The following is a 144,179-nucleotide window of genomic DNA, read 5'->3' on the forward strand; positions in this document are numbered from 1 at the left end:
AGCGATCCAGGCGCACTGGAAATGCGGGCAAGAGGAACCCCCTATATCTCCGGTGTGCCAATACGTCATGATGTCTGCGGGTACGGTGAAGGCGGTCACTTGCCTCTACGGTAGACTGATCAATGAGGGGCTGGCCCCCCTCACTACTCTGAGAACCCGTTGGGAGGAGGACATTGGCAAGGAGATCCCGGAGACGACCTGGTCCCAACTGGTGCGGCGAGCCTGGAAGGGCACACGCCACGCCCGCTTTCAATTGGTCCACTACTACGTACTCCATAGGGCATATCTGACCCCGGCGAAAATCCAACGATATTTTGCTACGAGCTCGGCGGACTGCCCCAGATGCCCGGCGCCGGAGGCAGACCTTCTCCACATGTTGTGGTCCTGCCCGGGATTGTCCTCCTATTGGATGGAAGTGGGGAAGACCCTGGAGGAGGTGACAGGGAGATCCTTATCGGTTGATGCGGCAGTGGGACTCCTACAATGGTTTCCACATACCCCCAAAAACAAGATTACTAGCAAATTCATCGATTTGGGGCTTCTCCTTGCTAAACGAGAGGTGACCAGGAACTGGAAGGCACGGGCTGGTCCGACAGGGAGCCGGTGGCACAGCGAACTCTTGAAGTGGGCAGCGGGGGAAAGCACACTGAGATACCAGCTAGCTAGGAGACAGCGTAACGAGAAGGCACAGGAGGCAGCGCTAGAATGGGAGACTTTAGTGCAGGCCCTCAGGGATTATTGCGCCCCCAGCGACTCTGAAAGTGAGGAAGCAGCTCGCCCCGAGTCCCGATAGACGATTGCACTTTACAGCTCTGTTGCTTTCCTCATGGGTCCTCCCACAGATCCTAATGTGGTTGTTACCGTGCACTGATGGCGGGGTTGGGTAGGGATTACTTTGGTTCATAGTGTTTTGAGGGTGGGGTTTTCTTTCTGGGTTTTGTAGGCTTGTTTGGAAAAGCAGATGACAGACAGTGGATCATCCGGACCAGCTTCGCCTTCCTGCTGAGCCCCCATTGAATTTCGCCGCCCGACCGTAGGGTTGTGGGCTGAATGGCTGTGTAAGAGTACATACTGCTGGGGGACGGAGGGTTGCGTTTCATTGATTTTGTTTGATCTATAATGCTGGTCGAATATGTAACGATTTACTGATTCCTGCAATAAAAATATATTTTAAAAAAAAAAAAAAAATCATTGTTAACCTCCCTACATTTTTGGCCGAGAGGCGGGTCCTTTTTGAAGTTACAATGGCACCAGCAGCACTGAAAACACGTTCAGAAGACACGCTTGCGAGTGGGCAAGACAAATAATTTAGAGCCAGGTTGGTGACCAGTGGCCATAGATGCCTTTTCCTATACCAATACAGCAATGGGTTCTGATTAACGAAGACCTCTGTTGTGTCATCCAGATAGGCCTGCACCATCGACTCAAGGTTCTCCAGGGTTGCTCCACTTTGTGTACCATCTGTGGCCTTTGCATCACTGGAACAAGCAAACCCTTGATGAGTTAGCCAATCCGCTTCCGACAATATTATGGCTCGGCCTGGTGCAGGTGAGGATGATGATACGGTTGCTGGTGTCGTTACCAACTGTGAGGGAAAGTGACTCCCTTTGGCCACAGATTCAGAAGTGGACCTTGACGCCGGATGGCCTGCTGATTCAGTAGTAATTCTGCCGGTTCCTTCAATTTTCTGCTGCTCTTTTTCTAACCGAGTGGCTGACAGAGCCAGCCAATGTTTGTACTTTGAAACATCTTCTTCATCAAAAGGAATGAATGCTTTACTGGCCACGGCCTTTTTGTACCGTGGATCCAGAATAGTGGCACAAATGTAATGTTGTTCTGTATGTATTTTTTAAGTCTTTCATTGTCAACTAGGCGGCTTAATAACCTCTCCGCCAACCGATATGCGTCTTGCTTTTCAGCATCATCTCGGAACGTTGAAGACACCGCCTTCAGTTGGTGCTCTAGCATGCGCAACAATGGGATAACGCTACCCAAAGTACAGTTCTCCCTGCTGACTTCACGCGTGAAGACCTCAAAAGGACGAAGCATGTCTGTCGGGCTATTAACAAGCTTCCATTCCTCCAACTCTAGCCACATGTCTTTCATAGAAGACCCAGTCCATAGACATACTGATTGATTACCACCCACTGCTCAGACAGATGCTCAAGCATGTAGAAGGTTGAGTTCCAACGTGTTACCACCTCCTGGATGAGTCCTCTGACTAGCAGTCTATGTTCACGTTGCATGTTCCTCAGCTGCTTCCGGGCCTTAAAAGAATGGCTGAAATGTGTGCAGATTCTTCGGCAGGTGGTCAGTAACTTGCTGACTGTCTTTTCTTTTTTCAAGAAATCTTGCACAACAAATTTAATACTGTGCGCCAAACACGGCACTTTGAAATAGTCATCGTGATGCATGGCCTTAACTATATTAGTGCCATTATCCATGGAAACATAACCAATCATGCGCTTTCTTGGATGCAGTCATTGAAAGACCTTACTGTTAAACTCCTGCAAAATGTTTACTGTAGTATGAGATTTCTCCATGGCAAACATGGCTACTGTTACCTGTTTCCGAGCAGCTTGAAAAACTGTATCCGGGTCAACACCTGCATTTATCTTGTCTCTAACCCCTGCAAAAGAGACCCAGTGTGCAGTGATGCACATATAATCAAGGGCTTGACAACTGGTCCACATGTCTGTTGTCAGGTGGATAGTGTGATCAGCACTCTTCTGCAAAGCTGCCCCAATCACTGTTGTGAACGTATCTAGGACCCTAATTAAATATTCCCGATTTATGCCCTAATGTGGTTATACCAATCATATCCTCATAAAGGCATAAGAATCATATCCATATTTAGTCATACCCAATGCAGTCCAAATACGGCAAGGCTACTTCCTTAGACTCCTAGAAAGTACAATGAGTTCTTTCAACAAACCAAACCTCCAGCAACCTGGGAATTCCCCATGCTTTTGTTTTGATTTGTCCTAGAACTCCTGCGAGTCCGAAAGAACGGCCAGTTCTTAGTGACATCTTTTATTGACGTCTTATGTCCAACCTTACGTCAAACACGGCACCTTCCAGGTATAAATATACCAGCGTTTGCCTTAAGCACCACACTGTGGTTTGGAGCAGAGCGGCTATCTATCTACTTATCCGAAGCCCAGCTGATGCGAGTGCCGAAGAAAGCCGTCCCTCCCATTTGACGTACTGAGGAAGACGCTGTCTTTTTCTCCTGCCAAGAATATCCAGCTCCAGTGTTTCCAGTCACCCTTGCGGGTTACTGGGAGATCGAGTCCTGAGAGCGAGATACAAGACCTCCTTCATTCTAAAACCAAGGTATGGAGCTGATTAGATCCTTAGAGAATTCTTGAGTCAGATTCTTGGCAAAACTAACTTAACTTAAAAACTCCTTTACTCCTTCCCACGTACTAGGCTTAGGTTAGGTACACTCGGGTAGGCGTATTTAGAAACATCAGTTGAGTACGTTTAGTCAACTTTTATCATTGTATGTAATTGTATATATTTTATACATTTTAAGTACCATATGGCTCAGAAACCATATCAATGCTTTTACAGTATTATTTCATAATACTCCTTTTTCTGTACGCACTTTACTTTATGACAAGTATTGCAATTTTAGCAATTCACTTCTCTTGCATGAGAAAGAAGACTGCTCAATAAATAACACTTTTTATTGAAAACGCCCGTCTCTCTATTTCTCTGCACTCTGGTGAAACTAAGTATGCACTGAGTGAAATAGCTCTCTATTGTTTTCACACGACTCTGGAGATATACTCCTTATTCTGGGGGAGCAAAGTTGTCATGTTTATGCGGTTGTCAGAAGCTAATCCCTTCTTGTCTAATCAGGGAAGTTAACTCCTCCCTGTTCATTCGAGAAAGTTTCTAGTAACCTCTGAGCTAGCTGGCAAACCTAATTAAGTCTAACATATTCAATAGAGACCTAGTCGACCTCAGTCCTACGTCTAAACTATCGTTTATGCTATTCCAATGCGCAGAGCCTATTGGGAAAATAGGAACTACACTACATGGCGCCCAAAGTTTGGTAAGGTGATAATCTAACGCAAGATACTAGAACTCAGTCGTGCTTTTTCACACAGACCCCTTTTTCCTGTAAAAACTCCAATAGACGTCTGGAGTGGGTAAAAGGTTAATATCCGCCATAACGTAGTAGGATGAGAATCCTATGAATTAGTTTTTGGTTTAGTCAACGTTGAAGGATACAGTGTTCCAAAATATTGTGCACCTAATCTTTGTTTCCTCAAAACTTGCTCTGCAAACTTTCTGTCAGTAAAGATGTCAGACAGTGAGGACGAAAGAGACAGAGCTAGACTAGCAGCTGAACTCGTAGCGGATGACACACTTGTCCGAGATAACGACCCGGATGCAATACTCATCCCGGTCAATATAAGAAACACCATAACTATAAAACTTATAGAAAATGGAGTAACATCAAGAGGTGGTACAGTCATATATGTGGTAGAGGCACATGCATTTCGGCAGACAGAGGTATTCTATTCCTGGATAAATTTTCCAGCAGCACATGCTGTGACACATGAGTTCCACTACTACAAAATAGCGGAAGCTCCAGCGGAATACTCTCCTTTCGAGGAAGTTGAAATTCCACTAACATACCAAGAGCACCTGCTCTGGTTTAATGGCTCCCTAAAACATCAAAATCACATTACCAGGCTCGGTCCACTAGGTAGACCACGAGCCACATGGCCGGTTCTAGCCAGATACACACCAAATCCCGACATTGAAAAAAATGTCAAGAAAAGAACTCTTAGTTAAAATAAAAGAATTAACAAGAGCATATAGGGATTTAGTTCAATTAACAATGACGGTACAACCTACCGACTAAATACACTAATTGAAAAATCCTATGAAGAATTAGGCAGAGATAGTTTGGGTGGTAAACCAGTAAAACCCCAACTAATTGAAAATCCTGAAAAAACTTTTATTAAAAATAATCTCATTTCTCAAAAGAAGAAGTGGGAGGGTAATAAAAAAACCACTCCCAGAGAAAAACAGTTTCAGACCAGAGGAAGGTCTCCCCAACGAAGAGATAAATCTCCAGAATGGGGGGGGGGGGGCAAGTCTCCCCATAGGGAGCCCTCTGAAAAAAGATACAACCTTAGAAATAGGGACAATTTGAGAAAACCTGACAGATATCAAGATATTGATACACGTCCCTCTCGATCTTTTCAGACTTCATCAAAGAAATCGGAAAGAAGAGGATGGTCAGAACATAAAGAAGAGCATGTCAAGTCCAAAGACAAGGAACCTGCTCATCAAAGTAAAAAATTACAATTTCCCAGAAAGAAGGTAGCCAGTATTAAAATAAAACATGCCGAGAATTCTGAGGACACAACTGAAAAACGGAGAGTGGGCCCAGACAATGCTAGACAGCGCAGCAGAAGTGAGCATAGCTTGCAAGATCCTGATGAATCTTCTGGAGACAGTGGACACGAATGAATACATTCAAGTGGAAACTGCAGACACCCGAGTGAGCGTGCCCCATAAACTATATGAAATAACATTACGTATAGAGGGAGATAAAACTAGGAAAATAAAAGGTCTCTTTTTGGAGAACCTATCTAAAGGCTATGATATCCTTCTATCAGAAAAGGACTGGCAGGGAGTGCCCACATGGCGAAGAAATGATTATGCCTGCCTTCTCGAATCACATTCTAATACATAAAAAATACACACTTGCTAGAAAATGGACAGTGGCCCAAGCCCCTGCATTATATAAAAATCATGTAGGATTGGATGAGGATTCTCTTCACCATAAAATCTAGTTAAAAAATCAACCTACTGCACAGAGGCAGTATCCTGTTAAGCAAGAAGCTAAAAAACAAGTAAAAGAAATTTTAGATCAACTTGAATATCAGGGGGTGATTGAAACATGCACCTCACAAATGAACAATCCTTTGTTTCCTGTCTCCAAGCCAGATGATTCATATTGTCTAGTTTTGGGCTACAGACATCTAAACTCCTGCTGTAAAACTTTTCCAGTACAAAACTCACACAGTGCAGCACTAATGAATAACATAGTGCGCAAGAAATATAAAACAACATTAGATATTTCAAATGGTTTCTTCTGTCAAAACATAGCACCTGAAAGAAGATATTTGACCGCTTTCTCCAGCATGGGGACCCAAAAACAATTTTGTCGTCTCCCACAGGGATTCAAGAATAGCCCAGGATTATTTTCAGCCAGGGTAACAGACTTACTACAAATGTATGATGATGAGGCATTATCCTATGTCGATGACATCTACCTTACAGACGATGACCTGGAGACTCACTTGAAAAGAGTGAAAACCATAATACTTGCGTTCGCAGCTGAAGTGTACGAATTTAACTTTAAAAAATCACAAATTGCCCATCTAACTGTCCTATTTTTAGGATATGAATTATCAAGTGAAGGCAAAAGCCTAGCAGACAACTTCTTAGAGAGGTGTGCAGTACTCCAAGCTCCAAAAACGTGATAGAACTTACAATCAATACTAGGTTTCCTGAATTTCGGAAGAACATACATTCTAAATTATGCAGAGAGGGTTAAATCTCTCTACGAACTACTAAAACCTGATTTCAAACCAATTAATTGGACTCAAAAACAAACAGAAATTTTAAGATCATTACAGTCAGACATGTTAACTAAAACAAAACTGCAAACACGCGCAAACGAACACAACCTTGTAATCCGAGTCATCCCAGGAAGATGCGGATTCACATACCTGAGCTCTAATGAGGGAGAAACTGTACCAATAGCTTACAAATCACATTTGTACACACAAGCTGAAATGAAATTCAGTTCTACTGAAAAAATTCTAATTACTGTTCAAACTGCTGTAGCAAAAGAAAGAGCCCTCGCACAAGGTAAATGAATAATTATTGTTACACCAATACCTGCCCTAGAAGCAGTAACAAGAGCAAGCATCCCCAATGCTAAAGCTTTACATCCGAGATGGATACAATGGGTTAATTCTCTTGCTGCACCGGACGTAGTATACGAATTTGATCCTAACTTAAGAACAGAAGAATTTCTACAATATGAATATGAATGTCCTCTGCCGACCGAGATTCTGCCTCTAGAACATTACGGTTGTATAATATATACAGACGGCTCAGCACAACCCGCGGTTGGGGGTAAACAAGCCTACAGTGCTGCGTGCGCGATTGTTAAAGGTCATTGGCACGAAGGAAAATTTAAACCTTTGGTAACTAAAACTCAATCACTCAGAGACTGTACAGCTCAGCGAGCTTAACTACAGGCTTTTAAGATGGCACTTGAAAATAGCGAACGAGAAATCCACACACTAATAGTGTGCGATTCCTATTACTGTGTCCAGTCTTACAATTAATATTTACAGAACTGTGTTCAAAATAACTACAAAGATGCAAAAGGTGGCACAATCAATCATAAAATGCTTAGGGAACAGGTAGTTCTTTTACAAAAAGAACTACAAAAGACTCACGTGATTCATACACTGAGTCATCAACGTGATGGCGTTTACGTTGCGGGAAATTCAGTGGCTGATGAGGCCGCGAAAGCAGTTGTACAAACAGCTTCCATAGCTGCCATTACTTGGTCAAAAACAAAAATAGACATCGAGATAATACAAGCTGTCAGTGCTTCAGTAAAAGACAGCGGTAAGACACTCCCGAAAGGCTTTCCAGTAAAGTACTCATACAAAACTGATGCAAACAACGTTCCGTTTGCTCAAATCCCTGGAGTGGGGGATAGAGTAATTCCAAACACGGAGCACAGATTAGACAAATTTTAGCGGCACACGAAGGTCTCGCCTCTGCCCACGCTGGTGTTTCCGCCACAGTATCATTATTAAAACAGAGATATTGGTGGCCACGATTGAGAAAACTGACTAGGGACTATGTTCTAGAATGTGAAATATGTCAGAAAATGAAAGTATCAACAGTGAAACGACCAGCGCAGACGCCCCTTCTAATCTCATACAAACCATTAGCATGTGTTTACCTGGACCACTGTGGTCCCTTACAAAGGGACGGCAACTATAAATATATCATGGTCGCAGTGGATTCCTGTACGAGATTCAATTGGATGTGGCCCCAGCGCTCGGCTGATGCCAGAACTGTTATAAAAGATTTGCGAGTCTTTATCGGCACATACACAATTGGCATGCTACATTCTGACCAGGGTCCTGCGTTTAGCTCTCGGGCTTACAAGGAGGCCATGGCCAGCATGGGCATTGCATTGCGGTATTCTAGTCCATTCCATCCCGGGGGAAAAGCGGTAGTGGAGAGAAAAAACCGGGACATAAAGCAATCTATAACAGCGGGGGTATTAGGTTCGGGTGATCTAATAAGTGTCCAACTGTCAGGATCCCTATTAATCTAAAGTCAGAATCTAGACCAGTTCGTCATTAAATGAGCTTTAACTGGCCTAAATGGAGGAAGGGCATGATTGGAGGCTCTTCTTGGTCTCGTTCATGGCATTTGCGGAATTCCAGGATGGCCATTGGGGAGCTGGGGTTGGCAGTCTAGTTGATCTGCCAACACCTGGGGAGAATCTTGGTGACGCGCGCGCTACTGTAGAAGTGCGCACTTCACTGAGGAATTTCCCCGAGGTAGTCATGAAATCATAGCGCTCGTAAGTTAAGGCCAATTAAAGAAAGCATTCATAGTTTAAAGAATAATTCCTAACTGGGAACCCTGCACCAGAACTTAGTAGTTACAGGCGGAGGTCCGTATCGGAGTTCTTTCGACAAGCTGAATACCTGTAAAACGGCAGCTGCTTCGTCCGGAATGTGAACGGAAACGACAGGAGGCGGAGAATGCCGGAGAGCAGAATCATTGGAAATGTTATGTTATGTTATTTTTATTTATACAGTGCACAGCTGCCCCAGCGAAGGGGCGTCCTGGCTCTATGAAGAGACAGACACAACACAACATCAAAAAGAGAAGGGTAATGAAGAAGCCAAGCCATCAAACAAACAGAAGCGTTTTGATGGCGCTCCTGAACTGGAGAAGGTCATCTATAGCCCGGATCTCACAGGGAAGAAGGTTCCACCACTTCGCAGCTAACACTCGAAAGGAGGGGCCACCGGTGCTGCTCAGCCTGAAGCGGGGAACCACTGCTAAATTCTGGCCTAACGTCTCAATGCTCGATGAGGGACATAAGGAGTTAAAAGATGAGGCAAAATTTGGGGAGCCATGCCTTTGAAAATATTAAATGCCAGGCAGAGCATTTTAAATTCAATCCTCTGCTTAACAGGGAGCCAATGGAGCGACTGCAGCGTTTTTGCTACCGAGCACCGCCTAGGCAGACCTACCACTACTCTGGCTGCGGCGTTTTGCACGCGCTGCAGCTGGGTAAGTTCCGCCTGATTAAGCCTGGCCAGAAGCGAGCTGGCATAGTCCAGCCGGGACAGTACTGATGCCTGAACCACCAGCTGTCTGGTGGGGGCATCAAAAAATTTCAGTATGGGCCTAAGACCTCTGATGATGCCATAACAAGAGGCCGCCACCCTCTTGGTGTGGCAGGTGAAGCTCAGTGTAGGGTCCAACCAAACCCCAAGATTTTTTATTTCCGAAACCGGAGAGGGGGTCACACCCAGTTCAGACAGCCACCAATCATCACCCCACAACCCCACTTGTTTGCCGACCACCATGACCTCTGTCTTCTTGGTGTTCAATTGAAGACAGTTAGCATTCATCCAATTGGCCACGGCACACAAACCATCCCTGAACCTGAGGGCCTCCACATCAGAGTCTCCACTCAACGTGACCGCCAGCTGCGTGTCATCAGCATATGAGACCATCGTCAGGCCCCACTGTTTGACGACCACAGCCAGCGGTCTCACGTACAGATTGAAAAGAGTGGGACTCAACGAAGACCCCTGTGGGACCCCCAGGGACAACGGGTACGGTTTGGATTTGCCAGGTGGAATCGCAACCTGGAACGATCGAACCGTAAGGAAAGATCGAAACCAGCATAGAGCCAGGCCCTTGACTCCCACTTCCTCTAGTCGCTGAAGTAAGATCCTGTGCGATACAGTGTCGAACGCGGCACTAAGGTCTAATAGTAGTAGTGCCGCTGTCCGACCTGCATCAAGCACAGAACGTAGGTGTTCGACCATAGAAAGTAGGGCCGTTTCCGAGCTGTGGCCCACACGAAACCCATTCTGGGTTGGGTCTAGGATGTTAGCTCTGGTCAGATGGTCAGCCAGGATACTGTTCACATGGGCCTTAGCAACTTTTGTGGCCCAGGGAAGCAGGGAGATCGGGCGATAGTTCTCAAATTTGAGAGGATCGAGGTTGGCCTTCTTCAATATGGGTGTGACAACGGCCTGCTTCCACCTGAGAGGAACTACCCCTGAAGATAGTGACAAATTAATCAAGGACAACACCGGATCACTGCAGAACTGCCGCATGGTCCAAAGCTGAGCAGGCTTAAGCGGATCTGCAGGAGAGCCCGACTTAATTTTATGGCTCAAATGATCCCTTGTCATCGAAGGTAGGGTGTCAAGACACTCACTATCTCCCACAATGCAGCAGACTCGCTCTAAATTAGACGAAGCTGTCGGGAAGGAACGGTATATGGCTAACACCTTCTCAAGGAAAAAAGAGGCCAGACCCTCGCAGTGGGAGTCTGAGCGTATTTCAGCCACCGTGGTCCTCTTAGCCACAAGGTCTTTTAAAACCTTAAAAATAAGTTTCGCTGGGTTAGGGCTATTCCCAAACTCTTGAGCGTAACAGGCGGCAAGAGTTCTACAAACCTCTTTGTGGTAAACCTTTACTTTAGCAAAATAGCAGGCCTTAAGCTCAGGATCAAATGATTTCCTCCAAAGCCTAAATAAGCTAAGTCTTGTGTGAATAGCCTAAAAACAAAAGACTGTAGTTCTAAATAACTCGGTTGAGAAAACGTGAGCAAACAAATATATATGTAAGCTTACCTGAGTTTTTCAGTTAACAGCGTTTAATCCTAGAAGTGAAAGACAAGGAAAAGGATATAAAGAAAGACCCCAAAACAATACAGAGTTAGAAGACTCTTCATAGAAAGATAGAAGCGACTTACCTGGACATTCACAGTGAGAATAAAACACCTAGATACAGGAGAAAGAAGAACTGCAAATATAAGAAAATTAAGACACTTGAAGAAGTTAAATTATAAATAAGGTGAAGCAGTTTTAGAAAGAAATACACAGTGTACAACCTGGTAGGTCACAAGAGAGAGAGTTTAATAATAACTAAATGCAGGAGGAGTTGATTAGTAATAACCTAGTCTAATATCTTGCAGAAGTAAAGACATTCGCAGCAATATTGTTAATAACAAGAAGGAGAAATAAAAATCATAGCTCAGCATAACATCTGGTAGGTCACAGTGAATTTAAGAATTAATTAGATGCAGGTTGGTTAACCAGAGTTAATAAGAATCTGATATTTTGCAGGGTAAACGAACAAACAAATCTTACCACAAAAAGAAGTACACTTCAGGTGAAAGAAGAGAGGCAGGTCTACATAGGACCTTGGGTAGGTAATCTAGTGGAGTTAAGAGTTAAGAAAAAGCATAGAGCAGAGTAGAGAAGGGGAACTTATTATGTTTATATGTGCTTAGTCTTCCTAGGAATCTTCGATAGGCTGATCAATAGCAGATTAAAGAACCTGACAGAATACCAGAGGGTCCCGGACCAGTCTCTTCTGTTTCTCTTTGTTATTTTATCCAATTTCCCCCTTCCCCCTTCCTGATAAATTGGAGTTATGATGTTATTCTGGCTCTGATTGATTGGAAGTGGGAGTCGGGAAGCAAGCATCTTCTGTTCCTGTGCATGTATTGAAGAAAACAGCGATTGGTAAGCAAGTGGTCCCTGACAGAGTGAAGTACCCATGTTGTAAAACTTGCACCCGAACAGAATGGTTGAGGGAGTAAACTTGCAGACTCTAGAGGCGGTCTTAGATGCAATACAAAAAGAGTTGGTAGCGGTGAAGGAAGAGAATCAAAGTTTGAGGCAAGAAGTGATGAATTCTAGAAAAGAGACAGCAGAACTAGCGGAGAGAATCAGACAACCGCACCCTGGGAATAGAGAGTGCCCAACCACTTCAGCGGGGGACACAAACAGATTAACCACACAGGTGATACACTCTCTCTTTGTCCCCAGTTATACCATTGGCTGCACCAGAAAGATTTAGCGGGGATCCACAGAAAGCACAAGTATTCATCATGCAATGTTCCTAGCATTTTATGTGTCGCCCTTCTATCTTCCCTGATGTGCAATCTAAAGTAGCCTTAATTTTATCGTATTTAAGTGGAGATGCGGAAACATGGTCTATGCCAATTGTGTCCCGAGATGACCCTCTTTTACAGATCTATGACGAGTTTAAAAAAGAATTCCTACGCATATTTGACCGAAGACGAATCTCTCAGGCAGTGGACAACGAGCTGCTGGATTTAAAGCAGGGAAACAGAGATTTGGTGGCTTATTTGGCCCAGTTCAATAAGCTAATTATGGAAACTGATTGGCCGGAAAGTAAAAGGATGGCAATCTTCTATCGCGGCTTGCGTGACGAACTAAAGGATGGGCTGGCACAAATACCGAATCGTCCCACGGAAATATCTGCTCTAATTGATTTGGTTTTAGAATTGGATTTTCGTCAAGGGGAACGAAAAGGAGAGAGGAGGCGTGAGTTTCGGAGCATCGTTCCTCGGTTCAACAGAGCAAAAAATGATGTAGGAAAGGGTGCAGAAGGATCCACAGGTCCAGAACCTATGCAGATAGGAACCATAAGAGGCCCACTTTCTAAAGAAGAAAAGGAAAAGAGACGAGCCAGTAATTTATGCATGTATTGTGGTTCAGGTGGGCATTTCGTGCGTAACTGTCCAAAGAAGCCCAAGGGATCATTCAAGCCGAAGGAAAACTCGCAGCACCACCTGTAGAATGAGTTGTACAGGTGGATGCGAGCCAAGAACCAACTCCACAGGAACTCCAACTGCCAAATACCTTGCAGTCATCTTCTCCACATTTGATATTATCCATGACCATAAAATTTCGTCAAGAGACCCGGGAAGGAGTGACTGTAATGTTTGACTCGGGAGCTACAGGTAATTTTTGTGACCTGAAATTTGCAGCTAAGATAGGTTTGAGAGCTATCGCCAAAACTAAGAGTGAACCAGTTAGAGCTATAGATGGGACGAACCTTTCTACAGGACCCATAGTAAGTCATACCGAACTGGTACAGTTGATCCGAGAAGATGGGCACAGAGAAGATATTCACTTTAACTTAATTGACGCTCCTCAGTTTCAACTCATCTTAGGACTTCCTTGGCTCATGGAGCACAATCCAACTATTGACTGGGCGGCCAGAACAATTGAAATGACTTCAAATTACTGTACAGAAAATTGCTTCAGAAATCAAGGAGAAACGAATAAAGAAAATCCGGCCCATGCCTTGTGCTCAGCAGATGCAACAGTGTGTGTAATCAATACACAGTCTATTCCACCGGAATACCAAGATTTTTAAGATGTGTTCAATGAGCAGGAAGCCGAACAACTGCCACCTCATCGTGTCTACGATTGCAAAATAGATTTTTAACCAGGGGTAAATATACCTTGTAGTCGAGTCTACGCCTTGACTGAGAAAGAGCATAACCATTTGAAAGATTACATCGACAAGTATTTAGCTAATGGGTTTATTCGTCCCTCCCAAATCCCCAGTATCCTCGCCTTTATTTTTCGTGCCAAAGAAAGAAGAAGGAGAATTAAGGACATGTATTGACTATCCTGCAATCAACAGAATAACTAAGAAGAATCGGTACCCACTTCCGCTCATCTCTGTCTTGTTGGATCAGGTGAAAGGGGCGCAGATATTTACGAAGTTGGATTTAAGGGGAGCTTACCACCTCATTCGAGTAAGGAAAGGTGATGAGTGGAAGACAGCCTTTAGAACTTGTTTTGGATTATTTGAATACCAGGTGATGCCCTATGGGCTGTGTAACGAGCCAGCAGCCTTCCAACACTTTATTAATGATGTTCTTATTGAGTTCATTGACCAATGTGTAATTGTGTATATTGGCGATATATTGATCTACTCAGTCAATACCCTGGAGCATCAGAAACAAGTGCGAAGAGTTCTGCAGAAGATTCGAGAGAATAAATTGTTTGTCAAGTTGGAAAAATGCGCCTTTGATGTCACTCAAGTTGAATTTTTGGGCTTTGTGATCTCACCATCAGGAATCCATATGGACAAACGGAATATTCAGGCTGTTCTGATGTGGAAGTCCCCGACCAGTGTCAAAGAAGTGCAAGCGTTCATTGGATTCGCAAATTTCTATCGGAGGTTCATCAACAAATTTTCCCGGCGCATTCTACCTCTTACTCGATTACTGAAGAAAGGAGCACGTTTCGAATGGTCGGAGGAAGCAGAGTCAGCTTTCAAGGCCTTGAAAGGCGAATTCACCTCGGCACCCATCCTTCTTCATGCGGATCCATTGGAGCCTTTTTATGTCAAAACAGATGCTTCGGATTTTGCGGTAGGAGGTGTACTCTCTCAAAGGAACAAGGAAACAGGCCAGTTGCATCCAGTGGCCTGCAGGTCGAGAAAATTGACGGCCGCAGAAATCAATTACACAATTACGGAAAGAGAATTGTTGGCAATTAAGGATGCCTTCAAGGAATGGAGGCATTACTTAATGGGAGCCCATCATGTGGTTAGAGTCTATACAGTCCATCGTAACTTAACATTTTTGAAGTCAGCCAGGACTTTAACTCCTCGACAACTTCGTTGGTCGTTGTATTTTGCCGACAATGATTTCGTAATCACCTACAGACCGGGAACTCAAAATGGAAAGGCAGATGCATTGTCTCGAATGGGAACAGGAGAAGAGAAGAATCAAACGAAGACACAAGCAATCATTCCCAGCTCTAAGATCATCGGCACCATCGACACCTTGAATGTTAGGGAACAGATTGTTCAAGTCTTAACTCCAGATGAAATGCAGGAATGGGTTCAGCAAGAGGATGGAAGAGAAGTTCACGATGGTTTACCCTACAAGACAGGGGCACTGTACTTGCCAACTCCAACATTGCAAAAGCAATCCATGCGTGAATGTCATGATCATTTGTTGGCGGGACACAAGGGAGAGTTCAAAACTGCGGATCTAGTCAAAAGAAAATATTGGTGGCCACAAATGAATTGGGACATTGAGCAATATGTAAAAACATGTGAGATATGTGCGCAGGGAAAATCAGAACGGCAGGCATCCAATGGATTGTTGCAGCCCTTGCCCATTCCCCACTTTCCTTGGCACACAATCACTTTAGATCTGATAACTGATCTAACATCCTGCCAAGGGTTCAATACCATCCTAGTGGTAGTAGATGCATATACAAAGATGACACATTTTGTAGCTCTTAAGGGAATCCCAACTGCAAAACAGTTAGCTAGTCATTTTAGTACACAAGTGGTGAAGCTGCATGGAATTCCTAAGGTCATAATATCTGATCGAGGGCTCAGTTTGTGTCCCATTTCTGGAGAGCTTTCATGAAGGGACTTGGGGTAGAGACAGGTTATTCCACCAGTTTCCACCCGGAGACTGATGGACAAACCGAAAGAGTGAACCAGGAATTACAGCAGTATTTGAGGTTGTTTTCTTTGAAGCAGAGCGGGGAATGGCCGGACTATTTATGGACAGCAGAATTCGCTCACAACAATGCGAAGAATGTGTCCACTGGGTATTCTACGTTCTATTTGAGCTACGGAAGACATCCTAACTCCACAGTACAAGATTTTCAGATTTCTGTCCCAGCGGTAAAGGATTTAGTAACTCACCTAAGTCAGGTACATGAATCTGCATCTAAGAATCTAGAGCAGGCCAAGGACAAGTACAAGATGTATGCAGACAAAAAGAGAAAAGAACCCCCTAAATTAGAGATTGGTAATGAGGTCTGATTGAATACAAAGAATCTTAGATTAAAAGGCAATCGAAAATTTCAGCCCAGATTCATTGGTCCCTACCCCATTGAAGAACAGATAAATCCAGTAACGTACAAATTTACCTTACCACCGAAACTCAAGATTCATCCTGTGTTTCATGTCTCATTATTGAAAAAATCAGCTTCAGGTTTGAGGAGAGAATTAGTTCCACAACCCCTTCAGTTGGAGACTGGATTGGAATTTGAGGTTAAAGAAATTCTGGACTCAAAGGTAGTGAGAGGAAAACTGTACTATCTGGTGGATTGGGAGCTTGATTCAGACGTTCATGCCCCTAGACTAGTAAAGCTTTTTCACCAACGAAATCCCACTAAACCAAGACTGGGAGGACCTTCCTTGGTTGGGGGTACTGTCAGGATCTCTATTAATCTAAAGTCAGAATCTAGACCAGTTCGTCATAAAATGAGCTTTAACTGGCCTAAATGGAGGAAGGGCATGATTGGAGGCTCTTCCTGGTCTCGTTCATGGCATTTGCGGAATTCCAGGATGGCCGTTGGGGAGCTGGGGTTGGCAGTCTAGTTGATCTGCCAACACATGGGGAGAATCTTGGTGACCCGCGCGCTTCTGTAGAAGTGCGCACTTCACTGAGGAATTTCCCTCAGGTAGTCATGAAATCATAGCGCTCGTAAGTTAAGGCCAATTAAAGAAAGCATTCATAGTTTAAAGAATAATTCCTAACTGGGAACTCTGCGCCGGAACTTAGTAGTTACAGGCGGAGGTCCGTATCGGAGTTCTTTTGACAAGCTGAATTCCTGTCAAACGGCAGCTGCTTCGTCCGGAATGTGAACGGAAACGACAGGAGGCGGAGAATGCCGGAGAGCAGAATCGTCAGAATTAAGCTAAGTCTTGCGTGGATAGCCTAAAAACAAAAGACTGTAGTTCTAAATAACTCGGTTGAGAAAACGTGAGCTACTGAGTTTTTCAGTTAACAGCGTTTAATCCTAGAAGTGAAAGACAAGGAAAAGGATATAAAGAAAGACCCCAAAACAATACAGAGTTAAAAGACTCTTCATAGAAAGATAGAAGCGACTTACCTGGACATTCACAGTGAGAATAAATCACCTAGATACAGGAGAAAGAAGAACTGTAAATATAAGAAAATTAAGACACTTGAAGAAGTTAAATTATAAATAAGGTGAAGCAGTTTTAGAAAGAAATACACAGTGTACAACCTGGTAGATCACAAGAGAGAGAGTTTATTAATAACTAAATACAGGAGGAGTTGATTAGTAATAACCTTGTCTAATATCTTGCAGAAGTAAAGACATTCGCAGCAATATTGTTAATAACAAGGAGAAATAAAAAGCATAGCTCAGCATAACATCTGGTAGGTCACAGTGAATTTAAGAACAAATCTTACCACAAAAAGAAGTACACTTCAGGTGAAAGAAGAGAGGCAGGTCTACATAGGACCTTGGGAAGGTTATCTAGTGGCGTTAAGAGTTAAGAAACAGCATAGAGCAGAGTAGAGAAGGGGAACTTATTATGTTTATATGTGCTTAGTCTTCCTAGGAATCTTTGATAGGCTGATCAATAGCAGATTGAAGAACCTGACAGAATACCAGAGGGTCCCGGACCAGTCTCTTCTGTTTCTCTCTGTTATTTTATCCAATTTGCCCCCTTCCCCCTTTCTAATAAATTGGAATTATGATGTTATTCTGGCTCTGATTGATTGGAAGTGAGAGTCCGGAAGCAAGCATCTTCTGTTCCTGTGCAAGTATTAAAGACAACAGCGATTGGTAAGCAAGTGGTCCCTGGCACCAACGTATTCTTAATAATATGCCAAGAAATTCTCTAGGAGGTATCAGTCCGTACAAACTTTTATTTGGTACTAGAATGATCATCCAGGACTTGGATTGTCAGACTTCAGTGGTGCAACAAAAAGCCTTTGATATCAAAGATCGTTTGGCTGTTTTACAGGACTTAAATGAAACAAGAAAAAGTCTGAGTAACGAAAATCCAAAGCCAACTACCACTGAAGAAAAACCACCTGTCCCAGCAAGACCTGTCTGGATTCCAAAGATTGGGGATCTGGTGAGAGAAAAGATCGCAGTGAAGAAGGAATGTGGGCCTTCTTACCGAAAAGCAGTGCCTGTCTTAGCTGTCAGCGGAACAAGATCAGTTGTACTACCGCCCCTTGCTGGTAAAAAGGAGAACCGAGTTGTATCGATCGACCTGGCGAAACCACAATCATGTGGCCAATAATAAGTAGTAGGCCCAGTGGACTCCCAAGAAATAGCAGAAGACCAAATCTTCCTACAATCTAAGAGGTTTCAAACTGAGAGACTAATCACATTTGACAAACCTGCAGTGATTAAAAAAGGACTATGCAACAAAGCCATAGAACTTGTGCCTCTTGAAACCCAAATTGCAACAGTTCATCAAGAAACACCAGTCTACAACGATGTAGCCTCGGACCATACAAATGTAACAAAAGAAAATGCAAAGATCAATGGAAATCCGGAAGCAATCCCACCAATTGACAGAACTGCATCTGGCTACTTTATCAACTTTGATGACTTTTCCGATGATCCAAGTGAACATGTAGACAAGCCAGCAACAAAAACTTTCAAAAATAAAATCACAAAGCTCTTTCATCAACTCAGAGAAACATATCTAACTTCACCATGGATTAAATTATGGATTGTGTTAGGTGTACTTTTCCTCCTTCTATGGCTCATCTTGGTTTTAAGTTTGGGTAGATTTATTGATGGAAAATATAGTACAATGGACAAAGCAAGTCAGAACATCAACTTGGTCCTGAAACCACACAGATCCTCACACCTCGAAAAAAGAGAACTGTTATCAGTCAACATCACAGCAAAGCCCATACCTGGTGGTATAGCATGGGACAAAACTGATTATGAAATCTATGACCCGATTGAGCTCTTGAAATATCCACACCAATTCAAGATTTCTTTAAGTGACTTTGTATCACCTAGTACTTTCTCTGATGATTTGGACTTTGAAAATATAAATAATATGATGTCAGATTTAGAAATGTCAGCAAAATTTACAGAACATGATTATTTACAGGGTTCGTCGAATTATGAGGAAATGTATTGTTACAATCACTTTGGGCATCATTATCTGCATAAATCTGCAAATCCTAGAAATGTTTTCAGTTATAATCAATGGGAACTTTGTCCAACTCCGCCAAAAGGCAGTTCAAAAACATTTTATGAGAAATTCCCATACTTCTCAGGGTTTAATGTCACTGATCCTGAAACATTTTTTTTCAAAGTGTTAAATAAGACAGGAATGAAAAACATGTTGACAAATACTAAACTGATTTATTCTGAAAAATGTTATGAAAAAATGTCAACTTTTGGTTTTGAATTTTGGAAAAACAACATTGAGACAATAACCATCTGGGGTACAAAAGAATGGCAGGTACAAGGTTTAGAAGCATTGTTTAGAGCCTGCATGATCCCAAAACAAATAATGTTCCTGAATGACACAGTTCAGCAAACAACCTGTCTTGGTTTAGCCAAGATAAAAGATTTAAACAACCCGTCTATACCAAAGCCTATGCCTGATAGAAACACCACTACAGATGAGGGGTTAGACGTGTCCTATATTTTAAAACAAAACAGAGCAATTCCTGATTGGAACAAATGGTTGATCTGGCCCACAGACACTAATAACTGTCAAGATAGATTCCTGAACAAAGTACAGGGTTTCAAACAGAATAGGCCAGACCCAAGATATTCCCAAAGACAACATCCAGGGATAGTTACAACATACAGTGTAGGAAAACTATGCCTAGACTGGCTACAGAAATCCACACTTCCCGAAATTAAGCAACACTTAACTTTACTTAAAGAAGGTGCTGACTTGCGAGATTTCGTACTGGGACCTCGCAAACAGCGTCAAAAACGTTTCATATATGCCGGTATATACACAGCTTACAAAGAAGCTTGGAAATTAAATCAAATTGAAACTGCAGAAAAAATACGAGAAATTGATCGTATTCATTTGGAAAAAAACACTTTCTGTAGTGGACAATGGTTTAACGACTCTGTCCTCCAGAATCTATTCACTGATTAGTGAATTGTATCATCTGCTATTGATATAATAGAACAGGATATGATAATGTTACAACATGGTCAGTCCCAATTGCGTTTTATTGTACAGCTAGGCTGGACGTTACAAAACCTGCGTTCAGGTCACGTGCCATGGCGTCTAATCAACATAACGTCATTATTTTCTATCTTTAACCATACTGATAGACAAATCTCATTGGCACAAAAAGGAGCAGACTATATGGTGCTGAGCATTGAAAAACTTGAGAGATTACCACTGACAATGTCAGAAAGACCTGTCATTGAATGGATAATACATGGCACCATTACAATCCCGATAACAACTTTTCAGTTTCAATACTGCCAAAAGTATATACCAGCAGGCCTGTATGAAAGGTTGGGTAAAGGATATATCAAATCAACCTGGAATTTACTTTATACACATAGATGTTGGAGTGGCGGCAAGAAAGAGGTATTTCTTAGTGGTAATAATTGTAAAACATCACTGAGCAGTACACTTCTATGTCAAGGTATAAACTTGCATGGAGCCTGTGAATGTTCATCAAACAACCTTTCATGTCATCTGCACGGCACCCCAGCTACACAGATAGAACCCTTTTTCAGACAACTTTCCAACGGTAGCTACATTATATTAAGTGACCACAGCTGTTGTGGCATGATGCCAGGAAAACTATATCTCGTGAGCGTTACTTCCAGGGTCATTTGTTGTATGCAAGTATTGTATCCAAACAGCAATCCAGACATGGAGGCAGCATTATGGCCTTCTGTTAATATCTCTTCTATTTAAATTGATACTTTAAGCAGAATGAAGTCTATTCTTTTACAGACAACTGTGCCTTTAACCTCGTCCAAAGAGATGTATGACATGCAAGCTGCAAGGACAGCGGCAGAGATACATACCCTATTATCGACAAATTGCCCCGTGCATTTCGTAGAAATGTTAAGCCAAATTTTAAACATGTCAGATACCAGTTGCATCGCACATGTATTTAAGACAATTTTTTCGGGACTGTTAGCACCCTTTGAAACAGTTCTGGGCATCTTCCCGAATTATGTGCATTCGCTATTCGGCGGCCTGCCTCTTAATTTGGGACTCTGTGCTGACATGGTTTTTGGCTCTATTTTTGAGTGATGGTGACTTTAAGCTTGCTACCATCTTGAATCTCTATTCTTGCCTTGTGTTGTTCCTTTTAAGGCCTTTTTCCAGACCTAGAAGCATAAACTAGAGGATAGCTGCTTAATATGATGATAGATCCCTTATTCTTGACTCTAATCCATCTATTGCCTATTGGCTTTGACATAATTATGTGTCCTTTCATCATCCTACCTATAGTAGAGGGTGGATCCTGCAGTCCTGACTTTATATTACATATTGGTATGGTTTGTGTATGTACTCTGACAGAGCTAAGTGTTATTTCATCCTTCTCAGGCCTACAAGGCCCAGAACTAGAGAGACTCCATTTTGCTTTCTGTCCCTGCAGAACTGAGATGCTTGCAGGGTAAAGGTAATGTGTTAGTTATGAGGTGTTGTTCGCCCTAAGCGAACTGGAGAGAACCGGCCAGAGCTGAATCTAATCAGGAAGTGTCTCTGGGCTCAGGTCTCTAGACGAAACAAGCAGCTGGTCACTGTGGGAGCGTCTAGCGCAAGGAGCCTGGTACATGCAATCGGTGGGAGGAGGCTGCTGGCTGGAACTTTCCATGAGGAGACAGCATTCCATATTAGTGAAGTGCAGAGGCGCAGTCAGACAGAAAGAGTTTAAGTTGGAAGGAGTTGAGTCGATGATTGGAGCAGAAAGAGTTGAGTGCAGAAGGAGTGGAGAAGGAGAGGAGTTGGAGCAGAGGAGAAGAGACAGTGGATGCTTGGAACAGAGAGAAGTCAGTTAGTCAGTTTGTCAGTGAGACAGTTGGAGCCAGAGAAAGAAGAAGATGCTTGGAACAGAGAGAAGACAGACAGACAGTCAGTGAGCTGGAACCAGAGAGAGAAGCCAGAAGCAGTTGTGAGCAGATGGTGTTTTGAACAGAGAGAAGTGAGATGATGTTTGGAACTGAAGGAAGCAATCAGAAGCAGTTACTTATCAGGATGATCAGCTGGAGTCTGAAGTGATGCCTTTTGGAAGAGACTGAAGTTATATCGTGGATTAATCTGTGGAAGCAGCTGGAGTGAATTGGACATTGGAACTGAGATAATCAGACAGAGAGAAGAAGCTAGTGGAGCGAACGGTTATCAGAGCGGCAGAAACTATTAGGCTGAAGTTGGAAGGTGGAGAGAGTTTGTGGGGGAGAGGAATCCAGTGCAGAGTGATCAGCGCAGATGCGTGTCCAAGAGTGCAGGGGAGGATCTAAGACGAGCTAAGGCACAGACGAGAGAGGAGCCCTGATGACAGCTAGAGCAAGACTTCATACTCATTAGGTGATATCCTTCTTTACCTTTAAACATTAACCTTGTCCCTATTGTGTTGCTAATCCTTTTCCTTTCGGCGGTGTGCAGTATAATCCATTCCCTCTTTAGCTATTTACAGTCCCTGTTAGTTACATGTGGATGTGGTATAGTAATAAAGCTTTACAGAGACCCCGCAGATCTGTGTATGTGTCTATTCCCATTTTACTTTTCAGGCTATGTGTTATAGTTAGCCTGTCCGGAATTCGGTTAAAACCGACTCTCCTCGACAGTACACCTCCGGATGAAAATCAGGTGACCCGGTTTAAACCGAGTGTCACTGATTTTCATAGCTGGCGTGGGCGGAGATCAGCTGTTGTGCTCTGCCGTCTGTTTTACTGCGGCCGCACCCAAGTACTCCACAGGTCTTTAAAAAGACCATTCATTTAATGAGGCTTTGTTGTTCTGTCGCCCCTTCTCAGAGTCCCTGGGGGCGGGGCTGAGCGCAGAAACATCTTAATTGCTTGCGGTGTTGTCACATGTCTGGTAGCCGGCCCTGCACCAGGGAGCTGGGAAGCAGACACCTATTGGGCTCAAACGGGCTTCAGTCCCGTCCCCCCTCCCACCTCCTTCCCCCGTAGTGTGTGAGCCCGGGCTGAGCAGCCTCCAGGGCACACACAAAGACACGTTTTTTTATCTGCCAGCCGCACCCGAGTACTTCACAGCTCTTTAAGACCATTTACTGGTTAATGAGGTTTTGTCCGGCTTCAGTCCCATCCCCCCTCCCACCTCCTTCCCCCGTAGTGTGTGAGCCCGGGCTGAGCAGCCTCCAGGGCACACACAAAGACACGTTTTTTATCTGCCAGCCGCACCCGAGTACTTCACAGCTCTTTAAGACCATTTACTGGTTAATGAGGCTTTGTCCGCAGCCTCCAGTGACTTTCCACAAGAGGTGGCTGGTGGCGTGCCAAAGCCAATGTCTAACAGTCACTTTTTACTTGAATTCCTTCTTTTTGATTAAGCACTTTATTTTGTGTGTAGTTTTATGTGCTTTAATACATTAATAGTGAGCAAGATTGCATTTTGAAAACACGGCGCGAATCTTCAGACAGAAAGAAACCCTTGACCCGTTTAGCTTTCCTGATGCATTACTTTTATTTAACCAGTGTTGTTGAACGATTTAAGAAAATTAAAAGGATAGGGGTGTGCAACAACAATCTCGAGCAAAACCCAGATGGTAGGGGATCTAATTTTCAATGTGTGCCACTAGATTGGATGCAAAATTAGCAAACCGTCCCCACTTTATTTAAATGTCGAACACGCACGATCATGTCACAGGAGACAGGCATATTCTCATGTTGATACAGCCATTGCGTAATCAATCAGGTGGTTTGACATTAAAATAAATATACTTCCAAGGTGCGTGCAGTATTCCCATTATGAGACACGGCAGGCAGGTGGGGTTAACTAGCTTGTGCCCGGATCCACATCATCCCTCCTTGAATATTCCACACAGCTGTTCGGTGATTAGCAATGGACGGCTGGGTGCTTACCTAATGTATTTGTGTTTTCATAACCGTTTTGATACGGGGAACGCGCTGCCTGCCTCCAGTGACTTTCCACAAGAGGTGGATGGAGGCAGAAAACTCAGCGTGTGTGCCAAAATAAGTGGCAGAGCAACAGAAACCCCGTGACCTGGCTGCCGGTAAACCCCAAAGAGAAGCAAACTTTGTTTCTTTAGAAAGCTAAAAGAAACCCTTAAAACGTTTTCCAAACTGCGGAGCACTTCCTCCACACTAATCAACTAAGAGTCGCCAGACTTTAAATCTTCATCAAAATCACAAATGTCCATATCCTCTGTGCAAAGGTCACTGGCTGAGACTGCATTAGAGACACTTTGCATGCCAAAAAGCTCTTCGGTTTTGATATCATCTCCAGCACTACTATAAAAAGCAGGCTAGAGACAGTCGGAAGAAGGGCAGTAGTTTGTTGATGTCAGAAAAGTGCTGCGGGTCCCCAGGCTGATAATGGAGCACCAGGTAGCTTGCGGAAATGTAGAGAGCAGTGGCATTAACCGGGTTCATTGCAGACGCTGCTGCACCGAGGGGATCCAGGGGCAGAAGAAATGCAGTCAGGCAGAGAGCACCGGGCCCGAGGGCAGCCCCGGCAGCGACGCCCCATGCAACAGTAGTTTCCATGCTTGATGCATGCATTTGGAAGCAGTCAGTTTCTCAAATGCCCAAAGGTAAATTCCTATGCCTCAATCATTCGAAGTGCAGTTGACAGTCTTTTTGGGATCTCTAGTGCGCCAGACCTAAGACCCCAAAATTTGTGAGTCTTTACACCACCACCCTTTGTCTTTGAAAATGACTTGTTTCCCTGTGCCCAGGAACACTGGAAACTTAACTGTGTTTTGATTTAGCACAAAGCAGGTACATGGATGGTTACTAGTGTCCTCTATAAACTGCAGGTGAAATATTAGGATACAGATGGGAAGGCACCACCTTCTGTTTTGTAGTATACCCTGGTGTTATTTCTGTGAATGTGGTCTGGTAGTTTTATTTTGTTTCTGGTAGGAGGGAGGGTTAAAGCCATAGGAAGAATAACAATGTGATGTATATGTTGAGTCTGTACTTTACCCACACCCTCTGTCCGTTTTTGCAAGAAGAATCAACTATTTTTGATAATAAGAGTAAATGGTGGAAAATGCATTAAAAAAAATGAAACCCTTAAAACTTCACCTAGTTGAAAAGAGTTGCATTTAATACACAGGCCCATAAAAAGAAAATAATTCCTCTTTGAAACGACAAGACTGTCTGCGATACACATACTAAACTATAATGACCGTGACATTTAATTAAGAAATTAGACGATTGGGGAGGAGCTACGACACCAACCAAGATGGCCGCATAGTCTCCCGGCTCCGCTGACCTCCGTCCTACGCTCTACTATCCTGTCACCTATCCTGATTTCCTGACCCGGATCCGTGTGTGTGATCCGATTTGCACTTCCATGATGTGATCCCAGAGTTTCTCCGACATCGTGGAGCGGAGTAACGTCGAGGACCGATTTGAGGCCTAACCCAGCCGAGAAGCCGGGGTCTCGAGTGCTGGCCTAGCCGGGTCCGAGTTGAACAACAACGGACTGTTGAATGCGGTTGGGCCCGGTCTCTGGAACATTCGGAATTTTGGGATTGTCCTGCTACCATCTGCTGCCTGGTGTTCTATAGGAGGTGAGGTGACGAGTGACGCACGGTGCTGTGTTGCGGGAGTCCCGGTCCGGGGGTCCGGCATTCATATCACCGGTGCCCCTTGGGTTGGAATCTCCCTGCGCGCTACTGCACGCTAACAGTCTGTCCCTCATGGCTCATTCCTGCTCCGCCTAATCTTCCCCCGGAGAAGGCGCCTCTCTTTGGGGAACACCATGCCTGAGGAAGAATGGAGGCTGACGGAGCAGGCTCAAAGTGGCCCGTCATTGCGGACGGTGCTGGAGGCCCTTGTGGCACTACAGGAGACTGTTGAAGCCCAGACCTGCAGCCTGTTGTTGGCGGCGGATGGAATCATAGGACTGAGACCGAATCCTGGCTTGACGCCCGAGACCCGGCGGCCAGCTCGCCTTTCGATTGACGCCCCGGTGGCGTACTTAGACCCGGCGCTGGAAGCTGTATTTGCCCCTATCGCAGTGGAGCTACCCGAAAGTACTGTGTTTGGTGACTCATTTAATCTGTTGGAATCCCCGGTTTTGCAACTGTCGGAACATTTACATGCTGTCCCCACTTCGGATCCTTTTAATCGGTACTGTGAACTGTTTTGGACTGTGTCGTCCCCCCCTCCCCAGTCGGTCTATCAAGATGGCGGATGGGATAAAGCCTGGCTTCGGAGACGGGGAGGGGCATCGTTGGTACCAGCCGACTACTTTGGGACTTGCCGTTCTTTTTTCATCTGTGGACCCTTGTTCTGCCAACTTCTGTGTACCTTTTGACATTTTGAGGACAAGGCTTTCTTCCCCTGACGGACTCAGCGAATTTAATCGACGGGGCCAAGGCTGAGATTGTTGTCTGGGTTGTTCATTGTGGTACTATGGTTAACTGGATTGTTTTATTGAATTAACGGAGTCCGGGCGGGGTTGGTTAGGACGGGGGCGAGAGACCGGGAGTGCGTTGCATATAGCCCTCCTCCATTTCCCCTCTTCGGGTGGGGTTTAATTTCTTTATCCTTTTTTTCCCTGTTCCGTCTATATTTCGGGTTTCGGTTCTTGGGCGACAGGCACGCTGCTAGCGGGGTAGGCCGTAGTCATCTGCAGGGGTGCAGGGTGGGGGGCTGGGGGATGGGAGTTTTGTTTTTCTTTGTTTCTATGGCCTTTTTTCTCTTTTTATCTTTCTTTGGCCTTTTCTTTGCTCTTTTTCCGGGTCAGTGTAGTGGGTTCATTGTTTGGTCCATCTCTGCTTTCACATCTGTGCCTCAACTCTCGCGATGTTTCGGGGCCACGGGACGGGCATAAATATTGGCGCACCGTAATAGTACGCTTGTTTATCCGGGTGTCGTCTGCTTTAACGCCACTGATTTACATGAAAATGACTTAACTGTGGACACATTGCTATTTCGCTCGCCCCCCCCCTTCATAGCTTGAGATAATGTATGGCACCTGATCCTTCTATTTTATATTATAAAATGAAACCTTTTGTATCCTGTACCCAATTTGATATGTCTTCCAACCAGTGCGCATTGTGGATGTAGCGACTATGCTACCCAGGAGGCTGGGTCTGAAGTGTTGATCGTAGTATTGTGTTGCAATTGTTTAGCGGCCAGCCCTGGGGGTTGTAGGCCCGTGTCTGTATCTGGTTGAAAATGTCAAATAAAGGTTTTCAAAAAAATAAAAAAAATAAAATAAAAAAGAAATAAGACGACATATTTTCTCCCTCTCCCTGCCCATAGGCGCCTCTCCATGTAAAGAACACAGAGCCAATATTAGTCAATTAAAAGTCCCTACACAAAAACGTCCGCGTAACTGTCAATAACACACTCAGTCAAATCCAAAAGCTACAGTATATTCATCACCAACTTTATTATGAAAATGATTGTTTTGCTAAAAGAAAAATTATTGTTTTGTTAAAACCAAACAAAAAAGACAATATTTTGACCGCCCAAGACCAGTTCGGTGTCTGTAACTGGTGCATCGACAGACGCAGGACATCTAGATTCGATAAAACTGTAAACGCAGGTCTTGTTACTTGGTAGAATTCGTCAAGACACCCTCCCCTACAAATAGCTGACCGCCTACTCTCTCTTTGAGAGCATCCTTTTTTTTAGCCTTGAGTCTACATAACAAGTACAGGGGTACGTTTCCATCTTTATTTACTACTTGAGCTAATTCACTTGTAACCATTCAAAGTATGTTGTTAGTTCAGGAAGGCATTCTCTCACAGCTCCAAAACCACAGGTCTATCGAGTTAAAAATTCGGTAATGGTGACTTGTTTGAATAAGTGTCTGGCATTTCCATAATTTCCTTATTACGTACAGCACGCTAATTATTTGAAGTGTGCTTATTACTAAGGAGAAATCGCACACTAATAAAGATGAAATTGTCTTTCTCTGGGCTTATTGCAGACCACCCGGCCATCCTTCACGCCGAGAGTGGTGCTGATGTCCAGCAGGCGGGGGCTGGGGTAGATGAGGGGAGCAGGAGTTTGATTTATAGTAGTGCTTCTTTCTGCTCACACTTTGCTGGTACTCTTCGGTTGTATTTAACTGATCATGTCGATAGGCACCTCCGGCTGAAATAGCAAACCAGTTATCATTCTTCTACAAAACATGTTTTTGTAATCAGTGTGATGCTGCAATGGCAAGATTTCAACTTCACAAACTCAAACACTTAAAGCATAGACTCTTCCATAAACCTTGAAAATAACAGCAGGAGAGGATGTAGTCTAATGGTTAGGGCCATGGACCTCAAATCTGGCGAACAGGGTTAGAGTCTCGGCAATGACGCTCAACATCCTGTGATTCTGGGCAAATCACGTAATCTACCCATCCCTAACAAAAATGAGTGTGCCCCTGTGTAACGCAACAGGTGCTCATGTGAAGCGCTTCAACACCTTCAGGTCAAGTTAGCACTATATAAATCTGAGGGGAAAAAATAGCAGTGAAAACCAGCCTAGCTTTACTCAGAGCTGTGCCATCATGCTACATGATTTGTGAGGAGGGCCCAAAACCAAACACATGTCAAGCTCTCACTTTCTTCAAATGACAACACATTGATTCTAAATGAACTATGAGACCTGCCTGCCTTGCCTACAATGCCCAACACCTCCAGAAATCTCTCATTTCCAAAAAGTTCCCTCTGTACTCCGCAGTTCAAGAGGTGTGCCTTGCACAAAGCCTCCCTTTTCAGGCACATTTCAGAAAGTGCTGACTTAACCTTCGACTTGTCAAAATGTATTTGGACCTCATATACACTGTACATAGACTGTCTATATACCATGCATCAATAAAGAAAGCAAGCAATAATAAAAGCAAAGAGTTCCATAAACACCGGTAAAACACTGTTTCAGTTGTTTTTTATGGCGCGAAAATGAGTAACCACTGAAAAGCACTGTTCTTTTGAGGTATTGAAATCACTGGAAAACACTGAAAAAACACCACCAGAATTTACCAAGAATAGAAACTGGAAACAGGAAAGCCTAGTTATAGTGCAGTATGTTATTGTTATTGTAATAAAGATACCCCAGTTCTTAGTGAACCAGCGTATGCCTTATTCTTATACAGTGAAGGTAGCCTTTTCTTCTAGTCAGGTGTCAGTGCACGAACGGAAGCGACACCCGATCAGGTAAGTGACCTCTGAATAATTAGGGAGAGAGGAGCCCTTGAGCTAAGAGAATAAGTTATACACTAAGTAATTCGGCCTTTATTCATAATATTGTAGTAGTGATCCTCTAGTGAATAGTGAGAGAAACTTCCCAACAGAGAGAGAGAGAGCTGAAGGTATTCATAGGAAAGTGATCGTTGTTGGGATGCGGCGTTATACCCACAGGATTGTGGCTTGCTTAGCGAGTACCAGGGAGGAGACTGGTATATATACCCACCGGATTGTGGCTTGTTTAGCGAGTACCAGGGAGGAGACTGGTATGTATACCCACCGGATTGTGGCTTGTTTAGCAAGTACCAGGGAGGAGACTAGTATGTATACCCACCGGATTGTGGCTTGGGCGAGTGCTGATTGTGGTCAGTGTGTAACTAATCAGAACTGCCCTAGGGTAGATTAGTCTGGGCCCATGTGGTCGCGAGACTATGAGGTATGAGTGTGGTGTAGGGCATGGACGTCCTTAGTAATCAGTGAGTATTCCTAGTAATCCCTATAGATTTAGTGGTGTTTCTGATAATATGAGCTTGTATATTGCGAGTTCCCCATCCTCGGGTAGGTACCCAGGTGCCTGGATAGATGGGTCCTGAGGAGGGAGGTGGTTACGTTTTGGCCGGGTTGGTGGTGCTCTGGTGAGCTGATCCTATCTGGTCTGAGAATCCGGTCATAACATCTGGCATCTCGAACAGGATTGTGGCTTGTTTAGCGAGTACCAGGGAGGAGATTGGTATGTATACCCACCGGATTGTGGCTTGTTTAGAGAGTACCAGGGAGGAGACTGGTATGTATACCCACCGGATTGTGGCTTGAGGGAGCACTGGTTGTGGCCAGTGTGTAATGGTATATAATCAGAACTGCCCCAGGGTAGATTAGTCTGGGCCCATGTGGTCGCGAGACTATGAGGTATGAGTGTGGTGTAGGGCATGGACGTCCTTAGTAATCAGTGAGTATTCCTAGTAATCCCTATAGATTTAGTGGTGTTTCTGATGATATGAGCTTGTATATTGCAAATTCCCCATCCTCAGGTAGGTACCCAGGTCCCTGGATAGATGGGTCCTGAGGAGGGAGGTGGTTACGTTTTGGCCGGGTTGATGGTGCTCTGGTGAGCTGATCCTATCTGGTCTGAGAATCCGGTCATAACAGACTCGTAGCAGGAATTTTATTTTTGTTCCTTCTGCTCTGACATGGCAAGCCAAGTCACAGAAAAAACTCAGGCTATGATGGGAGAAACGATCCTAGCAATACGATACCGAGACCGTATCACTAAGGTCCTCGGATTGGCCCGGCTAAGAGATCTGAATACTACCTGGTTTCTTTCATTCAGACCAATCTGGCAAGATTGCATCTTACCTGTGCTTCGATGTCTGCTATGTGGAGAAGAATGTGTGTTGGAAGTCTGTCTTACACTACCATCAGCAGTACCAATGGATATCGATACTTTGCTCAGTCCGGTAACGACTCATGCAACGTGTTGTCCCCAGCGGCTACCGATTCTGATGACGGCATTCGTTGAGACTTCACCATTACAATTAGGTGGCGGTGAAGTACGAGATGAAAGCGGCACCACACAGGTACAACCTTCTGTGAACGTTGCTGATCCTGACATCGATGATAGCAATGCATCTCACATATGAACTATAGCAGCTTTTTCAAACTTGGTAGAACTTTCACCTACTGTAGTAGAGGAATTTTTCACCAGCCTATCTGATTTGATGTTCTCTCCTAACAACGAGAATAACTGAAACAGCGAGCACACAGTGTTCCCTGAACTCTGAATTCGGCCTTCAGTTTTTATAGACAACACTACTAAAAACATTTGGAACTATTTTTTTTTCTTTTTCCCATGAAATCGAAATTATTTTTTCCCAATTTCCAAAATATTTACCTTTTTTTGGCACATGGTACTCTGCTTAAAGTAGAACTATTCTTAAAGAACAGAACTTATATTTTTAGAGACTCTAGAGACAATATTTTAAATCAAACTCTAGCACATGTACAATCTCGTATAAATATGTGATGAAATGGCCTAGACCTTCTCTTCTGTATTAAGAGCCCTTTCATAAATGTAATTTTCGCAATTCATTCAGCTGATATTTATATTTGCATTATCTGAATGATACCACTGCTTGAAAGCGTACAGTATAATACTCATTTTCGTGTATCTATACCATTTCAAATGCATTTGATGTATTTTGGGGTGGGCTGGAAAACACATGCATACCTATATGTTTATATATTGCTTAGTATTTAGTAATGATGGACATTATACGTGGAGTGGGTGTTGTGAACGTATCTAGGACCCTAATTAAATATTCTCGATTTATGCCCTTATGTGGTTATAACAAATCATATCCTTATAAAGGCATAAGAATCATATCCATATTTAGTCATAGCCAATGCAGTCCAAATACGGCAAGGCTACTTCCTTAGACTCCTAGAAAGTACAACGAGTTCTTTCAACAAACCAAACCTCCAGCAACCTGGGAATTCCCCATGCTTTTGTTTTGATTTGTCCTAGAACTCCTGCGAGTCCGAAAGAACGACCAGTTCTTAGTGACATCTTTTATTGATGTCTTATGTCCAACCTTACGTCCAACACGGCACGTTCCAGGTATAAATATACCAGCGTTTGCCTTAAGCAACACACGGTGGTTTGGAGCAGAGCGGCTATCTACTTATCCGAAGCCCAGCTGATGTGAGTGCCGAAGGAAGCCGTCCCTCCCATTTGACGCACTGAGAAAGACCCTGTCTTTTTCTCCTGCCGAGAAAATCCAGCTCCAGTGTTTCCAGTCACCCTTGCAGGTTACCGGGAGATCGAGTCCTGAGAGCCAGATACAAGACCTCCTTCATTCTAAAACCAAGGTACGGAGCTGATTAGATCCTTAGAGAATTCTTGAGTCAGATTCTTGGCAAAACTAACTTATCTTAAAAACTCCTTCACTCCTTCCCACGTACTAGGCTTAGGTTTGGTACACTGGGGTAGGCGTATTTAGAAACATCAGTTGAGTATGTTTAGTCAACTTTTATCATTGTATGTAATTGTATATATTTTATACATTTTAAGTATTATATGGCTCAGAAACCATATCAATGCTTTTACAGTATTATTTCATAATACTCCTTTTACTGTACACACTTTACTTTATGACAAGTATTGCAATTGTAGCAATTCACTTCTCTTGCATGAGAAAGAAGACTGCTCAATAAATAACACCTTTTATTGAAAACGCCTGTCTCTCTATTTCTCTGCACTCTGGTGAAACTAAGTATGCACGATTGACTGAGTGAAATAGCTCTCTATTGTTTTCACACGACTCTGGAGATATACCCCTTATTCTGGGGGAGCAAAGTTGTCATGTTTATTGTCAGAAGCTAATCCCTTCTGTCTAATCAGGGAAGTTAACTCCTCCCTTTTCATTTGAGAAAGTTTCTAGTGACCTCTGAGCAAGCTGGCAAACCTAATTAAGTCTATCATATTCAATAGAGACCTAGTCGACCTCAGTCCTACGTCTAAACTATAGTTTATGTTATTCCAATGCACAGACCCTATTGGGAAAATAGGAACTACACTACATCACCTCCAGCACATCTTGATGTAGTGCTGGAACCGCAACTCTGGCAAAATAGGACCGACTAGGAACCTTCCATTTAGGGCAGACTGTTGCCACAAATTCTAGAAAACCCACCCCTTCCACGAAAGAAAAAGGGAGAAGGTCCAGCGCTAGCATTTTAGCCAGCTTTGCTTTATAGAGACGTGCCGTTGGGTGGTTGCGTTCAAATGGCGCATCCGACCAAAAACATGCTTCTAGTGGTGGTCTGGACCGTTTTACGTGATGATGATGATGATGAAGACTTCTTCAAACCAGTTAGGCTCATTGATGTACTTTTTCGCATTGGTGACTCTCCCAGACTCTTAGTGTGCCTCATACATGTTGCAGGGGTAGAGGGTGTGCTGCTGCCAGGGGTACTGGGTGTACCAGAAAAAATGTCTGTTGCTTCTTCACTTCTCCCCCTTGCCTGATAAGCATCTCGTCATCATCATCAAATACAATATCAATGGATACATTTGGATTTGTTGTACTTTTGGCTCCCTGGATCTTCCTTAGGTGCGCATCCCAAACGATAGTGTGGTGTTTTTTTAGATGACCTCTCTGGCCTCCTGTGCCATAGTTGGTACCAAGCTTACCCCGACTAACTACTTGTTTACAAATCGAACAAATTACCATGTTTTCCGCCTTTGTGCTAACACTAAAGAACTCCCAAACTGGGAACTGGAGATGTCTGTTGGTGGTGGAGGTGCTACTTTCAGTTTCAATGCCAGATGAAGTGGAGGATGGGCGTTGCTGAAATTTACTCTGTTGTGCACTTATTACTGCAACACTACTTGAGGTAATGGCGGTCGAGTTGGATGGAGGTCCCTGCCGGCCCTTCTGACGAGAAAATATGGAAGCTGTAGGTGGTGTTGGTGTACTAGTTAACTGCGTTGGTTGTGGTATCAGTGCCACGCTGCCCACATCCCGATCAGCAGCAATTCGGGATGGGGTAAAAATGTCTGTCTGCTGCATGCCCGCTGGGGCTGGAGTGACGTCTGTGATGACTGGGTCGTCGTCAGACTGTTCATCAGCAGCAGAATACACCACTTCTTGTTCGTCGTCATCACCCATGATTGAAAGCCTTGCGGGAACCTTCCTTTTAGGCTGAGATACCTTTGTCGGCTCATGGCGTGCCTCACTCTCAGACTCAGAATGCATTGTTGTTGGTGGTGAGTACCAATCAACATTAAGATCATCAGAAGGAAGGGGGCTTGAAGAAGAACTTGTAATAGCCCTCCTTGATCTTTTTCTTGCTGGGGATTTGGAAGACAATAAATCATCAGGAGGAGTGGCTTCCTCGGATGATACCTCTGCTTGAATTTCGATTTCCTGATGTGCCCCTACTTCTGGAGGAACAAGCATTGTGGGCAGTTGTGCCGCTCCATGCGCCTCTAGTTGCGCCTCTCCTTGCTCCTCTCCTTGCGCCTCTCCTTGCTCCTGTCCTTGCGCCTGTCCTTGCACCTGTCCTTGCACCTCTTGCGCCTGTCCTTGCGCCTCTTTCGCATGTACTTGGGCTTGTACTTGCTCTTGTGCTAGTTGCAGCTGTGGTTGTTGTTGCGGCTGTGGTTGTTGAACACTCGTCAGATGAGTTGCACCCTGGGTTGATTGGATGCTACTTTCTTGCGATGAGCCAACATCACTGGTCGATGGCAATTATTACAGTGGCTGCCTCTGCAGAACTCAAGGACTTGGACCTAACTTGGCGTGGTGGCACTGAGCCCAATGAAGCGGAGGTGCTGCTCCCAGCTTGGTCCCCGGCAGACCTCGCTGCTGCAGGCGTAGTTTTTTTTCCCAAACAAAATGTGCTGGTCGGCACACCAGTCTCCTTGGTAAGTGGCGCCACTTGCTTCTTCTGCTCCTTCTTTCTGGCAACTTTCTTGGTAGAGGAGCTTCGGCCACCTTTTCTTGGGCCCATCTTAATCAGATGTCAGAAAAGCAGGCCGCAGTTGCACGAGTTGCAGAGTTGTCTGTGGCCACACGTGACGTTGTGCTGCAAACTCCGCAGCAGGACTTCTTCTTCCTGGCACTGATGAGGAATGATGAGGCTGATTCGTCTTTGTGCACCTAAAAGCAAACGAAGCCAGAGGAACATCAGTTAAATAAATGTTGCATACTTCAATTAATACTTTGCAACTAGGCATTTATATTATTACAACACACGCCAAAATGGAAAGATCAAAAATAAAAATTGCAAATATATTTCTAATAAAAAAGTGGATGTTTACTTAATAGAAGAGAGACCACACAGAGAGAGTTGTTTCATGCACCACTGAGTAATAATGGCCATAATGGATGAAAGCAAGGCACTCTGGCCTGGGTACAGCAGGCCTATGGCACAAAGCACACTGCATGGCTTCAAAATGGCCCCTTGACCCCCAGCCACATGGCCAGGCCCTGCCTGGACCAGGCCTGAAAATGGCCCACACCCACATGGCCAGGCCCCAAGATCACACCAAAAAGTCGAAAAACAGACACAAATCACAACAATCCAATGCCATCCATACCCTCAATGATGTTTAAATTCAAGACACCCCACAAAAAAACTTGGTCCATGCACCACTGAGTACCCCTGGGCATAATGGATGAAAGCAAGGCAAACTGGGTGCAGGCTTGAGCACACTGCCTGGCTTCAAAATGGCCCCTTGACCCCCAGCAACATGGCCAGGCCCTGCTTGGACCAGGCCTCAAAATGGCCCCTACCCACGTGGCCAGGCCCCAACACCACCCCAAAAAGTCAAAAAACACACACAAATCACCACAATCCAATGCCATCCATGCCCTCAATGATGTTTAAATTCAAGACACCCCACAGAAAGACTTGGTCCATGTACCACTGAGTACCTCTGGGCATTAAGGATGAGAGTACGGCAAACTGCGTGCAGGCCTGAGCACACTGCTTGGCTTCAAAATGGCCCCTGACCCTCAGCCACATGGCCAGGCCCTGCCTGGACCAGGCCTCAAAAAGGCCCCCACCTACATGGCCAGGCCCCAAGAACACCCCAAAAAGTCGAAAAACACACAAAAATCACCACAATCCAATGCCATCCATGCCCTCAATGATGTTTAAATTCAAGACACCCCACAGAAAGACTTGGTTCAGGCTCCACTGAGTACCCCTGGGCATAATGGATGAAAGCAAGGCAAACTGGGTAAAGGCCTGAGCACAGTGCCTGGCTTTAAAATGGCCCTTTGAACCCCAGCCACATGGCCAGGCCCTGCCTGGACCAGGCCTCAAAATGGCCCCCACCCACATGGCCAGGCCCCCATAACACCCCAAAAAGTCGTAAAACACACAAAAATCACCACAATCCAATGCCATCCATGCCCTCAATGATGTTTAAATTCAAGACACCCCACAGAAAGACTTCGTCCATGCACCACAGAGTACCTCTGGGCATTAAGGATGAAAGTAAGGCAAACTGCGTGCAGGCCTGAGCACACTGCCTGGCTTCAAAATGGCCCCTTGACCCCCAGCCACATGGTCAGGCCCTTATTGGACCAGGCCTCAAAAAGGCCCCCACCCACATGGCCAGGCCCCAAGAACACCCCAAAAAGTTGAAAAACACACAAAAATCACCACAATCCAATGCCATCCATGCCCTCAATGATGTTTAAATTCAAGACACCCCACAAAAAAACTTGGTCCATGCACCACTGAGTACCCCTGGGCATAATGGATGAAAGCAAGGCAAACTGGGTGCAGGCTTGAGCACACTGCCTGGCTTCAAAATGGCCCCTTGACCCCCAGCAACATGGCCAGGCCCTGCTTGGACCCGGCCTCAAAATGGCCCCCACCCACGTGGCCAGGCCCCAACACCACCCCAAAAAGTCGAAAAACACACACAAATCACCACAATCCAATGCCATCCATGCCCTCAATGATGTTTAAATTCAAGACACCCCACAGAAAGACTTGGTCCATGTACCACTGAGTACCTCTGGGCATTAAGGATGAGAGTACGGCAAACTGCGTGCAGGCCTGAGCACACTGCTTGGCTTCAAAATGGCCCCTGACCCCCAGCCACATGGCCAGGCCCTGCCTGGACCAGGCCTCAAAAAGGCCCCCACCCACATGGCCAGGCCCCAAGAACACCCCAAAAAGTCGAAAAACACACATAAATCACCACAATCCAATGGCATCCATGCCCTCAATGATGTTTAAATTCAATTCAATTTATTGTTATACTCAAGTTTCCACCCACCGTCATTGAAAAACAACCTTCCGTACTCACAATTACTAAGAGTGAAGCGAATCATGTCTAATCCTGCAGATCTACAAGAAGCTCTAGAACTACAAACAGAGAAATTCAAACAAAGAGGCTACCTTGGGGAAGTTTTGAAGACTGCTTTGAATAAGACTGAAGCTAAACATCGTGAGGAGTTGCTCACCACTAAGTTGAAACAGAAAAGTAATAGACATGTGTTCGTGTCTAAATATTCATCCAAATCCCAAGCAATTCAACATATCATTAAATCAAGATGGGAATTGCTGAAACATGAGCCGGATTTCAAGGGGTTGTATGATGAAGAGCCCTTATTTGCGTACACAAGGAGCAAGAATCTTAAAGAAATTTTGACCACCACAGTTTCTGCAGATCAACCATTATTTAACGGAATGCGAAAGTGTTACAATTGTGTTCATTGTAACAATGTCATAACAGGGAATGTCATTCACCACCCACAATCTGGGAAAAGCATTTCATTAAGATATAATGGAGACTGTAACAGTATGAACGTCATTTATACTATCAGATGCCCATGTGGTCTTCTTTATGTAGGCAAAACTTCAAGAAAAATTAAGGTACGCCTTTCTGAGCACAAAAGCACATTCAGAACGAAATCTACTAAATCTTTCTTTGCCACACATTGGTTAGAACACCAACACACCAATGCACAGCTCAGGTTTACAATCTTAGAAATAGTCACAGTGAAACCAGACAAAAACCACCCAATACAACTAGCTCAAAGGGAAGCTTGGTGGACAAAACACTTACAGACCATGGTGCCGAGTGGTCTTAATGACAGGATTGAACTCAGTGTTTTTTATAACTGCAATATACGTGAATTATGCCAATGATTTACATGATATTTGCAATGCCATTCGTTCTGTGTGTACAATACATTGCATGTTGTTTACTTAGTTTTTTGTAACGGACTCTTACACAGGTCAAACAATAGTTACTAAGCCTTTCTTTGCAATTACAATTCTAGTAATTAGCAAATTTTTTCTTATTTTCTCTTTCTATGTTCATTTCTCACCATAATTTAATCGGGAGAAATTAATTCTTGTCGGATCTTGCTTCTCAGCTTATGGAGCTATCAAAAAACGATCTGAGCTGCAGTTTAGGGTTAACGTAATGAGAATTAAACGCTCACCACTTTGATATGAGAAATTTCTGTTCCTCATACTGTCTCCGCGAACCAACGTATTATAGCACATAGTTTAGTTGCAATGTATATTTAACCCTATGGGCACAAGTTAGCCGACGTTTTACCATTCCAAGATGGATGATGTTTTCCAGTCCTATTACTCTGTCCATGGCTCTTAGGTGGGATGGATGATGTTTTCTAGTCCTATTACTCTGTCCATGGCTCCAAGGTGGGAGGTCACGAGTATACAACTCTAGCAGTCCTGTTTCACTGTCGACCAAACAAATGTGGGTATATAACACCGCAACATGCTGTCTGAAGTTTAGTTCGTGGTAGAGTTTGGAAGCACAACGGCGTCATTTTGAACAGTTAGAGGTGAGTCTATGTCTGGTTGAGCTAGTATCGGCATAGAGCGCGTGTAATCTTAGAATTTTTCTAGTAGACTTGCTTTCTTTGCAGATAGTAACTAAGAAGCCCAGATTCTCAATGGAGAGGATAACGCAACTTTGGTGAGCTTATATACATAAAGGGGGTTACAGCACTCGATACAGTGCCAGTGTTTAAGTTTGACAGATTTATTGTGCAAAGAGGGAAGAGCAGTTCCATTGGTCACCGTGATAAGGGGAGATCAGATTTTCTTAGTAGCATAAGAAGGTGGCTCAGTTTATTTTGGGCAGTGGCTAGTGTTAATGCATGCAATTAAGATGTGTTATTGTATTGGTTCAGTTCAAACAGTATTCAAGAACGATGTTGTTGATACGTGTGGTGTAGTAATTTTCCAGTCCTTTATTGAGTCATGAATCTTTTGAGAATATCAATTTTGCTGGCAAGACAGGAATTTTCTAATATACCCTTGCTTTTTTACATCTTAGATAGTGAAATATCAAGAAGCATTCCCCGCAGGTGCCGGTACGTGCTCGAGCACAGATGGCTGCGGTGCTCACGCACGAGTGATTATTGTCTTTCCACTTAGACTTATTTCTTTCAGTCACAGCTACTTAGTATCAAGTAAGTGAACATTTAGAGGGATAGATTCCCCATTAGGCTTCTGAACAAATTGATGTCTAGGTTGTGATACATATATATCTTGTCGTTTTCGTTCTCAGCTGAGAGATTGAGATTTATCAACTTTACATGTTGGAGCACTTGAATTCTGATAAATGACATTGAGGAGTTGAGATGTGAGTACCTTTGTTACTATTTTAGCCCCTACAATATACGCAGTATGGTGGCACACTTACCATTAACATTGAGTTTATCCCTTGTTGCGCCCTGAATTTTGTAAATTAACACTGTAACGCAAGACACATTGTAGCGGTAGAGAAGTTTCCTCCAGTTTAGTTTTTACCTCTTTTCTCTTTCTATTTTTTGACCTGGATCAATTGTCCGATATTTATATCATTCATGTAATCAACTGTTCAAATTAGATGCCAGAACACATATATCTAGCTTCAGTGTTTTTCATGAACTGCCTTCGCAAATTATTTCATGAGATGTTAGTTGAAGTTCTTTGTAAACAAATGAAATGTTAACATGGATTATTGATACATTGTCTCATTCTTACAGTGCCCCTGAAGAAGGGAACCCCCCGAAATGCATTGGGCCTATTTCTCAACTATGTCTTCACTTTCATCAAAAAGTTTTTCAACATCAGAGTTATTACAACAAATTTATAATGTGATGACATTTACTTGTTAATTTTCAGATTGTGTATTGATTTCAAAATGAATATGTTGAAATGAACAAGATCTACAAGCAAAAGATTATATAAAGCTACGTTTTGAAAAAGAATTTCTTTCTTTGAATTTTCTCTTCGAGTGATAACATTGAAATATTATAGGTTATCAATTGTTCACATTGGTTATACTTTAAACATATAGGAGTGCGCTTGGTAAACTAGTGGAATTTTCCACCAGAGGTTGATTATAAATTCAAGACACCCCACAGAAAGACTTGGTTCAGGCTCCACTGAGTACCCCTGGCATAATGGATGAAAGCAAGGCAAACTGGGTAAAGGCCTGAGCACACTGCCTGGGTTCAAAATGGCCCTTGGACCCCCAGCCACATGGCCAGGCCCTGATTGGACCAGGCCTCAAAAAGGCCCCCACCCACATGGCCAGGCCCCAAGAACACCCCAAAAAGTTGAAAAACACACAAAAATCACCACAATCCAATGCCATCCATGCCCTCAATGATGTTTAAATTCAAGACACCCCACAGAAAGACTTGGTTCAGGGTCCACTGAGTACCCCTGGGCATAATGGATGAAAGCAAGGCAAACTGGGTGAAGGCCTGAGCACATTGCCTGGTTTTAAAATGGCCCCTTGAACCCCAGCCACATGGCCAGGCCCTGCCTGGACCAGGCTTTAAAATGGCCCCCACCCACATGGCCAGGCCCCCATAACACCCCAAAAAGTCGAATAACAGACAAAAATCACCACAATCCAATGCCATCCATGCCCTCAATGATGTTTACATTCAAGACACCCCACAGAAAGACTTGGTCCATGCACCACTGAGTACCTCTGGGCATTAAGGATGAAATCAAGGCAAACTGCGTGCAGGCCTGAACACACTGCCTGGCTTCAAAATGGCCCCTTGACCCCTAGCCACATGGCCAGGCCCTGCCTGTACCAGGCCTCAAAATGGCCCCCACCCACATGGCCAGGCCACAAGAACACCCCAAAATGTCGAAAAATACACAAAAATCACCACAATCCAATGCCATCCGTTCCCTCAATGATGTTTAAATTCAAGACACCCCACAGAAAGACTTGGTCCATGCACCACTCACTACCCCCGGGCCTACTGGTTAGTGAGGCTTTACAGGCAACCCCAAAATAAAAAATAAAAAAAACACATATAACAGTGAGCTAAAATTCCATGACATAAATGAGATTTAAGTTCAACAAAACTCACAGAAACTGTTGTGTCATGCACCCATGACTAACCCTGGGCCTACTGGATACTGTGGATACCCAACAATATATATTTTTTAAAGTTGTGAAAAGTTTTAAAATTGTAGTGGCAGCAACTGCAATGCCCCAAACAAACAACACCAACTTACTTGTAAAATCTCAAATCCAAAAGTGATCCAAACTCCAAAGTCCAAAAAGTCCTCAAATACAAATATCCAGCAGAGCCACAAAAAGTAATCCTTCCAGCTCCAGATCCAAATGAAAAGTGGCCAGGACATGGACAAAGCACTGGGAGGAGCCTGCAGGACAGGAACAGGAAGTTGGAGACTCTGGGGCACTTCCTTCCTCCCACCCCCCCAAAAATGGACTCCTTGCACAAAAAAGTGCAGCCAAATGTCAATCTGAGGAGTTATTCTTATCAAAATCATGATTTTCAGAAGGTTTATGCTGCCTGCGGTGGATTTCTTGTGCAGAATTGCAATTTTTGCGAGTTCTGGAACCCGAGCTGTTCAAATCTCCCGCCGGAAGTCAGCTGCGCGCCGCATCTACTGCGATGCGTGATCGCGGGCCCTTATGAGGTACTCATGTTGTCAAACTCTTGCTGTGCAAGATGGTGGGCCGCGATGATGTACTCGCGGTCGAAAAACTCTTGCGCGATCATGCAGCAAGATCCAAAATGGTGCAGCACTCACCAAACAGGGAGGAAAACAACTCTTCGAACTCAGAATCACGGTAAGTCAACGCCGCGCGCGATATTGTATTTTTTAAGCTCGGCCAAGCAAATAAATCTGCCAGCTTGTGAATTTGTGGATTTTTGGGGAAATTCGCGGGATTCGCGGACCGCGAAATTGCCAAAAATCCGCAAATTCCACGAACGGAACGGATTTTGCGCCCACGCTTAGTCGAAGCAATGCACCAATCTCGCCTCGCCCTAAACTAACACTGTTGGTACTATAGGCAGAGTACACCCTGACTTGCACAGTCCGTCCTTAGCTAATCTGACTTCTCCTTTGGTGCACTGTTCTTCACTCGAGGGCACAAGTTGTACCTAGAGACTCCAGGCACAGAGGAGTCAGTAAAATGGGGCTCCTGAATTGTTTTGATCTCCGGGGGTGTTGCCGTATTTAGTATTTCATTATTTTCTGCGTCAAAAGGGGACAAATCGTGCGACTTGTTCCCCCTCCAAGTCCCCAATACCCTTTTTCACCCACTGGTCATGGGGTAAGGGCAGAAGCACTCTGCGGCAGTGATGCGTATGAATCCAGTTCTTTCGGCCAACGATCTTTACGGCTGTGCGGGTGACAAGGAGCACCTGGATAGGTCCCTTCCAGCGGGGCTCCAAACTCTTTTTTCACTGGAAATTCTTCACTAGAACATAATCACCTGGCCGAATAGCATGTCCGGGCTCCTCAGGAACAGGTGGTAAACACTCATGTATCTGTTGGTGAATAGAACGCAGATTTTTAGTTAATTCACATAGATAATCCGTCAAAAAAGGATACCCAATTTCTGAAAATGTATGCGGTCGCGGGATTTCCCAGACATTTGCTGGGTGTCCGAAAACGACCTTGTAAGGTGACAATCCTGTCCTAGAATGTGCTGTTGTTCTTGTGGGCAAAAGGACTAATGGTACAGCAGAGGGCGACTGACTCTGGAATCTGGGGATCATGGTTCGATCCCCGGCACCGGTGGCAGATAAGCCCAGCACCATGTGACTCTGGGCAATAGCTTGCTTAATCAAAACAGGCAATATCTGCAACAAACCCACATCTGTATTGCCCATTGCTCACAGTGTGGGTGGCACATCTATAAATTCAGCAGGAAGAGGCGCACCTTTAGACAGGCACTGCGTAGCACACACAACACTCTGACCCACTGTCACTTAGACACCCTACTGAGAGCAAAAAATGGTGGCATGCAGTTTCTACAATAGATCCAAACCCATCAAATTCTCCCCACAATTGGACGTCAGCAAGAATGGCGAATCCACAGTAAAAAGAAGAGGCAACGCAAAAGGTTTGGAAATGGGGCTCACAAACGGTACACGAGAAAAACCTACTGAAACATTATTATGGCTAGACAGAGACGCTCCAGGGACTAAGGAATGGGAAATAGAGCTGCTTGTTGCACCTGTATCCACCAAAAACTCTTTAGTCGAACCATGCACATCGGCACTAACGTATGGACCACGTTGATCCACAGGTATCAGAACTGGTTCCTCATTCTATCCCTGGCTGCCCTAACTATAAGACATCCCTGACACCTCATCCGTATCATAGTCATCATGATATACTATTTGCCCCGAGGGTCGTTAAAGTAATTTTGATCAGTTCGGCCCACTGATGTCTCAGCTGTCTTAGCTCTGTCCTGGCCACCGTCCACGCTACCCTCGTCCTCTTGGGACCACCACCTTCTGCAAAAGCACGGGACACTCGCTGCGCCAGTGCCCCTCTTCCTTACAGTATGCACACTGTTTCAGTCCTACAGGCGTAGTATTCCTGCCAGTACGAGGAAGCTGTCGGCCATACCACCACGTCCTCTACCATTCCCTCGAGAAGGCTGTTGCAACAACACCTTCGTCTTCAATTCTTTATGCTTTTTCTCCAACTTCTTCTTCTCCTCATTTTCCCTGTTCTTATAACACTACGCCGTATTCAAGATAACAGAAGAAGCAGATGTGACCAGGTACTCTCGGAAGCCTGTAATCGAGTCGCAGGTTGGAAACAAATCTGCTAACAAACAAACGCACACCACCTTCAATTGACGCTGGCTGACTTTCTTCCAGTCGAGCATCAGCAGAACAACAAGGACAACAAGAAACCAAGAAGCGACTTAGGCAAGTCATTTTCAAAAGTCGTTATGTTGCATAACGAAGTGTTCAGTAACACTACGTATCCAAAGTGGTCCTCAGACCGTACCAAAGACAATTCAAAATCGGTCCTCAGACCGTTCCAAAGAGAAACCAAAATCGGTCTTCAGACCGTACCAAAGACAAACCAAAATGTTACCATATCCACAAAGAATCAAAGCAAACTCACCTAGAGCACACAGGTAAAACGAATTTATTCTCCACTGCCGACTCTTCGGACCAACCGATCAGATCCAAGGATTTTGCTGTTCAGGACCCCATTTAGGATGATCGCTGGGCGAGGCACCAACCGGTCAGACAGAGGGGGCAGCTGCGAGTAGAAGACTCTCTCGTGCATGGATCCCTGGTCCGCCCGTCCGACCCAATGCGGCCCGACCTCCCCACCCGTCAGCGGGCGAGGATGGGTCACAGGCGTAGTATTCCTGCCAGTACGAGGAAGCTGTCGGCTATACCACCACGTCCTCTACCATTCCCTCGAGAAGGCTGTTGCAGGCTGTTGGAGTCCGTGTTGGAGACCCTGGTGACCCAATTAGGGTCACCAGTGTCACTAGAGTCCACCTCTCAGCCCTCCACACAAATTAAGAGTCGGGCAGACAGTAGAGAATACAAACCAAGTATATTTTATTCATTTACACTCGAGTGGAGTCCAGTCTGACCAGCCTCCTTGGATTGCTGCAGAGGGACTGACTTCAGCAAGCATGGTGATACAATTCCGAACCAATAAAGACATGCCCTCACTGGAAATTTCCAGTTGGTAGCTGGTGAACAAAGGAGATACAGGATGGGTTTAGATCCTGAGACCTGGTACGTGCTATCTCAGCACCATCACTCTGCCTGTGCCCGACGCTCTAAGGCTGGGAGCAGGCCTATCTAATGGGAAAGGTATGTACTCACAAGAACAGTCTATTCATTAGCACAGCGAAGCTCAGCCTTGGAGAAGCAAAAACTATCGCAGCTGCTTTCAGCTGGGGCAGAGAGTGAGACAGAAGTTAGCTTCTATCATGGCTCAAAATGGCGACCTAATATAAAATGGTGCTGTGAATGCTAACTTTAGAAATACAATGCATGGAGAACTTGGCTAAAACATTCTCTTTTTTAACTGACAAAAGCAGGTGATAAATGTGAGGGTGTCACAGAGATAAATAGCAGGGATATTGATGGGGAGGTGCTGTTGTTACACCAATCAATGCATAGATCAGTAGCACTGATTCTTAATTTTACACACATGTTCAAATTGGAGATGTGGGCCTGTGCAGTGTCAGTGACCTGCCCAAAGAAGGCATCATGGAGCAGTGCTTGGATCCTACATTCCGATTTATTGGGAACAGGGACCCACATGGCTTGTTTGGGCCAGGGACCCCATACACCTTTGCATGTCCATGCTGGACCAACTATTTGCTGAAGAGTCAATGGAAATGGGTAGGAATATGGCTTACAGTCGGTTGTGTCCATGACGGTGTTGGTCATCATCGTGCAGCAGCGATAGGACTTTGAGGGCCGGCTCCATGGCGGTACGGGACGTGTGAAGTTAAGTAAAGGTGAATGTGTGCCTTATATGCTTCCCTTTCTGCCAGCTCAGGTGTGGAGGATAAACCACCTCAGTCACGTCAGCGGTAAGGCACATCGTGATTGGACGGGCAGTGAAACTGGCAGTCCTTCCACCAGCATACACATTGGCCTATCCTGCCGCAGACGCAGTCGGGATCTACTGGCGGTGAGAGCGGTACTGCGGCGTCTTTCATCTATGACTGGGGTCTTCAAACTGTGGGGCCCGACCCCCAGGGGGGTCGTGGAGTGATAGAAAGTGGGTCCCACCTTCCAGATCACACTTATGTTTATTATTATTATTTACAAAAAGGTGTCCTGGGGCTAATAACCATCGGCTGGCTGAAATGGCAAATAAGAATCACACAGAGGGGGGAGTAGAACAAGCCAAAGGGGGTAACCCACAGGGTATGGGGCCAGGTTTTTATAGCTTCCTAATGGATAATAGATCAATGGTGGTGTGAAGCAAAGGTGGGTGGAAGTTCCAAAACTGTGTGGCCCGCACCAAAACAGTGAGGCCGACTATTCATGTTTTTTGCAGTAGGGAACAATAAGAAGATTGGCACAGGCCGAGAGGAGCATACAGGTATGCCCAGTGAGGAGGGATGAAAGGGTGAGAGTAGATGGGATGAGAGAGGACAGCATGGGAGCGAGAGAATTAGATTGAAGAGGTCAGGGATGAGAAGAAATGTGAAGTGCTGAAGAAGTGCAGAAACGCAAGAGGAGAAGTGAGTGTGAGCGAAAGGTGAGGGCCCAGAGGAGGGATACTGTTAAACGGTGAGAGAAGATAGCTGAGTGAAGATCTGTGACATAAAAAGAGAATTTGGTACGATGTGAGTGAGGGACAGCAGCGATGAGGGAAGAGAGGGAGTACTGAGGTGGGTGCTGAGGTAATAGGGGAGAGGGACGTTGGTCCAAGAAGGTGTGGAAGAACAAAGGGGAGATGTGAAAGATGAATGGTGGACTGGAGAGGTGTAAGATACAAATAGACAGAAATTTGAAGGAAGAGACTTGAGGTGAATGAGAGATGCTGAGGGGAGAGAGAGGTGATGTGTCCAGAGAGGCCATTAGATAAATTCAAGAGAGGAGGGCAGTGAAAAGACAGAATGGCAAGAGGTGATTAAACATGAAGTGAGAGGTTGAATGGGGAGAGTTCAGAAGTTGTAAAAAGGGGTGAAAGAAAATGGCTTGCAAAGTAAAAGAGGGATCCAGGGTTGGAAGAGTAGAGAGGAATGGAAGGGAGGGGGTGCGAGGAAAGTGGCATGGGTAAACTGCTTAACTCTGCATAGGGCTGCCACGGTTTTAAGGGACCCTTGCTGCTCCCGGCCAGTGCCAGGTGAGCTTCTAATGTGGCAGCACTTATTCCTGCGGAGTGGAAGGCCCTTCACAAAGGATAACTAGACATCTTTCTGTTGTTTATTGCTGTATTTTCATTATAAACTGGTACTGATGAGATTACATCTTTTTTCCTCAGTGTTACAGTGCGTAAAAATGTCAAAATAATGAAGCAATACTATCCCAAAATATGCAGCATCACATAGTATTATTTTTTTTTCCTTACCATACAATTTAGTCAAGCCTGTCGCATAATTTGGTACTCACCTGCCTCATAATTCCAATAGCTCTGCCTATAGGTTTAGAACTGTTTGTCAGGAGGGGGTCCTTACGCCTGAAAATTTGACTGGGGGGTCTCGGCAACCAAAAGTTTGAAGACCTCTGATCTATGGGAATGGTTGCATCGTACCAGGGCGGTTGGACCCTTTCAACAGCGGTCGTATTACCGCCAAACTCGTAATCAGGCCCTTTATGTCTCTTTACAAACTTCTTTGTCCTGTGGGTGTCTGCCTTGTACCCCGTCCTTTCATCTTTAATCATGCTGCAGGTTGCTCCTGTTAATTTCTCTCTGCAATGTCACAGGTTGGTGTTTAGCTGCTTAGAGAGAGCCCTTTATCTCTATGGCAACACACTCTCATCTGTAGTTGGTACTTTCGTTTTCCTTCCTTTATTAAACTGTACCATTTTAAGATGGATGCCACACTTCCTTATATGTGTCCTTGCATAAATCTAGTCTTTGTTGGGTGCTGTGCCTTTCGAAGTCTTGTGAAAATGCTCACTAATACCATGATGGCACCTTAGTCACATCAGGCTTGGTGCTTTAAAGACAGTTATTTTGATGGGGTGTGGTCTGACTAGAAGGGGGAAACCTCCCACTCAAAGTCTTGCAGGGCTTTGTAATCGAATTATATGACTTTTCCTGGGTACTTAGTGCTAGTAGTAGGTTACTCCTCCCTACTTCTTTGTGTGCAGCTGGGTTAGCATGCCAATACACTGCAGTTCGTTTTCTGGCAATTCTCTCACCTCACTGCTGCTTGGCCCTGCCCTCCTGCCGCACTTTCCTTTTGTCTCAATGGGCGGCAGTTTGTTGTCTCATGCACACCACTGGCCATCTGTGTTCAACATATCCTGCCTGCGTTCCTGTTGAGTAGCACTTCACAGCCTGATGGCAGCAGCCAAGCAGGAATCTGGCTGTTTTTACTGTCCCACCTTTGCCTTATTCTTCACATGGGATCTGCTTACCTTGACACAGGAATCTCTCGCTAGCTCTAATCAGGGTCCTACTTAGGTTGATCAGTAACAAACCTTCCAACTCAAAGTCTCACACAATATCAGCTCCCTTCACACGGTCACCAGGAAACAAGCAGATATCACACAGTGGGTACACAATTAACTGGAGACCCTCTACAGAGAGGTTTCCAGCTAATTATTTGAAAGCTCTACACAGATGATGTCCATTACAGAGTGTGAACCAGCTCCAGGTCATCATCAGCAAGTTTAGAAGTTTTGTGTTTTTGGTATCGTGGGAGTGGGTGAGAGGGTAAGGAAAAGTGCCTCAGGCTGTGCTTAGACAAAAGCCCTGCCCCACTCATACAGGTCGTGCAGAAAAATGGGCAACCGAATGTACCCTTGAGGGTTTGGGCGTAATTGTATGATAGGGTAGAAGTACCGTCAAGGGATTTTTATCGAACAAGTTATTTTAGGTTTTTTTAAACTTGATTAAATGACCCAATATTGATGGAAGTCTTAAAGCAGTCCTGAAGATGGTCTTGCTTGTTGATTAATAAAGACCGAAACGTCGACCAACGCTTTTTCTTCCATAACTGTATTTTTAACAAGAAAAGCTTGTACCCTTGTTACAAAGAAGCGGTTATAATCTGATTTTGTTCTTCATGTAACATTGTGTTTTGATATACTGTTATGTACCCTGTTTTATGAAAATGCACAGATAAAATCTATTTTTCTATCCACACCTGCCTCTTTACTCTATTTCTGTTTGTAGATTAATAGCGACCTACCTTGTGACTTCCAGCACAACTCTTTTAAATAATTGATAAATTGTGCCATTGATGCTTTAAGACTTCCATCAATATTGGGTCATTTAATCAAGTTTAAAAAAAAACCTAAAATAACTTGTTTGATAAAAATCCCTTGACGGTACTTCTACCCTATCATACCACTCATACAGGTGACATTTTTCACACGTTGGCAGGTATGTAGTAGGATGTTGTGATCTTGAAGACACAGGCTTGTTCCTTTTTTTTGTCTCGAGCTGACATACTCTGATACCTGCAATTGTAGGTACATGATATGGACGCAGGTACCTTACTAATATACTAAGTTATAGGTGCCCTGTGTTACATTAGAACCTCTATTTTGGGGTGGGTGTGCTTTTCTCCACTCATGTTGTACATGCACAACCACATAATGAGCGTACTTTGTTCCCCTCACTTCCTGAATTTTGATGTCACCACACAGGAAGCTGTGCCCAGTTAACATCCCCAAGGCTCTAGTGTACTTGCAACATAACATCAATGCAAGCCACAATAAAGACACAACCCAGAATTGTACCTTTCCCTTTAAGGTGGAGCCCTCTGAGCACCACACATGGAATGTAAGATGTGAAAGCTGAGCTGTGGCCAATAATTCTCCGCATTGAAACCTATTGACTGTCAATACTTTTTTGTGTAAGATAGCTGCTTTGAATGTGTGTGCATCCATAGTGACCATCTTTGAATGGGTTTAAAAAAGCATCGCAAATCCAATAAAAGATGTCTGCAAGGTGATCACACGGATCCATGATAGCCATCTCTGAATGGGTTTGTTCAAATAAAATAAATAAAATCAGAGTTCATTTAGACCTTAGTCTATTAATCTAAATTCCATACAAACATACAGGCAATGTCTTGCATCAAATAGAACTCATGGTGAAATATTTAATAGCTAATCTCCTACATATTAGTATTATTATCACAGACAACTTGCCAATGCAACACTAATTAAAATAGATTGAAATTACATTTTTTCAGGATGGAACTTTCTTCACCCACTCCTTATTCAGCTAAGCATTGCTGTTAAAAATCAACCGAAAACGCAAGCAACATCTAGAATTTATATATCATATAAAAATGTATTGATTCTGGTCTTCTCCTTACTCCACATTTATTTAATTGAATATTGTTTATTGGTTAATTAATTAAAATCATAAAATTTAAAATCATGGAAAAAGTCAACATGGTTATCAAAAAAAGAATTGTTTAAAATGCAATACATTCCTGTCAATTTACGATATTGAACCAAAGAGTCAGTTTACAATATAAAACCAATTAATACACGGAGCGCCGGCTCCTACTGGGGGGCGACCTTAATCTAGTTTTTCACAACACAGCGGACCATTCCTGCCAACGATGGGGCCAGGTTGGGGCCCTCTGTAAGGCCGGACAAGCTTACCTCCAGGACCTCGGCTTTACTGACCTATGGAGACATGCCCACCCACACAGTACCGCCTACACCTACCACTCCGGGGCCAACAAGTCATATGCTAGGCTGGACTACCTATTATGCACCTCCCCATTTGTAGCGCAAGCACTGGATGTGGACATCTTGCCGGCTTCGCTCTCTGACCGCTCCCCGGTGGTGGCCACGTTCCTCTTCCCTGCGATGCCCCCTCAGCGGCGACACTGGCGCCTCAGAGAGGCCCTGCTTCATACTCCCTCCACGGTGGAGCGGATCGAAGCCGCTATCACTCAATACGTGACCAACACAACAACGCAGACACCTCGCAGGCCACTCAGTGGGTGACCTTGAAAGCAGTCCTGCGTGGCGAATTTATTTCAGTAGCCGTGGCCGACAATAGGGAAAGAGCGCAGAAGCGGGCAGACCTTCTGTAACGAGTGTCAGAACTGGAGCAGTTGCACCAGCGAACCGGGGCAGCGCGAGCGTGGTGGCAATTGTGCGCCGAAAGGAAAATGCTGGCTGCTCTAGATCAGGACGCCGCGGAATATGCTGCCTTACACCTCAAGCAGGCGTATTACACTGGAGGGGACCGCTGTGGGCGGCTCTTGGCAAGCAGACTGCGGGAGCAGCGTCAAAGGCAAGGGTACCGGCCATACAAACCGAGAGGGGAGAGCTTGCCACCGAGGACGTGGCGATAGCGGAGGCCTTTGGGGAATTCTACACATCCCTTTACACCGGAGACTCCCTTGACCCGCAAATGGGTCAGGCCTACTTGCAAGGGGCAAATCTCCCATCCCTGACTCCGGCTCAAGCTGAATTTCTCGACAGGCCTATCGGCTTGGAGGAGGTGATATCGGCGATCTCCCGCTTGAAACTTGGGAAATTCCCGGGTCCAGATGGCTACCCGGCCAGCTTCTACAAGACGTTCTGCCACCAACTGGGCCCCTTCCTACGGGACCTTTTCAATTCCTTTGATTAGGATGGCGCTATCCCCGCAGAACTCCTGGAGGCGTCGATCTCTGTCATTCCAAAGCCAGGTAGAGACAAAACCCGTTGCGGATCATACCACCCGATCTTGCTGTTGAATGTCGACTTCAAACACTTTGCGGGCATAATAGCGAGCAGACTGGCCCCCTACATGCAACAGCTAGTGGGGCCAGATCAAGCAGGGTTCATTCCCCAGCGACAGACCAGTGATAACACCAGACGTGTACTCCACCTCATCAAGGCAGGGTCCCGGGCCTGGCCAGACTGCATGCTACTCACAATCGATGCTGAAAAAGCATTCAATAAAGTGCACTGGCCCTACCTAGCACAGGCCCTACAGAAATTTGGCTTTGGGGAAGTCCTCTGCACCCGCATTTTGAACTGCTATAAGCAACCTAACGCTGCGGTATGAGTTAATGGACATACCTCCTCGCGATTCCCGATTGGACGAGGGACCAGGCAGGGATTCCCCCTTTCCCCCATTCTGTTGGCCCTCTACATGGAACCTCTGGCGCACCGGATTCGGCAGCACGCCCTTATCAAGGGCATCAAGTTTGGTGGCGATATCCACAAAATTAGTCTCTATGCAGCCTCCGGATTCAAAATCAACGAGGAGAAATCGATCGCCCTTAGCATCTCTCTATCGCCTGACAACCTCTCCGAAGTGCAGGACGAGCACGATGTGCAGTGGTCCAGCTCCACAGTCCCCTACTTGGGTGTCCTCCTGGGTCCCACTATTCCAGCTACGGTGGACGCAAACTATTCCAAACTCTGCACACGGCTCCGTGAGGAACTCAGGAGATGGAAACTACACCCCCTCTCCTGGCTAGGGAGGGTAGCCGCCACCAAGATGACCCTGCTACCACAGATTCTTTATTTATTCCAAACCCTCTCCCTGCGACCACCGCGGGGTTAGATCCGACAGGTGCAGTCGGAGCTGGCGCGCTACATATGGAACGGTCGCCGACCGCGCTTCAAGCATGACATTGCCGTCCTTCCATCCGGACACGGCGGCGTAGGGGTCCCAGATCTCCAACTCTATTTCAACGCGGCGCAACTTCGAAGCCTGGTGGAATGTTATCCGCTGGAGTCCAGCAAACACTGGCTTTTCCAGGTGGTAGTGGGTAGGCCCTTGCAAGGGATCCCCTTCCTCCCCAGACGCCACAGGCCTCCCAACCTCTACGCCTCTTATGTCACAGGCACGGTAATGGAGGTGTGGGACCGCGTCGTGACCAAACACGATCTCTCCTCCTTTCCGTCCCCTCTCACGCCACTCTTTGACAACACCGACTTTACACCAGGCCTCGACCCGAAAGCATTTGCGAACTGGCGCCGAACTGGCGCCGCTCTCCCTGCAGGGAGCTCGGACACATGTTCAATCTAGAAGGGCTCCTCTCCTTTCCACAGCTGAAGGAAGAGTAGGGGCTCCGAGAGGAAGACAGATTAGCTTACCTGCAAGTACAGCACTGGGCACTTCACCCCGACATCAAACCCGGGGCACAACGGCATCTCACCCCATACGAGAAATGGCTACTCACACATATCTCTGAGAAGAAATTGATCTCGGACCTGTATCAACACCTCCTCCTCACAAACAGACCCACATACAACGCGGGCAGGTGCCGCTGGGAGGGGGAACTTGGCAGGACTCCTACTCACAAGGAGTGAAGTGGGATATATGACAGGGCACGACACTCCGCATACCACACCAGGCTGACGTAAACCCTCACCAAGGTAGCCACTTACCGGTACCTTATGCTCGAACGCCTTCATCAAGCCAACCCCAACATCAGCGACCGCTGTTGGTGAGTTGTGGGGAATTAGGCACTCTGGAACGCCTGCTCTGGAGCTGTGACCGGATACAGGGGTACTGGGACGAGATCATAAATGCCATAGACTCCCACTTAGACACCCAACTTCCCCGGTTCCCTGCTTACATCCTGCTGGGGCTGCCCAATACCCTGATGTATCCCCTGAAATCCCAGAGAGGCCGCCTCATAGCAATTGCCCTGGGGGCAGCCACACAAAACATATTAGCACACTGGAGAACCCTACAGGCCCCCCCACACATTGGCTGGTTACACAGGTTATGATCGGTGCTTGGAATGGAGAAGCTATCCCTGGTGGGGGCAGGCAGAGGGAACGAATTCCCGGACTTGTGGCGTCCCTTCTTAACGCTGCTCACGGGAGAGTTCCGGGAATTGAGCTGTCCCAGATACTTGCGTCTCCTCAGGCTAGCGGACACTCCCATCCCGGAACAGACGGCAACCAAGGGCTCACGGCACCACAGGCGCTGATTCTTACCTCATGCTCACTATTCCCTTTTTGACTCCGAGGGGGTTTTTCATTTTTTTCTTTCTTTGGTAGGTGGACAGGGGAGTGGGCTGGGGGGGCGGAAAATGTTCGATTGTTTATGACGATATTTGCGGCATGCACAGCTGTCCGACGCCTGCGGGCACTGATTGTATTCATTTTTACCTGCATTAACGCTTGCCTGGCTAGGCTTACCTGAAGAAACATGGCAGTATTGTTTGGATGTTGTAAAACCCAATAAAAGATTTAAACCATAAAACCAATTAATAAAATCTTAGGGTGGCCACCTCTAGTTTCTACATTTGACAAACTAAAACAACTGTGAAGTTGAGCAAATCTAAAGGCCTATGGTAGAAGGCACTCCGGTTAGAACGTCATGAGGATGGCTGAGACAGACGTCTTGGTGACATAACAAGTGAGGTGATAATTCAGAGAACTGCTGCGAAATACAAATGAGCAGTAGTTGTGCAATCGGGCATGGTAAAGTGCGTGTGTGTATAAACCTTTTCCTCTGTGCAGCCGCAGGCTTAATATCACGAGAGCTGGCTTGTAATGCTCACGCTGGACTATTGGATAAATCTGTCCTCTCAGCGTGCTGTGAATGTTCTGTGGCCTAATATGCAGAGCCTGGGGCAAAAAGAATATATATATACTATTCGCTTCGGAATGGAGCCAGAAACGTTACTGCCTTGAATGCTAGCTAAACTGTAGAGCCTCCTAGTAGCTTCATCATCATTAAACTTTATTTCGCATTCCAAAGATAAAATGCATAAAAGTACATTTGACAAAATTAATTTCGTACATATGAGACATTAAACATTATTGCAACACAATCTAAAGCAGCAGGTAGATCGATTAAGATTATAAAGAATTATTTTTAAAAAGAGCCACAGTTTAAACTGGGTTGTATAAAATGTGACGTATCACAGTTCCATTTAAGAGCATAGCAGCAAAACCGTTTCCAATTAAAATCACACACATATTTGATATTTCATGTTCTATGTTCAGCGTGTATTCTAAATATGGACAGTCCTGTTGAAGCAACCATTGCGCTTATCCCCTTATTCAGTTGTTACAGTATTTGTGACACCTCCGTTTTTATAGCTGCCAATAAATAAGAGGCAATTGTATAACATACAAATGGGGTTTCGAAACTGTCTAGGTGTTGAATATAGCCTTATAGCCCGCCGTAGAGGGCTATACCGGCTATTAAAGGCCCTCTCCAGCGTTAAAGGCCCCGAGCCGAAGGCGAGGGCCTTTAACAAGGGAGAGGTACTTTAATAGCGGTATAGCCCATCTACGAAGGGCTATAAGGCTATTAGAACATTCTGTCACTAGAGGACAGAATGTTCTAACAAAAAAAACAAAGCCTTTTGGGAGTGAGGGGATTGGAATCCCCTCAGGCTCCCTGAAGCCTTTGTTCACAGCCAGAGCTGTGAACAAAGAAACATTGGAATGTTGGAGCTCCAGGCTTATACCAGCCATTATAAGCCCAGAGCACTCCATTGTTTTCAATGGAGCTCCCAACATTCCAATGTTCTAATAACCAATAATGACTCCTTAAAATAACGCAAGTTAAATTTTCGCACCAATGGTGCGAAAAACTAAAAAACTCCAGCTAAACACCTGCTCAGATGATTTGTTCTATTTTGAATCACCTCCTTCCATCTTAATTTAGAGTAAAAAAGGACACCAAGATAGCCAAAATGATTTACCTGTTCAATCTTATTCCCCTCTAAATTAAAAATAGGCAGCTTCTTTGGGGTCCCATCTAAGGTCATTATAAAAGATTTTTTTTTATTAAACTTCAGGTCTAAATCGGCCATAAAAGCTGTATATTGTTCTATGAGTGTTTGGAGGGCCAGTGGGGTACAAGCCAATAAAAACAGCGCCATCCGCATATAATAAGATTGGAAGAGTAGTTTCCTGTGATTTTTGGACATCTTTGATCTTTCCCATCAGGGCCTCCTTCAAGTTGTTCGTTCAAAGAGCAAATAAAAAAGGTGCCAGTACACAGCCCTGTCTAACTCCTTTCTCTATCCTGAAAGATCTGGTACACTCCCCTTCAATCCCATATCAAAGAGTAGCTGTTGCATCTGTATAAAGTTGTCTTATAAAATCATTTAATCGATTTCTCTACCCCCATAGCCTTCATGATGGATCACAGTTTGCTATCTGCAACACAATCAAAAGCGGCAGACATATCCATAAATGGCATGTAAAGATGGCTGGTCTTTGCACTTATGCATTTTGCCACCATTAGGCTCAAGTTCGGACATTGGTCGAGGGTCTCCTCCCCTTCCTGTAACCATACTGAACTTCAGCCAAAAGTTTTGTTTCATCTACCCAGTTCGAAAGCCTGTTTAATACAACCTGCCCCATACATTTTGCCATGCGGTCTATCAGTGATATAGGGTAATAATTAGCCGGATTGGACGGTTCACCATTTTTATAAACAGGTATTAGTCAATGTTTCCAGGAAGGTAGCGGCCCTTTTTTTGACTATTGAATTAAAAACAGTTGGCAGTGGGGCGGGACCATAATTCTCTATTCACACAAAAAACATCCACTGGGATCCTGTCTGGCCCAACTACTTTCATAAATGGGGACTGAGAAAGAGCCAGTTCCAAGTCTTCTAAATTAAAGGACTGAAAATGTATCTCCTTAAAAGGGCATACTGGCTCAAATTAAGCGAGATGTTTATCCTTTTAGAATATAGCTTTGAAATAGGTTACCCAATGTTAGACCTGGCATCATTGGCATGAGTCTCTCCTCCGTTTTTTTCTGTTTGCCTCCACTGTTTACGATGTTTTTGCTGGTATATTGTTTTGGGCACTGTGCCACTGCTGATCAGTGCCACAGTGCAAGTGCTCCCTATGTGAAATTGCTGTATTGATTGAATTCCATGTTTGGCTTATTTGGTTTACTGCCAGTCCCTAGTAGAGTGCACCAGGAGTGCCAGGGCATGTAAATACAAATGCTGCTCGTGGGCTTGCAGCATTTGTTGAGCCACCCACAAGAGCGGCCCACTAAAAGTATGTCTAAAGGTCTGCCATTGCTAGACCTACGTGCAGTCTGGTACTGTCACGCAGACTGCGCAAGTACACCTACTTGCCAGTCCCTAAACCTTCCCTTAACTTCATGTTAGTCACCCCTATGGTAGGCCCATGGGCAGGGTGCATTGTAAGCATAAGGTAGGACAAGCCTGACAAGGTTGGCATGTCCTAATAGTGAATTACAGCCATTTTTGTTTTCCAATATTGTAAGGTTACCTGCTCTCCATCAGTTAGAATGGGCTGCCAGGATTATTAATGCTATAATCCTAGCGGGCTCGGGGAGCATGGTGCAATGTTGAGTTTGGTATCTCTGAACTCAGGGTTTAATAACGCATCCATTTGGGTGGATGGTTTTTAGACTCTGTGTTTGAAAATAGCACTTTTAGAAAGTGGCTATTTTCTTGTCTAACTATTACTGGTTTCTGCTGGTTTGGTGTGTGTGTGACAGGAGCTGGGTGGCTCCAGAGGTCCGAATGAGTCAGTGTGGGATGAGTGGGACATTTGCATTGGGAGTAGGGGAAGAGTAGCTCCTGATAGCTTGCCCTGCCTGACACAATGCTGGCTCCACCTCCTGCCAGGCGACTGATGGCTCTGTGCCTGCCAGGGACGATCATGGCCCCACCTCCTACCAGGAGACCGATGGCCCTGCCCCTGCCAGTGACAATGCTGGCTCCACTTCCTGCTGGGCGGCTGAAAACTCTGCCCTGCACAGTGAATAGGCCAGGTGCCTCGGCCTGGCAACACCCACAACAAACCCAGGATGGGGGGAAATTCCCCTGCATGGACAAAGGGATCAAAGCCAAAAAGGGGTATAAGAGAAGGACCCCTGAACCAAGAATTTAGATCACTTCTGACAAGGAAACCTGAACCAAGGACAAGAAGCCTTCTGATCCAAGGACTTGCCTACCCCTTCTGCCAGTGTGCTGTTTGCTGGGGGGAATCCTGCAGTCACTTCTTTATTTTTGCCAAGGAACCAGGAGAGAGGAACTGTGTGTGTACTCTCAAGCTTTGCTAAAGAAAATCTCCAAGGGTTGGAAGAGTGCCAGCCTCCCGTTGAAGTCACAGGGTCAAAGACTTCATTTGCTAAAAGTGCTTGTTGCTGGAAGGAACCTGAAAATCCAGCACCTCTGAAGAATCGCCGCCGAATCCAGCTCGACATCGTGAGTGCAGCTCCCCTGTCCCGCATCTTCGACGCCGGCCGCCGGGCCCGATGGACGCCAGTAGCGACGCCAGTGAGTAGCGAGTTCGGCTCCAGCTCCAAGTGACCCCGTGTCGGCACCGCCGCTGATCGCATCGACTCCGAGCCCTCTCGACGCCGTGAGCGCTGCTCACTCTTGCAACACCATCATCGACATCAACGACGATGCCGTATCCTGCTTTGCCTCGGGAGTGCTGCTCCTGCCTGACATCTGTCGACGCTGCTGCAGATCGCCCCGACTCCGAGGCCCGATCGACGCCGAAGACGCGACGCCGGACATCTCGACGTCGCTGATCCTCGTGTGCTTCGCTTTTCCAGGGTACTGTGTTGTGGGGGTCTGTCTCGACTCCGGGCTCGACGTCGTGTGACTCCTGTGGGGGTTACATTGTTGCCAAGAACTGTGTTTTAAAGGAGAAGAGTTGCTTTTGTTACTAAAGACTTTGTGCTAAGAAGAAACTACACTTGAACTATTATTTTTCCTTCCAAGAGTATTTATTAAGATTGTGGTATATTTTTGTCGTTATTTGGTCTTGTGCTAAGCCTTATATAAACATCCTTATTTTCATAATACTACTCTGTCGTGTCCATTTGTAGTGTATTCACTTTATTACTGTATGTGGTCATACATGCTTAACGCACTGCCTCTGAGATAAGCCTGTCTGCTTTGCCAAGCTACCAAGGGGGTGAGCAGGGGTTATCTAAGTGTGTGATCCCCTTGCCCTGACTAGAGGAGGTGAGTCCCTATTTGTCAGAAGTGTATACCTCTGCCAACTAGAGACAGCCAAGTCTAACATTGGTGGGTCAGCGGTGAGGATTTGAACTTTGCATTTATGACCCATGTGCAGTGATTAGTGTGCGCTACATAGTGAAAGCAGACCATGACGCAGCCACAATCTATTTTTGGTAGGATTCTATTTTTGTTGTCCGCTTTTCTGAAGGTTGATTTTTCGAACACTGCCAGTTTTGACCATGAGTGATGCCGGAGTCACTACCCCTGTTGTTGTTGTGGAGAAATTTGATAGAGCAAAGATCAACGAATACCCGGCAAAGAAACTGAAATCCTTTTGCAAGCAGTTTAAAGTTCCTACCCCAGGCATCTCAAAAAAGGAGGAATATCTCAAAGCATTGGAAGCCTGGTTAGCGGCCAGAGATCCCTCTGATGCAGTGGTGGTACCGCCAGTGGAAGGGGATGAGGAGGTGCCAGTGAATGGGGCCTTGTCCTCTCCCGGTAGCAGTGTGTCTTCCAAGGGTCTTTCTCCTGAAGAAAGAGAAGAAAGGGAGAAGGAGCGAGTCTACAACATGGAAATGGCAAGACTTAAGATAAATGGGCAGTTGGAGTTAGAAAATACAAAAGGTAGGAGAGAAGCTGATATGGAGATCAAAAGGTTGGAGTTTGAAAGAGAAAAGTTAGCTTTTGAACGTGAGAAAATGGTGAGGGAGATGGAACTCCAAGCTAAGAGTTTAGAATTGAATCCCTCTGGTGGCAGCCTCCCATCTGTGCCTGCAGAAAGTAGGTTTTATTTTCCCAAAGATGTGATCAAAGATTTTCAGAAGAATGAGGATACTGGTCAATGGTTTAAAGCATATGAGTTAGCATTGTTGGCCCACCAGGTCCCTGAGAAAAAGTGGGGAGCGGGGTTGTGGGGTTGCTTTGTGAATGAGGGGAGAGATACCCTGTTGAGCATACCTGTGGAGGATAGGATGTCTTATACTCATATGAAAGATGCTTTAATGTTGAGGTATGGCCTAACCCCAGAAAAGTACAGACAAACCTTTAGAGAATGTAAGAAATTGCCTGGTACTACGTGCGTTGGATACGTGTCATTTTTTTGCAGAGCCATGGATGGTTGGGTAAAGGGCAGCAAAGTGGAAAGTTATGAAGCTCTTTATGATTTGTTTGCTTGGGAGCACTTGTCTAATAACTGTTTTCCAGCGCTGCGCCAGCACCTTATTGATAGCAAGATATCTAACTCTAGAAAACTTGCTGAGGAGGCGGACCGCTGGGTCAGTACCAGGGGTCCACAAGGGTCCAGTGGGAGACTCAGCCAAAGGTGGGCAAGGTCCCCAGCAGAAGACTGGGGGGGACAAGGGTAAACAGAGGGAGTTCCAGAAAGGGCCCCAAAGTAATTCCCAAGGGAACCAAGGGAAGGGTTTCCAGCCTCCCCCTGTGAAGAAGTCAGGGGCCCGACAGGTAAACCTATTCATAGGGGCCCAATGACCTGCTATGTTTGTAAGCAGGTGGGACATCGTTTTTATGATCCCCAGTGTCCCATTGTGGTAAATATTTGATTTACCGTCTTAATAGCTTGGTATACCGTTGGCGCGTTTTCTGGGATGAAAACACAGCAACTTGACCCGATGACCTTACAAGCTCCGCCTCTATCTGCCAAGATGACGTCAATAACAAGACGATTCTGAAGAACAACAACCCGCATGGCGGACTGCTCCTCTGTTAAGTTACCTAGGGCGGAGGCAGTTTCATTCACTACAGCTTCAAGTGTTCTAGTTAATCTACGTATCAGTTTACTATTTTGGACAGGGCCTGTGAAGAAAAAGAATCCTTTATTGAAATCTGTGTACTGCTCCCATGCCGTTTCAGTATAGTCGACAATCGGGAGATCTCTTCGGAGCCTATTAATTACTAGATTTGTATTTCTGTGATAGTCAGGAGGAGCTAGAAAAACAGGTGGCAGAAGGAATGCAATGTAACAGGTACCATCCCAATCTGGAGGTAAGCGTACGTATGCGGTATGACCACAAACAAAGTAGGAATGACGAGTAGCTCTAAAGGAAGATTTACCTTGATCACTGAATTCGACCACAGTAGTACATTTACTATGACCTAAGTGTACTGAACCCTTCTTACTGACACATAATTCACCTGTGACTGGTAACACTGACATAGCAGGGAGAACTGGTGCAGCTTCGGATTCAACAGTAAGAATCATAAGGTTAATTGTATAATTACCTAATCCATATACCTCATTTTCTAGATCAGTTCCTATTCTAATGGGGAGTCCCTTCTTGTCAGGGTAACAGGCGTTAAGCAGAACTAAGTTCAAGTTTCCCCAAACCCAGCTCCCTTTAAAAACAGCAATATCAGGATCTACGGAATTAATTATTCTAAACCATGCACCACAGGAGCCATTGTGAGTGAACGGGTATGGAAAGAGGGGCAGAACTCCCTTGTATTTCTGGTAGGGAGGGAGCCGGCCACATATCCAGCAGTTGGTAGCGTTGTTGGTCTGATGGGAGTGATGTAACATACTAATGAATGTGTTGTTGCGCAGCGCAAGTCTGTAAGAAAGTTCGTGTGGAGGTAATTCACTAAAAGAATGTTCGGCAGTGACATTGTAAGCAGATTGTTCACGCTTGAAAATAGGGTAGTATATAGGGAGCAATATACTAGCAACAATAATCAGAAGACTTAGAAAAAACATAATCAATAAACAATAAACAATAAACAATAATCAGAAGACTTAGAAAAAACATAATCAATAATGTCACTATACAGTGACTGCGGAGTGATTTGCAATATGTACGTTTCTTGAGTTGTCTCTCTCTCTCTCTATCTCGATCTAGGGGATACATGTCAGAAACTATTTAACCGATTCACCTAGGGGAGGACTTAAACAATTAAACTGTCTGACTTGCTAGATCGGAGTTTCAATTTATACTCCTCTTGGGGAGTTTTCTCTTGTTTCGGAACTTTAAAGTCACTAGGTTCGATACAGTCTTTGGAAAGGGTGGACGAGTCTTTTCCTGGCATCAGTTCGTTGCACTTTTTTATATGGCTGGTATGGATCCACCCCTTTCTGCCTTCAACTTTGATAGCGGTCCTCGTTGTAAGAAGGACGGTCTTCGGCTCTTTCCAGCGGGGCTCCAGCGGACTTTTCCTGTCGAAGTTCCTAATTAGGACCAGATCGCCGGGACGGACATCATGCGGCTTTACATCAGTGTTGTCAGGGAAGGCTGCGGCAACCTGTGAACGACATGATTGGAGTGCAGACATCAAGGAGGCAAGGTAATCTGTCAGCATATTACAGTCAACATCGGTAATTTTCTTAGGTAAGGGCGTCCCCCACATATTCGGTGGTCTGCCAAAGACCACTTCATACGGGGATAGTCCTGATCGCGAGTGGGCGACCATCCTCATATAGAACAATGCAACTGGCAGGGCGACTATCCAGTCGACCCCTTTCTCCTTACAAACTTTAGCAAGACGGGTCTTTAATGTCTGGTTATGCCTCTCTACAAGGCCAGCGGCTTCGGGATGTCGGACACAATGGAATCTCCACTGATATCCTAGCAGCAGGGAAACCTGTCTCATAAGTTCGGAAGAGAATGGCTGTCCGTTATCTGAGTACACGACACGAGGCAAGCCGTATCGTGGGAAAAATTCTCGAACCAGCTGCCTGGCAGTGGTCGGAGCAGTGTAATCTGGGACTGGATATGCTTCGGTCCAACGGGAGAGTGCACAAACAATTACGAGGACATATTTGAATCCTCGACAACGGTCCATCTGGATATAATCCATCTGGAGTACTTCAAAAGGGTGATCAGGAGGATGAAATCCACCTTGCTCTACAGGGACGCTTTTTCCTGGATTGAACTGACAACAGATCATGCAAGTAAGCACTTTCTGTTTTGCTGCTGCTCGTAAGTGTTTGTTATACCAGAGATTCTGTAAACTGTCTAACATCGCTTTCTCTCCTAGATGTGCAGGACTATGTGCTGTATTTATTATGACTTGAACCATAGAGTCGGGGAGAAACCATGTAGATTTTCCCTTCGTCATCCATCCTTGATCTGTCTGGATCCCTCCTAGTTCGGTCCATTTCTTTATTTCATCTGCAGTAGCATGTGTCTGAATATCGATTACATCTAGTGTGGGATCCCTAACTGTCATACAATGTGTCGGTACTATTGTCTTTGTCACGTCAGTTGTCTGGGTGTGAGTCAGTGCTGTATGTTTTGCTGTCTGGTCTGCCAGGTCGTTACCCTGGGAAACGGAATCTGTAACTTTAGTATGTGCTTTACACTTCATGACGGATACGTCTGAAGGCAGATGTATTGCCTCTAACAGTGCTTGAATGAGGGGACCGTGTTGGATCTTGGCACCGTGAGAGGTCAAAAAACCTCGTTCTTGCCATAACATTCCGAAGTCGTGTACAACTACGAACGCATAACGGGAATCAGTGTATATGTTAACATTTCTGTTCTTGGCTAGTATACAGGCTCGGGTCAGAGCGATGAGCTCTGCCGCTTGAGCAGACAGTGTATCAATACGATATGTTTCTTTGACTTCAGTTTCAGTGGTCACTGCATAGGCGGCCACTAATTCTCCTGTACTTGTTCTCATGCATGAACCATCCACATAAAGTGTCAGGTCTGGATTTGTCAATGGAACATCTGTTAAGTCTCGTCAGGGCTTTGTTACTGCATTAATGATCTCTATACAATCATGCGGGGCTGGATCTGTCATAATTGAGGGTAACAATGTTGCGGGGTTCAGAATGCTGCAGCGTCTGATTTCTATGTGTGGCTGGAATAGCGTTAATTCGTAACCTGTCAGTCGTGCTATAGTCAAGTGTTGAGTCTGAGTTCGATTTAAAAGAACCTCTACAGAATGTGGAACTTGTACTGTTAATTGATGTCCTAAAACAATTGAGTCGCTCTGTCTGATTGCTAGTGCTGTCGCTGCAACTGACTTTAAGCACGCAGGGAGTGCCTGGGCTACTGAATCCAATGTACTTGAAAAATAAGCGCAAGGCTTATGTGAACCTGCTTGATCTTGAGTGAGGACAGACAACGCTGTACCATCACGTTCTGTAACAAAAAGTGTAAAAGGTTTGCTGTAACATGGTGTCGCTAAAACTGGTGCTTGGCATAAAGCTTTCTTTAATTTTTCAAAGGCTTGTGTGTGTTCCTGAGTCCAAGGAAGGACAGTCGAAGTCGCTGCCTCCTGTGTTGTTAACTGAATGAGTGGTTTAGCTAGAAATGCATACTGAGGAATCCATTGTCTGCAGTACGAGGTGAGGCCTATAAAGGCCCGCACTTCCTTTTGTGTCTGGGGTTGCGGCATATTTACAATTAACTGGATGCGATCAGGAGTGAGCTGTCTCCCCACTTTGGACAGCAAGTGACCCAAGTACACAACTTGCTGAACACAGAACTGTAGCTTTGAAGGAGACACCTTGTGTCCCTTGTCGGCCAGAAAATGTAAAACTGTCAGTGATGCTTGTTCACATTCGGGCTCACTTCGTGCGGTGATCAACAGATCATCGACGTATTGCAGTAAAGCGGTGTTAACTGGCATTTGAATACAATCTAGTTGTCTTTTCAGTGCTTGACTATAGATGCTGGGGCTTTCTGTGAATCCTTGAGGTGCGAGTGAAAATTTGAAACTTCGTCCATTTAAACTGAATCCGAAGAGATATTGGCTCTCTGGATCAATAGGCACACTGAAGAAGGCGTTCTTGAGGTCAATTACAGTAAAGAACGTTGCTTCTGAATCAATAGCAGTCAATAGGGAAGAGATGTCGGGAACCACAGGGTACTGTGGAACGATGCATTTATTCAGTTCTCGTAAATCAATCACCAGCCGATATACTGGCGGTGCATTGGGATCAGTACGTTTAAGAATCGGAATGATAGGGGAATTACAGATATTGGAGTCGGTCTCCACGACCACTCCTTGGGCAATGAGCTCTTCAATGATTTCCAGTAAAGCCACTACAGCATCGGGCGGTAACTTGTATTGCCTGATTCTCGGTAAAACAGCACCTGATTTCAGTGTAACACGGTATGGTGTAATGTGCATGCAGCCTACATCGGTTGGGCCTTGTGCCCACAGGTGATCCGGTACATTTTTCAATCTGACATCAAACTCTCGTAATACATAGTGACCCTTGAAATCTCTCAAAAACAGTCTAACTCCCTCCGGAGAACAACATATCACAGCTCCTAGAGCTTTCAATGTTTTGATACCTAACAGATTTTCTGGACATGATTTCGTAAGTAACAAGTCTGTAACACGTGATAATGGACCCACAGCCAGGGGGACTGGTTCTGATACCTCATTTACAATAGGCTGTCCTGAAAAACCAAGGGAAACATTCTGTGAGCCTGAGAGGGGTGCCCCTGGGACTTCGTCATGGCTGATTGTTGTGCGGCTTGCCCCTGTGTCAATTAAAAACTTTCTGTCTTTTCCCAATACTTGACTGTGTACATAAGGACCCTCTTGATCTACAGGAATCTCAATAAGAGGCAAGCCAACCTCCCTCTCTAGGCTGTTTCATGTGTACCGTGGATAATCGGGGTAAGCGGACTGGGCATACTGGTACATCTGTTGTGAAACTTGCTGGGTCGCGGCAATGGGCTGTGGCTGTGGTACCGCTACCGTCTGTGCTGTATGAGATGAAGCATGCATAGGCTGTGTATTCTGCATTGGCTGTACATTCTGTGAAGTCTGTTGCTGGGTCTGGTCTTGTCTAGGCGGATGCGGTCTTTCTTTAGTTTTACCTGTTGCTATGTTATGTTTCAGAACTGGGCATTCATGTACATAGTGACCTGGCTGCTTGCAATAGTTGCATGTCCCTTTAACGGGAGCTGCGGCGTGACCTGTCTGGGTCGTACCCTTTCTCTGGCTGTCGGCTGGAACCGACTGGGCCACTAACATTTTCATTTTCGTGTCTTTCATACGTTTCTGTTCGTGATCCTGTTCTTCTCTAATTCTGTTCTGATGATACTGTAACATTTGTAACATCTGTGATGGCGTATTTGCTTGCCATGTACTCTCAACCTTGTATACACGGTTCTTAACTGCTATCAGGGAATTCTCGACTAACTTTGATACAAAAAGATGCGGGTACGACTCGCTACTTGGTTTAAGACCACTATTAATAATGAAACATTTCTCGAATCTTGAATAAAAGTCACTAGTATCTTCGTCTTGCTTCTGTTTACAGGCCGAAATTGCGTCCCAATCTTCCTTTCTAGTTGTCAGTAATCTTGGCAGAACCTGTACTATTAAACCTGGTAATGCTTTAGTTTTCTCCCCAAGGCCTAGCCCTGGGGTACGAAGTTTCTCCTCGTCTTCTATTTCTGCCCATACTATCTTTTTGTCTCCCACCTCCCATTCTTTTTCCTTGAGTTTCTCGTAAATGCCCGTGGGCAGCAGTACCTTTAACATTTTCATAATATCTTCATATGTGTATTCTCCCATCAGTAACATGTCTTTAAGTTCTCTGTGAAACCCTGCAGGGTCTTTATCATGACAGGGTACTAGTTTCTTCATTTCTAACAGTTCTAACTTGGTCAGAGGTGTGTGTACATACACACGTTTCAGGTTATTATCGGTACCCATAACTGGATGTACTTCTCGTAAGGGGTTCTGACTTTCAATACCATGCAGACGCTCCATATGATACATTTTTCTTTCTGGGGGCGGAGCGGGAACATATTGTGAACTTAAAAAGGTGTTATATCTGTGATAAAGATCTACCAGGCAAATCCAAGGGAATGGAGCAAGTTGTTTTCACATCTATTTAATTACATCTTTAAAACTGGACAACTGCCTAAATCTTGGCAGGGGAGCACCATCATCCCAATACATAAGAAGGGGAGTAAGACAATCGCAGGAAACTATCGGCAAATTGCTTTAATGGATGCTGCTGGAAAAATCTTCGCAGCAGAGGTTCTACAAAGATTAAAGGACTGGGCTTTTTCACTGGATAAAATCCCCATGTTCCAAGCTGGTTTTAGGCCAAAACATTCAGTTACGGATAATATTGCTACCATTCAAACAATAATGGATAAATACGTAACAGGTAAATCTCAGGCGGTCTATGCAGTTTTCATAGATTATTCGACTGCGTTCGATCGTGTCGACCGACCTACCTTATGGCACAAACTGAAGGAACTTGGTATTCCAGACACACTGCTTCAAATTATAGTGAACCTTCACTCCAACACTTGGTCCCAGGTACAAATGGGAGGTGAAAAGGGTTTAACAGAAAGGATAAAAACAGCCAATGGCCTAAAGCAAGGGTGCCTCTTGGCCCCACTACTTTTCTCCCTATACCTTAGCGATTTACCCAAGCAATTACACCAGGGCTCAAATCTATCCCCAAAAATCGCTAATCAAAGTATTCAAGTGCTACTCTACGCTGATGATATCGTGATGCTTGATCTCACTCCCTTTGGTCTACAAAAATCTCTGGACATTCTTCATGATTACTCAAAAACAAATTTCTTAATCCCGAATTTAAAAAAAACAAAAATTATGGTTTTTTCAAGGAAGAAATCCAGTGTCAAATATAGATGGACTCTGGGTGGAGAAAAAATAGAAACTGTAAATGAATATCCATATCTAGGTAGAATACTCTCGAAGAATATTGCAAATGAAAAACATCTAGAAAACTTAATGAGGAAGTCAGAAGTACACACCGAGGCCCTATTAAGGCTATATCGGACAACTGGGAATCGGCACTTTTCCTCTTTAATAAAAATATACAAGGTAAAAATCCCTCCAGTACTGTCATATGCAACAGAATACATTCCGATGAAACAATGGACCTTCATGGACCGCAAAGAGGGGAAAATCTTAAAAAAGATAATGAAAGTTTCTGAATCCACGCCAGTCCAAGCGCTGCGCTTGGAATTTTCAATCACAAGTTCATTCGCCACAGCAGTAGCCAACGTAATAAGATGGACTTACAATTTACTCCATGCAAAGGAGGGCACATTAAGATATTTGTTAAGGCAAGAAATCTTCGAGGGAGAATCTAAAAATCAGACGTTTTTTAAAAATATGACAACAGTTTTACAAATGGCAGAGGTTAACCCAGAATTACTAAAAGGGTGGACATCAGCCCAAATGAAACTCTTCCTAAAATGCTTCACCCCGAAGTTAAGCTACGAATTGGACTACCAACATTGTAAAAAACTGTCAACATACAAATCCTATGTAGAATCCTTGGAATATAAGCATAACCAACCATATCTCAGGTTCTCATTGACTCACGGTGCAAGGAGGACAATCACCTTGTTAAGAATGGGCACATTACCCACACAAACTTACACAGTACGATGGCTACCAGGAGGAACATTGTTATGCCCCCTGTGTGAAGGGGGAGACCAAAACTTGGAACATTTGCTGTTCGTATGTCCAAACGTAATAGTATCTACTGCACGGACAAGATTCCTTGCCCCTATTTACCGATCTTGTAGAATCTCTCGAGTAAGCGAATTAATAGAATTATGCAAACAGCCACCAAATGAATTCGTCTGTTACAACTTTTATAAATTTCTTAAATCTTTTTTAACATTGTATTGATTGAAACGTGTAACTATTTCTTAATATTTCGTAAATGTAAATTTGTGGTCCTCTGATGAGTACCGATACAAATAAAACTTTTTGACTTTGACTTTGTGTTATATCTGTGCCGTTGTTCTAGAATTATTTGTATTAACTTGGTACTCAGGCCTCTCCATCTGTCCATGAGTAGTGCTTCTAATGTATCGTGTAAGGGACCTGGATCAGAATGTTGATTTCTGTATAACGTGAGGAGGTGCTGAATCATGTATACACCTGCTAATTTCTGCTCGTCTGGTGAAAGGTTCAGAAATGTCTGAGCTATTGTGTCATCATTGTATATGTTCGGATTGTCAGCCCATAATACCGCTGACCGGGCTAGTTCTTGTTCATCCATAGAATTGAGTACATGGTACCCCATTCGTTCTCGAAGCCTTTTATCAGTCTCCTGGAACTGGTGTTCAGGAGAATTCGGTTTTGATATGCCAGAGAGAAAAACTCTCTTGCTTTCTGGACGAATGCCTTTCCTAAGGTAAGTTCCCTTACCTACATATGCTATCGTGTCTGTAGTCTTTTCTTGTTCTTCAGGTTCTTCCTCCTCCGAGGAGGAGGCCTTTTCTTTCTCTTTTTCGTGTATTTCTATCACTGCTTTTCTTATTCTCTTGTACATACTGGCTATGCAACCCCCTTTATCATGTTTTCCTTCCGATATATTTTGACCCCACTTGTTGAGTGCCTCTAGTTCATCCTGTTCTGTCTCAGGCCTGTCTCGTTCTCTTATTAGACAATTTATGAAAAAACGTAGTATATATGCTTGAGTGTCAACTTTCTGATGCGCCATGGCCTCCTTAATACTGTCAGGGTCTTCCCCAGTCTGGACAAAGTGATATATTCTATCTAGGTGCTCTTTCATTCCTGAGAATAATATTAGGTAATCTGTAGCTTGTCGCAATCGTAGTGATGCTATCAACATCCTATCGTCTTTGCCGGGTACTGGATCGTATCTGCAAACTGAAAGCGGTTCTTTGAGTACGTCGAGACGGGGTGATTGGAGCGATAAATGCTTCTGCATATCCCTAAGGTGTAATCTGTGTGTTGCTGGTGGGGTCCGGTAACCCCCGGTCGCACCTCCTGAGGCGGAAGCTTGGACATTATCTCTCTGTGGAGACTGTATGTGTACTTGAACTTGTCTTTTAGTAGGATCGGGTAGAAGCGGTTTCGGTATATCAATTTTAGGTGCGGGAAGTGGTGGAGGTGGAGGAGCGATGGGCTGTCGAACGGGGAAACCTGGTTGCGGTAATGGCGGGATAGGGTCTGGAGGCGGATTGCCATCTCCGTCACCGTCAGTAGGCGGGACGCGGGCACGTGGATTGGTGTAAGCGGGTGCTACATCCTCTAGATAGGAATTCAGGAATATGTCTTTAGTAGTCCTGTGATTTACTTTAATTGGAACCAATGGTGGCGGCAGATTTTTCGGTATTTCTGAAGTGGCCTCAGGAGAACCCTCGGCCACGAGATACATGCCATTTACAAGATTGTTCCGTGCGCGGTCTATTTGCTCTGATTTTACTCGGATCCCTTCAGTAACTAATTCGTTTTCTTGGGCTTTATCTGATTCTTTAAGTCTGTCTTCTCTACGGAGTGCTTTCTCAGCACGCTTATGTGATTCCTTACGCCAAAATTCTATGGCGTCCTTCTGAGATTGTCTGGCTTTCTTTTTCCACAGTGCTTCTTCTACCTTCATGATGCACTCGGCATCCCATGTTCCGGTGACAGGCCATCTGTGTCTCTCGTCTAGATGCTTAGTATAATCGGCCCATAAATCTAGATACAATATGGCATCTAAGCCGTGCTTGTGGTACATAAAATTTCCAGGAGTGTCCCTAGGGGGGATAGGAATTTCTTCCTCTAGTATCCCTTTCCTAGTTCCTATCTGCTTTAACTTATTGAAAAACGGCATCTTGTTTACTTAATACTGAATGCTCAATCCTTGTTACTTAATTCTGAATACAGCTAGTTACACAAGAACACAATAATGCACATTAAAAAAACAGTCACATTCATACCACGATATTAATCACATGCAAGACATTTGGAACATAAATCTCTACTCTAGATACTGGATGTACTGCTAAACAGCACAGATACACTGTCGATGACAGTGCAAAAACTTGAATAACGGATGTACTGCTAAACAGTACAGATACACTGTCTAAAACAGTGCAGACCGAATTTGTGTACCCAAACCCGTCTTGATACGTCCCAGCAATGGTACTCACCGGGAAGCACGGAAACTGAAGGCCTCGGAAAACTCGACTGGACCGGACTGGACTCGACTCGACTCGACACGTGGATACTTCGGAAAACTGGTGGGCCTCTTGACACCTCGGACCTTGCTTCTTTCGGCTAGGCTCTGGTCGGGATCCTCCGCACTCCTCACCGCCTCGTCTGGGTGCTGATCGCAGTCTTCGTCACCTCCGTGGGCCAGAGGGAGATACAGGAAATCCTGCCAGTACGCGTAGTTTCCGTCTAACTGATGGCAGGGGACAGAGCTTGCAACGCACCAACCGGCGCGTGGGGTGGGGGAGGGGTCCCTGTTCGGGCGCCAGAATAATGTGGTAAATATTTGATTTACCGTCTTAATTTCTATGCAGGTAAGTACTTAATCAATAATAACTCAATCGGAAAGAAAGAGGCAGAGTCCGTGGTGTTAGAGTTCTTAGGGGTTTTATTCCTTAAAAAGGAATGGTCAAGACCTGGATATCATGTTCCTGCAACCACAAGGGTTCAGGAAGGGATAGAGCAATATTTTATTGACAATACATAGCTTATATACTTAAGTTGCATTATAGAAACCAATACAGTAGGCGTAACAGCTGAGAGAAACAAGATAACAGCATCCACGTGGTAGTGATACGTAATTAGAAGGCGTGAACTAGGCGTGAACATAGAGGTGTGTGCTAGAAACGTCACAGATAGGTGTCACGAGTGGGTGGCACAAAGCAGAATCTTGTAATGTCAGCAGAAATCTGAGGCTTGGATGCGCGCGCAGCTGCATGACGTGTGATTGACGTGAAACTGGAGGGTGCAGGGGACTTGACATTTACACTGGCGGAAAGAGACAGAAGTCTGGCATGTCAGATCAACTCGTACTTCTATCATATCTGATATCTGATGTTTGGGAACCATATTATCTAGACAGAAAGGTCTCTGGGGCAGAAGCTATTCTATACTGACTGTGAGTGCGTGTATAAGCGCCTAAGTGTCTACATGAGAATGCGAGGGGCATGGGCCTACCATGGTAACAGAGGCTATGAATTACTTGCACGGAGACAGTGAGGCCGGGCCCTTTGCTCTGCAGCTGGGGGAATGTTTACTTAAACTAGTAGGCAGGAATGCATTTTCGAGGAGCGGAACAGATAATTCGAAGGTTGAATACAGTCTTGGCAGGCAGCAGGCTGAGCTAAGCGCCATGAGCCGCACAGGGAGTAAGGCAGAGGTCACGGGTACAGAGACAGCCTGGGCTGAAACCTTCGGATTCAGAAAGCAGGAAAAAAGGCTCGATGGCAGAATTCAGGGCCTACTTTGCCAGAGCTGAAAAACGTGTAAAGTACACCACAAAAAGACGTTGGCATAGCATACTTAGGAACGGAGCATTCAACCCATTCAGGGTGGGTCTGAAAGAGGACATGTTAACGTTGGACGCAAATGTATTTGCGTCTTCATAGCTGGCACAGGAGGGAAGTTACATGCACTTTAAGCTGGTACATGGAGTCGGTGGGGTACACGCTAGGGAACATTACTTGACCATAAAATTTATATTTCCTCACCATGAGGGACTCTAGTGCACCACCACGTGCACCCCCCAGCAGTTGGCGAGTGTAGCCCTGGGAGGGGAGGGGATGGTTGCCCCTGGTGGGAGGGGTCCAGCAGAGATGTCCCTGGTCTCTTTAGGAGACATGGAAATGGTCCCTCCACCCCCTCTGCCTAGTAACACCTATAAATATAGGCTGTGGGTGACCACTAATGGCGATAGAGTGGAAGCTCTCAGAGACACCGGAGCGAGTGTGACAGCTGTCAAGTGTCACTTGGTGTCCAGAGAGCAGGTGGTTCCCCACGCATTCTACCCTGTGATAGCTGCTGACAACTCCCAGAAAGAGTGTGAGGTAGCTCAGGTTCCCTTTGAATGGGGGGAGTTTCAGGTACTCTTCAAGTTGCTGTAAGGCCCGCCATGCCTGTGGATGGTCTCCGGGGCAATGATTTGGAAGACTCCCCTTGGGCTAAGGTGGAGCGAGAGACACATTTGAAAATGTTGGGTGTGCCAGAGTGGGTGTGTGCAACCACTCGATCCATGACAGCAAGTAAGGGTGTTGATGGGGTCCCGGAGCCTGAAAGTATGGCCCAGGGCCCAGCTGTAAAGAGAAGAGGCAGGGGGCGTGGGAAACTGTCCCCCATAGTTCCCGTTGTCCAGGAGGAGGCAGACCCTGAGGGGGATGCCCTGGAACCCACAGGGGAACAAGTTGCTGAACTGGGAGACCTGCCCGAGCTGACCCACTGGCAGCAGGATGGTGGTCCCTCCAGGGAAGAATTTTGTGCAGAACAGAAAGTGTGCCCTTCTCTCGTGGGTATGAGGCAGCAGGCCTCAGCCCAAACCACAGGTGATCAGTCAGGATCACATTTTGTCTACTGGGAGAATGACCACCTGTATAGCGAGCCTAAGGCTGCTGAGCCTGGGTCAGCCCGTGTGCTGGTGGTACCCCAGCGCTTCAGAGCCTTCCTACTGGGTTTGGCTCATGACGTTCCGTTAGCTGGACATCTGGGGCAAGACAAGACCTATGACAGGCTTGTCACCCATTTTTATTGGCCTCAGATGAGATGGGATACAGATATCCATTGCAAAACCTGTCAAACTTGCCAGGCAAGTGAGAAAAGTGGAAGGAAGCAGAAGGCTCCCTTCCAACCTTTTCCCGCCGTTAGTACCCCCTTTGACCGGGTGGGGATTGACATTGTTGGGCCCCTGGACCCCAAGACAGCCCTGGGCAACAGGTTCATCCTGGTCTTGGTGGGCCATGCCACACGGTACCCGGAAGCCATCCCTCTCAGAACAGTGATGGCCCCCGTGGTGGGACGGGCACTGATGGGTGTTTTCTCCCGCATGGGGTTCCCCAGTGAGGTGGTGTCAGACCGGGGCACCAACTTCATTTACAATTATATGAAGTCTCTGTGGAAGGAGTGTGGGGTAACCTACAAGTTCACCACTCCTTACCACCCTCAAGGTAATGGGTTGGTGGAGAGATTCAACCGTACCCTTAAAGGCATGATTATGGGTCTTGAAGAACCAATGAGGCGTAAATGGGACGTCCTCTTGCCATGCCTGCTGTTTGCTTACCGTGAGGTGCCACAGAAGTCTCTAGGGTTGTATGGACACCCGGTAAGAGGACCTTTGAGTCTGGTCAAAGAAGGCTGGGAGCAATCTCCCAAGAAACCTCCCCAGGATGTATACAGTTACATGCTGGCCTTTAGGAACCAGACTAGGCGCTTCAGAGATCTTGCTCAGGCAAATCTGGAGGCCAGCCAGGAAGAGATGAAGTGGTGGTAGGACCGGAATGCCACTCTGGTGGAGCTTCAACCTGGTCAGAAAGTTTGGGTCATGTCCCCTGTGGAACCTTGTGCGCTCAAGGACAGGTGGACGGGGCCATTTGTGGTTGTGGAGAAAAAGAGCGATGTCACCTACCTGGTGGACTTGAAATCTCCCAGGAACCCCTTGCGGGTCCTGCATGTCAACCGTTTGAAGCCCCACTTAGAAAGGTCTGAAGTGGGCATGCTCCTAGCTACAGATGCTGGAATGGAGGAGGAGAGGGAGCCTCTTCCTGACCTCCTGTATGCAAAAGAGCAAGATGGGTCAGTGGATGGTGTTGTCCTCTCTGACACACTGACCCTTGAGCAGCAGCAAGATTGTCGCCAACTGTTGGGACAATTCCCTGATCTGTTCTCCTTGATTCCTGGTGTCACTCAGTGGTGTGTCCATGATGTGGACACCGGGGACAGCACTCCTGTGAAGCACAAGGCTTACAGGGTACTGACAAGGTCAGAGCATACATCAAGGAGTAAGTCTCCAAAATGTTTGCCTTAGGGGTGGTTGAGTCCTCTAGCAGTCCTTGGGCCAGCCCAGTGGTCTTGGTACCGAAGGCTGCAGCGCCTGGTGCTTCACCAGAACTTCGGTTCTGTGTGGACTACCGAGGACTCAATTCAGTCATCAAGACTGACGCACACCCCATCCCCAGAGCTGATGAGCTCATAGATCGGTTAGGGGCTGCTCGGTACCCTTGTACGTTTGATCTAACGCCTGGGTACTGGCAGATCACCTTAACCGATGGGGCAGAAGAGAGATCAGCATTCTCCACACCAGATGGGCTCTACCATTTCCGGGTTATGCCCTTTGGGATGAAGAATACCCCTGCCACCTTCCAGAGGTTGGTCAACCAGGTCTTGGCTGGACTGGAGGATTTCAGTGCCGCCTACCTGGACGACATCGCAGTGTTCAGCGCCAGCTGGGAGGAACACTTGCGCCACCTCCAGGAAGTGTTGTTGGCCCTGCGCAGAGCAGGCCTCACAATCAAAGCCAGTAAGTGCCAGATTGGGCAGGGTTCAGTGGTGTACTTGGGGCACCAAGTAGGGAGCGGCAAGGTGGCCCCCCTGCAACCCAAGATACCATCCTGGCTTGGGCACCGCCCAAAACCCAAACTCAGGTGAGAGCCTTCTTAGGTCTCACTGGTTACTACAGGAGGTTTGTCAAGGATTATGGGAACATTGTGCTCCCCTAAACATGTGCGAATTTTGTGAATTTGCGATCCACGAATTTGCGGAATTGCGAATTCGCGATCCGCAAAATTCGCGAATTTGTGCGAATTTGCAGATTTTTGTTTTTTGCGTGTTCGCGGGGTTTTTTGCGTGTTCGCTGGTTTTTTTGCGTGTTCGCAGGGCTTTTTGCGTCTTCGCGAGCCGCTTGCATAGCGAAGTTACCCATGCAGTCGTTTATGGGAGAGGGAGAGAGAGATAGATAGATAGATCGATAGATCGATAGATCGATAGATAGATAGATAGATAGATAGATAGATAGATAGATAGATAGATAGATAGATAGATAGATAGAAAGAGAGAGAAAGAGAGGGAAAGAGAGAGGGAGAGAGAGAACGAGAGAAAGAAAGAGAGGCCGGATCTCTGAAGGGCCAGATTCCTGAGTTGAACCTACAGAACATACAGCTTTTTATTTTTAGCAAAATGCATATGAAAATTGTGCTGTAAAGGTCTCTTTTAGTTTAACCCCTCCTGACAACTCAAAATGGGTGTATTTGCCATCCTCTCCCTTCTTCCTGTTTTTTATATCTGTAAGTGCTTCCTGATGAGGTTTAATTCCTTGGACAGGTGCCTCGTTGCCTACTTGTAACTATTCTCTGACCCTGCTTCAAGGGTCAGAGCAGGGTCAGAGAATAGTTGCAAGTAGGCAACGATGCGCCAGGAAGCAATTAGCAGCAGGTGTCCAAGTTGGAGTTAATTTGTTTGTAACCCTTTTGTAAAAGGTTACAAAGAAATTAGGTTCAACTTTTGCACCTGCTGCTGCAACCCTTGCTTGACTGAAAATTCGTCCCCGCTGATTCGCGGATTTTACCGCGATTTCGCGAGATTCGCGGATTGCGAAATCGCAGAAAATCCGCAAATTCGCCCGCGAAACGGATTTTACGCCCACCCTTAGCTCCCCTTGACTTTGCTGACTTCCAGGAAGCAGCCACGAAATGTGATTTGGACTGACACCTGTCAGACGGCCTTTGACACCCTGAAAACTGCAATGTGCACAGGACCCACACTCCAGGCACCCGACTTTTCTAAAGAATTTATTGTCCAGACGGACGCTTCAGAGCATGGCTTGGGGGCTGTTCTAGCTCAAGTGAATGAAGAGGGCCGAGACTTACCTGTAGCCTTCATCAGTAGGAGGTTACTTCCCAGGGAACAGAAGTGGAGTGCGATAGAGCGAGAAGCATTTGCTCCGGTCTGGGCGCTGAATAAGCTAAGACCCTACCTATTTGGGACTCACTTCTGGGTTCAGACAGACCACAGGCCCCTCAGATGGTTAATGCAGATGAGGGGTGAGAACCCAAAACTGTTGAGGTTGTCCATTTCCCTACAGGGGATGGACTTCACGGTGGAACACCGCCCTGGTACACATCACGCCAATGCTGATGGTCTGTCCAGATTTTTCCGGTTTAGTGATGAGGACTCCCTAGGTGAAGGGTAGTTCTCCCCACATTTCAGCTGGAGGGGACATGTGTTAGGCCTGGCATCATTGGCATGAGTCTCTCCTCCGTTTTTTTCTGTTTGTCTCCACTGTTTACGATGTTTTTGCTGGTATATTGCTTTGGGCACTGTGCCACTGCTGATCAGTGCCTCCCTATGTGAAATTTCTGTTTTGATTGAATTCCATGTTTGGCTTATTTGGTTTACTGTCAGTCCCTAGTAGAGTGCACCAGGAGTGCCAGGGCTTGTAAATACAAATGCTGCTCGTGGGCTTGCAGCACGTGTTGTGCCACCCACAAGAGCGGCCTACTAAAAGTGCGTCTAAAGGTCTGCCATTGCTAGACCTGCGTGCAGTCTGGTACTGTCACGCAGACTGCGCAAGTACACCTACTTGCCAGTCCCTAAACCTTCCCTTAACTTCATGTTAGTCACCCCTATGGTAGGCCCAAGGGCAGGGTGCATTGTAAGCATAAGGTAGGACAAGCCTGACAAGGTTGGCATGTCCTAATAGTGAATTACAGCCATTTTCGTTTTCCACTATTGTAAGGTTACCTGCTCTCCATCAGTTAGAATGGGCTGCCAGGATTATTAATGCTATAATCCTAGCGGGCTCGGGGAGCATGGTGCAATGTCGAGTTTGGTATCCCTGAACTCAGGGTTTAATAACGCATCCGTTTGGGTGGATGGTTTTTGAACTTTGTGTTTGAAAATAGCACTTTTAGAAAGTGGCTATTTTCTTGTCTAACTATTACTGGTTTCTGCTGGTTTGGTGTGTGTGTGACAGGAGCTGGGTGGCTCCAGAGGTCTGAATGAGTCAGTGTGGGATGAGTGGGACATTTGCATTGAGAGTAGGGGAAGAGTAGCTCCTGATAGCCTGCCCTGCCTGACACAATGCTGGCTCCACCTCCTGCCAGGCGACTGATGGCTCTGTTCCTGCCAGGGACGATCCTGGCCCCACCTCCTACCAGGAGACCGATGGCCCTGCCCCTGCAAGTGACAATGCTGGCTCCACTTCCTGCTGGGTGGCTGAAGACTCTGCCCTGCACAGTGAATAGGCCAGGTGCCTCGGCCTGGCAACACCCACAACAAACCCAGGATGGGGAAAAATTCCCCTGCATGGACAAAGGGATCAAAGCCAAAAAGGGGTATGAGAGAAGGACCTCTGAACCAAGAATTTAGATCACTTCTGACAAGGAAACCTGAACCAAGGACAAGAAGCCTGCTGATCCAAGGACTTGCCTACCCCTTCTGCCAGTGTGCTGTTTGCTGGGGGGAATCCTGCAGTCACTTCTTTATTTTTGCCAAGGAACCAGGAGAGAGGAACTGTGTGTGTACTCTTAAGCTTTGCTAAAGAAAATCTCCAAGGGTTGGAAGAGTGCCAGCCTCCTGTTGAAGTCACAGGGCCAAAGGACTTAATTTGCTAAAAGTGCTTGTTGCTGGAACCTGAAAATCCAGCACCTCTGAAGAATCCAGCAATCCCGCCGCCGACGGACGCCGCCGAATCCAGCTCGACATCGTGAGTGCAGCTCCCCTGTCCCGCATCTTCGACGCCGGCCGCAGGGCCCGATCGACGCCAGTAGCGACGCCAGTGAGTAGCAAGTTCCGCTCCAGCTCCAAGTGACCCCGTGTCGGCACCGCCGCTGATCGCATCGACTCCGAGCCCTCTCGGTGCCGTGAGCGCTGCTCACTCTTGCAACACCATCATCGACATCGACGACGACGCTGTGTCCTGCTTCGCCTCGTGATCGCTGCACCTGCCTGACATCTGTCGCCGCCGCTGCAGATCGCCCCAACTCCGAGGCCCGATCGACGCTGAAGACGTGACGCCGGACATCTCGACGCCGCTGATCATCGTGTGCTTCGCTTTTCCAAGGTACTGTGTTGTGGGGGTCTGTCTCGACTCCGTGCTCGACGTAGCGCTCCTCGCGGTCGACGCCGAACCTTTGGATTAACTTTGCCTCAAAGTCGTGTGACTCCTGTGGGGGTTACATTGTTGCCAAGAACTGTGTTTTAAAGGAGAAGAGTTGCTTTTGTTACTAAAGACTTTGTGCTAAGAAGAAACTACATTTGAACTATTATTTTCCCTTCCAAGAGTATTTATTAAGATTGTGGTATATTTTTGTCGTTATTTGGTCATGTGCTAAGCCTTATATAAACATCCTTATTTTCATAATACTACTGTGTCGTGTCCATTTGTAGTGTATTCACTTTATTACTGTATGTGGTCATAAATGCTTAACGCACTGCCTCTGAGATAAGCCTGTCTGCTTTGCCAAGCTACCAAGGGGGTGAGCAGGGGTTATCTAAGTGTGTGATCCCCTTGCCCTGACTAGAGGAGGTGAGTCCCTATTTGTCAGAAGTGTATCCTCTTCCAACTAGAGACAGCCAAGTCTAATACCCAATTTATTTTCATTTATGTGCACATCAAGGGTTGATTCCTCCTATTCCAGCATAAAGTGGAATTAATCACAGACCAGAAGGCTTTGCTATAGTTTTGAAGTGAAGCTTGCTTTAAATTATCCCATGCCTCCGCCTTCAAATGCTTCTGCCTATTTGCTCTAACCATTTGATAATTAGTCTTAAAGGTACGTATTATCTTTTCTCTAGGTTGAGGTTTTAGAGCTTTGTGTAAATTTGCAGAAGCAGGTTTTATCAAACCAATGATATTCGCGAACCAAATGTGTAGGCCTTGGGCGGGTTAATTGTAGTTTTAATTCTCCTAAGAACTTTTTAAATGCTTGCTCAACCTCTATGGGCATTTGTCATGGGTTCTAGACAAACCAGAACATCATTGTAATTGGCAGTTATGGTCTTAGTAATTAAAGAGACTGTGGTAAATCTATTTTACCGAATCATTTTTGCCATATAATTATCAATACAAGACAGCTCATTCAAATGAGAGGCAGAGTCCGTGGTATCTGAGTCATACGGGCTTTAATGATAATCCACGTGGATGGGACATCATGTTCCATCACCACTAAGGTTCAGGAAGGGACGTTCAACTTTTTATTAACAGTACACATTATATATAGTAAAACGATACAATTGGATTCAATACAGTAGGCGTAACAGGTGAAAAGAGAGAGATAAGAACACATGTACGTAACAGGAGGCGTGTAAGAAGGCGTACACGTGGGCGTGCACTTGATATGTCAGAGAAACGTAACATGAAACGTCACAAGTGGGTGGATGCTTAATGAAAGTTGCAGAGTCGGCAGAGACTTCTAACCTATATGCGCGCGCAGCTGAGCATGACGTGTAACAGGGGAGAACTGGGGGCTTTGACTTATGCACGAGTAGAGGAGACTGGTGTCTGGAGTGTCAGAACGACCTGCACCTATAACATATCTGGTATCTCATGTTTGGAGGATGTAGTGTCTGAAGTAAAAGGTCTCTCGGGCAGAGGCCGTTCATCACTGAATGCTAGTGCGTGCAAAGGGATCTTCATGTAGAGTGCGGGGGCCATGGGCCTACCATGGTAACGAGAGCAGTAAATTACTTGCATGGAGACAGGAAGGCAGGGCCCTTTGCTCTGTAGCCGGGAATATGTTTACCTATTTCACTAGACTGGAATGTGTTTTCGCGGAGGCTGAACAGATAACTGTAGGCAAAATAACGTTTTGGCAGGCAAGCAGGCCGAGCCGGGCACCGCTCGTCTGTGCAGGATGTAAGGTAGAGGTCAGGGATGTATACAGTTTTCAGAGACAGGAGAGATGAGGCTCGGGGCCTCGTTTAAGGGCCTAGCTCGACTGGAAGAAAACGTGAGCTGAATTCAAAAGTGCACCATGTAAAGACGTTGGCACCATAGGTTTAGAAACCCAATTAACTGGATATTCATGCATGACTGGATAGCTAACATGTTAAGGATCAATGCAAATCCATATGCGTCTTTCTAGCATGAACAGAACAGAAGTTACACGACATACAAGGAACATGGGTGCATGGATAGGGTGCGAGTGGGGGACACATTGGCTACCTGAAATTTCTATTACCTCATTCCCTCCTTGGCCCCTACTTCACCCTTTCGGATATATCTATATTCATGAGACCATCTATCTGTTCATAGAGCATCATTTGCTCTTCTTTCTTTATTCGGAAACGGGAACGTGAACTTGGACGGGGAATACAAACTGTGGCGCACAAGCCGCAAATCGCTGGCCCACATTGCAGACATAGACAACAACTGAATACAATAAGCAGTATCATCCCTAGGAAGGATAGCAATCTCCATCCCCAGGCGGACAACACACTCCAGAGCCAACCGGACCAAGTCCAGGTGCCTGGATTCTGGTGAATCAGGTGAGCTATTTCATGGAGCCTAGTAATAGCCTTATACACGGATGGCGCGTTATTAGGAATAAAAACGCAACAACTGGATCCGATGACTCTACAAGCCCCGCCCCTATCGGCCAGTATGACGTCAAGGACAAGGCGATTTTGAAGAACTACGAGTCTCATAGCAGATTGTTCTTCAGTCAGGTTACCTAAGGCAGAGGTAGTTTCGTTCACTACCGCTTCAAGTGTTCTTGTTAATTTGCGTATTTCTTTACTATTCTGGACAGGACCTACGAAGAAAAAGAATCCTTTATTGAAATCTGTATATTGTTCCCATGTGGTCTCAGTCTGATTGACAATTGGGGTCTTGATCTCCCTTCTATGTCTTATATTCACAAGCCGTGATGTACTGAACCACTCTTTTTAACACATAATTTACCTTTCACCGGTAAAACTGTAATAGACGGCAAGTTCGAATTAGTCTCGGACTGGACGTTCAGAATCATGAGATTGAGGGAAAAGTTGCCTAATGCATACACTTCATTTTCTAGATCGGTCCCTACCCTTTGTGGGAGACCGTCAGCATCTGGGAAACATGCTTTATTCATGACTGTATTCAAGTTCCCCCATATCCAATTGTCTTGGGATACTTTGGACTTACTATCTAGGGAGGACATTAAAGCAAACCATGCACCACATGAGCCATTATGTGTGAACGGGTAAGGAAAGAGAGGCAGAGCTCCCTTGTATTTCTGGTAAGGTGGGAGTCGGCCACATACCCAACAATTAGTGGCATTGCTGATCTGGTGAGTATGGTGTAACATACGAATGAAGGTATTATTGCGCATTGCTAGTCGATAGGACAGCCCATGTGGGGGCAGGTCGCTGAAAGTGTGCTCTGCGGAATCATTAGAGGAAGCATGTACATGTGCATTGAAAGGAAAAAAGTCATGTAACCAGAAGCTTGCACAAATTATCAAGATGCTCAGAAGAGACATAAGAATTAACGTAATCACACAACGACTGTGCAAGTCTTTACAATACTGTTCTCTCTTTTTGATACGCCTATCTCTCTGACTACTGGGGGGGTCTATCTTATTCATGTCAGAAACCTGTCTAACCGCTTCACCCGAGGGGGACTTAAACAATTAAACGCTGTCTGACTTACTAGACCTTAGTTTTAAACGGTACTCCTCTTGGGGAGTTTTCTCGATCAGGGGAAGTTTAGAATCAATGTCCGGGAGGGGGCAGTCTTTATTCACAGTATCTGGGTATAGTCCATGAATCTTCTTCACATGGCTGGAATGCAGCCATCCTTTTCTTCCTTCCAGCTTCACAGCGGTCCTCGTCGTCATAAGCACCAACTTAGGCTGTTTCCATCTGGGCTCCAGTGGACTTTTCCTGTCGAAATTTCTTACGAGCACATGCTCGCCGGGGACAACGTCATGCGGTTTCACTTGGGTGTTGTCTGGGAAGGCAGCTGCGACCTGTGAACGACAAGATTGTAGTGCAGACATCAAGGAGGCTAGGTAATCTGTCAGCATATTACTGTCAACATCGGTGATTCTTTTCGGCATTGGTGTACCCCACATATTGGGAGGCCGCCCAAAAACTACTTCATATGGAGACAACTCTGTTCTGGAGTGAGCTACCATACGCATATAGAAGAGTGCAACTGGCAGTGCTACGATCCAATCGACACCCTTTTCTGCACATATTTTGGCTAACCGTGTTTTCAGGGTCTGGTTGTGTCTCTCGACCAAACCAGCTGCTTCGGGATGTCGTACACAGTGGAACTTCCACTGATAACCTAACAGGAGCGAAACCTGTTTCATGAGCTCGGACGAGAATGGTTGTCCGTTATCTGAGTACACGACACGGGGCAAGCCGTATCGCGGGAAAAATTCACGAACCAGCTGCTTGGCAGTGGTCGGGGCAGTGTAATCTGGGACTGGATATGCTTCTGTCCAACGGGAAAGGGCACATACAACTACAAGGACATATTTGAATCCTCTACATCGGTCCATCTGGATATAATCCATCTGTAGGACTTCAAAAGGATGATCGGGAGGGTGGAAACCACCTTGTTCCACGGGAACACCTTTGCCTGGATTGAACTGACAACAGATCATGCAGGTACGCACTTTCTGTTTTGCTGCTGCTCGTAAATGTTTGTTGAACCATAGATTCTGGATGCTGTCTAACATAGCTTTTTCTCCTAAGTGTGCTGGACTATGTGCAGTGTTAATGATAACTTGAACCATAGAGTCGGGGAGGAACCATGTGGCTCTTCCCTTCGTCATCCATCCCTGATCTGTTTGGATCCCTCCTTGTTCAGTCCATTTCTTGATTTCTTCTGGTGTGGCATGTGTCTGTATATCGAGTACTTCCAGTATGGGATCCTTCACTGTCATACAATGTGTCTGTGTTGGTACTACGGTCTTTGTCTGGTTTGTCTGAGTCTGAGCTGTAAGTTTAGCTGTTTGATCTGCCAGGTCGTTACCCTGGGAAATAGTATCAGTGACTTTCGTATGTGCTTTGCACTTCATGATAGCAATGGATGCAGGTAAGTGTATTGCTTCTAACAGAGCCTGAATAAGGGGACCATTCTGGATCTTGGTACCGTGAGAAGTTAAAAAACCTCTCTCTTCCCAAAGAACACCGAAGTCGTGAACGACTCCGAATGCATACTGTGAATCTGTGTATATGTTTACTTTCTTGTTCTTGGCTAGTATACAGGCTTGGGTCAGAGCGATGAGTTCTGCTGCTTGGGCAGACAGTGTGTCAATGCGGTGTGTTTCTAAGACTTCAGTTTCAGTGGTCACTGCATAGGCGGCCACTAATTCTCCTGTGCTTGTCCTCATACATGAACCATCCACGTAAAGTGTCAGGTCTGGGTAGGGTAATGCAATGTCTGTCAAGTCTTGTCTGGGCTTCGTTACAGTATTGATGACTTCTACGCAGTCATGTGGTGTCGGGTCAATCGTACTTGAGGGTAACAATGTGGCAGGATTTAATATGTTGCAGCGTCTGATTTCTATGTGTGGCTGAAACAATGTCAATTCGTATCCGGTCAGTCTTGCTATGGTCAGGTGTTGAGTCTGGGTTCGGTTCAAAAGAACTTCCACAGAGTGCGGAACTTGTACTGTCAGGGGATGTCCTAACACTAATGAATCGCTTTGTCTGATCGCTAGAGCTGTTGCTGCAACTGATTTGAGGCACGCAGGCAGAGCCTGGGCCACTGGATCTAATGTACTCGAAAAATAAGCACAAGGCTTGTGGTGTCCTGCTTGATCTTGTGTGAGCACAGATAATGCTGTGCCGTCGCGTTCAGTAACGAAAAGTGTAAAAGGCTTGCTGTAACATGGTGTCGCTAAAACAGGTGCTTGACATAAGGCTTTCTTTAACTCGTCAAAAGCTTGTGTGTGTTCCTGAGTCCAAGGGAGGACAGTCGAAGTCGCTGCCTCCTGTGTTGTCAACTGTATGAGTGGTTTGGCTAGATATGCATACTGAGGGATCCATTGTCTGCAGTACGAGGTGAGGCCAATGAAGGCCCGTACTTCCTTTTGTGTCTTGGGTTGTGGCAGATGTGCAATTAACTGGATACGTTCTGGTGTCAGTTGTCTCCCCCATTTGGACATCAAGTGTCCAAGGTATACCACTTGCTGGGCACAGAATTGTAACTTCGAAGGGGACACTTTATGCCCCTTTTCGGCCAAGAAACATAGGACAATCAGTGACGCGTGCTCGCAGTCACGTTCGGTCCGTGCAGTTATCAACAAGTCATCTACATATTGGAGCAGAGCAGTGTCAGCAGGCATGTGAATACTGTCTAATTGTCTTTTCAGGGCTTGACTGTATATACTGGGACTTTCCGTGAACCCTTGAGGTGCACGTGCAAATTTAAAACTTCGGCCATTTAATGAGAATCCGAATAAAAATTGGCTTTCCGGATGAATGGGGACACTAAAGAAGGCGTTCTTAAGATCAATTACAGTGAAGAACGCAGCTTCGGAATCAATGGCAGTCAATAAAGAAGAAATGTCTGGCACTACTGGGTACTGGGGAACGATGCATTTATTTAGCTCGCGAAGATCGATCACCAATCTGTAGACTGGCGGTGCATTTGGGTCAGTTCTTTTAAGAATCGGAATGATTGGAGAATTACATACATTAGAGTCAGTTTCTATAACTACTCCTTGGGCAATCAATTCGTCAATGATTTTCAATAAGGCCACTACAGCCTCGGGGGGCAATTTGTATTGTCGGATTCGGGGCAGTACAACACCTTGCTTGAGAGTGACCTGATAAGGTGTAATGTGCATACAACCTACATCAGTTGGACCTTTTGCCCATAAATGTGCTGGTACATTTTTCAATCTGTGATCAAAATCTCGTAACACATAGTGACCCTTGAAGTCACGTAAGAACAATCTCACTCCTTCCGGAGAACAACATATCACAGCTCCTAAAGCTTTTAACATTTTTATACCAAGCAGATTTTCAGGACATGCTTTCGTAAGTAACAGGTCAGTAGTGCGTGATAATGGACCAACTTCTAGGGAAACTGGCTTTGATACTTCATTAACAATAGGCTTTCCTGAAAAACCCAGGGAAACATTCTGTGAGCCTGAGAGGGGTGCCCCTGGAACTTCGTCATGACTGATGGTCGTTCTACTTGCCCCTGTGTCAATCAAACATTTTCTGTCTTTCCCTAATACCTGACTATGTACATAGGGACCATCTTGATCTACAGGAACCTCAATAAGAGGCAAGCCAACCTCCCTCTCTAGGCTGTTTCATGTGTACTGCTGGTAATCGGGGTAATCTGACTGTGCATACTGGTACATTTGTTGCGTGACATGTTGAGTGGCAGCAATAGGCTGTGGTTGAGGTTGGGGTCGGGGTTGGGATACAGCTACTGTCTGTTGTGCTTCCTGTGGCTGCTGTGGTGTATTCTGTGGGACATGCTGTGGAACGTGTTCCTGTCTAGGAGGACGCGGCCTTTCTTTCGTCCTACCGGTAGCAATATTATGTTTCAAAACCAAACATTCACTAATATAGTGACCTGGCTGCTTGCAGTAATTGCAATTCCCTTTAACAGGAGCTGCAGACTGACCTGGAGGAGCTGTACCCTTTCTTTGACCATCTGCTGGAACAGTCTGGGCTACTAGTACTTTCATTTTCGTGTCTTTCATACGTCTCTGTTCATGATCATGTTCCTCTCTAATTCGGTTCTGGTGGTACTGTAACATTTGTAACATTTGGGAAGGTGTATTTGCTTGCCACGTGCTTTCGACCTTCAGGACTCTATTCTTAACTTGGGGTAAGGAATTCTCAACTAATTTGGTCACAAAAAGATGTGGATAAGATTCACTACTTGTTTTCAGGCCACTATTAATAACAAAACATTTCTCAAATCTGGAATAAAAATCACTAGTGTCTTCGTCCTGTTTCTGTTTGCAGGCTGAGATGGCATCCCAGTCTTCCTTTTTAGTTGTCAATAACCTCGGCAAAACCTGTACTAATAATCCTGGTAATGCTTTAGTTTTGTCCCCAAGACCTAAACCTGGGGTTCGTCCGTTTTCTTCGTTTTCTAATTCAGTCCAATTAATCTTTTGATCTCCCACCTCCCATTCTTTTTCTTTGAGTTTCTCGTAAATACCGGCAGGCAATAGTACTTTTAACATTTTCATAATATCGGGATATGTGTAATCTCCCATGAGTAACATGTCTTTTAATTCACGGTGAAACCCTGCTGGATCTTTATCATGACAAGGCACTATTTTCTTCATTTCCAATAATTCCATTTTACTTATGGGCGTGTATACGAATACGCGTTGAAGCGCACCCCCTGGAGTCGTCTGGACGGGATGAACTTCTCGTAAAGGATTCTGTCTGTCTACGTGAAAAGGATGGCTTACTGGGGGTGGAACGGGAACAAAATGTGGAGTCAAAAATGCTCTGTATCTATGGCGTTGTTCAAGAATCACATTAATCAAATCGGTACCTAGGCCTCTCCATCTATTCAGGAGTAATTCATCTAGTATATTGTATAGGGGACCTGGATCAGAATGCTGACTCTCATATAGCATAATGATATGCTGGATCATGTACATACTAGCTAAACATTGTTCAGTTGGAGTAAGACTCAAAAATGTTTGCGCTACTGAATCATCTTTATATACGCTGTCATTATCAGCCCACTGTACTGCGGACCGTGCTAGTTCTTGTTCGCGCATTGTACTAAGTTCATTGTAACCTATCCTATCTTTCAGGATTTTATCAGTGGCTTGGAATAAATGTTCAAGAGAACATTTTTCTGGTATGGGAGTAAGAAAACGTCTTTTATTTTCTAGACGTATAGGTCTGTCGAAAGGTCTATCAGAAGAATACTGTTTAGGGAGTTTCACTCTACCTACGTATGCCATCGTCTCTGGCTCTTCTAACTCTTGATCCTCTTCTTCCTCGGTTTCACTCTCTTTCTCGGCTCCCCTAGCTTCTTTCTCTTTTTCATGCATTATCAATATATCTTTACGAATCTTTCTGTACATGGCATCTATGCAATTTTGTTTATCATGTTTACAATCTGCAATATTATTACTCCATTTCATCAATGCGTCCATCTCTTCTTTGACAGCACCTGGCCGATCTGGTTCCCTTATCAAACAATTTATCAAAAACCGTAAAATCATACTTTGTGTCTCAACCTTCTGGTAGGCCATGGCCTCGCGAATACTTCCTGGTCCTTCTCCTGTTCTAATAAAGTGATATATTTTGTCTAGATGGTTAGTCATTTCTGGTAAAAGCATCAAATATCCTGTAGCACATCGTAGTCGTAAAGAGACTAACATCATGTCTCCTTCCTGACCGGGCACCGGGTCATACCTACAATCTGTCAGATATTGTCTAAGGGTTTCGAGTGTAGCCGCTTTCGGCGTACGTTGCATTGCGAATTCTCTAGCTGTCATTCGTTTAAGTGGAGGCGGGGTGCGAAGGTAGCCTTCGGCACCTCCTGAAGCAGAAGCGTGGGCATGACCTGACTGATCAGTAGCTGCTGACGTCATAGCGGGTACAGGTTTTAACGGATGTGCACTCTGTGCCACATCTGTCGCGAAAGGATTAAGGGGACCAATAGTAGGTGGAACAGTAACAGAAGCAGTAGCAATAGGGGAAGTAACAGGTGCGGGAAGCGTGACTTGGGAGCGTGGAGGGGTCGTGGTTTGAACAGTAAGTTGAGCAGTCGGAGCAGACTGCTGTGCATTGTTAACGGGTTGTACGGGTACATTAGTATATGCTGGAGCTACACCATCTAAATAGCTAGAAAGGAAAATGTCTGCTGCGGTTTGTTTGTGACGGAGTTTAGTCGGAACCAATGGTGGTGGCAAGTTACGTGGTATTTCCGGGGTCGCCTTGGGCAGGCCCTCGGCAAGAACTGGATACAGTCCTGTAATAAGGGCATTTCTCTGTCTGTCTTGTTGTTCTATTCTGACTCGTTCTCCTTCTTCTAGTAACTCTTTTTCTCTAGCTTTTTCGGATTCTTCTCTACTTCTCTCTGCTTTCCTGATTTCTTTTTCATTTCGTCTATGCGCTTCTTTACGCCATAATTCTATGGCATCTTTCTGGGATTTTCTGGCTTTCTTTTTCCACAATGCTTCTTCTACTCTCATGATGCAATCAGCATCCCATGTCCCTGAGACAGGCCATCTATACTTTTCCAAACCCTTGGTGTAGTCCACCCACAAATCTAGGTACAGTATGGCATCTAAGCCATGTTTATTATACATAAAATGTCCAGGAGTGTCCCTAGGTGGGACGGGAACTGCTTCTTCGAGTATCCCTTTCCTAGTTCCTATCTGACGTAACTTTGAGAACAGCGGCATTTTCAGACTGATTCGGACTTGAACACAATAAACACAGTAATGAATTGCAAACAGTCACTCATACCACGACATGGGACACATTAAAACATTTTCGAACAGTTACATGAAAACACAATACTGGATTATTCTCGAATCACTAGAATACTAGATATACTAGATTTCTGGATGTACTGCTAAAACAGTACAGACCGGTCTCATAAAGAGACACGTGTTGTCGTATTTACCTAAATAAACACGTCCGGACCAGGTCTGTGTACCCAGACCTGTCTTGACCGCGCACAAAATAATGAACCCGTCTAGATGCGTTCCCAATAACGGTACTCACCGGGAAGCAGAAACTGAAGGCCTCGGAAACTGGACTGGACTGGACTGCGTCAGGTGACAATTCTCCTATGCATGCGCTTCGGAACAGGTGGGCCTCTGGACACCTCGGACTTTGCTCTCTCGACTAGGGGCTCTGGTCGGGATCCTCCGCATTCCTCACCGCCTCGTCTGGATGCTGGGCCGCAGTCACCGTCTCCTCCGTAGGCCCGAGGGAGAATAGCAGGAAAACCCGCGGAAGTGCACTGGTTCCGTCGCAACCGCAGAAGGGGTCAAGGCCTGCGGGTCAACTCCGGCGAGTGGGGAAGGGGGGGTCCCTGTTCGGGCGCCAAATTATGTGGTAAATCTATTTTACCGAATCATTTTTGCCATATAATTATCAATACAAGACAGCTCATTCAAATGAGAGGCAGAGTCCGTGGTATCTGAGTCATACGGGCTTTAATGATAATCCACGTGGATGGGACATCATGTTCCATCACCACTAAGGTTCAGGAAGGGACATTCAACTTTTTATTAACAGTACACATTATATATAGTAAAACGATACAATTGGATTCAATACAGTAGGCGTAACAGGTGAAAAGAGAGAGATAAGAACACAGGTACGTAACAGGAGGCGTGTAAGAAGGCGTACACGTGGGCGTGCACTTGATATGTCAGAGAAACGTAACATGAAACGTCACAAGTGGGTGGATGCTTAATGAAAGTTGCAGAGTCGGCAGAGACTTCTAACCTATATTCGCGCGCAGCTGAGCATGACGTGTAACAGGGGAGAACTGGGGGCTTTGACTTATGCACGAGTAGAGGAGACTGGTGTCTGGAGTGTCAGAACGACCTGCACCTATAACATATCTGGTATCTCATGTTTGGAGGATGTAGTGTCTGAAGTAAAAGGTCTCTCGGGCAGAGGCCGTTCATCACTGAATGCTAGTGCGTGCAAAGGGATCTTCATGTAGAGTGCGGGGGCCATGGGCCTACCATGGTAACGAGAGCAGTAAATTACTTGCATGGAGACAGGAAGGCAGGGCCCTTTGCTCTGTAGCCGGGAATATGTTTACCTATTTCACTAGACTGGAATGTGTTTTCGCGGAGGCTGAACAGATAACTGTAGGCAAAATAACGTTTTGGCAGGCAAGCCGGCTGAGCCGGGCACCGCTCGTCTGTGCAGGATGTAAGGTAGAGGTCAGGGATGTATACAGTTTTCAGAGACATGAGAGATGAGGCTCGGGGCCTCGTTTAAGGGCCTAGCTCGACTGGAAGAAAACGTGAGCTGAATTCAAAAGTGCACCATGTAAAGACGTTGGCACCATAGGTTTAGAAACCCAATTAACTGGATATTCATGCATGACTTGATAGCTAACATGTTAAGGATCAAGGCAAATCCATATGCGTCTTTCTAGCATGAACAGAACAGAAGTTACACGACATACAAGGAACATGGGTGCATGGATAGGGTGCGAGTGGGGGACACATTGGCTACCTGAAATTTCTATTACCTCAAGACCTTATCTACTTTATCCCACATTAATGTATACCCATTTTTTCTTGCAAGAATGGGTTTGGGTGCAGATTTCCTGAGTTATTTACCATCATCCCTCCAAACCATATTATTTGCAAGCATCCCATGGTCACTAACTACTGTCATTTTGAGTTGACTTTCATGATACTGTTTTTAAACTTATCACAGGTAATTACATACTCAATCGAAACCCAATGGTCCGATCTTTGAAAGGTAGGAGCAAATTGTAGGGTTGGAACCGTGTGGATGGTATCTAAGATTTGCTCATTTCCAGGTTCTAATGCCCAAGTCAGCAAGATGGAATTTAGCAAGATTCCATAAGGCTAGTACATAAAATGGGGTATTTGGTCACCATTTTGGTCCAGTATCCCGCTGAGTCTTGGTTCATCTCTTGGACACTTCCTTATATTAAAATCGCTCGCCCAGAGAATTTGTAAGAGAATCGGGTGCCGAAGATTAGGGTTTCAATAACCCTATCTAGGCCCTCTGTGACTGATGCAGGATTCTCAAAATTATTGGTATAATAATGTATTAACAATAAATCCCAGTTGTTATACCCTTTTAATATTAATATATGGAGATAGGGAGAATAATTCCAGAATGTCAAGACTTTAAAAGTGGTTGTATTTGCTAACCAAGGGCCTCATTAGGATGGCAGTGAATCCGCATCCTCCGGGCCGGCGGAAGCCACCGCCGGCCCGGAGGATGCGGATTGCGGATTCACCGCCACGGCCACAGGAAACACCCACCGCCAGATTAGGATGGCGGTGGGATGGTCGTGGGAACAGCAGCAGATGGCAGGTTCGTCCGCCGATGATCTGCGGGTTGTTGGGCGCTATTTGGAGGCGGTGTCTGCAAGACACCGTCAGCCAAATTAGGATGTGTGTAGGAACATGCTTTTCCGCGGTGGAAAAGCATGTGGAACTTTGCTTCTGGGGGCCCCTTGCAGGCCCCCAGGGTGAAAGGGGGGTGGGGGTGCACATGGGGGGTACCTATGGTACCCCCTGCATTTACATGCATTTTTTAACCTTGCGGCGGGTGCTGCTTCAAGCAGCACCCGCCATAAGGTTAAATATACGGGATGTGACTGCCAGGTTGGCGGTCACATCCTAATTGCAACGGAGGGGGCTGCTGTTGCCCCTGCGGACGGTCCCTCCACCTCTCGGGGGTGGCGGACAGACGCAGGTCCGTCCACCATCCTAATGAGGCCCATAGTTAGAATACCCCCTCTTCGCTCTCCCTCCTATCGATGGAAGGGCTGGGGGTATTAAAGGGCTGATAGCCATTTAAATAGATCGGTTCACCTTCCCAAGTTTCCTGGAAAAATAATCTGAAAATGTATTATTTTACTTACCCACTCCTTATTATCCTTTTTATTTTGATATCCTGCAATATTCCACGATAAAAAAAAGTAAATCAACTCAGATCTCTCTATTATGGCTAACTCAGTCACCTTATAGTGTGCATCCTATATTGCCCCAGTAAAACCCACTGCCTCTGATGCCTTAGTAATTGCATTTCAGATTGCACCAAAATCATTGTTTTCTGCATTTTTAGGTCTCGCTCGAGACCTATTGCTATGGAGTTGCCTCTCAAGGGAGACAGACCGGGGCACGCGCGGTGATTATGGTCTGTGGACGCGCACGTCCACACTCACGGAAGCACACACACGCGTGCGCGAGACACGCAGGCACACACACACCCCTCCTCCCCCTTACCTAAGCACTTCTCTTGTTGCACATTCACAGCGTCAGCCTCTCTCAATCACATGCGCACACACAGCCACACTCACGGAAGCACACACACACACGCGCGCACACACATACACGCAGGCACACACACACCCCTCCTCTCTCTTACCTCACCGGGCTCTTGTTTTCGTTTAGATAACGGTCCATGAATCAGGGTATGACACAAACAACTAAGGCACATTACCTCTATAGATGATATAACATGGCACGCCCGAAACTAGTGCCAAGCGGTATTCTTTCACGCGAAACACCAAATGTAAGCCTACCAGTTTGCATTCCAACAGACTCCCTTCTTACAAAACCAACAGAGTTGTCATAACTAGAACGGTACTATTTCACAGTTAACACTTTAAACGAATCCGAAGGTTCTCCGCTTATGTCAGCGACTATGCTTTCTATATAGTTGCATTGCTAAAAAGCTGATGCATGAAAACCAATCTGAATGCGGAAGTATCACTGCAATCCCATCTTACCGAGGCACACGAACAGCACAGACCTGCTCCCTGTGTAGGCCATGACTGCCTCTGAAACGTGCAGGCAGGGTCCTTTCAGTACGAGCAAGTGCAAAGTAATTCAGAGGCGATCTATTTATTATCTCATCACATGTAGCAAGAATTTTGAAACGGGGAAGACCGTGACCGGAGGAAAACTGTAAATGGAGGGGGTAATTATCTGTTAAAAAGAGATAAATAGCTACAACCTAAACCTACTGCTTTAAAAGAGAGAACTAGCTATAACCTAAACCGATTGCAAGTCACGTATGTACTAATAAAATAGGCACATCGGATACATTCAAAATAGATTATTTCTCAACTACGTTGAAGTCCGCATTGTATGCCGACCTCTTTTGTGACCACGTCCCTGCTATATATTTTCCTCGTATCCACAGGAACCGGTGCGGGACAGGGTGCTGATTGGGGTTTGAGTTGTAATGGCACATGGCAAGTGGCAAGAAACATTTCACCGTGTTGATAGGTGCGTCGGAGATGGGTGTGGTTCAAATTGGCAGGTACGGCGTTGACCCGCCTCTGGCAGGGGAACAGGTTGAGATCACGCTCTCCGAGAAGTTGCAGGAAAGCAGAGGTTACCCCCGGAGCTACGGGGTCTGTCACCACTGAAGGAGTGAGTACCAGGGCTCATGCCCATACTGCCATAGCGTGAACCACCCGCCTTTTCCTTTGAATCCGCAGGTCTTCGCGTTTGAGTTCACACATAGGGCAGTTGTTCCTTTGGGATAGATACAGTTCACTTGAGAAGCCTCGCTTGTCGAAACGATGGTATATCTGACATGCGCGGCATTTAATTTCTAGGTGTGCACTGTCGCAGCCGTGCAATACGTTACCTCTTACCTTCACGCCGTACTTTGGTGTCAGTTGCCAGGAGCTTATAGGTGTATCTTGTAGTGTTTTCTAGTACGGTGGCCCATAGGAAGCGCTCCCCAAAAAAACACAACCTAAGATTGAGCAATTGATTTCGGAGTGCGTAATAGAACAGTAAGGACGCACAGCTGACATGCTTTCCAACCTTCATTGCCACGTTCATGCCCCCATATGCTTTCTTCAAACAGGAATCTATCTTATTTTTTGTTGACTCTCCAGTGGGTACCGCCTTGTCATGAAGCTTGACACAAAGGAGCCCGAATCCCTACCTTTGCCCAGTGCTCTAAAATGGTTTTTGAATCTGAATGGAAGATGTGTTTTTTCAAAGAAATACCCTTTCCTTTTGCTGTGAAAGTAGGCTTATTGATGATAGTTCTGGCTACTCGGGGTACCATTATTTCTGAGAAAGCTTCACCATCGGATCCTGTACAAATGGGTGGATTTTGCAATGATAAGGGCTTATGCGTCCTCAGATTTTGCAATAAGGGCTGCTGCATATGCTAGCTATACAGTGCAGTCCCTCCATTAAAGATTTTCAGATTCTGGCTTAGCTGTTAGATCAAGGTGCAGAAGTAACTCCCAAAGTTGGCAATCATGGAGCAGCAAGTAAGAGTTTTGTTGGACATTTCCCAAGAGGCTCTCCGTGCTTCTTCTGTTGTGGCAGGATCAACAGTGAGTGTTTTGTGACTTGAATTGTTATTATGCATCCTTTCCCTTAGTTACCTGATCTTCGCTGCTAAGCCGGTATGAATGTGAAGTAGAAGAATGCTTGGTGATGAAATGGAGTGCTTGAGTGGCTGGTGAGGTTGAGAGTGTCAGGTGGAGTGTGTGGGCCTAGCAGCAAGGCTGAGTCTCCTTGTGGGGCTACTTAATACCACGTACTATATTTGGACTTTTACCTGTAATCTTAATAAACCATTTTCTTGTACAATCCGGCTACTTGACTTCCTTCCTTTACAACAGGGTGCTTGCCACCAGTTACGGATGAGCCCTTGGAAAACAGATAGCTCTCAGAAAAACCTGCTTGTGAAAATTCCTTTTTTCAGGGCCTAAATTATTGGGGGATAAGTTGGGCAGGATGGTAAAATAAGTCGTTTGAGGATTAAAAATTATCAGCTCCATTAAAGTGGGCTTCTAGAAGACGCTATGCAGAGTTCTGCAGAGCTTTTGATTCAGCTTTTCAGTCCAAAACAAGTAATTGGCCCTTTTGAGGGCGGGAACATGGGTGGGGAATTCCTCCTTTTGATGAAACCCAATCTTAGCAACCTAGAGCAACAAATTACTGTCAGGCTGTCCCGAATTCCTGACTATGCATCTACTGACTCGGATCCTTTAAGTGGGAGGAAGGCTGAAATATTTTCTGAAGGGGTGAGAGTACCCAATTAAAGACAAATGGGTGTTCCAGGTGGTCTGAGAAGAATATCTAATAGATTTTATTTCTCTTCCTACCGAATTCTTCTGTGCTACTCCTCTTACTACCAACGCAGTAAAGAGAGAGCTTTTAGAGAGTACAATGTGGAAACTGTTGACCAAAAGGGCAATAGTGAAAGTACCCTTTAATCAGCATGGCGGAGGAACTTATTCCTTTTTAGGTCTCGCTCTCAAGACCTATTGTCGTCGAGATGCCTCTCAAGGGAGACAGACCGGGGCACGTGCGGTGATTCTGGTCTGTGGACGTGCACGTCCAGCCCGGCGCCGTGCACATCTGTTGCTCCACATTCACACTCACGGAAGCACACACACACACACATGCGTGCACACACACACGCACACACATGCACACGCACGCGAGTCCGCTCCTGCACGGGCCCCTCCCCGGCCTCCCTCTCACCTGCTTCGATAGCCGAGCCCCCGCCGGGCCTCCCTCTCATTGGGCATACCATTGAGTGTCACCGGTGTACTGGTATCTATCTGAAGGAATTTGACATGAATAGAGCTGTGAAAAATAAATCCTGTCCCAGGAGAATTAACTCCCCTTGTGTAAAATGTTACTGAAAACGTAGTGACCCTCAAGTAAGTAGATGTGAAAGAGGAAAAATGTTTACTACTATCCTATTTACAATGAATATCCCATAACGATTTTGGCACTATCATAATTAAAATGACAGTAGTGTTGGGTATTTGATCACAGAATCCTCTTTGGTGGGTCAGCAGTGTATACCATCTCTGATACCTTCCGATATGCTATAATTTATATTTGGACTAAATTCCTCCAAAAGCAGGGCTTTAGGTTGGTAGGATCTCGGGACACAGACCCTGCAGTGATAAAAATAAATATTGTGAAATTGGTCCTTATTCCGCTCTATATTTGAGGTCAGAGTCGAAGTTCCTTGCCATTGTCCCGCGTGTGAGGAGGGCCCGTATTGGAGGTCGCTCATTTATGCTCCGGGCCCCTCAGCTTTGGAGCTCTTTGCCCCTGACGTTACGCAGCACCTCTAATCTGTTGGCCTTTAGGAAGGGCCTGAAAACTTGGCTTTTTGCTTCCTAGTCTTTTTTCGTGTTCTGTTGACCCTGCTTTCTTTTAATCTGCTGTGTTGTGTTTGTCTTCCTAGGTTGTCAATAAAGCGCCGGGACACTCTTCTGAGTAGCCGAGCGCTATAAAAGACACAAAATAACATAACATAACATAACATAACATATTCCTTTACATTTTGCCTGTAAAGTTATTGTTACTTTACATTCACAGGCAAAACATTTTTTGATTTCTGAACAGTGTACACACCGTTAAGGTAATTCATTTAAACGATATAGTCTCAGAATTCGAATTATTCACTAGGAAATCAACTTTTTCTCATTTACCTGATATTCAAAACAGGAGAGACCTATTGGGGAGGCTTATAGGTCTGGTTTGTTTTAGGTGCATGCCCGTTACTGTGTCATACATTTGGATGCAATAGCTGTAAGCTCAGAGAGGGACCAAAAAGCTGGTCATGTGGCATGCTATACTAAGCACAGGCATTTTTATTACGTGTTTTAAGCAGCATCTGTTCTATTCTGCTGTGCAGATCTGCTGCTCTCTTCCACATACATCCTTCTGTAACCGCACACACACATACATACAACCACACACACAACCACACAAACACACACAAACATCACCCCACACACAAACATCACCTCACACACAAACACACATCACCGCATCACCCCACGCATCACCGCAACCACACCCAACCACACAGACAACCACAACCACACACACACCCACAACCACACCCACACCCAACCACACATACAACCACACATACAACCACACCCACACCCAACCACACATACAACCACAACCACATACAACCACAACCACACCCAACCACACATACAACCACAACCACACCCAACCACACATACAATCACACATACAACCACACACACAACCACACCCACACAACCACACAACCACACACAACCACATACAACCACACACAACCACACACAATCACACACACACACACACACACATCTATCACTCTCCTTCTATGTATCTTTCGCCCTCACTCTAGCTATCTTTCGCCCTCACTCTAGCTATCTATCGCCCTCACTCTATCTATCTATCGCACCACCACAGCATCACTCAGGGGCACCACAACATCACTATGCGCTACCACAGCATCACTGAACGCCACAGCATCACTCGTCGCCACCACAACATCACTCAGCGCCACCACAGTATCAATCTGTGCAACAATTCAACAATAACTGGTTCAAATATTTTCTCTCACTGTTTCAAGCTTTATTACAAATGTCACAAAAAGATATTATTTCACTTCTGTTCTTGGATTTTCGTCACAATAAAATACACTGAACATAATCTTCACAAAAGTTTAAGCTATTGCCATTATAAATTACAATACCTTTTATTTAAGTATTAATTATTTAAAAAAATTAAAAGCCATTGTTATTTGTAATATCAATACAACTAAGTCATGTAAATACAAAACATGTTGCATTACAAATGCTATAGGTGTCACATTTGCAAAAGATAAAAGTATTGGCCTTTTAAATGACAAAGTTATTAATTTCACTATTTTCAAAACCAACACATAAATAAAAAAATTGTCATTTACAAGACCAATAGCTTTCCTAATGCGAGACCTATTGCATTGCAAATGCTTGTTTCTATTTGTCCCCGATAAGCTGGTTAGAATAGGTGGGAAAAGGGGCTCACATGTCAATCACAAGAGTCCAGATTTTCTAGTGAGAGAAATCTATTGTGGTGGGTATTGTCGAGTTTTCCCTTAAAATATAAAGATTTCTATCACTCTCTGGAGCAATATTTGTCCTATAAGGCTGTAGTTTCAAGTTGTAAGCTGGTCTGTAAAAATAACCAAGAGGAACCGGATATATCTGAGACCCTGGTGGTAGCACTACTGGAAGTTATGCTAATAATTCTCCTACAACCTTAACGTTATCAAAATTAAGAACAATACAATCTCCAATACAATTCTTAGTTGATTGGCCAACCCATGGTGTTCTCCTAGCCATAATCAGATAGTCTTGAATATAAGGCCCTATCCTGGCATACTTGGAAACCCAATGATTTGCTTTGTTCATAAGTTGGGCAGTGGATTCTCCTTGTGCCAAATTGAGGACTGGTGCATTAACCAGAACTAGGACAAGATGGCAGGCAACTGGTGGAATATGTAACACCTGACGGTTATCTCCCCTAATACGCTCAAAAATAGAGCAGGGCAATTGGTCCCGGATAGGAGAGTTTCTAATTTTCTGGGGCGGTCTTGCATCTATCCCTTCTGCTGACTGTTGGGTAAAGCAATAACTAGCCTTCAATGTGGCATGCGTCCCTAGTAGCTTTATTACGGCTGATAGGCGTGTTCTAATTTGCAACAGTTTTAACGTTGGCCGTAATAGGTTCTTCAGAGTGATAGATGCGCCGGGCAGATGCATAATAGGTGAAGTAATGATTCGCCACTGTTTTCGCAGAGACGACACTCCATGGTTGGTCAGGTCAGACCAAGTCCATGTTCCTTGGTCTTGATGTATTTCCGCAGCTATTTTGTGCAATTTAGAAATGGCGTCATAAACAGATGGGGTGTGGTCAGTGATGAACACACAGCAGCTACTCCCGATAATGCAACATGCAACATCACGATCAGCTAATATTATGTCTAATACCATTTGATTTTGCAACGTTACAATTCTCGTAATTTTAAGCTCTTCTGTAATATTTCCAAGAGCCAATGCTGTTTGATTAGTTACAGCTTCTACCACCCACGTCAGACGTCTAATCTTCCTACTATTTAGGGCTGCCCCAACACAGATACAGAATCCCAAGTTAAAATCAATGTACTGCTGTAATGCTGTTTCATCCACTTCATCATTATTTAGAGTTCTTTTAAGTCTATTCAAAGAAGTCATTAAACAGTCTCTGGTCTTTGTGATAAGATGCAGGTTGTACAAATACAAGAGGAAGCAAAAATGACACATAACAAGTTCCAGACCAACTGACTGGTAGATGATAATAACCTTTGTTTCCACAAATGAAATAAGTATTATGTGAAGACAGGAAACTACTATTGTTCGTTCCAGTGATATTCAATATTGTAGTACAGTCACTTTTTCCCACAGGAATACTGCCAATGCTGCTCACACAAAGATCTGCTCGGGGTCTGGTTATAGCGATAACAGGAGGTCCATTACCTTTGGCTGTTCGTGTGTTAGGAAAAACATATCTTGTGGAGGAATTTCCTCTGTGATACTCCTCAATTTCCCATACAGTTCCTTTGGCCTGTGGGAGGCCTTCATCATCGGGGTAACAGACCTTGTTTAACTGGGCATTGAGTCTTCCAACATCAGCTAGAGTAAAATTATTGATTGCAGAGGCCCAGAAAACTGCGAACCAGGCTCCACAAGAGCCATTATGTGAGAATGGCAGGGGAGAGGCGTTCTACCTTTTTTCTAATGGGCTGGCATCATTCCACATACCCAGCCGTTGGTAGTGCTCGTAGCATTGTGAGTATGATGTAGCATTTGTATGAAAGTGTTATTGAGGTAGGACATTCTGTGTTTTCGTCCGTGGTAGGGAAGGGTGAAATAATAATGTTCTGTGGGGACAGGAGTAGTGGTGTGCAATAAGTTTCTAGCTGGAATTACTTTCCCCAATGTCCAAAAAACTGCTGCCAATATTATCAAAAATATGTTCAGAGTCACCATACATAGAGTCTTGTCATTACTATGCAGCTTGTATCCCAATCTCTGCATTTCTCCTTCTCAGTATCAAGACAACCACAGGTCGGAGAGAGACCCAGGCACCACTGAACACGTTTTACAACCCACTCTGAACCTAGTTCAGCTGATTCTGTTATCCTACCGTGTCACAGCTGAACCCTTCCACTAATTGAAACTGGTCCTTCGGTATCTCTATCTGCTCCTTCCCTTCCTTGATCATAAATAATACCTTGTTGCCGAATTCGTAGTTTGATCAGGAAACAGAGTGTCTTCATTCAGAGGAGCAACAATTTTTTGAGTTTGTAAGATGTCTTTCAGATTGTTTCTGTCTTATGGTTGGAGAACAGTCGCCGGGATTCATTTGTAGTGTACTGCATGTATCCAATGATGTCTGTTGGTGACACAGACAGCAGTTCGAGTAGCCAGCAGAACTTGCATGGCGTTCTTCCAACGAGGTTCCAAGTTCTTAGAGCGTTGGAAGTTCTTGATTAACACAAAATCTCCGGGTTGGAGACCATGAGCCGGACCCTCTCATTAGTCCGGTATAGCTTCATGCACCTGCCGGTAAATCAAACACAATTTTTCAGTCAAGTTTCTCAGATAATCACTCAAAATAGGGTACTGTATTTCATTTATCACATTTGGCCTTGGGGGTCCCCATACATTCATAGGCCTGCTGAAGACTATATCATAGAGAGAAAGTCCAATTTTATTATGTGGGATGGAACGAACAGATAACAATGCTAAAGGCAAAGCATCTGGCCAATTAAGGCCCGTTGTTGCCTGTATCATTGCTAGTTCCAAAATCAATGTGGCATTGTATCGCTCTACTAGACCTGCTTCTGGAGATGTCTGAAGCATCACATGTACATGAGCAATGACTTTGTCTTGCCCATCTCAATTCAGAAGAGTCAATGCTATGTTGAAAGTGATAATACCATGGTAAATTACAAAAAAAGGGAACAATTGGCAGGCATGATTCCCAGTTCTCTACCTTCAGTATTTGGGTTCCTGAGAACAGGGTCAGTGATACCACATCCATATTAACCAAGCTAAATTTAGACCCCACTACGGGACTCGTTTTGAAATGTACCAGGACAATTAATTCTTGTATGAATTTAATTATTTATTTAAGTTTAATGATGTGTCAATTTTCAATACATAGGTTCATTAAAAGGGCCAATATCTTTCAGGTAGATCCCCTACCCTTCATCAGCATTTTTATATGCATACATTTCACTAGTCCATCATACCCTCTGGTATTGCTTTGTTTGCCCTAAGTTGGCAGGGTATACCCAGACATGGGTCCCTTGCTCACTTTGCCACGGATTCAAGATAGTTAGTTACAATAGCAATGGTCAGAGTCTATCGATTCATTGGAACAATAAATGTTAAACAAGCAATTAATCAGGTATAGAACAAAATGATGTTGTATGCCAAGGTGTGCTTATGTTATTTAATCATCAGTTCAGCACAGTATTTAACAAGTACCTGGTTCAATTCAACAGGTATCTGGATACAAGGAGTATCATTGTATACAGGCAAAAAGAAATATAGTTATTCAATTACGTCATTGAATCATATACGCATCAATGGAAATTCTTCTCATAAATATATACCATTTACAAGCTTCATATAAGGAAACAAGATAAACGTTGTACACCAATTATTTACATGAATATCGCGCTCAAAGTGATAGGAAATAGGAAAACAGTTAGGTAGGATAGGTGTGATGGGGAACATGTGAGGACTGGGTAAAGGTGGTTGTGACTAGAACAATCACAGTGGGATAAAATAAACCCTTTACAGTCTGTCTTTAGATCTGAAGTTCCAATATACACATATACATAGGAGTCGTGTTACTCTGTTGATTAATCCTATGATTGGCGAGTGTTTGTGATCAGGTCTACGTTTCGACCCCCTGGTTAAAGGGTAGATTTGATCCTCATATTGGGGTCTTCATCAGGACAGGAAAAAACAGGAGCGCCTATGAATAATAATTTCAAATGAGTGTATCATGTTTTAAAGAGGCTGAAAGGCACACTGGTGGGAACATGTAAAAAGTGAGAAATGGCTTACTTTAGTAGGGGCCCTTACGTGGCCATTGTGGTAGGACCATCAAGGGTTCCTTTCATTTGGAATGGTTATCCCGCCTTCATCTGAAAGGGGATTGGTGAGTTACTGATACAAATATTTATAGGCGACGAACACGCATTAATTATCTAAAGATCCTGGGGGGGTACTTACTGGGAATGGGAGCCTTCCTTCCAAAGGGTTGTTTCTCTGTTCCAGTTACATCAGCGTTGGTGCGTTCATAATTCACGCACCCTATGTTCTAAAAACAGAACATATCTCTGCGTTACTTTGTTCTATGTGCACAATACTGCATGCCAAGTCCCTTTTTAGGCGACTAACCGAACGCTACAATCTAGCGCCATTTCACCATTATGAGGCCCCATTTTTTGAAAAAGAGAACGTATCTCTACGTTCCTTTGCTAAAAATAAAAATGTCTCCCATATGTCCAGGCAATTGCCATTAACATCTGGCTATGTTACATTCCTCCTTTTCCAGAACCGCGTAGGGTGCGTGAATTATGAACGCACCAACGCTGATGTAACTGGAACAGAGAAACAACCCTTTGGAAGGAAGGCTCCCATTCCCAGTAAGTACCCCCCCAGGATCTTTAGATAATTAATGCGTGTTCGTCGCCTATAAATATTTGTATCAGTAACTCACCAATCCCCTTTCAGATGAAGGCGGGATAACCATTCCAAATGAAAGGAACCCTTGATGGTCCTACCACAATGGCCACGTAAGGGCCCCTACTAAAGTAAGCCATTTCTCACTTTTTACATGTTCCCACCAGTGTGCCTTTCAGCCTCTTTAAAACATGATACACTCATTTGAAATTATTATTCATAGGCGCTCCTGTTTTTTCCTGTCCTGATGAAGACCCCAATATGAGGATCAAACCTACCCTTTAACCAGGGGGTCAAAACGTAGACCTGATCACAAACACTCGCCAATCATAGGATTAATCAACAGAGTAACACGACTCCTATGTATATGTGTATATTGGAACTTCAGATCTAAAGACAGACTGTAAAGGGTTTATTTTATCCCACTGTGATTGTTCTAGTCACAACCACCTTTACCCAGTCCTCACATGTTCCCCATCACACCTATCCTACCTAACTGTTTTCCTATTTCCTATCACTTTGAGCGCGATATTCATGTAAATAATTGGTGTACAACGTTTATCTTGTTTCCTTATATGAAGCTTGTAAATGGTATATATTTATGAGAAGAATTTCCATTGATGCGTATATGATTCAATGACGTAATTGAATAACTATATTTCTTTTTGCCTGTATACAATGATACTCCTTGTATCCAGATACCTGTTGAATTGAACCAGGTACTTGTTAAATACTGTGCTGAACTGATGATTAAATAACATAAGCACACCTTGGCATACAATATCATTTTGTTCTATACCTGATTAATTGCTTGTTTAACATTTATTGTTCCAATGAATCGATAGACTCTGACCATTGCTATTGTAACTAACTTTACTGACCCAGGTCAGAGGTTTCTTAGGGTGTACCCCATTGAAACTTACTACGGATTCAAGATAGCCTGGCTGATGAGGGTTATGACCCCAAAACCGGTCCCAGCGGGCTTGTTTCTGGTCCAGGGAAGACATGGCTTGGCAGTTCGGGCTGGAATGTTCCCATGAGGCACAGGGTCAGACTGATTTGTATATAGCCATGTCTGAACTGGGGTGGCAGAGTGGGCTAAAGAACGGTGATGGATTAAACCCAGATCTTTTGACTGGGTGTGAGTGTTTGATTGATTCAGATGCTCCGTCCATCACCACTCCCTTTTGTACCGCTTTTGGCCGCCATAAGTGTGGCAGGGTATGCTCAGACGTGAGTCCCCTGCTCACTTTGCCACTGGATTCAAGCAAGCCGGGCTGAAGATGGCTGGAATGCCAGAAACCGGCCCTCGGAAGCTTGTTTCCGGTCCAGGGAAGACATGGCTTGGCAGTTCGGGCTGGACTGTTCCCATGAGGCACAGGGTCATACTGATTTGCATATAGCCATGTCTGAACTGGGGTGGCAGAGTGGGCTAAAGAACGGTGATGGATTAAACCCAGATCTTTCAAATGGGTGTGAGTGTTTGATTGATTCAGATGCTCCGTCCATCACCACCCCCTTTTGTACCGCTTTTGGCCGCCATAAGTGTGGCAGGGTATGCTCAGACGTGAGTCCTTGCTCACTTTGCCACTGGATTCAAGCAAGCCGGGCTGAAGATGGCTGGAATGCCAGAAACCGGCCCTCGGAAGCTTGTTTCCGGTCCAGGGAAGACATGGCTTGGCAGTTCGGGCTGGACTGTTCCCATGAGGCACAGGGTCATACTGATTTGCATATAGCCATGTCTGAACTGGGGTGGCAGAGTGGGCTAAAGAACGGTGATGGATTAAACCCAGATCTTTCAAATGGGTGTGAGTGGTTGATTGATTCAGATGCTCCGTCCATCACCACCCCCTTTTGTACCACTTTTGGCCGCCATAAGTGTTGCAGGGTATGCTCAGACGTGAGTCCTTGCTCACTTTGCCACTGGATTCAAGCAAGCCGGGCTGAAGACGGCAGGATTGCCAGAAACCGGTCCTCGGAAGCTTGTTTCCGGTCCAGGGAAGACATGGCTTGGCAGTTCGGGCTGGACTGTTCCCATGAGGCACAGGGTCATACTGATTTGCATATAGCCATGTCTGAACTGGGGTGGCAGAGTGGGCTAAAGAACGGTGATGGATTAAACCCAGATCTTTCAAATGGGTGTGAGTGTTTGATTGATTCAGATGCTCCGTCCATCACCACTCCCTTTTGTACCGCTTTTGGACGCCATAAGTGTGGCAGGGTATGCTCAGACGTGAGTCCCCTGCTCACTTTGCCACTGGATTCAAGCAAGCCGGGCTGAAGATGGCTGGAATGCCAGAAACCGGCCCTCGGAAGCTTGTTTCCGGTCCAGGGAAGACATGGCTTGGCAGTTCGGGCTGAACTGTTCCCATGAGGCACAGGGTCATACTGATTTGCATATAGCCATGTCTGAACTGGGGTGGCAGAGTGGGCTAAAGAACGGTGATGGATTAAACCCAGATCTTTCAAATGGGTGTGAGTGTTTGATTGATTCAGATGCTCCGTCCATCACCACCCCCTTTTGTACCGCTTTTGGCCGCCATAAGTGTGGCAGGGTATGCTCAGACGTGAGTCCTTGCTCACTTTGCCACTGGATTCAAGCAAGCCGGGCTGAAGATGGCTGGAATGCCAGAAACCGGCCCTCGGAAGCTTGTTTCCGGTCCAGGGAAGACATGGCTTGGCAGTTCGGGCTGGACTGTTCCCATGAGGCACAGGGTCATACTGATTTGCATATAGCCATGTCTGAACTGGGGTGACAGAGTGGGCTAAAGAACGGTGATGGATTAAACCCAGATCTTTCAAATGGGTGTGAGTGTTTGATTGATTCAGATGCTCCGTCCATCACCACCCCCTTTTGTACCGCTTTTGGCCGCCATAAGCGTGGCAGGGTATGCTCAGACGTGAGTCCTTGCTCACTTTGCCACTGGATTTAAGCAAGCCGGGCTGAAGACGGCTGGAATGCCAGAAACCGGTCCTCGGAAGCTTGTTTCCGGTCCAGGGAAGACATGGCTTGGCAGTTCGGGCTGGACTGTTCCCATGAGGCACAGGGTCATACTGATTTGCATATAGCCATGTCTGAACTGGGGTGGCAGAGTGGGCTAAAGAACGGTGATGGATTAAACCCAGATCTTTTGACTGGGTGTGAGTGTTTGATTGATTCAGATGCTCCGTCCATCACCACTCCCTTTTGTACCGCTTTTGGCCGCCATAAGTGTGGCAGGGTATGCTCAGACGTGAGTCCCCTGCTCACTTTGCCACTGGATTCAAGCAAGCCGGGCTGAAGATGGCTGGAATGCCAGAAACCGGCCCTCGGAAGCTTGTTTCCGGTCCAGGGAAGACATGGCTTGGCAGTTCGGGCTGGACTGTTCCCATGAGGCACAGGGTCATACTGATTTGCATATAGCCATGTCTGAACTGGGGTGGCAGAGTGGGCTAAAGAACGGTGATGGATTAAACCCAGATCTTTCAAATGGGTGTGAGTGTTTGATTGATTCAGATGCTCCGTCCATCACCACCCCCTTTTGTACCGCTTTTGGCCGCCATAAGTGTGGCAGGGTATGCTCAGACGTGAGTCCTTGCTCACTTTGCCACTGGATTCAAGCAAGCCGGGCTGAAGATGGCTGGAATGCCAGAAACCGGCCCTCGGAAGCTTGTTTCCGGTCCAGGGAAGACATGGCTTGGCAGTTCGGGCTGGACTGTTCCCATGAGGCACAGGGTCATACTGATTTGCATATAGCCATGTCTGAACTGGGGTGGCAGAGTGGGCTAAAGAACGGTGATGGATTAAACCCAGATCTTTCAAATGGGTGTGAGTGGTTGATTGATTCAGATGCTCCGTCCATCACCACCCCCTTTTGTACCACTTTTGGCCGCCATAAGTGTTGCAGGGTATGCTCAGACGTGAGTCCTTGCTCACTTTGCCACTGGATTCAAGCAAGCCGGGCTGAAGACGGCAGGATTGCCAGAAACCGGTCCTCGGAAGCTTGTTTCCGGTCCAGGGAAGACATGGCTTGGCAGTTCGGGCTGGACTGTTCCCATGAGGCACAGGGTCATACTGATTTGCATATAGCCATGTCTGAACTGGGGTGGCAGAGTGGGCTAAAGAACGGTGATGGATTAAACCCAGATCTTTCAAATGGGTGTGAGTGTTTGATTGATTCAGATGCTCCGTCCATCACCACTCCCTTTTGTACCGCTTTTGGACGCCATAAGTGTGGCAGGGTATGCTCAGACGTGAGTCCCCTGCTCACTTTGCCACTGGATTCAAGCAAGCCGGGCTGAAGATGGCTGGAATGCCAGAAACCGGCCCTCGGAAGCTTGTTTCCGGTCCAGGGAAGACATGGCTTGGCAGTTCGGGCTGAACTGTTCCCATGAGGCACAGGGTCATACTGATTTGCATATAGCCATGTCTGAACTGGGGTGGCAGAGTGGGCTAAAGAACGGTGATGGATTAAACCCAGATCTTTCAAATGGGTGTGAGTGTTTGATTGATTCAGATGCTCCGTCCATCACCACCCCCTTTTGTACCGCTTTTGGCCGCCATAAGTGTGGCAGGGTATGCTCAGACGTGAGTCCTTGCTCACTTTGCCACTGGATTCAAGCAAGCCGGGCTGAAGATGGCTGGAATGCCAGAAACCGGCCCTCGGAAGCTTGTTTCCGGTCCAGGGAAGACATGGCTTGGCAGTTCGGGCTGGACTGTTCCCATGAGGCACAGGGTCATACTGATTTGCATATAGCCATGTCTGAACTGGGGTGACAGAGTGGGCTAAAGAACGGTGATGGATTAAACCCAGATCTTTCAAATGGGTGTGAGTGTTTGATTGATTCAGATGCTCCGTCCATCACCACCCCCTTTTGTACCGCTTTTGGCCGCCATAAGCGTGGCAGGGTATGCTCAGACGTGAGTCCTTGCTCACTTTGCCACTGGATTTAAGCAAGCCGGGCTGAAGACGGCTGGAATGCCAGAAACCGGTCCTCGGAAGCTTGTTTCCGGTCCAGGGAAGACATGGCTTGGCAGTTCGGGCAGGACTGTTCCCATGAGGCACAGGGTCAGACTGATTTGCATATAGCCATGTCTAAACTGGGGTGGCAGAAAGGGCTAAAGAACGGTGATGGATTAAACTCAGATCTTTTGACTGGGTGTGAGTGTTTGATTGATTCAGATGCTCCGTCCATCACCACCCCCTTTTGTACCGCTTTTGGCCGCCATAAGTGTGGCAGGGTATGCTCAGACGTGAGTCCCTTGCTCACTTTGCCACTGGATTCAAGCAAGCCGGGCTGAAGACGGCTGGAATTCCGGAAACCGGTCCTCGGAAGCTTGTTTCCGGTCCAGGGAAGACATGGCTTGGCAGTTCGGGCTGGACTGTTCCCATGAGGCACAGGGTCAGACTGGTTTGCTTATAGCCATGTCTGAACTGGGGTGGCAGAGTGGGCTAAAGAACGGTGATGGATTAAACCCAGATCTTTTGACTGGGTGTGAGTGTGTGATCGATTCAGATGCTCCGTCCATCACCACCCCATTCTGTACTGCTTTTGGCCGCCATAAGTGTGGCAGGGTATGCTCAGACATGAGTCCCTTGCTCACTTTGCCACTGGATTCAAGCAAGCCGGGCTGAAGACGGCTGGAATGCCAGAAACCGGTCCTCGGAAGCTTGTTTCCGGTCCAGGGAAGACATGGCTTGGCAGTTCAGGCAGGACTGTTCCCATGAGGCACAGGGTCAGACTGATTTGCATATAGCCATGTCTGAACTGGGGTGGCAGAAAGGGCTAAAGAACGGTGATGGATTAAACCCATATCTTTTGACTGGGTGTGAGTGTTTGATTGATTCAGATGCTCCGTCCATCACCACCCCCTTTTGTACCGCTTTTGGCCGCCATAAGTGTGGCAGGGTATGCTCAGACGTGAGTCCCTTGCTCACTTTGCCACTGGATTCAAGCAAGCCGGGCTGAAGACGGCTGGAATTCCGGAAACCGGTCCTCGGAAGCTTGTTTCCGGTCCAGGGAAGACATGGCTTGGCAGTTCGGGCTGGACTGTTCCCATGAGGCACAGGGTCAGACTGGTTTGCTTATAGCCATGTCTGAACTGGGGTGGCAGAGTGGGCTAAAGAACGGTGATGGATTAAACCCCGATCTTTTGACTGGGTGTGAGTGTGTTATTGATTCAGATGCTCCGTCCATCACCACCCCCTTCTGTACCGCTTTTGGCCGCCATAAGTGTGGCAGGGTATGCTCAGACGTGAGTCCCTTGCTCACTTTGCCACTGGATTCAAGCAAGCCAGGCTGAAGACGGCTGGAATGCAGAAACCGGTCCTCGGAAGCTTGTTTCCGGTCAAGGGAAGACATGGCTTGGCAGTTCGGGCTGGACTGTTCCCATGAGGCACAGGGTCAGACTGATTTGCATATAGCCATGTCTGAACTGGGGTGGCAGAGTGGGCTTAAGAACGGTGATGGATTAAACCCAGATCTTTTGACTAGGTGTGAGTCAGTCAAGTCAAGTCAAGTCAAGAGATTTATATAGCGCGCTACATACCCATAGGGTCTCAAGGCGCTTGAGGAAGGGTGGGGAATTATTTGTTGAATATCCAAGTTTTAAGTTGCTTTCTGAATGCTAGGTGGTTCTGAGTAAGGCGAAGGTGAGTGGGAAGAGAGTTCCAAGTTTTAGCTGCCAGGTAGGAGAAGGATCTACCTCCCATGGTGGTTTTGTTGATGCGAGGTACAGTGGCAAGGGATTGGTTGGAGGATCGTAGCTGACGGGAGGGGGTGTAGAAGGACAATCGTGTGTTGAGGCATTCGGGTCCAAGTTCGTAAAGTGCTTTGTGTGCGTGGGTTAGGAGGCGGAAAGTAATCCTCTTATTTATGGGGAGCCAGTGGAGGTTTTTCAGGTGACCAGAGATGTGTTCTTTACGCGGGATGTCTAGTATGAGCCTCGCTGAAGCGTTCTGGGTGCGTTGGAGTTTTTTCTGGAGTTTTGCGGTGGTACCGGTGTATAGGATGTTTCCGTAGTCCAGGCGGCTTGTGACCAGTGGGTGGGTGACCGTTTTTCTAGTTTCGGTGGGGATCCAGCGAAATGTTTTTTTGAGCATGCGAAGAATGTTGAAGCAAGATGATGAAACGGCGTTGACTTGTCTGGTCATCGAGAGTGAGGAGTCCAGGATGACGCCCAGGTTCCGTGCGTGGCCCGTCGGGATGGGTGCTTTTCCAAGGGCCTCTGTCCACCAAGAGTCATCCCAGGCGGAGGGGGAGGTGCCTAAGATGAGGACTTCTGTTTTGTCTGAGTTCAGTTTCAGACGGCTGTGCTTTATCCACTCGGCTTCATTCCTTCGTGTAAGTTGGTTTTGGCGGTGTTAGGGTCTTTGGTGAGTGAGAGGATCAGTTGAGTGTCGTCAGTGTAGGAGATGATGTTGAGATTGTGTTGGCGAGCGATGGCCGCAAGGGGGCTCATGTATACGTTGAAGAGGGTGGGGCTGAGTGACGATCTTTGTGGCACGCCGCAGATGACTTCAGAGGCCTCTGATTTGAATGGTGGGAGGCGGACTCTCTGGGTTCTTCCGGTGAGGAACGAGGTGATCCATTCCAGTGCTTTTCCTTGGATTCTGACGTTTCTGAGGCGCTGTAGAAGGGTGCTATGACAGACTGTGTCGAAGGCAGCGGAGAGGTCGAGGAGGATGAGGGCGACTGTGTCTCCGTTGTCCAGTAGAGTTCGAATGTCGTCTGTTGCTGCGATAAGTGCGGTCTCAGTGCTGTGTTTGGCTCGGAAGCCGGACTGTGAGGAGTCGAGGGATTTGTTGGTTTCGAGGAAGGTGGCGAGCTGGTTGTTGACAGCTTTCTCGATGACTTTGGCCGGGAATGGAAGGAGCGAGATGGGGCGGAAGTTTTTGAGTTCGGTGGGGTCAGCTGTGGGTTTTTTCAGAAGGGCGCTGAGTTCTGCGTGTTTCCAGCTTTCCGGGAAGGTGGCGGAGTTGAGGGAGCAGTTGATGACATCTCGGAGGTGGGGTGCTATGATGGAGTCTGCTTTGTTGAAGATGTGGTGAGGGCATGGGTCAGTTGGGGATCCTGAGTGGATGGAGTTCATCAGGCAGATGGTGTCCTCAGTGGAGATTGGGTTCCATTCGTTAAGGATGTTCAAGGGGGGTGAAGGTCCTGCCGAAGGTTGGTTGTGTTGGTCTCCGGGTCGGTTGTCGAAGCTGTTGTGGATGTCTGCGATTTTGTTGTGGAAGAAGGAAGCTAGGGAGTCGCAGAGGGCTTGGGAGGGGGTGATGTCGTTGGAGTTGGCTGATGGGTTGGTAAATTCTTTGACGATGTTGAATAATTCCTTGCTGTTGTGGGCGTTGTTGTCTAGTCGGTCTTTGAATGCGGCTTTCTTGGCAGACCGGATTAGTTGGTGGTGTATGCGGGTGGCGTTTTTGAAGGCGTCCCTGGTGATGGTGTTTGGGTCTTTTTTCCAGGCCTTCTCGAGGGATCGACAGAGTTTCTTCGATTTCTTAAGATCATTGTTGTACCAGGAGGTGTTTTTGCTGCCTAGTTTGATTTGATGTTTTTTCAACGGTGCTAGGATGTCGGCGCTGTTGGATAGCCATTGGGTGAGGTTAATGGCTGCTTGGTCGGGGTTTGAGGAGTGGGCGGGGGGGTTTAGAAGAAGCGATGAGGAGATCAGGTCGATGGTGATTTTTGTTCCAATTTCTTCGCAGGGTGGGTTGAGGATGGTTGTGGATTGTGGTCTTATTGTAGATAAAGTGAACGCAGCTGTGGTCCGTCCAATGAAGAGCTGTGGTGTGACTGAATGAGACATGTTTGCTGGAGGTGAAGATAGGGTCGAGTGTGTGACCTGCAATGTGGGTGGGGGTAGTGACAAGTTGTTTGAGTCCGAGGTTGGCGAGATTGTCCAGAAGGGTGGTGGCATTGCTCTTTTCCAGGTGGAAATTGAGGTCTCCCAATAAAATGTAGTCCTCGGAGGGGAGGGCGTGTGGGGTGATAAAGTCAATGATGTTGTCACTAAATTGTGCACGGGGTCCTGGGGGCCGGTAGAGGAGGGTGCCTCTGAGTGTGGTCTTGGGGTCGGTGTGGATCTGGAAGTGGAGGTGTTCGGCGCTGGCAAGGTTGACGTCTGAGCTGGTTGAGATGCGGATGGAGTTCTTATGGACGATAGCGATGCCTCCTCCTGTTTGCTTGATGCGGTCCTTACGGATGATCTTGTATCCTTCCGGGATGGCAACGGTGATGTCTGGGGCTGAAGAGGCATTTATCCATGTTTCAGTTAGGAAGGCGACGTCCGGTGAGATGGTGTCTAGTAGATTCCAGAGGTCGATGGCATGTCTGTGGACCGAGCGGGTGTTGAGCAAGATGCATTTTAGGTGGTTGGTGTCAGGTCTCTGTTTGGTGTTGGTGGATGGGGAGTTGGTTTTGGTGCCGTCGAACTGCTCCATCCATCACCACCCCATTTTGTACCGCGGGGGGTTAATTAGCAGCATGAAACTTGTGTTTTACCCCTAAACCCTTCATTAGGTACTACATTATCTGGCCAGTACAGTGGGGGCCATTGTCACTCCATAGGACTCTACAAACCCCAAAACGGGGAAAGAACTCATTTAACAGAATTTTAGCTGTTGTCAAAGCTGTGTCTTTGGTTGGATAAGCTTCCACCCACTTACTAAAAGAACAAACCACTACTAACACATACTTGAAATTATTGCAGCGCTCTAACTGAATATAATCCATTTGAAGTGCTTTAAAGGGGGCCTGGGGTGGAGAAAATCCACCAGTGGGAGTTAATACTCCCTTCCTAGGATTGTGTTGTAGGCATATCACGCAATGCTTAACCAAATGTTCAGTTGTTTTCCCAATGTGCTGATTATCCCAAACCTGTTCTAGTTGTGATATAGTGTTTTTGGCACTAACGGATCACTGAAACAATATCGATGTCAAAAATATCGAGAAACCAAAATATCGAGTAAAAAATATAGAATGACAAAATATCGACTTCCTATCTCCAAACAGGTTAAGTACAAAAATATCGAATCACAAATATCGATGTTAAAAATATAGACAGTCAAAATACCAACTTTTTTAAAATAGTTAAAAGTAATTTAAAATTAATAAAATAATAAATATAACTAACTTGAAAATACTTAAAATACTTAAATAACATCAAAACTAATAGATAATTAATATAATTTAAAAAAACATTTTTTAAAACATATATATATATACAGTAAGGCCCCTAGGGGCCTGAACGCAGGTGAAGATTTGTACACTTGTTTATAAGCACCCATCATTATACTGCATAATAGCTCCTAGATAATTACCGTAACATCTCAGAGATTATACCTCCTGTATAGGGTGGTCTTAGATCTGACAAATAAATAAATAGGTCTATAGTTGTGGGATCAGTAACCAATTTACATCTTGGAGGTGGGGCTTACAGGGTGCCATGAATAAGAAAGAAATAACATCCTATATAAGCAAATGTCATATTCTTTCACCTCCCACTCCATGAATGTGAAAATGAATTGGACATCATTTTTTCACACAAATTGAAGATAAAAAAGATAAAAAAATACTAAAGAAAAAGAAATTAATTACACCATTATTTTGCACATTTATAAAATATTTGACTTGGGTTTTTCTTTTTCCTGGGGTCATGAGAGATCAAGGTACTGTGGCACATAAGAATCAAGAGTTTCGGTGAAACTTGATTATAAATTTGTTTTGTACTTATCTCCTAGAATTTAACAGTGGTTATTGTTTAAATCCTATACAAACATTTCGTATAAACAAGTTCTAGAACACAAATGGTACTATTGTAATATAGGTTAAAAAAGTACATGACACATTGCACTTTACCTGCTTAAATTTGCACAATTTGGTATTTTTATAAATATGAATTACATGGAGGATTAACAATGCAGACACTATGTCTTTTATTGTAAATAGTATGTATATATCATGAATTTTAATTATTTATGAAAATTGTATATATATATTTTTTTCCTAAAGAATGTACTTTCAAATTCGTGTACATTTTGTATTTTTCTACAGAATTTTCAGTAGATTAGACATTAGTCCCATTTGAACTTGAAATGTATAAAAAGAATATGGCACTGCGCCATTTATATGTGTAAATAATGAACTAAACACCACTGTTTTTATATGTATAGAAAGAAAGACCACAAGGAGTTAATTTGGGCGGTTTATTTGTACAAAACTCCACCCTTTGTTGGTTCAGAAATGCCTTAAGTACCCTCTTTGAGATCTAGTAGCGTATCATGTGATCAAGCCTCTGGCTAGAGGCGAAACGCGTCATGCAGGACAGCTTGGGTGTTATTTGATGAAATAAAAAACACTTAACTTTGCACAAGATTGAATTGAATTGAATTTTAAAATATTTATAAAGCGCTCTTATACCAGAATCGGTTTCATGGCGCTAGATCTTGGGTCTGGCTTGTTCGTTTTTCCAGTTGGAGCAGTGGAACTGGGATGCTGGCGGCATCGAGCGATACAGGACTTCATATATATATATATATATATATATATATATATATATATATATATATATATATATACGTATATATATACGTAGGGGCCCCCGAGATGACCCTCCGGAAGCTGCAGGTGGTACAAAACTGCGCTGCACGTACCTTACTTCAGATTCCGCGAACCCAGTCAGCCAAACCTGGACTGAAAAGCCTGCACTGGCTGCCAGTGAGGCAAAGAGTGGCTTTTAAGGCACTGTGTATTGCACATCGGCCTTTTGGAAAACGGGATCAGCTATTAATAACAACCTTGTCATCCCATACCACCCAAACAGGAATCTTCGGTCTACGGAGGCTTTCCTGGCAGTTGTTCCTAGAGTGAAGCGAGCCAGGACCGGGGGTAGGTTGTTCTCGTTGAACACCGCTAAGCTCTGGAATGCCCTCCCCCTCTCACTTCGGTCCACCCCTGACCTGCTCTCATTCCGGAGAAAGCTGAAAACACTACTGTTCGCCAAACCCTCCTAGTCCTATTCTCCCCTGCTCCGCCACTTCTCTGCTTCAACTCAGCGCTTGGACGCCCGTGGGCAGCAACCGCGCTTAACAAATTTATTTTCATTTCATTTCAATTATATATATATATATATATATATATATATATATATATATATATATATATATATATATATATATATATATATATATATATATATATATATATATATACATAGTATTAATTAAAAAAAATACAATATATTTACCATAGGATAGCGGGAGGGTTAATTTTACTATTACCACTCCAGTGAGTGCAACAGTAGAAAAAACATTGGATAGCGTAGCAGTAAACATTACTATTCCCACTCCAGTGAGTGCAACAGTCGGGAAAATGTTGGATAGCGGGATTGTAAGCATTACTATTCCCACTCCAGTTAGTGCAACAGTAGGGAAAGCGTTGAATAGCGTAGGGGTAAAAATTACTATTCCCACTCCAGAGAGTGCAACAGTAGGGAAAACGTTGGAAAGGTAGGGGTAAAAATTACGATTCCCACTCCAGTGAGTGCAACAGTAAAGAAAGCGTTGGATAGCGTAGGGGTAAAAATTACTATTCCCACTCCTGAGAGTGCAACAGTAGGGAAAGTGCTGGATAGCGTAGGGGTAAAAATGTACTATTCCTACTCCAGTGAGTGCAACAGTAGGGAAAGCGTTGGATAGCGGGAGGGTAGAAATTACCATTCCCACACCAGAGAGTACAACAGTAGGGAAAGCGTTAGCTAGCGCAGGGGTAAAAATTACTATTTCCACTCCAGTGAGTGCAACAGTAGGGAAAGCGTTGGATAGCGTAGAGGTTTAAATTACTATTCCCACTCCAGTGAGTGCAACAGTAGGGAAAGCATTGGCTAGTGGGAGGGTTAAAATTACTATTCCCATTCCAATGAGTGCAACAGTAGGGAAAGCGTTGGATAGCGTAGGGGTCAAAATTACTATTCTCACTCCAGTAAGTGCAACAGTAGGGAAAGCATTGGATAGTGGGAGGGTAAACATTTCTATTCCCACTCCAGTGAGTGCAACAGTAGGGAAATTTATTTATATACTTCATATATAAATAAAAATAACATACATATTAATACCAATTACAAATTAATATAATAATTAACAATTTTATATAATATATTAATTAATCAATTAAAAAAACTAACAAAAATGTATTATTATTAATAATTACCTAATAATACAAATTATTTACCAATTAACAATAAAATAATTAACAATTTAAAATTAATAAAACATTTGATGAAAAAAAAATTAAAAATGTAATTACTTACAATTATATTACTTCCCACCCTATTCCCCTATAAACCCACAACCCACTACAGAAAACAAATTAATAAAAGTAACATCATTATCAATTAATCAATTATTTAAAATTAATTAACAATTATATTTTAATTAATTACCAATTAATAATTAATTAACAATTAATTCAAAATAAATACCAATAAATAAATTAAAGTATTTAACTAATTATAATTAAATCACTTCCCACCCTATTCCCCTCTAAACCCACAACCCGCTACAGAAAATAAATGACTACAAATAACATATTTATCAAATATTCAATTAAAATTAATTACCAATTATATTTTATTTAATTGCCAATTAATAATTAATTAACAATTAATTCAAAATAAATACCAATAAATAAATTAACATATTTAATTAATTATAATTAAATTACTCCCCACCCTATTCCCCTATAAACCCACAACCCCCTACAGAAAATAAATTACAAAAATTAACATATTTATCAATTAATCAATTAAAATAATTACCAATTATATTTTAATTAATTACCAATTAATAATTAATGAACAATTAATTCAAAATAAATACCAAGAAATAAAATAACATATTTAATTAATTATAATTAAATTACTTCCCACCCTATTCCCCTATAAACCCACAACCCGCTACAGACTTATATTACGCAAATATTAAAAATAATATTAACTTCGGGTCAGGAAACATGGCGGCCGCAGGCTAGGCGCAGCTCGCACGCCCAGAGGCTGATTCCCGAGTCCCTCGCTGCTACTACGGCGGTTCCGATTGTGATGCCGTATCCGAGTATTTCCTTAAACAGTACCTGTTGCGGAGCCTTCAGGGGGAGGTTTTGATTCGTTTTTGGTGGTTTTAGCGTACAACGATAAGGCTGCTTCGGATGTGCCTGCCGCTCGCTTCACCAGTCTCCGCCTCCACCCTTCTCCCCTGCTGGGGGCGGGCAGCCGTGGAGATCAGACGCAGCCGCGCGGCCGCTGCGAGGAGCACACACACACCGGCTGCAGTCGGAGGTGGGAGAGGAGGAGAACCGCTGAGAGCTGCAGCTTCGACTTCTTTGGAGGCAGAGGAAAGGAACGGCACAAATGAAGCTGCAGAGGCTAGTTTGTTTAATTGCGAGGGCCAGAACATCTTTTCTCAAGATTCAAGTAAGATTTCTTGTTTGTTTGGGGAGGCGCCCAACACAGAGTGTGCTCCAAATAAAGAAGTGCAAGATTTACAAATAAGGGTTACTAGGAGTAAAACAAAGGGCAGAGAAAAGGAGACTGGGTTGGAGGAAGACGGACTTCAGTTCCCAGAGTGCACCTTGGAGGGAGCTCAAAAGAGAGGTCAGGCACAAAGAAAGAAGTCAGAACCAGTCAAAGACAGACATACTACCCTAAAACAGCTTAAAACTAAGAGTAGGAGTAAAAAATCAAAAGCTCCAGGTGACATAACTCCATCTCTGCGCTCATACTTTAGAGCCCTGCCACAAGTTTTGCAGATTACACAAGATATGGCGGCAGCCATGAAAAACCAAAATTTACAGCAGGGCAAACAATCTGAACACAGCGTATCTGCCATGAGATCAGATTCACCTAAGGCTACCTTATCAGTGGGGGGACCATCAGAAGCTCATGTAGAAACTACCCAGTCTACTCTGTCTGAACCAGAAACACATACAGTTACAGACAGTCTAGCAATTGCCCAATCAAAAGAAACTTCACTGAAAGAGACTTCAACAGCAACCAAAGCGGGTAAGAATAAAAATACAATCGCTCAAAACTCAGATCCAGCCCTCGGCAATGCACTTGAGGCCATAGTCTCCTCTATTTCAGAGATGAGCGAGGAGATAAGACAGGATTTTGCAATTTCTAAAACTAACCAAGCAGAGATTAGAGTCACTTGTGAAGAGTTGGGTCAAAAAGTTGAAGGTCTTTGTGAGAGAACGGAGGTACTGGAAAGTTCGGTAGGTCTATTGACCACAAATCTGGAGGAGGCTAGATCAAAAATTCATACTCTCCAAAGAGACGGTGATGACATGAGAGAGAGAATTGAAGTTTTAGAAAACTACTCCAGACGTAACAATATTCGACTCCTAAAAATACCAGAGGGAAAGGAAGGTGGGGATCTCAAGGATTTCATAGTACATCTAATAAAAGATACACTCAATTTGGAAGAAACGATTGAAGAACTAAATAAGGATATCCAGCGAATATACAGGGACCCGTTCCGTATGAAAACGGCAAGAACTAAACCAAGGAAAGTACTAATCAACTTTCTGACATATGCTCTCAAAGAAAAAATATTAATCTCGCTCTAAAAGCTGGTTCAATAAAGGGTCCTGATTTCGTCTTTGAGATACGTTCGGACCTCTCAAAGACTACATTGGAGAGGCAATGGGAGCTGGGGCAACGCATGGACAAATTTAGATCATTTGGTGCGACGGTACAGATGCGATTTCCTGCTTTCCGACGAATTATGTACAATAATAAGATGCATAATGTTCGCTCTATTCAAGATGCTGATCAATCAATCAATCAATCAAAGACATTTATAGAGCGCACTACTTACCCGGAGGGTCTCAAGGCGCTTGGGGGGGGGGGTGCTGCTACTGCTCGAACAGCCAGGTCTTGAGCTTCTTCCTGAAGGAGAGGTGGTCTTGGGTCAGGCGCAACTACTTGACTCCATTAGGGATCACGCCCAAGCTCAGGCGCATAAAACAAACTAAGCTAGATAGATACAACTACTAGTACAACGATATCTACATAAACCAAAAAAAAATTAAAATTAAAAAAAAGAAGAAAATATAAAGAGAAAAATATATATATATATATATATATATATATATATATATATATATATATATATATAAGAAGAAATAAAGAAACAAAAAAATAAGAAGAACACAAATATTCACTTAAAATATGATAATCATATTCACGTAAACCTAATACGCCAAACACCCCCTCTTTTTATGTTATACAATGGTGATCTCTCATATCTAATGGCTCAGATACGGCTACTTCTTCTTTTTTTTTACGAGAAATGGTAGCAGTGGGGGGGGTCAAAGGATAGGCTCCTGGTGGGCGGAAATCTGGCTCAACACCAAGCCAGAACAAGTAAGGGGGGGTTTCCTAGGGGAGGGTGGGGGCTGGGGGGGGGGGGCAAGAAAGCAAAAAGTGCTCATTTGTCAGCTCAACTCAAGGTTCCAGAATCGAACCTTTCTCAAAATTCAACTCTTAACATGCTAAAATCAGAAAATTATCAAATCACAATTATAAAAAAAATGGTGATGTTAAGGAAGGAATCTAAATTATGACAAATACAAATTATTTGTCCTGGAACGTCAATGGTCTGCGAGTGCGAGGAAGAAGAAACCGGATCCTAAAATACCTGAGAGATTCGCAGGCGCAGATCATTGTGTTGCAGGAAACTCATCTTCTTAAATCAGAGGCTACTAATATACTAAAGAAACAAAGGTGGATAGACAAATTCTGCTCCACTGACCATAATGCGAATGTAAGAGGGGTAATATTCATCTTTGAAAAATCTGTAAGAGTGCAAATACTAGATTGTAAGGAAGACAACACAGGAAGATGATTGAAAGTTAAAGTCTCTCTTGAGGGTCAGATCAGGACATTGATTGGCTATTATGGTCCTAATTCAGACGACCCATCACATCTGGATGCCGTAAGGAACCAATTAATATCAATCCAGGAGCCAATAATCTGGATGGGAGATTTCAACATTGTTCTCGACCCAAGATTAGATAAATCGACAAAATCTAGAATTTCTAGCTCTGCAAAATCGAGGGAAACCCTTAAATCAATCATGAAACATCTAGGATTGGCGGACATTTGGGAAGAAAGAGTGGGCAATAAGCTAGGGGTGTCCTTTAGAAACAGTAATTTTAAACATAAATCTAGAATTGACTACGCCTTCTTCAGCTACTGTCTAAAGGATACCCTGATATCAATAGACTATCTACCGTCACACCTATCAGACCATTCCGCACTAAAATTTACTATCAAATCAGATAATCCAGTTAAACACCCATCCTGGTCCTTTGATCGGACACTCTTGCTGGTGGAGGAAGAGGTCAGATTTCTGTCAGACGAGGCCCTAACCTTCTTTGATATTAATAACATTTCTGCTGGCCCTACAGTGGTTTGGGAGACTTTTAAGCCCTTCCTAAGAGGACAGATTACTAACAGAGCCTCTTATAGGCAGAAAATATATAATGAAAAAATTAAGACACTAGAAATGGATATGAAATTTCTAGAATTAAGGATTGACCCGTCTTTAGTTACATCAGCAGAACATGAAAAATTGGCCGATTTAAAAAATCAAATGGAAAATACTCTACAAGAAAGAACAAATAAAAGGTGGGGAGTGAGTAAATCCTCCCATTTCGAGTTCGGAGAAGCTGCAGGAAAAGTATTGGCATGGAAAATAAAAGCCGATAAAGCCCTAAACTATATCAGAGAAATTAAGATAGCAGGAGAGGTTGAGACAAGATCTACCAACCATGAAATAGGGAATGACTTCTTTGAATTTTTTGAGGAGATTTATAAAGAAGATCTCCCCAATGACCAGCAAGCCAGGGATAGGTGGCTAGATGCTATTACCCTTCCAACTTTATCAACAAACCAGAGTAAATTGTTAGAGAATGAGATCACAGTGGACGAAGTAAAAAAAGCAATTCGCCAATCAAAAAAGGGAAAAGCGGCAGGTCCGGATGGTCTGCCGGGAGAAATTTATAGATCCCTCGAAAATATCATAGCTCCTGTGCTTACGGCACTTTTTAACGGTATTCTAATAGATGGAGATTTGCCGCCCAAATCTTGGGGAGAAGCTACAATAGTACTTATTCCTAAACCTGGAAAATCTCCATTAGAGTGCGGGTCATACAGACCAATATCACTTCTCAATAATGACTACAAAATATTTACAACTATCATCTCCACAAGATTGGCTAGCGTCATTAGTAATATCATCCATCCAGATCAAAAGGGATTTATCAAGGGTAGACAACTAGCGGAGTTAACTCATGAACTCGTGGGGGCTATAGATATTGCTACTGCCGTCTCTGTACCCTTGGCTACCTTGACCCTAGACGCAACCAAAGCGTTTTTTAGAGTCAACTGGCTCTATCTAAACGACGCATTAAAAAACATTCAACTGTGGGGAAGGGTTTTGCAGGACAATTAAACTACTATACAGCACACCCTCAGCCAGGTTACTGATTAATGGGGGTTTGACCGAAGCCTTTAACATATCTAGAGGCACAAGGCAGAGCTGCCCGCTTTCCCCTCTCCTATTCAATTTATACATCGAACGTTCGCTCAACTTTTAAGGGACGAGGCTAATATTCCATCTTTCAGCTTTGGAGAGTGGGAAAGGCGGGTGGCCTTATACGCAGATGATATTTTGGCCTTTATATCTGACCCAGTCAAGGCATTGCCAGTCGTCATTAAACGTGCTGAAGAATTTGGCCATATTTCGGGCTATGACATCAACTCTAGCAAAACTGAGATAATGGTATGGAACTTACCAAATATTCAGCTAGGGGTAAACATTTCAACATCAATGCGATACCTAGGAATAAGAATAACCCAAGAAGTGGGAAATATAGGGCAAACTAATTTAGAAAGAATACATATTGAGAGTAAAAAACTTCTAAAATCCTGGTCACACCTACCGCTTTCCATAATGGGTAGAGTAAATCTAGTTAAAATGTGTATCCTTCCTAAGTTCAATTTCATTCTTAATACTATTCCAACCGCATTTGCGTCGAAACAAATCGAAAAATCTCAAAGAGAAATTAATTCTTTTATATGGAATTATAAAACAACAAGAATAGCATGGAAAAAACTAAGAAGAAGAAGAGAAAAGGGGGGCCTTGCACTTCCGGATCTGTTGTACTATTCATGGGCCTTCCAGATGTCACACTAAAGAATGTTATTAAAAATGCAATCTAATCTTACTCCTGACTCTATGTACAAGGTAATATTATTGGGGGCGAATTTAACACCAGAGGCTTTCATGTTTAAATTTGGAAGTCAGAAATTCTTCAAAAAAATCAAACTTAAAAAGGCACAATCATGGGCTAAAAACTGGGTGTCAGGCTCCACCGTCGTACTTCTTCAGGATTGTGCTGAAAAGCCTATAACTTCCCCCACGCGACGTCCCCAAGAGTCTGGAGTATAGACACAGACTACTAGGATAGTCAAGTGAGGGAAGGAAAGGTAGGGAGCAGCAGGGAAGGAGACCTGAAACGACAATAACATGCACTAAGTATATTTTCTTCAATAAGCACTTCATTCAATGTCAGCACTCAACCCCTATGGTTAACCCCTGTATATCCTTATCCCTACCTGTAAAGAAAAATAATGAAGGCGTAAATCAGGGATGAGGAATGAGGTGGAAACAGAGATTCATCTACTGTAATAGAAAAAACATGAAACAAACAGGTTTGTGTGATTTGCCTTATGAGTATGTGATGTACTTCTATTCATATCACCATAACCACACATACCTATATATATATATGAATGCACGTCTTGTAGATAAACCAATCCCTCTGATTCTCCCCTCAATCAGCTCCCCTGTATCTTGAACAGAAGAAGAACAGCAACGTGAAACAACAAAAAGGAAATTATTACGCCTAGGTTAATTCATTCTTAACCTTGCGAGATGTAACTTGCACCTTGGAAATCTGGTGTTTCAAAGTTCCCCTTCACAACACATCCAACGTAGGAAACCAAATGACAAAATGCGTATGGTTGGAGCCCCAACCAATCCTTAATCCATTTGAAGGAACACCACATTAAATGTCAGTAAACAAGGTTGACTCCATACGTACAGAATCACGGAGAGCAAATGTTTCTTGGCTGCTCCCCGTAGATTTAAACAACAGAATGTCTATCTCTGTATAAACGGTCAACACCAGGAAGTGTTCCTTGGCGAGATTTGACTCGCCACCAAAAGACCCCAAACCTACCTCCGGTACAGTGTTCACCGGATACGATCACTTTTCAAAGGGGGCAACGCTTACCGGGACTGCTGACACAAACATACCAGCCTCTGACTCCAGGAGAATTATCGGCTCCGCCATCGCCGACGAGCAGGGATTTACTTCCGAAAATGCGTGCCATGCGTCAAGCACGCAACGTCCTCCCCGAGCATGCCGGGAACTGTAGTTTCTGATGTATTTAGTTCGTTCTGATGCCGGTCGGTGACCCACATGGTCGGATCCTGACACTGGGCTAACATAAGGAAAAAAATTGGCTTGTCATATTACTCAAATTATTCTCCAATCTGGGACTCACCCGGCTTACCACCATGTTTGAAAGACAGTCTTTCCACTATAATAAAGCGAGCAGGTATCACAAGATGGGGCCAACTTTTTAAAGACGGGAAATTAATAACCTGGGACGATTTATACGAACTTGTTGGCTCAGGGCTGTCCAGATTCAAATATATTCAATTAGACAGCTGGACGAGATCACAGAGCCGTATAGACACCAACATTGGGAAAATTAGCATAATAGAACAAAAGCTGGTTGAACGACCCATTGGAGGGAAAGAAGTAGCTACATGGTATTGGCAGATGCTGGAGGAAAACGACGGGGAGTTTAAACTACCAGATGAGTTATGGGGAACAGCGATTAGTACTCCATGCGATGAGATGTGGCTAAAATCTTGCGGACTATTATATAAAATTGTAAAGCCTGCATGGTTACGACGAAATCATCTCTTTTCAGTACACCGTGCTTATATAACACCACTGAAACTGTCTAAATTTCTACCAGACAAAAAGTGTAACAAATGCAACATGGTGGGTGCCAGCGATATACACATGTTTCTAGAATGTCCTGACATTTCAAATTTTTGGGAAGAGGTGAAGAACACTCACTCTAAATTCTATCCTACATACATCTTTATCAATAACCCTCTCACTTGTCATTTTTGGGTTGGAAGAGAATATTAAAGGCAAGGCGAAATCTTTTCTTTTCTACGCAATTTTAATGGCGAGAAGACAAATTTGTATACAGTGGATAGAAAAAACACCCCCATTACATTCTCGGTGGCTTTCATCCTTATATGAAACATCTAAAATGGACCTTAAAAGAACAGCCAGTAAGCGTAATTTGGCCTTTTGGGACCTCTTAATCAATTGGAGATGAACCCGGTGGTTTTTTTTTCCCCCCGGGTCCCATGATTATGCCATCAAAGCTCCTGGACCAGGGCCAGCCTAGAATCGATTATGGCCCCACAGGTTGAAATATACCTAGATGGACTTGAAGATACCCTTGTTCTTCTTTGGGACATCTCTACCACCAGAATAATAAATCACGTCTTCAAGTCGTGCAAGGTGGTTGGTATTACCCTTGTCGGGAAGGGAAGGCAAATGAGGACAAAAAAAAATAATAATAATTATATTAACTTACTTACCTCAAATTCGATATTTTTGTTGTCTATATTCTGTCCATTCGATATTTTTGTATTCTATATTCTGTCCATTCGATATTTTGTCCATTCTATATTTTTGATTCGATATTAATGCTATTCTATTCAATATTAATACTATTCTATTCGATATTTTGGTAGTCTATATTCTGTCTATTCGATATTATGTCTATTCTATATTTTTTACTCGATATTATTGCTACTCAATATTAAAAACTCGATATTTTGACTGTACACCGGCACTAACATGAGCAGGTCCATGAGCCATGGTTACAAATTGCAGTAAATAAGCGTAAGGTAACTTCCATTTCAGCATATCTTTTGACATCCAACATCACTCATCATCTAACTCTCCTTCCTTTATCTATTCTGTTTTTTCTTGTTCTTTAGCTAACTGCTTTATTTCTTTGATCTCTGTATACATATTTTCCCATCTCTTAGCTTGGGATAGTAATACATACATCCTACTCATGTGTATACTTACAGTGTCTGCAAAGGCATTTCCCTGTCCCACTTTATCTGTGATTCACTTGTGGGCATTACATTTCATAATAGCTACACTCTTTGGAAATGTCAAGGCAGTAAGAAGACTATTTACCAATTCACCATGCTGTATTTTAGAACCATGTGAGGTTAGGAATCCTCGTTCCTTCCAAAGTTTGCCAAAATTGTGTGCCACACCAAATGCATACTGACTGTGTAAATGTTCACTGATAACCCTTCACTAAGTTCACAAGCCCTTAAAAGTTCAATAAGTTCAGCTCTTGGGCAGTTTTTTGCGGAATATGGGCTGTTTCTACCACAGTTTGTAATGTGGTTATGGCATAGGATGCAGAGGAGGTGCCATCAGGTGATTTCAAGCTGGAACCATCCACCCATATTTCCCCCTCAGGATCTAACAAAGGTGTATTTTTGAGATTTATTCTTCCCTTAATTTGTTCTTCTGTCAAAAAAATAAAGTAGTGCAAATCATGAGTTTGCTCAGCTGGCAAAGGTAACAGGGTTCAATATCAAACATCTCTTGAGTGTGATATGAGGTGCCAAGAGCGTAAGTTTGTATCCTGTAAGTCTAGCACTAGTCAGGTGTTGTGTCTTAGTATGATTAAGGAGTGCATTTACGGAATGTGGTACCATAAGCTTGTTACTCAACACTATCCCCTCAGATTGTCGTATAGAAATGGATGTGGCAGCAACCGCTCTAAGACAGCCTGGAAGTCCTCTGGCCACTGGGCCCAATACAGCCAAAAAATAAGCACATGGACGATGTTTACTACCATATGGTTGTGTTACAACTGACGATGCACATCCTAATCTCTCGTGTACATATAATATAAAAAGCTTAGCATAGTATGGAGTGCATAACACTGGAGCAGAACAAAGGGATGCACGAAGCTGCTGATATGCTTCTTGACATTCAGATGTCCATGGTAGAGGAAAGGGACTGTCTTTAGTAACAATGGACAAAAAAGTTTTGATGATAAGGGAGAAGTTGGAATCTTGGGATGGGAATTTTTAGAATAGTTTGAATTCTGTCTTTGGTCAGAGTACGACCTTCCTTACACAAGAGGTGACCCAAATAGGTGACCTCAGATTGACAACATTACAACTTATTCTTAGAGACCTTATGTCCCTTAGTAGCAAGCTGATGCAATAGAGAAAGAGTGGCCTCTTTACAATGCTCAACTGTATCTGCGGCGAGCAAAATTTCATCGACATATTGCACAAGTGTAACTCCTGATGGCAAAAGAAGTTCATTCAACTGTGGTTTAAGTGCCTGACTGTAAATACTAGTACTTTCTGTATAACCTTGTAGAGCTCTACAAAATCTGAATGAGCGGCCCCTTAATTAGAAGTCAAACAAGTAGTTTTTGAGATCGATAACAGAAAATATAGTGGCTGTAGGTGGGATTAATGTCAACAAGGTCGTAATATTAGAGACAACAGGATATTGAGGAATCACTATTTTGTTTACTTCTCTTAAATCAATCATGAATCGGTAAATCTTGTCTCCTGCTTCATCTCCACGTTTTAGGATGGGGAGAATGGGGCTATTACTTACTTTAGAGGAAACTTCCTCAACAACTCCTGTACATATCATGTCGTCAATGATAGATATTAGAGCATCCTCACCTTCTTCTGATATTTTATATTGCGGGACCCATGGTAAGGAGGCACCCTCACGAACCTGTATGTATACTGGGTAAATGTCCATTCTTCCCACACCTGTGTCAGCAGTAGCCCAAACACATGAAGGAACAGAATCAAGATTCGAACATAAAGAGAAATGATATTGTTTAGGCAATGTCTTTTTCCAAAAAATGACATGTACTCCAGATGGGGAACAATGTATTGTAGCATGGAAATATTTCAGAAGATCAAGCCCCATCAAATTATCAGGAGCGTGTGGGGGAAGCAAAAAGGGCGCTGAAGCAATAAAATTCTCAACCTGCAAAGGCAATTTTTGGGATACAGGGCTAGGAGTTGGTGTTCCATCAAACCCTATCGATGTAATCACTTGGCCAGACAAGGGTGTACCAGGGACCAGTTTCTGAGTTATCGCACTGCATGTCGCCCCTGAATCCACAAAAAAATTCTGATCCTGCCCAAGTATGATGGCTGTTATATAGGGTCCTGACTGGTCTACAGGTATCTCAACTGGTCCTCCTTGTCCTACGCTGTCCTAGGCAAAATGCGTTCCCATAGATTTTTCTGATTCCCAATCCTCCATAGAATATTGATTATTCCGTTGATCAAAATATTTTTCTGACCTATTTTTCTCTGGAGCATTTTAAAACAATGACCTGCAAGAGATGATTTGTTGAGCAGGCTATAACATTTGTTACAGGATTTTAAATGTAAATAACAATTTGTTTGCTTTTGCTTACCTGGATGACATATGCTGTTTGTAATTCAGGTGGCAATCTAGTTGTACCCCAAGGCATTTATAAGTTAAGACCTGGTCCACTGTGTTACCGTTTGCCTTCCAAGTGAAGGTGGATTGTATTATGTGTGGGCTCTAGAAGCACAGGACCTTGGTTTTGTTGTAGTTGAAGTCGAGGTGCGCAGTGGTTATGTAGTCTTCAAATTGGGAGATCAGCCTTTGTAGACCTCGTGAAGTCTTGCGGAGCAAGACTATGTCATCTGAATATTGCAAACTTCCTATTTGTTCATTGCCCAATTTTGGGGGGGTCTTCCTGTACTTGGCGTAGATGGTTCTCTAGGTCTGCTGTGTAGATGTTAAACAAACAGGGTGCAAAGACACCCCCCGGTTTTAGGCCATTATTGGTGAAAAGGTTGTTAGTTAAGCTTCAGCCGTCTCCTGGTTTGATTTGAACCCATGTGTTTGAATAAAGATTTAAGATTGCCTTGAGCAGTTTTGCCGGGACACCCCAAAGTGCACTTGACTTTGAGATAGCTTGCTCAGTCAAGAGGGTGACTGCTGAGAAGTTGGTTAGGGTGTTCATTCCAGTGCAAAAACCTATTCGCGTTTTGGGAAATAAGTTGATGCTGGTCGTCCAATCCTCTAATTCAAGCAAAAAATTGGAGGCGTATTTCTTGGTTCCACATCTGTTAGTGGGATTGATCTGTAGTTCTTAGGGTTGGTTTGTTCAAATAATACAAACCCATTTTTGGTGCCCACTTGTGGGGGTGGGGGCATCTTGAAATGGGTAAAACACATTTTTAAATAAACACCTGCTGACAGCACAGCAAAAACTTTTTAAAAAGTAACGTGGGCTGAAAACAAGAGAGTGGCAGGCAGCAAAAGAAGAGCAGTACTGGGGAACACATAATATTTAAAAAAAAGAAAAAAATCAATAGGCTGGGTGAGTGGGAAGCATCATGGGAAGTGAGGTATCCGCGAAAATGGAAGTAGCACATGGGGAGAGGGCTAGAAAACACATGCAGCCCAACAGGCACATAAAGGAAAAATAAAAAAGTAGTTGTCTGAATGCAAGCAACGCAGTGGAAGGGTACAAGTTAGCCAAACTGAACACTGACACGAAATGCTCATAGGTGGGACAAACTGAAGAATAGGAAGGGAAGCCATTGAATCAAGAGAAGACGACAAAAAACAAAGCCACACAATCATGAACAAGGGGCTAAACGTGTCGTATATTACAAATTGGCCAACAGCTAAGATCGAAAAAGCTCCTTAGCCCCCCAATATAGCAGCAGGCCTGCTCCATCAATTAACACAGGATCTGGAACATTACCTTTATGTCTTGCGTATTACTTCAGGGGTAATCCTACTTCCAGTGCAGGACAAAAAACTGAGGATTAAAATTGAAATCCCACTTCTTGGGTGCTTTAAGGACAGCATTCCCAGAAACCTCTTGCTTGTTTTATCCTGTCTTTGGGATGGAACCAGGATGTGGAACGTAGATGGCGCATCCGGTGGTTCACTTCCATTGTAGATGTGATCACACTGAAGTGAAAAGAGAGATGCCCTGCCTGCTGGACTTGCAGGACATCCTTGCTGTATTGTGGGACCTTTTTTGCCAACAACAAGAGCGACAGTAAGACTTTAATGTTGTTGGCTCCTTCCTTGTCATCTTGTAGATCGCCATCTGAGAACATTCTCCTAGCTCACCCAGGTGCAGTGAATCGCCATGGTCGGCAGATGCAAGTGATTTCATTTTAGAACACGGGCGGTGCATGTCTCCATTTTCAGTATTTAAACATGCAAGTGGCACAGAGGTATACTGATACGCTGCTACTGAGTATCCTAGCGGTTGCTGATATCTTGTTGTCTGGATTATGGGTAAATATTCTACAAAAAAGAGACATTTCTCCTTCTCACTCCAAGTCTTGGTGTCATTTTACTCATCTAGTACTTTCTCTCCCTTGCCCAAGAGACATCAAAAGGGCAAAGAGGATGAGGAAGTGAGGTAAGTTCCAATCATGATTTCAATGAGAAGTCAGTGGGAGATAGAATGTCTGCCTCAGTCATTTCTTCTGATATGGAATATTCCTTACCTAAATCAGAACAAAAGACAAAGTACACATCTAAAGAGATGTTACCGCAAGTTAGAACTGATGTCAGAGAGAATATGGATTTTGATCCAGTGGAGAAACCTTCTACTGCTCAGGAAACTGTCCTTGGTCAATTTCAGAAACTAGATAACACAGATCTTCCTATTCATCAGTTTGTGTTGGAGGTGATTAAGCAAGAATAGAAGGATCCGGAAAAGATTTCTCTCGCAAGGCTCATGTCTAAATGTCATCCTTTATAGAAGATGGAATTGATTCCTCCTGATAACATCCATGTTAATTCAGTGGGGGCCAGGATTAAAAGTGGATAATTCATCAGATGTAGGTAAAATAAATTTACAGATTTTTAATTACCGAATTTTATCGATTCGGTAATTAAAAATCGGTAAATCTAAGGGGTGGATATGTAGGTATTTCCAGATGTGGAAATACCGAATCTGTAACATTCGGTATTTACCGATTCTGTAAATACAGAATCAGTATTTCTCATTGATTCCTATGGGCTTTGAAGCCCATAGGAATCAATGGGAAATACCGATTCTGTATTTACAGAATCGGTAAATACCTAATTTTGCAAGGGTGCAGAGAGTGTCACTTTGACACCCTCTGGCACCCCACAAATAGGCATGCGCGCCATGTGGCAGACAGACATGCCCTAAGGGCATGTCTGTCTGTCACATGGCTAGGTGTGCATGCACACATGTGCATGCAAACCTGAATTCGGTATTTTACCACACAATAGGATTGTGTGGTAAAATACCGATTTTGTAGGGCCTTTGGGACTCAGAAGAGTCCCACCTACATCTGAGATTTACCGAATCAGTAAATTTACCGATTCGGTAAATTTACTGATTCTGTAAAATTGTGCCCCTACATGCCAATTCTTGAATACCGGTCGGTAACGGCCGAAAATACCGATTTTTGGCCGTTACCGACCGACCTACATCTGGCCCTTAATTCCATTGAATCATTCCATGATTACGCTAGAACATACTGGCACATATTTCCATATAGCGACTGCCAAACATTATTGGAAGTATCTGAGGTTTGCTGTGGGCCAATAGTATTGCCAGTTCATAGTTCAGCCTTTTAATCTAAAGTCAGCTCCAAAAGATTTTATGAAGATGATGGCACCAGTGATTGCTACCTCCATCTCCAAGGAATACTGGTTTATCCTTACCTGGACAACTGGTCGCTTTATGCTCCCTCTGAACAAGAGGCTCTTTGCATGGACGACACAAAGATAATAATTGAAAAGTTGGGTCTTCTTCTGAACTTTCACAAATGCCAATCATTTCCTTTGAGAGACATATGAAGCTAATTGGGGCCAGATTTTAACAGGATTTGGGAAAGGTTGTTCTCCAGGAAACTCATGTCTTTAAAATTTGATCAGACTTCTCCTGAGCAAGACAGAGGTTCCAGCCAGACTGTATGGAAATCCAAGGTCATATTGCAGTCTGTTCACTGTTCAATGGGCCTGCCTTTATCTACAACCATTGTTATGGCATCTGCAGAAGCCCTTGCCTCAGTGTAATTAACCATTGGCAACTCTAATACCACTGACAATGGAACTCAAAGTTCAGTTGATGGGGTGGATAAATTCAGAGACTCTATTTAAAGGAGAGGCGGTGCAACCTCTGGTTTTGACAACAAATGCCTGCAAAATAGTTTGGAGAGCAGTCATTAATCTCGTTGGAGAGGATGAGGTAATCGAACTGAAGAGGACTGGCTGCAATATACAGAGCCCTCTTATATTGTAGGGCTATAATTTATCTGAATAATGACTTATTCAGAAAGGACGATACAAGCTCAGGAGCCTACAGCGACCACCAAGGGAACACTTGATCCATTTCCTCATCCAAGTTGCAAGCTTAATGAGAGTTTGGGAAGAGATCAATCTTTTGAGTATCTCAGCGATTCAGGTCAAGGACAAAGACAACAAAAAACATTAATCTTTTGAGCACAGGGACTTTCCATCGTGCAGGAATTAATTCCGGTCTCAGACAATCTTGAGGTGACTCTGCAAGAGGTTCGACTCTCCATACCTGGATCGTTTTACTTCGAAGGGCAATGCTCTCATTCACAGATTTGGCTCAAGATTCCAGGAGAAGGGGAGCATGAGAAATGGATGCTTTGTTGATAAAGTGGCCCAAAATGTTACTTTCTGCCTTCCTGCCTTTTCCTCTAATCCCAAAGTTCTTGGCCAATATTCAGCAGAAGGTGGACATAATTCTAAGGCCCACATGCATCATTGTGACATTTTGCACTTCCTAATTTGCGAAAAATAAGGAATCGCAAATTAAGAAGTGCAAAATGCTATGCATCATTATTTTCGGTATTCATTTGTGATTCGGTAAAAATCGCAATTTTTACCGAATCCCAAAAGAATACCGAATTCTTAAGTTAATTTTCGCAATTCCCATTGATTCCTATGGGCCAAAAGGCCCATAGGAGTCAATGGGAATTGCGAGTGGCACTTAGAAAATTTCATGGGTGCGGGGGGGGGGGTCCAAAGGACCCCCCCATGCACCCCTGAAATGTATTTTTCGCATCATGTTTCGCACACACATGTCCTAAGGACATGTGTGTGTGAAACATGAATGTTGAAAAAAAAAACATTGAAAGCATTTTAAACACTTTTTCCAAATTTACCGAGTGGTTCAACCACTCGGTAAATTTGGAACCCTAATTGCGAATTTCCACTTGTCAAAGTAATGATGCATTGCTTTTAAGAAGTCGCACATCTGCGACTTCTTAAAAGCACCCGCAATTTTAGAACTCGCAACAATGTTGCGAATTCTAAAATTGCTTCATGCATCCCAAAAAGCACTTTTGCATTCGCAAACGGCCGATTTTAAGGAATCGCACCGTTTGCGAATGAAAAAGTGCTTGATGCATGTGGGCCTTAGTGTGCCTTATTGGCCCCGTCAGTCATGGTTCACAATGTTAAATGGTCGGACTGTGCACCGTCCTTGGATCCTTCCTCAAATTCTTTCCCACGTCAAGGCATCCTCTTGTCATCCTCCACTAAATCTGTTGGTTTGGAGACCCAGGTTAATATGAAACCAATGTGGGATCACACTGCTTCACTTCCCAGCGGGTTCGCCCTGAGCATTGTGGTCAATGCAGTTCACCAGGTGTGTGTGCTTGCAGGATTGTCTTGAGTAATTACAAAGTTATACTTGCCATCTCTGTACATGTGTTTCTGGATCATTATACGTTGTCAGTAGAGGTTAGGCATCAAATATTTGGGGTTGCTTAGAAGGTTGCCAAAGTATTCCCAGGTCACAGTACCTCTCAAGGCGCGCAGGTGCCAATCCATGAGCTAGTCAGCTCAACCGGCTCGAGGGAGCCTTTTAAACAGGAAACCAATGTGGGAGCACACTGCTTCACCTCCCAGCGGGTTCGCCCATGAGCATTGTGGTCAATGCAGCTCACCAAGCGTGTGTGCTTGCAGGATTGTCTCGAGTGATTACAAAGTTATACTGCCCATCTCTATACACATGTGTCTGGATCATTATCCGTCATCAGTAGAGATTAGGCATCAACTATTTGGGGTTGCTGAGCTGGCTGCCAAAGTATTCTCAGTTAAAGTACCTCTAAAGGCGCGCAGCTACCTCTCCACAAGCTCTTCAGCTCAACCGGCTTGAGGAAGCCTTTTAAACAGGAAATCAATGCGGGATCAAACTGCTTCACCTACCAGCGGGTTCGCCCCTGAGCATTGTGGTCCATTCAGTTCACCAAGTGTGTGTGCTTGCAGGATTGTCTCGAGTAATTACAAAGTTGTACTGTCCATCTCTTTACACAAGTTTCTGGATCATTATCCGTTGTCAGTAGAGATTAGGCATCAAATATTTGGTGTTGCTGAGCAGGCTGCCAAAGTATTCTCAGGTCACAGTACCTCTCAAGATGCGCAGGTGCCTCTCCATGAGCTCGTCAGCTCAACCGGCTCGAGGGAGCCTTTTAAACAGGAAACCAATGTGGGATCACATCATATATTAAAGGATGGTGCACCAAATTCAGAAGTCCGGAGAAGTTGTAGTGTTTAGAACAAGTTCCTTTATTATTACAAATCTTTAAAAGGCCTCAGCCAACTGTCATCCGCATGCGGAGCAGAGTTTAACAGCGCGCTCAGGTCACTCCTACATTTTTGGACTGGTCTCGTTAGATAGAGATGGCTTTTACACATTGATGCCTAAGGGGCAGCAGAGTGTTATCTGCAGCCGAGCCAGCAGGGACCATCTGGGCCAGATCAAGGGATGCATCCACACACAGCATCCAGCGAGTCCCGGCAGAACAACTGCCTCCTGAAGGAGCCCGCTATCCTGAGTCTCCCTTGACTGCAAGGCAAGCGTCCGGTACGCTGCTAAATTAATGAGCTCTCCACTCACACAACTCTCCCAGGTGCCTTTCAGACTTTGTCCACAACTCAGCTAATTTCTCTGCCCGTAACCAATTCAGCACTAAATTACAGAACATACAATAACCTACATTGCAAAGCAGCATAGAGCTTCAGAACCATATTGCTCATACACACTGTATAACACATGAAAGAGTGCACAAAGTGAAGTGTGCGAGCATTGGCTACGTTTCACTTCTCCCCCATATCCTAGTCTCACCTCCACTGTGGATCTGCTCTTGCACGCAGTCCGACTTCGGTACCATTACTGTTTACTTCCGGGCCCCTTATTACTTCCGCTATCTGCTGACGTTTGAAATGCTTTGGTCTGGGTGCACCATAAGAGAATATTGCTAACCTCTCACAAAAGACAGAAATGGTAGATCACAGCTCAAAAAGCGCCCCCTGACCTTGCTACGCATAGAAACCCACTCAAATGTCCAGCTACAAGTTCAGCGTATAGCTTCAGGCGTAGGGTGACCAGATGACAGGACAGTTTTCTCAATAAGCACTTTGCTTTTTACAGATCAGTGTTCCTGGGTGCATTTGTCTAATTAGCTCAATTAACATAAACATAGACTACAACTCCCAGAATGGACAGATATGTAAGCCTAGCCCAGGAATAATAATTTAAGAGCCGGTGGCATGGAGTCATCCGGTCCCCAAACCATCATCCCTATCCAGTCAGCTGCTCACTTGCTTCCCGTATGCACTTCCTTACGTATTGAAATATGTACAATAAAATGTCATAGAACAGAGCACAAACTCTGCACGCTGTCTGTGCGGTGTTTGTGCCACTGCTTTATGTCTGTTACCTTTTCAAAGGAGTATGAGGGTGATTGCATGGTGCCGTGAAACAGATCCACAGTTTAAAAGTGTCAGGCCTAAGAGCAACAGTAAATCTCTGATTGTGGTATACGTTATATTTCTAATTACATAACAGGTGGTCTTTGGGGAAAACCGCTAGTAATAACACTTTAAAGCACTACGGTTCTGTATTTTAGACTACCAGTAAAAGGACCCTTAGAAAAGAACAGAAAGACTAACATTGTATTGCAGTGGTACTTCAAAAATTATTTCTAAACCAGCATCACCGCTTCCCTGAAATATCCAGTCACACATTCATTCACCAGTGGGACCCATAACACTGCACACTTTCTCTGATCACTGTTACTCTACTTCAGGGATTGGTGAAACATAAAGGAGTAATGCTGTAACATTGGCGGAGTGTCTAAACCTATTTAACTAGTTATTATTTACACCTGCAGTTTTAAACCATTTACCGTGGTTTTTAACAAATGTCAATTTTATTCAGACACACCACCATAGTGGCAATGGATCTGCTAGTAAGAAAAATAGGAGTAGGAAAATACAAGACCAGCTTTAATTTTCCATGTATCTAATTTTTATTAAAAGCAAACTTTTAGCATGTCTGACATTTAGGCATTAATTAATTCTTTATTCAGGAAAAATCTTAAAAACTTTATTTGAAAATGATCATTTATTTTAAAGCTCGGAAAATAGACATTTATTTTAAAGTTCAGTGGAAAGTTTAGCAAAGAACAGATAGTTCCAAATTCATTCTCTCCTAACATCCCTAACTAACACCCTCATCTTATCCTTCAGTCCTGCAAAGAAAACAAGAAATAATTCAAAGAGTCTAACGTCCAGGAATCGATCTGCAATCCGACAGCACTTCGAGATGAAATCGAAAGGAGCGATACTTCGAAGCAAAATCAGGGGGTTTTATACACTAATTCTCTAACTTAATCTATCTAAAAAGTATCTAGCATCACCAACTCGGGTTCTGATTGGAAAAATTTGGGGTGGGTGAGCATTTCCTCGCCATTACAGCATCATGTTCACTGTGAATCAGCAAATTATTAAAAAGCGCATTGTTTAGGAAAGTCTTTGGTCTAGGCACATCCTCGACTGGCAACTATATCTTCATTTCTCACGTTCGGAACACTCGAGTGTCCATGTTTTGGCAACCATCCTGACTTCCAGGGTACAGCGGCCTTGAACTTCCCATCCGAGCACAGGCAGCTCACTCTCACTTGCAGGCTTTGGGCGCGCATGCGCAGTCCAGCACTCGCTCGCAGTTTACCAGAGCAGCCATGTTTTCACTAGGCCTCAGAGGCCACTTTTGGAACTATCATAGAAACAAACACAAATTCATGTTAAATATGGAACTAAAACCCTTCTGTTTACCTCCCACCATACTAATGTTTCCCCATTAGTTATTACCTAGCAGATAAGCCACATAAATGCGTTTTATACTTACATATCAGACGACTTTCTAGCACAAAAACGTGTACAATAAGCATATTCACGCTGCGTTTGTTTATATTTAAGCTGTGCATTAGTTCACATCACAATAACAATACAAATTAGTTAATTATATTGCTTCATGCAGGAAAAATTAATATTCCCACGTGTGCATATGTCTGCAACTTATACTATCGTTGATTATTTCACCACAACACACCATTAGTAAATGTTAGCGTTATGGAATATTGACTTCACGAGGGGTACACACAATTTTGCTTTGCCACCTTGCTCCATCAGTTGGACTACAACAAGGAAGAGAAGCCAGTCAGGGTGGGAAATAGACAGAGTGCCTTGCAGTTACGGACCACTTTCAGAAAGTGCTGATGACACTATGAGAGAAATTATAGAGTTTGTACTTTGCCTTGTTTCCCCAATTATAAAAGTTACTAATCAATTCTGGGAATCACCAGCAGTCATGTGCCACTGCCACCACCACCACCGAGGAATGATAATTAGCAGGCGCATGAGTGAGCAGCAGCAGTGGGGCCACCCAAGTGTTGCTAGTTGCTGCGTGCTGCACATTAACCTTTCATTTTCACTGCCATGCCTATGGTTTAGGAACCTTATTACATGAATCACTTATTGAAGGGGTGTAGTAAATCCAATAGCCAAGAGCCTGATGCAAGCTTCTAAAAACACACTGCCGCTTATTGGACTGAACTGGAAATAAATAGCAAGGCACTTAAGCAGATGATACTCCGCCCACTTGCAGAACTCCACAGAATCTTTCGAGTTTTTCAGTAACTCTGCGGGATACAGCGGAGTGAAACCCAGGTTCATAAATGCGTTTTATACTTACATATCCGACGACTTTCTAGCACAAAAACGTGTACAATAAGCATATTCACGCTGCGTTTGTTTATATTTAAGCTGTGCATTAGTTCACATCACAATAACAATACAAATTAGTTAATTATATTGCCTCATGCAGGCAAAATTAGTATTCCCACGTGTGCATATGTGTTCAACTTATACTATCGTTGATTATTTCACCACAACACACCATTAGTAAATGTTAGCGTTATGGAATATTGACTTCACGAGCGGTACACAAAATTTTGCTTTGCCACCTTGCTCCATCAGTTGGACTACAACAAGGAATAGAAGCCAGTCAGGGTGGGAAATGGAAAGAGTGCCTTGCAGTTACGGACCACTTTCAGAAAGTGCTGATGACACTACGAGACAAATTATAGAGTTTGTACTTTGCCTTGTTTTCCCAATTATAAAAGTTGCTAATCAATTCTGGGAATCACCAGCAGTCATGTGCCACTGCCAGCACCACCACCGAGGAATGATAATTAGCAGGCGCATGACTGAGCAGCAGCAGAGGGTCCACTCAAGTGTTGCTAGTTGCTGCGTGCTGCACATTAACCTTTCATTTTCACTGCCATGCCTATGGTTTAGGAACCTTATTACATGAATCACTCATTGAAGGGGTGTAGTAAATCCAATAGCCTGATGCAAGCTACTAAAAACACACTGCCGCTTATTGGACGGAACTGGAAATAAATAGCCAGGCACTTAGGCAGATGATACTCCGCCGACTTGCAAAACTCCGCAGAATCTTTCCGAGTTTTTCAGTAACTCTGCGGGATTCAGCGGAGTGAAGCCCAAGTTTAATAAATGATTGGAACTGTATCCAAAAGAATCATCCCAATGCTGCTCAATTTAGGAAAGAGGTGAAAAAGACACACTTCTTTAAAGACTACATCACAATGCAGCAACAATCCAACAATCCAATTTCCATGTTTTAGCTTGTTCCTGAAAGAACATCTGCTACCCTCCTCAGATGGCTGACTGACAAATCTAAAAAATGGAAGAAAGGTCCACTCAACCCTCCCCAACTCCAGGAAAGAGCAATAGACTACACCAGACACTTCATCGGTTGAGATTCCTGGGTACTGTTGTTCTAACTCTGGGCTGCTCTGCCTCTCCTCCGCTGTACTGTCTGTGGCTTGCAGGCCTCACATGCTACCATCCGCCTCTCTACACAATCATACTTGGAATTACCTTTTATAGCTCTCCATGGAATTAGAAAAAGGGGACAACCTATGTTCAAAGAAGATAACAACCATCTTGAATTGATCAATAATTTGACACTTCTCTCATTATTTAGTCCAACCATTCACAGCAACAAAACGCAAATGCGCAACCAACCTCTACTCCCATAGATTCATACAGAGCCTGAACGCTCAGCCATTAAATATGCACCATCCAAACCCCACTTGGAACTCTAAACTCATGGGCCATAAAGTACCCAATAAATCTGACCAGTAATGCTAAAAAGAACCTAAAGCACAGTAACTTAAATCAGTACCCGCAAATACTTATAGTAGGCAACTACAACACCGCTACCAACAGCAACACGAAAACTAACTTAATCTTTCACACAAATCGCCCGACTAAGTGGAAAAACACCTTCCTTCCTCACTTTCAAGTCACAAAATCAGTTAATATTCCCTATGGCGAAAAAATCTCCACAACAATCACTCCTACCTTTAAAGGGGAACTCAGAATTTCTATCTTCAGAACAGGAAACATTCTCATACAGGCCACTGATCCGCACCTCACCATTTTTGATTGGCACTTCCCAACACTACTAGCCTCTCTAACTCACCAATTCCATCAAACCCATTCCCCCCCAGCCCTACAAATAAACTGGAACCAACCCAATGTCCCTCCCCTGACAACCCACGCTACAACTTATGGACATCCACCATCACTAATTATAATCTCACTACCCCTATCATCACACTCCGCCGCCAAACACCCTACAATGGCCTCAACTGATACCACCAGGTCCAGCAAACGCACTGTTAATAAACACTGCAAGGCTGACCTGAGCTAGCCAGACCGGACTCTAACGACTTTCTTTCCGTGACTGAACCTACTACAGGCACCCCCCCCTTGACCTCAGGAGACCAGATTCTACCCTCGCAAATTATAACCAACTCCACTACTGTCCCTTCTGACCCTGAGCTAGCCAGATCAGACTCTAACGACTTTCTTTCCGTGACTGAACCTACTACAGGCACCCCCCCCTCAACCTCAGGAGACCCGACTCTACCCTCGAAAATTATCCCCAACTCCCAGTGCTTTAAATGGAAGAAAAATAGTACAGGTACTCATTTAAATGTGGCGAGTGGGCGGGGCTTAGGAAACCATGCCAATGCTTCTTGACTTCTATACTACTTGCCAGCACATACCAAAACACGAGAAATGTCTATTTTCAATAAACAAAGGTTTGTTTACTCCTTACACAACGTAGCCAAACGCTGTGATATTTTAACATTTCCTTGTTTTTTTAATATTTGCAACATCTATATTGTTAATTGCTGTTGCTCGGCACAATACTACATATTCTCGAGGGACACAGAAAAAAGCAGACCTGCATACACAACCATTCAACACATTTCCTTAAAGATACCTTCCAAGATGTGTCTCTACTCTCTCCCCCTTTCTCTCGCATTTATCTCACACAAATCAATCACAGGCAAGCAGACAATCATAAGCAGACACTTACACAAAAGAATGAGGTGTGATTAAAGCCATTTGAACCTGGTTACCTCCCACGGCTTTCTTAATAGCGCTGTCACCGGGTTGCTTCAATTTCTTTGTTTGCAACACAGCATGATGGTGAACATCCCGACGGTATGCAGATGAGCCCACGCTGAATAGTCCAGCAGGGGCTCGGCTCAGGTTCACAGAAGTGCCTTGGCCGTCAGAGACAGGCCGCCAGCACCAGCGTTTAATGAGTACCGGTACTCTGCTCAGCAGTAAGAGAAGTGCCGGTACTCAGAGAGATAAAACAAAGAAGTGCCGGTACTCAGTACCTGTGAGTACTGGCCCATTTAAAGCACTGCCAACTCCACTACTGTCCCTACTCTGCCTACCCAAATCATCTCCATACCCAAAGTCACCATTAATCCCTCAGACACTGACCTCTGTCTAGCCACTGCTCACTCCCCCCGACCCACCGCCACATGCCCTAACCGCCCTCACTTCTAATCACACTGCCAATCCCCCGGACACGGACTTCCTCCTTACCATTGCTCACTCCCCTCCCTCTGACTCTAGACCAACAACACCTCCTTCTAACCTCTTGACCGGAAGCAACAACGACCTGACTCCTCACGTCCAATCTATCCCCACTCCTAACCCCAATGATGCCACTCAATCCCATAACCCAGTACCCTCTCCTTCCACAGACCCTAGTTATACACTGCCCCTGACAAAGACATCATGCCCTCTCAGCACACTTTCCCAGCTACTGACCCGAATGGAGCACAAAATAGACTCCCAAGCGGCAGATAAAACGAATTTCGTAGCGCACCCTGCATCGCATTTTACGATGTAGGGCGCGCTACGAAATTCGTTTTATTAATTAAATTGTTTACTTACCTTCAATTATTCATACTCCAGTTTTTAGCACTCCCCACCCTGCCCCTCCCCACCCCGCCCCACTGAAACTCCCTCCACGGGCCGTGGCTGCCTTTGACCCTTTAACCCCTTGCATGCCGGTGACGAACCCCAGCCGCCACGCTCCGTGGTGCTCGTGTGCTGATGACGGCTGGGGTTCGTCACGGCCCCGCCCTGTTCATTTGTTTACCGCACAGCGGCGGAAACGGGCCAGCAGCGAAGGGGTTAAAGTGCTCTACTGCCTTTCCTAGCTAGGCATGTGCTATGCACATACTGCATACATACATGTAGGTTGAATTTGGTTTTCTAAACTGCAGAATTGCTATAATCTTGTACAATAATTTAGATGTTAAAAAGTTAAGACTAAAAATAAGAAATGCATCTGCAAAACTGGAGGCTCGCAAAACGTCCAACAATGCTTCAAAACAGAAAGTATTATCAAAGGACCCTTTTAAAACTGCCTGCGACGAGTTTAGGGGGAGGGGGATCGCAAAACCGCGCTGCAAAACGCAGAGGATTATAAAATCACCCCATTCTGAAATTCCATGAGGCGAAGAGATTTATTTTTAGTGTACTTAAAAACAGGAATCGCCTATTACAAACCTGTTTCAAAGTCCGGGCATCAATGCTAAAGAAATATAGTCACAATGTGAACTTTACAAGCGTCTGGCGATTCAAGTCAATAAAATACAGTTGCTATTTTGTTTAACCCCTCTACAATCACAATATTTTGAAAACGCTCTGACTGAAATAGAAAGGCTGGAAGAATGTCAGTTGATAAAGCTCGCTAGGCTAAGAGAAAAAGAACGGCTTTGCGGAGTCTATAAACAGAAACCACCTTTCCTCTTCCGAGCCGCTAGGTTGTCTAGTGTACTTTTTTAGCTTATAGACACCACCTTAAATTTCTATTGGCTGTGGGGACGTGGCCTGCGGTGCGCAGAGCTTGCTCATTGGGTCCCGTACACGCTAATCCAGTTTTAAAAAAACGCAACCTCAGCAAAATAGGGGATGTGGTACTTGCGTCTCTTCTAAATCTCATAAAAAAACGAATGTGTTTTCTTTCACTGGGCTCATCCTTTTCTCCAGAAAAAAACAGCTGCTTAACAATGAAACGTACAGTTCCTCTAATGTGCAATGCGACATTTAAGTGGGTTTCTTTTGTGACATATACGTTCTCCTGGAGGAGCTATTTCCACCAGCCGCCATTTTAGAAACTGAAGCCAGACTTGCTATGTCGTGTCTTTCGTCTTAGTTCGGGCAACAACAGCGTCCATTTGAGTACAGTGTAAGGTACAACATTACGACTTGGAATGCCTCAGTCGCTTCAGATAACGTTACTTCTTCTTTTCCTCCGATTTGCTAAAATATTAAAACGTATAAAGGACTTTTAAAATACAGATGTATTTATTTATTGGTGATTTCATAGTTCTGGCGTGCAGCAGTGTTGGACATGTTATATTCAAATAAGTTGTCGGGTTTTCTATCTGCGCATGACCCCTCCCAATAACACAACACCGAGAAGATTGCCGCTGTTAAAGAGAATGTGGTTGGACACGTTCGGACAAGTCCTACTTCCATTACGGTGGCGATACAGTGGCGCAGTTCGAGGCGTTACCAGCCGCCCGAGTTGCTTTTCCCGACTCTGTGTGGGCTGTACACGTACGTTTTTCTTATGATCTAGAGTTTTTCCTTCCACAAAAACAGTCTTAATTACCGCGCAGTTAGGCTGTTGTTTGTCTGCAGACGGTGATGTGTGTAGACTTGGAATTCTGCGAAGGAAGCGGTGAATGAACTGATCAAGGTTAAAGACTCTCGCTCCAAAAATACTTATTTATATTACCCTGCCCCGAACACGCCTGCTCTTTCCGTTTAAATATATATTATTTTTTTACCACACAGCCGTGCCAGTCAGCGTATTTCTAAAGCCCCCACTTTTGAAAACTGCGCAGATGATTGTCAATTTGGTGTGCGGTGCCCGTCATCAATTGAAATGGAGTGCTCTCACCCTGGCAGTTAGCCATCTCGTTGCCCAAATCGGGTGAGGTAGCCTACAAGCCGAAATTCGAGCAGGGAAACACTATCTTTAGGAAATAACGCGGAAATCTAACTTTTTATTTTTTTATTTTAAATTACGAGAAAGCCGAATTTGTTGCTTAACTTTGAGTCTCCCGTCTAATTTTGCACTGTCGGCATTTTTGGCGGCTTTCAGCAATCTCTTGGAAACACAAGAGGGAGATGCACATTTCTCAATACTACACATTTGTAAATGAATCGCATTTTACTAGATCCGACGTCAAGGGTCTGCAACTAGCAATGTGATAAATATATAGTTGGAAGTGACATATAGACCATGTGGATGTAGCTTCTTTCGAAAATATCTTAGGAGTTTTTTTTTTATCTTTAGCAAAATGTCGACACAAAGGAATTGGAGCACTTTACAGGAGCACCAGTTGCATAGGACATATTTGTTTTTAAAGGGATGGGGAGATTGAGACATATTGTGTGTTTTGGTTATTTATGGCATGTGCTCAATATTGATGCAATGGGGTATTTTATTTATTGTGTACAATAAATATAATTTATTACGAGTTTGTGGGGAATACAATGAGGGTTTTGGTATTTAACGTACCAAAATCCGCATGGTACAGTAAATACCATATAATCTCACTATAAGGGTCCCTATGGAGGAATTCTTACTATTCACAGGACCACTCCATATAATCGGTACTCACATAAGGGTAACCAGTGTAGCTACACTATAAAATGATTATTCTCTGTGAAGGGAAGGGGACAGACGCACACAAGTGTTCAGACGAGAACACTCACTCACCCGAAGGTGACATGCCTCATCATTGGGTTCCCTCTTGCACACTGAGATCGCAAGTACCCAGTGTGGGCTACAACTCTACCACAGGAGAGGCGCGTCAGGTCTTTTAAGTTATCCAATGCAGGTAGAGTGAGGGGCAGAGTGCAAAAAACCAGGAAAAGTGATTTAAAACTATCTCCTGAATGAGTGTCCCCAGTGGATAGATTAAAAACAGCTAAGTGAGAATAGGGATATGGATGGTCCTTGTTATTAGTATCTGGTCAACATGTTTCTGCCTTGTTAGATGTAAACAGTTCTTGGCATTCCTCAGGACCTTGTGGTTCGTCACTCTGCTCAACAATGTGAAAAAAATATAGAAACCATTACATTTATGAAAGGCCATACATTTACTGGTATGGAATGGATCTGTGGTACCAGCTCGAAGTCAGGTCCACATTCAAATCAAGACTACTAGTCTATGTCCACCTTCATAGGTTCCTGTGTGGCAGGTCTCGGGATTCTCCGGAGATCGTGCATAAAATGCAGGGGCTGAAGTGGGTAATTACCATGCTCCCTGTAAAATTTCATAGGATACAAAGAAGATGCCCGAGCCCTCATATCTTAATATGACAATTATTTGATGAAAACCAAGTGCAAATTCATGAAACCTTGTAAGGTACTTTTATTTATACCCATTACTCATATTTTTTTACTTATTTTTAGAGAACTTATTCTTTTAGGCAAAAATAGATACACATTTACACCATCACAAAACCTGACAATTTTGACAAAAGATAAATCAAAAAACATCAAATTAACACAGAACAATATACATTAAAAATTCATTTCATCAATGTTTACAAATCAATTCCTATTTAAAGACAAACAAAGCAACGTAAACTCAAGAACAGAAACAAAATATATTATATTTGCAATAAATC

Source organism: Lissotriton vulgaris, chromosome 1_2 (assembly GCF_964263255.1).
Source record: "Lissotriton vulgaris chromosome 1_2, aLisVul1.2, whole genome shotgun sequence".
NCBI classification, from domain to species: Eukaryota; Metazoa; Chordata; class Amphibia; order Caudata; family Salamandridae; genus Lissotriton; species Lissotriton vulgaris.